Raw genomic sequence first — 144,179 nt, 5'->3', positions numbered from 1 at the left:
GGATGAAGGCCACATACAGGTGCCTTGAATTTTCCCATGCACTTTCCCTGTCATCCCCACACATGGCTGATTCAGTTCCTGCCTGGCCACCACACATCCCACCCCGCTGTGGGACGGCTCTTTTTCTCTGGGCATCACTTTGAGCACAACAAATAACAGCAGTGAGAGGGAGGCAGGAGCCCAACAAACAGCACAGCAGCCCAAGCACTCAGACTTGGGAGGGCCCTCATGGACATGGCAGTGAGAGCAGCAGGAGAGGAAGGTAAATTCCTGTGAGGAGCTGAGGGACAGTCAATGCCCTGGCATGGGATGAGAGAAAGGAGGGAGTGTGGCCCACAGGGACAGCCATGAGGGTGACAAGGTGCTGAGCATGGGGGTCAGGGTGACCTCTCCTTGGTGACAGGAAATTGGCTAAGTACCTCCAGGGATGGCTCCTCCCTGGCACTTGGACCTTGCTGGGGAGCCCGGGGTGTCTGTGGCTGGTGCTGCCTGTGGCACGGGGACTTCTGGAGGTTTGGCTTCAGGGGCACAGCTCATTTGGCAAATTCAGGGATTGCTCAGGGACACAGAGCATCTGTGTCATTGGCCCCTCTGTCCTGAGAACTGACCTCTGCAAAGAGATTTGCTTTCCTGGCAGCACTCAGCTGGTCCTGCAGTGGGCTGTGGAGGCTGCCCCTGGGATTCAGCCACTGAGAGCACTGGGCTCTGGAAAGCACCTGTACAGTGCAATTTCATTGACTCCTGCTGTGCCAGTGACACCTCCCTGCTGCTCTGCTCACAGGCTGAGGTGACCCAGGCCACTGCATCCTCTGCACGGCGCCCTCAGGTGTTTCTGCTCTGAACAACATCCACGGCTCCTCTCCTGCATGGCACAAAATCCACATGGGATCGAGCTGGGGAGCCCCATGAGCACAGGGATAATAACATCTGGGACAGCAGCAAGGGTGAAAGGAACACAGGGAAGGAGTGACTGGCCATTCGACCAAGGTCTGCTGGCAGCACATTTCCCTCATCCTTCTCCTTCCTGTGCCAGGACCTCTGCCTGACAGTAGGGAAGGAGAAACAAGTGGAAATAGGGCAGGATGCCTGCTGGAACTTCTGCCTCCTAATGCTGGGAAGGAGATGGCTCGTGGGGTATCACCCAATCGAGTATTTTGCTGAAGGAGTAATTTCATTGGAAGTCCAGAGGAAAACGGAATGCAGGTGCTAAGCAGGAGGCAGGATTAACAGGTGGAGACTGTGGCCCAGTGCTGTGTTCTGCATACACAACGAGAACAATGTTGATAACAGAGTTTTAGCTGGAGTTAAGCACTCCTTACCCCAAATCCAGTCCCTCATGCTCTGCAGGCAAAGGGCAGGTGCACAAGCAGCTGGAAGGGAGCATTTCCAGCACAGCTGACCCAAACTGGCCAAAAGGGTATTTCCTCCCATTCAGAATGATGCTCAGTATGGAAGCTGAAGGGAACTGGCCAGGTGCTGCCTATCCCTGCTCTGGACAGGGTGGACACCATGTCAGTGGGTCGTGGATGGCAGTACTGTGCATCACATGGATTGACTTGACTTTTTATTTCTCTCTTTTCTCTTTTTCATTTTTGAGACAAAGATTGCAAAAATCCCAATTGATCCTTTATAGTAGATTTTAAAATATATACTGTATGTTAGAATGTATTCCAAGTAGTACTTTAGAATATATGAGATCACATTTAATAAGACATTTAGTGAACACTGAATGCTGTGTCTGTTACCGTTTTGCATATTTTTTGGCACTACAAGTACCAGGAGCCTTGGCAATAGTCAGAAGAAGAACTTGCCTAAACAGCAGAATAACAGGTCTCAGGGCTCAGATAAAGAAAAGAACACAGGCTCTAAGGTGGTGTGTTCCCTTGAAAACATGCCAAAGCACACATGGAGAGATAAAGGGGAAGAGGTGAACATGGAAGACTCTGCTTCTTCACCCTTGAAGACTACCCAGACTGCCACAATGAACTGAGCATGCCCAGAGCGGCATGGAGTTAATTACCATACAAAGCAAGGACAGGCGGTGTCAGGGAAAGAATATGTATGAAGGGGAAATATGGAGTGTCATGCATATGTAAGACCTCAGGAAATACTAAGGAGGGAGGCAAGCTCTCTGGGGGTTATGTGTGTCTTTGGTGAAATTATTCCCCATGCATGTTGACATCAATAAATACATACCCCTCTAACGACTATTATTTAGTTGTGGAGATCCTTCTGCCGTATTTCAATTTTCTTCTATTATTGTTCTGTTTGTATCTCAGCCTGGAAGTTGCCATCCCAGAGCACGTGGCACAGGCTTGTATCCAGATGGTTCTGGAATATGTCCAGAGAGAAACCTCCAGAACTTCTCTGGGCAATATGTTCCGCATGCATGGTCACCATCACAGTAAGGCCCCTGCCACATATTCAAGTGGAATTTCCTGTGCATCATTTTCTGGCTCTTGTCTCTTCCCTTAGTGCTTGGACACCTGGAAAAAAACCCTGGGTCCACCGCATGGCACCTTCCCGTTCAGATACTTATAGTCATTGATGAGGTGCCCTCTAAACTGTTTCCTCTCGAGGCCGTATAGCCCCTGTTCCCACAGGCTTTGCTCACAAAAGAGGCGCCTCATTCCATTCATCACCTTTCTCCTCCACTGGACCTGCTCCAGGTGATCCATGTCTCTCTTGTCCTGAAGAGCCCAGAACAGGACACTGCACTCCAGATGTTCCTCACCAGGGCTGAGTGGAGCCTCACCACCCTCGCCCTTTTAGCAATGCTCTTCTTAATGCACCCCAGGGCACCCTTGACCTTCTTGGCCACCAGGACACACTGATGCTCCATGGGGAGCTTGTTCTCCATGGGGACCCTCAGGTCTTCTCTGAAGAGCTGCTTCCCAACAGGTGCATTCCCCCAGCCTGTGCTGGTTCATGGGGTTATTCATCCCCAGGTGCATTTGCCTTGGCTGAATTTCACAAGGTTTCTCTCTGCCCATCTCTACAGCCTGTTGGGATCCCTCTGAAGGGCTGCACAGCCCCCTGCAGTACTGGAAACTCCTCCTAACTTGGTGTTATCAGTGAATTTGATGAGGAGACTCTCTACCCCTTCATCTGAATCACTGATGAAAACAACACCATAAGTGCTGGATATTTCTGTTGTCTACTCTGCTAGCAAACATCACCTGTAATCTTTATAACATGTTTGCTGAAGACATGTTGTGATATGTTTTTATGTTAAATGGGTTGTTTTGTTGTCCCCCATGCTAGTAATTTAGTCCTAAATTGTACCCCCACTCCCTTTGCCTGTCCTGTTAATATTGCCTAGATTGCATTTGCTTACTTAGCTCTCAATGTTTGCCTAACCCTATCTTTTCATCCAGACTCTTCCCAATCAATCTATCAATCTTCGACACCTCATTGGTTGTTTAGATTGCTCCCCTCCTGCTTTGTTCCCTTATTAGTTTCAGTATTGTTATCTCTGCCTTCTTCCCCTCTCCCTATTGGATCCTTACCCTGAACTGTATCCCTAGAGCAGTCCCTTAAAACCCACTGCTCTGAGAGAAGGACTTTTTCTTTCATTTTTCTTTTAGAGATTTTTAGGTCCTACCCTCTGCTCTGTCTTCAAGTTAAGTTATACTAAAGGAATCTTGGAGCAAGCTAGACCCATCTCGCATTCTTTATGCTGATCTGCCACTGATTACCTAAAACACACAGGGCCCAGAGGGAACGTGTTCCAGCCCAATAAAGAGCAGAAATATCGAGGAGTGCCATGACAAAGATAAACTCTATGTGGATCAAGGGGCGGAAGACAAGTGGATCCTGCCCTAGAGACCACCTTACATGGAGTAGCTAGTCATCCAAAAAATACTTTACCAGAGTAAGCACAGCCTTGTGCTCTGTTGTTCACATTCCTTGGCCACAGAACAACCACAGACAAGTCGTTATAACACAGGAGCCTGTGGGCAGCTCCCACAGGGCACTGGCTACTTCAACACCTGCCTGGCCTTGCCTTTATCTACAGGTGCACCAAGAACTTCCCACACAAGAACTTGTTCTGTTCGACAGTGAGAATCATGGGCTCTGTTGCAAGGAGTTAAGTAAGGGAAAGTCAGTGGAGTGCAGACTGAAGACAGAAAGAAGAAGGTGGAGAAGGGAAGGGAAAGGAAGGGAAGGGAAGGGAAGGGAAGGGAAGGGAAGGGAAGGGAAGGGAAGGGGAAAGGACACAGAAGACAGAATGACAGAAGCAAGTGTAGTGCAAGTAAGAGGTAAATGCAGAGGGAGGCCTGGAGTGGCAAGGAGACAAAGATGGACAGAGAAACTGACAGTATCTGACAAGGGCAGGAAGGCAAGGCTAGAAAGCAGAGGAGCTAATGAGTGAGAAGCCTCATGCAGCCCCCATGAGGTGGATAGCAGCTCCTGTTTGTGCAGGGACAAGTTTGTGCTCAGCTCCCTCAGCAGCTGCACCACTGTGTTCACTCTCAGCACAGTAGTATGTGCCAGAGTCATTGAGAAAGGCATGTTCTATTGAGAGGGTGATGCTGTCTCCTTTTATGTCGCTGCTCTTGAAATGGTCCTCAAAACCCTTCTCCACTACTGCCTTAACACCTTCATATGCAGTAACCAAATGGGTCAGACTGGAATTCTTCTGGGAAGGCAGCATGTACCAGTACATAACTGTGCTGGAGGATTTCTTCTTGGAACATTGCAGGTTCACGGACTGGCCTTCTTTTATCACCATGCCTGGAGACTGTTCCAGGGCTAACACTGGAAAGATACAAAGGAACATTAGGGAGAAGGAAAAAAAGAGAAAATTACATGATCTAGATACTGTGGGGAGGCTAGGGAAAGCAAGAGAAGAAAGAGGGCAGCCAAGGGAGCAGGTCAAGGAAAGGGACAGTGCTTCAGACCAGCAAGAGAAATTCCAATCTCTCTTCAATAGGCAAGGTGCATTCCTGGGAAGTTTGTGTCCAAAACAAGGAACCATCTGGGGGCTGCACAAAGAATGACAAAGGAACATCCACTGCACAAGATTCAGGGATTTCTGCCCACCACATTCACTCCCCATCCTCACCACATGAAGCTTTGCAGAATGAAGCAGGGCCAGGAACTGGCTACAAAGCTGGGAGAGCAGCAGCAGGATCAATGCAGGTGCTCAGGGCTGCCTCGAGTTCACTTACCCAGAGGGGCCAGCATGGCCACAAAGAAACAGCAGGGAACCATGGGGGAAAAGGCCCTTCCCTCTCAGCAACCTGCCTCTTGCAGCTGCCCAAAGATCTGTGAAGAGGGAGCAGTGAGTGAGGGTAGGACATGTCGGGGTGGGGCTGGCCAAGAGATGTCAGAAGGCATTGGCTGGCTGGGAAGCCTGGGGAATGACACAAACTAGGGCAGGCTGGGCGTGGCTGGGTGGGGAGGGAAGGATGGAGTTTTAAGTTTTGTAAGTTTTCTGCTCTGCTTGCTAATATCACCTGTAATCTTTATAACATGTTTGGTCAAAATGAACTCGAGGTGGCTCGATGGGCAGAAGACAGGTGGATCCTGCCCCAGAGACCACTCTCTACATGGAGGAAATAATACTTTACCTGAGTAAGCACAGCCTTGTGCTCTGCTGTTCACATTCCTTGGCCACAGAACAACCACAGACAAGTCGTTATAACACAGGAGCCTGTGGGCAGCTTCCACAGGGTACTGGCTACTTCAACACCTGCCTGGCCTTGCCTGCATCTACAGGTGCACCAAGAACTTCCCACATAACAAGCACTTGTTCTGCTTGACAAGGGGAATCATGAGCAGTATTGACTGAAGTTAAGTAAAAGTCAGTGGAGTGCAGATTGAAGACAGAAAGAAAGGAGGGGAGGGGAGGGGAGGGGAGGGGAGGGAAGGGAAGGGAAGGGAAGGGAAGGGAAGGGAAGGGAAGGGAAGGGAAGGGAAGGGAAGGGAAGGGAAGGGAAGGGAAGGGAAGGGAAGGGAAGGGAAGGGAAGGGAAGGGAAGGGAAGGGAAGGGAAGGGAAGGGAAGGGAAGGGAAGGGAAGGGAAGGGAAGGGAAGGGAAGGGAAGGGAGACAGAGAGGAGAAGAATGGCTGACAGAATTAAGTTTTGTGCAAGTAAGAGGTAAATGCAGAGGGAGTCCTGGAATGCCAAGGAGACAAAGATGGACAAAGAAACTGACAGTATCTGACAAGGGCAGGAAGGCAAGGCTAGGAAGCAGAGGAGCTAATGAGTGAGAAGCCTCATACAGCCCCCATTAGGCAGAAAGCAGCTCCTGTTTGTGCAGGGACAAGTTTGTGCTCAGCTCCCTCAGCAGCTGCACCACTGTGATCACTCTCAGCACAGTAGTATGTGCCAGAGTCATTGAGAAAGGCATGTTCTATTGAGAGGGTGATCTTGTCTCCTTTTATGTCGCTGCTCTTGAAATGGTCCTCAAGACCCTTCTCTACTTCTGCCTTAGCACCTTCTATGGCAGAAGCCACCTGGATCAGCCTGGAATCCTTCTGGGAAGGCAGCATGTACCAGTACATATATATGCTATTGGATTTCTTGGAACATTCCAGTTTCAAGGACTGGCCTTCTTTTATTACCATGTCTTCAGACTGTTCCAGGGTTAACGCTGGAAAAAAAAAGTAGGAATAGTGAGGAAAAGGAAAAAATAGTGAAAATAATTTGATCTAGACACTGTGGGGGAGCTAGGGAAAGCGAGAGAAGAAAGAGGGCAGCCAAGGGAGCAGGTCAAGGTAAGGGACAACGCTTCAGACCAGCAAGAGAAATTCCAATCTCTCTTCAATAGTCAAGGTGCATTCCTGGGAAGTTTGTGTCCAAAACCAGGAACCATCTAGGGGATGCACAAAGAATGACAAAAAGACAGCCAATGCAGAAGATTCAGGGATTCCTGCCCACCACATTCACTGCCCATCCTTACCACACGAAACTGCAGAATGAAGCAGTTCCAGGAATTGGCTACAAAGCTGGGAGAGCAGCAGTAGGATCAATGCAGGTGCTCAGGGCTGCCTTGAGTTCACTTACCCAGAGGGGCCAGCATGGCCACAAAGAAACAGCAGGGAACCATGGGGGAAAAGGCCCTTCCCTCTCAGCAACCTGCCTCTTGCAGCTGCCCAAAGATCTGTGAAGAGGGAGCAGTGAGTGAGGGTGGGACATGTCAGGGTGGGGCTGGCCAAGAGATGTCAGAAGGCATTGGCTGGCTGGGAAGCCTGGGGAATGACACAAACTAGGGCAGGAAAGCAGAAGCCCTGCAGAGATGCAGCAGGTGGAAGGGGCCGGCTGGGCGTGGGTGGGCAGGTGGGTGGGTGAGGAAGGTAGGAGTCGGATATAAGGACAGAACTGGGCTGAAGTTGCACAGGAGGCTGAAGGTGGGCAAGGCAGAGGCAATGCTGGCTGCTCCCCTTGTGCTTCTGAAGCCTTTGAGAGATGGAGGAATGAGGGATGAAGGCCACACAGAGGTGCCTTGAATTTTCCCATGCACTTTCCCTGTCTTCCCCACACATGGCAGATTCAGTTCTTGCCTGGCCACCACACATCCCACCCAGCTGTGGGACGGCTCTTTTTCTCTGGGCATCACTTTGAGCACAACAAATAACAGCAGTGAGAGGGAGGCAGGAGCCCAACAAACAGCACAGCAGCCCAAGCACTCAGACTTGGGAGGGCCCTCATGGACATGGCAGTGAGAGCAGCAGGAGAGGAAGGTAAATTCCTGTGAGGAGCTGAGGGACAGTCAATGCCCTGGCATGGGATGAGAGAAAGGAGGGAGTGTGGCCCACAGGGACAGCCATGAGGGTGACAAGGTGCTGAGCATAGGGCTCAGGGTGACCTCTCCTTGGTGACAGGAAATTGGCTAAGTACCTCCAGAGATGGCTCATCCCTGGCACTGGGGCCCTTGCTGGGGAGCCCGGGGTGTCTGTGGCTGGTGCTGCCTGTGGCACAAGGGCTTCTGGAGGTTTGGATTCCGGAGCACAGCTCATTTGGCAAATTCAGGGATTGCTAAGGGATTGCACATACAGCATCTGTGTCATTGCCTCCTCTTTCCTGAGAACTGACCTCTGCAAGGAGATTTGCTTTCCTGGCAGCACTCAGCTGGTCCTGCAGTGGGCTGTGGAGGCTGCCCCTGGGATTCAGCCAGTGAGAGCACTGGGCTCTGGAAAGCAGCTGTACAGTGCAATTTCATTGACTCCTGCTGTGCCAGTGACACCTCCCTGCTGCTCTGCTCACAGGCTGAGGAGACCCAGGCCACTGCATCCTCTGCACGGCGCCCTCAGGTGTTTCTGCTCTGAACAACATCCACGGCTCCTCTCCTGCATGGCACAAAATCCACATGGGATCGAGCTGGGGAGCCCCATGAGCACAGGGATAATAACATCTGGGACAGTGGCAAGGGTGAAAGGAACACAGGGAAGGAGTGACTGGCCATTTGACCCAGGTCTGCTGGCAGCACATTTTCCTTATCCTTCTCCTTCCTGTGTCGGGAGCTCTGACTGACAGTAGGGAAGGAGAAACAAGTGGAAATAGGGCAGGATGCCTGCTGGAACTTCTGCCTCCTAATGCTGGGAAGGAGAAGGCTGGTGGGGTGTCAGCCCATTGAGTGTTTTGCTGAAGTAGCAATTTCATTGGAAGTCCAGAGGAAAACGGGATGCGGATGTATTGACCATTGATGCGAGGCGGGAAGACTGATTCAATGATCAGAATTCAATTTTACTCATGTTTTCCAAAAGCTTATATACCATTTCAAGAAGGGTAATGTGATAAATGTGACATTGGGTAAAAATTCGTGATAAAAGAATACAGCAAGATATGTCAGATTGGTGTTAATATAAAAATGTGAAAAGAGTATAGTCTGTAGAAACTTTTCCCCAGCCAGGTTTCCACCGTCCTCAGTCCTGGGACAAAAAGAACGGGACAAGGGCCATCAGGAGGAACAAAGACACTAGCCAACCCAGATAAGAATCGGCATCACACCCAGACAGAGAAATTCCTCTCCGAACGAAAAGAGAATTCTCTGCCGAGGAATACACATTGAAATAACCATGGGCCTGCGAGCCCCATCCGCATGTGAAAGGACCTTCCTGGAATACTATCTGCAAAGTTCGACAAATCCGGGAAGCCCGTCCAAAAATTATTTGGACTATTTGCGGGACTATCTGGGCACCTGTTTCGCCTCAAGACATGAAAACCCCTATAAAACCCCGAGCTGCGACCTGCTCCGTGTGGATTTGGGAAAACTGTGCCTTAGAGTGCGGTCCCCCCATTCACCCGGCGCTGCGCTGTGAATCCTATTTGTGGTTTTCTCTTCTTATCGGTGATTGGGATTGTTTTATTAATAAATTGTTTCTTTGTTAATCTGATTTTTGCCGTTGCATTTATAACAGTAATAATTTCCACTACAATAATTAGCTTAAAAGATCATACAAACTACTTATGCATTTTACAACATCTTTCTCGCAAAGGATTGATTGAATCTCTCCTCTTCCCACAAGCGGGTTTAATCCCACCTTCTGTAATCTTCAGACCTTTGATTGTTCCTGCCTGGCACTCTGGCTATCAAACCAGCTATGCTAATTAAGTCTGTCTTACTCTCTGTCTTGGGTATTCCCACATCTCCCCCTTTAGTATTAACCAAAAACACTCCTTTCATGGCCTTATTAATTAATCTCTGCACACATTGAAGCAAGCAAGGTATCATAACTGACATAATTATTATTAGAATCATCACATGCATTCCTTTTCTAAAAAAATCCTTTAGGCAAGGTGTCAAACCCCAGCCACTAAACAGGTTATCTAGCCAAGATCCAGATTCTACCTTTAGTTTAAACACACTTTCCTTTAGCTATTATATGGCCTTTATGGATATATTCTGAGTGATCAGAAAAATTCTTATACACGAGATTATAGGGAGAAACATCCCAAGCTTTAGACTGATTATTTCCTGTGTAATTAAAATTAACACATAAATCAATTTTTACAGAACCCAGGAGTTCTAATTCTTGTGGCTCCAAGGGTGTTCTAGGAAGGCAAGGAGTCCACTGATCCCATGTAGTAACAGGATTTGAGGTCTGTACAATGCTTTTAATAGCTTCTGGTATTGGCCAGCCATCTAATGGCAAACCAATTAAACAGGTTAAAAATGGCTTTTCTGGGGATGTGGTAGCTCAGTGTAAGGTATCTTGTTTGGTTGCATTAGCCAGAGTTATCCAAATATTTGTTTTGGGTTGATCAACAGGCAATGTCTAAGCACTAGAAACAATTCTTAGTAAATACCATAGTACTCGGGAAATCATCATGTGATATATGGTATAAAATAATTTGTGCTTTAGAATTAAAGATTCCAGGAATTGTGAAACCACAGGCAGCCACAGGGGAAGAAATTGATTTGCAATAGAAAAGGGTGGCAGCAATTGAAGATGAGCCTCCTCCAGGGATGCCCTGGATATGCATCTATGATAAGATAATCTCCATCATCAAGGGTCAAGGGCTTGCATCCCAATACCAGAAAGAATCAAGTATTCATCCCTTCTGAAAACTTTTTTCGACAGACAGGCAGCAAGAAAAAGAAGGACATGATTACGTTAGAAGAACAAGAGGGACAAAAGAATGAAAAAAAAAAACCCTGCCCAGCCAGAAAAACTGTATAAAACCAGACCCTAGGAAGGTAGAATTGGTGAACCGAGGGAGGTTCGGGGCAATAGAGACCGAATCTAAAGTTCACCCAGTGGTGACCCTGGGCTCAGCACTGTTTTTGCTTGTGGCTTTCTCAAAACTTATGCTTCAATTATTCAATAAATTATTTTTATTGATTAAATTGGCTAATCAATTTATTACAATCATTTATCCTTATTCTCAGTACCAATAAGCCACTGCTCCAGAGTAATTTCCAGTTGTTCAGGTAGACCAAACTTATACCCACACATTATTAGTTGAATTTGTGCATTTTTTCTGCTGCATCTCGATGGATCATATTGACAGCAAGTACCTTGTCTTTTATGAGATGCACATGTCTACAGTATCTCACATTCAACACATTTGCATTCAACCCAGGTTTGATTGTTAAAAATAGGTGGAGATAATATTTTTCTCCTTAAAATGCCTTTATTAATCAGCTCTTACAAGGGTGGCTCGAGGGATTTTGCAACCAGGTTTGCCCTTGAGGAGGAGAGTCCTGCTCAGCCTTGCAGCCGGATGTTCCTGCAAAGCTGGAGAACTCTTCCCTCTCCGGGAGTCTCCAAGGAGTTCTGATTTCCGTTTGTTTGCCTCGGGGTCTCACTTTTCGTTTGGTATTTTTAGGTTACAGCGAGTTACAAAAATTGTATTAATTAGCTCTATTGATGCTCTAGGGTATATACAGCTTAGTACTGGTTTTTGTCGATTTAAATCTTACTTAGATTCATCTTCATAGGGGGTTTTTGCTGTTAAAAAGGGTCCCAGAATGCATTTGGGATTTCTAATCTACATGTTCTACGGGGTCTCAGGGGCTGCAGCAGCCTCATGGCATTTTGCAACAAGCATCAGCGAGATGGCCGCGCTCCATGGAGAGGGGGTGTCTCGAAGGTCTCACGGGCTCGATGGTGGGGGGGGGGGAGGCGCTGGTGGTGGCGCCTCGGCGGTGATCCGTCGTGGCTCGGGGAGCGGGTTCTTTTGGAGCGGGGCCGGGCCGGGCTGGGCCGTCCCATTGGCAGAGCCATGCCGCCAGCGGCGGCGGTCCGGCGGCAGCCCGGGAGCGGGTTTTTGGAGTGGGCCAGGCCGGGGCGGGGGCCGCCCCGTCGATAGAGCCACGCCGCCAGCGGCAATGGTGGCAGCCCAGGGAGCGGGTCCTTTTGGAGCGGGTTGGGTTGGGGGCAGGCCGCCCCTTTGGCAGAGCTGCGGCGGCGGCGGCTGCCCAGGATGGGAGCCGCAGGCTGCTGGCATTTCGCGGGGGTTGGAGGCTTCTCCGGAGCGATGGGCGAGCCCGCTCCGGGGTCTGTGCAGGTTTTCTTAAGGTGGCGGGCAGCTCGTTCCGGGGTCTGGGGGGCGGTGCAGGCTCTCCCAAGGCAGTGAGCAGTCCACTCCGGGGTCTGGGGGGCTTGCAGGCAGCCTCCAGCGACCAAGCAGCCCCCCCCTCACTGCTCCCTTCAGGGGGACCACGGAGGTGGTTCTTTACTATTACATTACAATTTACAATTATTACATTTTAAAATATTAATACACTTATTCTATGACAATCAAGGGTTTCAACTTTTTAAACCTTCAACATTTCTAATTTTCATTTTTATCATGATGACAAAATAAACAAAAGAAGGAGAGAAACAGTCCTGCATTAAGTTCTCACTCAAAGGCTGTAACTTTTTTGGTTAGGGTCCAGCAAAGAACAATTCAAAAAATTGAAAACATAAAAGGACTTTCTGCATTCTTCTCAGCAGGGGTGCCATCCCTGGCTCCCCCTTTCCTGTCAAGAACTTAAAAGACGTTAATCCACCAAACTGGTTTTTTTTGCTTTTTAGGTTAGTTTTAAAGTGTTGTGAGCTTCAATGGCCTCCCTACAAAATTTGTTTGAATTTTAAAACCCCACTGTGTTAAGAGATTCTTCCCCCACAAAACCAAGGGGACAGACAGTACAAAAGGTTTGACAGTAGCAATTTGCATTAAGTGTCCTCTGCAGGCTTTGACTATTCCCACCCATATCTGAGAGTACCTGAGGCCCAGTGTTAATTGGCCAATCACTAGGCCATTGGCTGCTTGAGATAACAATCAGGCCTGCACTAGTATCAATGAGACCTGTTAAAATTAAGTCTTTGCCTTTCAGAGTCACTTTGCATTGGCATGTGGGATGCTGAGATATGATACAGTTGTGTCTAGAAAATTTTCGACCCCTGTGCTATGGGGGGTGTAGATAAGGATACTGCTGGGAAAGGTATGAGCTCGGGCTATATTGCCTAGGCTGGGACTACATAGGGCAGCTGGCAGATCCAAGCCATGATCTTTATCTCCCCAGCTGTGTCAGAGTCAATGACTCCTGGCAAAACAAACAGTCCTGTTACCAATGTAGATGATCTACCTATAATCAAGGCCTGAATACTAAGAGTCCATAGATTTCCTGTAGGGAGACAAAAAACTGAGCAATTAGACAACATTACTGTGTTGTTGGTTGATAGGTCCAGGCTTGTGGTTCTCGGAGGTTCTTGGAGTGACTGCACGTAAGTCGGAGACAGTCCAGTGGGTGTGGGGCTGGCTGGAAGCTGAAGGTTGCTCATGGTTTCTGTGTCAGCTGCTGTGGGCTGTAGGATTTGTGTCTGCACTTGTTGCAGTCCCGTGCTGTGAGATACTTCTCTGTAAAAGCCAGCCAGCCATTCTGGTGAAACTTAAAGCGGCATCAATTAGTGAAATAAAGGCAAAGTCTCTGTCCTTAAGGACTTTCTTTTTTATCTGTAACCAATTGTTATGAGCATCCAAAGGGACTAAGTCCAGATCTTTTTTGGGGCCATGGTCAAAAGGTTCTCCATCACTGCTAGAGTCTGTGTCCACATAATCAGTTAGTGTTCAGTGGGTCTGGGGTGGCTGGTGGGATAGCAGCCAGGCCACTGGTGGCATCTGCACTCTGTCCCTGGCTTTCGTCGGAGAGGGAGTGTGGACAGGGGATGGAGCAGGACCTGGGCACTTCTGGGTTTAGCACAGCTGCAGGGGCAGTCTCTGCATTTCCTCACAGGTTTCCTCACTTCCCCCCTCTTTTTTAATTGTGTCCATGACCACCCTCCAAGGGGAAAGCAGATGAAGCTCTGACTCATGGCCAGGCAGCATAGCCAGCTCCTAGAGTTTTACACTGACCTCGTCCCAGTAGCGTAGAGTAAAAATAGAAGGGGTGGTATCGGGGAACATGTGTGACATCCATTGCAGGAGCGACTTAAGGTCCCACTTAAGGGTGGGGGAACCATGCTTGCTCAGGCAGCGCATCACGGTTTCATAGACGTCTCTCTCGGCAGACATTCCCTGTCCCATACTTTTAGTTCCCCTGGCTCACCTGTCACAATGCAGCATACAGGCAATTGTGGGCCCAACTGCAGTCCTTTCACTGCCACAATCAGTTCCAGAGATGTCGTCAGTTGATGTCAGTTAGCCGGTTGTTCTCCGTTCATACAGGGCACCAATTATTGACGATTGATAGAGAGACGGGAAGACTGATTCAATTATCAGAATTCAATTTTACTCAAGTTTTCCAAAAGCCTATACACCATTTCAGGAAGGGTAATAATTTCCACTACAATAATTAGGTTAAAAGATCATACAAACAACTTATGCATTTTACAACATCTTTGTCACAAGGAGTTGATTGCATCTCTCCTCTTCCTGAAAGCAGGTTTAACCCCATCTTCTGTAATCTTCAGAGCTCTATTTGTTCCTGCCATGGAATCCTGGTTATCAAACCAGCCATGCTAATTAAGTCTGTTTTATTCTCTGTCTTGTGTATTCCCACGCAGGTGCTAAGCAGGAGGCAGGATTAACAGGTGGAGACTGTGGCCCAGTGCTGTGTTCTGCATTCACTATGAGAATTCACTATGCTTCATGTAAACAATATGTATTCTTAGAATTTATCTTGTGTTATGCATAGTTGCTCTCTGAGAGGAGAACGTGACTGATGGTCATAGTGACCAATGGAGTCAGGAGGTTGTAACCTCTTTGAGCCAATCCTGGTGCTCTGTAAAAAGTGTATATAAGAATGGAGTCAGAGAATAAAGAGCTTTCCATGTTTGACCCTGCTGCTGCCTGCTTGTCCTCTCTGAGGGTCCACACACAGGTGCAACATGTCTCCCCTCTAAGTGAGGGGTGACATTTGGTGAACCCATACGTGGGAGAACGGGGCCCCTCTGAATGTGGAAGAACAGGGCCCCCTATCACAGGATTCTATCCAGATGGTTCTGAAATTTCTCTAGAGAGCCTCGTGAACTTCTCTGGGTAACCTGTTTCATTGCACAGTCTTTAACACAGAAAAGCTCTTGACGCATATTCAGGTGAAACTTCCTGTGCATCATTTTCTGCCCATTGTCTCACCTTAGTACTTGGACACATGGAGAAGAGCCTGCATCTACCACTTGTCACCTTCCCTTCAGATACTTATAGTCATTGATGAGGTGCCCTCTGACTTGTTTTTTCTCAAGGACAAACAGGCCCAGTTCCCACAGCCTTTGCTCACAAAAGAGGTGCTTCACTCCATTCATCACCTTTCTCCTCCACTGGACCTGCTCCAGGAGTTCCATGTCTCTCTTGTCCTGAAGAGCCCAGAACAGGACACTGCACTCCAGATGTGCCTCACCAGGGCTGAGTGGAGCCTCACCACCCTCACCCTGCTGGCAATGCGCTTCTTAATTTAGCAGCTCAGGACACCCCTGGCCTTCTTGGCCACCAGGACACACTGCTGCTCCATGGGGAGCTTGATGTCCATGCCAACCCCAAGATCCTTCTCTGAAGAACTGCTTCCCAGAAGGTGCATTCCCCCAGCCTGTGCTGTCCCATGGGGTTATTCCTCCTCAGGTGCATTTGCCTTGGCTGAATTTCACAAGGTTTCTCTCTGCCCATCTCTACAGCCTGTTGGGATCCCTCTCAAGAGCTGCACAGCCCCCTGGAGTATTGGAAATGCCTTTCTAAGTTCCGGTTATGAGTGAAATTGATGAGAAGACTCTCTACCTCTTCATCTGAGTTACTGCTGTAAAGAACACTGTAACCTGTCGGAAGTTTCTGTTTTCTGCTATGCTTGCTAACATCACCTGTAATTGTTATAAGATCTTTGGTCAAAATGAACTCAAGGTGGCTCAAGGGGCGGAAGACAAGTGGATCCTGCCCCAGAGACCACTCTCTACATGGAGGAAATAATACTTTACCTGAGTAAGCACAGCCTTGTGCGCTACTGTTCACAATCCTTGGCCACAGAACAACCACAGACAAATCGTTATAACACAGGAGCCTGTGGGCAGCTCCCACAGGGTACTGGCTACTTCAACACCTGCCTGGCCTTGCCTGTATCTACAGGTGCACCAAGAACTTCCCACATAACCAGCACTTGTTCTGTTTGACAGAGAGAATCCTGAGAAGGGTTGACTGGAGTCAAGTAAGAGAAAGTCAGTGGAGTGCAGATTGAAGACAGAGAGAAGAAGGTGGGGAAGGGAAGGGAGACAGAGGGAACAAATAAGGCTGACAGAAGTAAGTTTTGTGCAACTAAGAGTTAAATGGAGAGGGAGGCCTGGAGTGGCAAGGAGACAAAGATGGACAAAGAAACTGACAGTATCTGACAAGGGCAGGAAGGCAAGGCTAGGAAGCAGAGGAGCTAATGAGTGAGAAGCCTCATGCAGCCCCCATGAGGTGGAAAAGAGCTCCTGTTTGCGCAGGGACAAGTTTGTGCTCAGCTCCCTCAGCAGCTGCACCACTGTGTTCACTCTCAGCACAGTAGTATGTGCCAGAGTCATTGAGAAAGGCATGTTCTATTGAGAGGGTGATGCTGTCTCCTTTTATGTCGCTGCTCTTGAAATGGTCCTCAAAACCCTTCTCTACTTCTGCCTTAGAACCTTGAATTGCAGAAGCCACCAGGATCAGCCTGGAATTCTTCTGGGAAGGCAGCATGTACCAGTACATATATACATTGTTGGATTTCTTCTTGGAACATTCCAGGTTCACGGACTGGCCTTCTTTTTTTACCATGTCTGAAGACTGTTCCAGGGATAACACTGAAAAGGAAAAGTAGAAAGAATGAGGAAAGGAAAAAAATAGGGAAAATAATTTGATCTAGACACTGTGGGGGAGCTAGGGAAAGCGAGAGAAGAAGGAGGTCAGCCAAGGGAGCAGGTCTTGAGATCAGCAAGAGAATTTCCAATCTCTCTTCAATAGGCAAGGTGCATTCCTGGGCAGTTTGTGTCCAAAACCAGGAACCAGCGAGGGGATGGACAAAGAATGGCAAAGAGACTGCCATTGCACAAGATTCAGGGATTCCTGCCCACCACATTCACTGTTCACGCTCACCACAGGAAGCTCTGCAGAATGAAACAGGACCAGGATTTGGCTACAAAGCTGAGAGAGCAGCAGCAGGATCAATGCAGGTGCTCAGGGCTGCCTTGGGTTCACTTACCCAGAGGGGCCAGCATGGCCACAAAGAAACAGCAGGGAACCATGGGGGAAAAGGCCCTTCCCTCTCAGCAACCTGCCTCTTGCAGCTGCCCAAAGATCTGTGAAGAGGGAGCAGTGATGAGGGTGGGACATGTCGGGGTGGGGCTGGCCAAGAGATGTCAGAAGGCATTGGCTGGCTGGGAAGCCTGGGGAATGACACAAACTAGGGCAGGAAAGCAGAAGCCCTGCAGAGATGCAGCAGGTGGAAGGGGCAGGCTGGGTGTGGCTGGGTGGGGAGGGAAGGATGGGATTGTAAGGACAGAACTGGGCTGAGGTTGCACAGGAGGCTGAGGGGGTGTGAGGCAGAGGAATGCTGGCTGCTCCCCTTCTGCTTCTGGATCCCTTGGGAAATGGAGGAATGAGGGATAAAGGCCATATACAGAGGCTCCTTGAATTTTCTCTGTCTTCCCCACACATGGCTGATTCCTGACTGGGCATCTGATGTCCCACCCAGCTGTGGGATGGCTCTTTTTCTCTGGGCAGCCCTCTGAGCACAGCAAACAACATCAGTGAGAGGGAGGCACGACCCCGACTGTTGCTGCCTGTGGCACGGGGACTTCTGGAGGTTTGGCTTCCGTGGCACAGCTCATTTGGGAAATTCAGGGATTGCTCAGGGACACAGAGCATCTGTGTCATTGCCCCCTCTGTCCTGAGAACTGACCTCTGCAAGGAGGTTTGCTTTCCTGGCAGCACTCAGCTGGTCCTGCAGTGGGCTGTGGAGGCTGCCCCTGGGATTCAGCCAGTGAGAACACTGGGCTCTGGAAAGCAGCTGTACAGTGCAATTTCATTGACTCCTGCTGTGCCAGTGACACCTCCCTGCTGCTCTGCTCACAGGCTGAGGAGACCCAGGCCACTGCATCCTCTGCACGGCGCCCTCAGGTGTTTCTGCTCTGAACAACATCCACGGCTCCTCTCCTGCATGGCACAAAATCCACATGGGATCGAGCTGGGGAGCCCCATGAGCACAGGGATAATAACATCTGGGACAGTGGTAAGGGTGAAAGGAACACAGGGAAGGAGTGACTGGCCATTCGACCCAGGTCTGCTGGCAGCACATTTCCTTCATCCTTCTTCCTTTGTCAGGAGTTTTGCCTGACAGTAGGGAAGCAGAACCAAGTAGAAACACGCTAGGATCCCTGCTGGAACTTCTGCCTCCTAATGCTGGGAAGGAGAAGGCTGGTGGGGTGTCACCCCATTGAGTGTTTTGCTGAAGGAGCAATTTCATTGGATTCCAGAGGAAAATGGGATGCGGGTGCTAAGCAGGAGGCAGGATTAACAGGTGGAGACTGTGGCCCAGTGCTGTGTTCTGCATTCACTATGAGAACAATGTTGATAACAGAGTTTTAGTTGGAGTTAAAAACTGTTTACTCCTAATCCTGGACTTCACAGTGCTTCATGCTCTGCAGGCAGAGGGCAGGTTCACAAGCAGCTGGAAGGGAGCATTTCCATTTGACCCAAACTGGCCAAAAGGATATTTCCTCCCATTCAGCATGATGCTCAGTATGGAAACTGAGGGGAACTGGCCAGGTGCTGTCTATCCCTGCTCTGAGATGGGCTGGACACCATGTCAGTGGGTCATGAGTGACAGTAGTGTTCATCACATGGATTCAGTTGACCCTTTATTCCTCTCTCTTCTCCTTTTCATTTTCCCATAATATTGCTCAGTTCTTATCTCAACCTGCAGGTTTTATCCTTTTTACCATCCCACTAGGGAAGGGGGTAGAGAGAGAGTGGCTGTAACACCTAGTGGGTGACTGGGCTTAAACCACAACAACCTGAGCACCAGCATCTCATTGTCCCCACAGCTATGGCATGAGCTGAAGCTCCTCTGACCAAGCCAGTGCTTCACACACCAGTAAGGAATTTCCAGCTTCGGTTCTTGATGGATGATGGAAATTTATGGGATGGTTTCCCCTGGGCTTTTGCGCTCTGTTTTAAACCGGAGATAAAGATGAATGAGCAAGTCAGGGCAGCCCTCGTGTCTTGCAGCAAGCAGCAGGGGATATATGACTAGGCCAGACAAGATGCTCAGAAACACAAAGAGCCCCTGCTGAAAACTCCAGGGACATTCCATGGCCAACCTGGGCAGTCTCCTGTAACCCCTGCCCTTAAAGAGGCAACACGTTGCGAGGTGGGTGTGGACCCTCACAGAGGACAGCAGGCAGCAGAAGGGTCAAACATGTAAGGCCCTTTATTATCTGACTCCAATTCTACTTATATACATTTTTTCCAGAGGGCCAAGATTGGCCCAAGGAGGTTACAACCTCCTGACCTGATTGGTCACTCTTACTTTCAATCAAGTTCTCTCTCAGACAACAACTATGCAAAACATACAGATAATTTCTAAGAATACAATATTGCTTATGTGAAGCAGCGTAAGAACGGTGCTGCAAAGACTCAAACACTCAAAAGCAAGAAAGTCAGGGGCGACAGTCTCCTGCTGTGGGCAGGGACAATTCTCAAACAACAGTGTGTTCAGCTCACAGGGCAGTGGTGTAACTTGGGGTCCACAGTGCACAGCAGTGTGCCCATTCCCCGTAGACCATTGGCGACAAGGACCAGTGGGCCTTGTCCTTCCAGCTCATGGAGAGGGAAAGTGCTGTGTGAACTTTTCCACATCCTGCTCCCCACACCATGAGTAAATGTAACACATTGAAAGGAGGGACAGATGGATGAGGAAGGGAATAGGAAAGGACTTTGAGTGAGAGGACAGAGAGGAAAAGTCAGGGGGACCGACAGAAAGACATGAAATTGGCAAGTGAGAAGCAGTCTGTGAATGGCAGAGAAATGAGCTGAGACAGTGTTGACAAGAAGAAATGTTGAGTCAAAAGGTGATTCAGAGATGGGAAAGAACAAAAAAAGCAGCTAGAGATTATGCAGTAGAAAGACACATGGACAGACAGACAGACAGACACCGTCTTTCCTGAAGAGCTGGAGGGCAAGTGGGGAAAATGAGGTTCTGTCAAACACAGTGTGTTAAACACAGGGGTCAGTGTGTGTTGGTGGCAGGTTGCTGTTTCCCTGGAGAGGTTTGTGCTATGCTGCAAAAGCCTTTGAGTCACTGTGCAGCTTGTTCAGCACACAAATAGGTGCCTGTGTCATTGAGCAGGACAGACTGTATCTTCACAGATAAATGGTTGTTCTTAGTCCCATTACTCTGGAAGCGATGTTTGAATTCCACCCCAAAATCTGCTTCGGTACCTTCCGCTGAATATACAACCAACTGCATACTGACATCCTTCTCCATGGGTAACTTGTACCATGACATGGACCTGAATTCATTCCCTGATGCAGAACATTCCAGAGTCACAGTGTCTCCCACTCGGACAACTGTGTCTGGTGATTGCTGAAGGGCCCAGCCTGGAAAGACAAGACAAGAAAGGTAGAAAGTGAAATGCATAGAAGAGGACAAAAACACACATCCTTGAATTATGTCATAGGATGGAATGCCACCAGGACATGAAAACACTTTGGGAGAGTGCCCTGCTTCTCTGAAAAAGACATATAAGATCCAAAAGCCCCAAATAAACCCACTTCAAATGCAAGAGTAAATCTGTTTTGGGAAATAGGGACTTGGGTACTCTCAAGTGAAGTATTAAATATGGGATGAGAAAGAAGGAATTTGCAGCTTTGCAGAGTTTTCCAATTCAATAGGGGGTGGAAAAGCTCACCTGGGTCATTGCACATCCTCCCCCTGGAAGCCTTGGGAAACGGGCACTGCCAGCAATTGGGAGCACAGCTGCAGAGGCAGCAGCAGCTCCAGTGCAGCTATTCAAGAGGAAGGGAAGCCCACTTACCCACAGGGAGCAGGATGGCCACAAGGAACCGCTGGGAATCCATAGAGAAAGCCCCACTCCTTCCAGCAACCTGCCCCTGGTGACAGCACAGACACAGAGATGTGTAAAGAGGAGAGGTGGAGAGGAGGAGAGAGGTCTCTCTGTGGCTGGGCAGGGGAATGAGAGGCAGTCTGAAACGTGCCAAGGCAGCTGGCTGTGCAGGAACGGTGGGGAATGACACCTGCAGGCAGTCCTGAGGTGCTTGTCCTCTGCTCCTCTGGCTTCCTGCTGGGTGTGAGCGTGGGTGTCCATGGGGAGGTGGGAGTTCATCAGGTGGAATAGTTCAGGGCTATCATGGAGCAGGATGGGGCTGTGTGTCAGGCTGAGCATGTGCACAGGAATGCAGCAAATGGCAGAAAATGCTGGGAAGAGGAGATCTCAGGAATGCATGTGCATGTCTGTGTCCTGCTGTTTGTCTCCTCCCCAGCCAGCCTCAAACTCACAGACTCCCAAACCTGCAAGCTGCAATGTGCAATCTCTGCTTCTCCCAGTCAGGCCTGACCTGTTGTTCAGGTATGGGGAAAAAAAAAGTGCTGACCTGCCAACCTGGTGACTCTTGAAGCATGACAGAGAACAGTTCTATAACTGTGCTTCTCTAACTCCAAAGGAGGATCTCAATGAGAGAACAGGTTGCCTTTGCCTCTGCACTGGGTCTGCCCCTGGAGAGACTGCACCTCGGAGAGATTGCTCAGGAGAAGTGTTTGCCCCACAGAATGTGCTGCTACAGACTGACCACCTCCATGCCAGAGAAGAGCACATACTCGCCTTGCCTCTTTCTTGCAGCACTCAGCAAAAGAGCAGCAGGACTTGAATGGACAAAGCTGGAGAAAATCATGTCTTCTTCCCTGCACACAGCCTTGTTCAGCTGCCCAAGGCAATGGGAAATGCCTGCAGGCAGGAAGAGACACTCACAATTTGTGTGCACTGAGTTTGGGTCCAGAGCTCTGACACAGACTCTGCACATCTATGCTGGGCTGTGTGCCCACCAATGCACAGCAGTGGAAGGCTGGCCCATACAAGACATCAAGGGAGCCAGCTGCTCAAGGCTGCCACGGGCTTTGCAGTGAACATGTTCCCCTGTGTCCTGTCAGCAGAGGAGAGCAGCAGTGCCTCCAGCTCCCAAACCCTCTGCTGCAGCTCTCAGTGAGTCCCATTACATTCATTTCCCCAGGCTGCCTAGAGAAGATTCAGGAAAGACCCCAGATTCCTGTAAAGAAGTGGGAGATAAATCAAAGAGATTGGGCTGCTTTGTAGAAATGCCACATCCTCACACCAGGAGCAGCACTCCAGCTGAAAGGAGGCTGTGCCTGATGTGTGCCAGGAAAGGGTCTGCAATTCCCTGGGGTGTGCAGAGGGCAGGGCAGTGCCTGGGGAGCCTTGCAGAAGACACGGTACTTGAGGAGTTAGTGATGGTGTACAGGCATGGCTGCTCTGTGGGGCCCTGGTTTAGGTCCTGAGCATCTTGCACGTTGGCATGGGAATGTGCAGGGTGGGAACGACCTGGAGTGCCCCATGCAGGCCAGTGCTGTGCATGGCTGTGTGTTCTGCAGGAGAGAATCAGAATGGGGCAGCTAAGAAGGGAGCTCAGGGAGTGACTGTTCCAATCATCCCTGCTCAAGCAGAGCCATCCCAGAGCACGTGGCACAGGCTTGTATCCAGATGGTTCTGGAATATCTCCAGAGAGAAACCCTACAGAACTTCTCTGGCAATATGTTCCGCATGCATGGTAACCAACACAGCAAAGCTCTCGACTCATATTCAGGTGAAATTTCCTGTGCATCATTTTCTACCAATTGTCTCTTGTCTTAGTGCTTGGTAACATAAAGAAGAGCCTGCATCTACCTCTTGTCACCTTCCCTTCAGATGCTTATAGTCATTGATGAAGTGCCCTCTGGCTTGCTTCTTCTCAAGGCCAAACAGGCCCAGCTCCCACAGCCTTTGCTCACAAAAGAGGTTCTTCACTCCATTCATCACCTTTCTCCTCCACTGGACCTGCTCCAGGAGCTCCATATCTCTCTTGTCCTGAAGAGCCCAGAACAGGACACTGCACTCCAGATGTGCCTCACCAGGGCTAAGTGGAGCCTCAGCCTGCTGGCAATACTCTTCTTAGTTTAGCATCCCAGGACACCCCTGGCCTTCTTGGCCACCAGGACACACTGATGCTCCATGGGGAGCTTGAGGGTCCATCTGACCCTCAGCCCCTTCTCTGAAGAACGACTTCCTAGCAGCTGTATTCTCCCAGCCTGTGCTGGTTCATGGGGTTATTCCTCCTCAGGTGCATTTGCCTTGGCTGAATTTCACAAGGTTTCTCTCTGCCCATCTCTACAGCCTGTTGGGATCCCTCTCAAGAGCTGCACAGCCCCTGGGGTACTGGAAAGAGCACCTAACTTGAGGTTATGAGTGAACTTGATGAGCACACTCTCTACCCTTTCATCTGAGTCACTGAAGAAAAGAGCACTGTTAGCTGTTGCAAATTTCTGTTATCAGCTCCACTTGCTAACATCATCGGTAATCTTCATAACATGTTTGCTGAAGATAAACTTCATGTGGCTCAATGGGCAGAATGCAGGTGGATCCTGCCCTAGAGACCGCTCTCTACATGGAGGAAATAATACTTTACCTGAGTAAGCACAGCCTTGTGCTCTGCTGTTCACATTCCTTGGCCACAGAACAACCACAGAGAAGTCGTTATAACACAGGAGCCTATATAGTCGTTATAACACGTGGGCAGCTCCCACAGGGTACTGGCTACTTCAACACCTGCCTGGCCTTGCCTGCATCTACAGGTGCACCAAGAACTTCCCACATAACAAGCACTCATTCTGTTTGACAGTGAGAATCCTGAGAAGGGTTGACTGGAGTCAAGTAAGAGAAAGTCAGTGCAGTGCAGATTGAAGACAGAAAGAAGGTGGGGAAGGGAAGGGAGACTGAGTGGAGAAGAAGAGCTGATAGAAGTAAGTGTAGTGCAAGTAAGAGTTAAATGCAGAGGGAGGTCTGGAGTGCCAAGGAGACAAAGATGGACAAAGAAACTGACAGTATCTGACAAGGGCAGGAAGGCAAGGCTAGGAAGCAGAGGAGCTAATGAGTGAGAAGCCTCATGCAGCCCCCATGAGGTGGAAAAGAGCTCCTGTTTGTGCAGGGACAAGTTTGTGCTCAGCTCCCTCAGCAGCTTCACCACTGTGCTCACCCTCAGCACAGTAGTATGTGCCAGAGTCATTGAGAAAGGCATGTTCTATTGAGAGGGTGATTCTGTCTCCTTTTATGTCACTGCTCTTGAAATGGTTCTCAAAACCCTTCTCCACTGAGGCCTTAGCACCTTCTATTGCAGAAGCCAATACAGTCAGCCTGGAATTCTTCTGGGAAAGCAGCACGAACCAGTACATAGCTGTGCTGGAGGATTTCTTCTTGGAACATTCCAGGTTCACGGACTGGCCTTCTTTTTTTACCACGTCTTCAGACTGTTCCAGGGCAAACACTGGAAAGGAAAAATACAAGAAGCAAGGAGAAGGAAAAATTAGGAAAAATTTGATCCAGACACTAGGCGGGGTGGGGGGGAGACCCGGAACTAGGGTCGGGAAAGGGTGAGAAGAAAGAGGGCAGCCAAGGGAGCATTTCAAAGCAAGGGACAGCTCTTCAGACCAGCAAGTGAATTTCCCATCCTTCTTCAATCGACAAGGTACATTCCTGGGCAGTTTGTGTCCAAAACCAGGAACCATCTAAGGGATGCACAAAGAATGGCAAAGAGACAGCCACTGCACAAAATTCAGGGATTCCTGTCCACCACATTCACTCCCCATCCTCACCCCAGGAAGCTCTGCAGAATGAAACAGGACCAGGAATTGGCTACAAAGCTGGGAGAGCAGCAGCAGGATCAATGCAGGTGTTCAGGGCTGCCTTGAGTTCACTTACCCAGAGGGGCCAGCATGGCCACAAAGAAACAGCAGGGAACCATGGGGGGAAAAGGCCCTTCCCTCTCAGCAACCTGCCTCTTGCAGCTGCCCAAAGATCTGTGAAGAGGGAGCAGTGAGTGAGGGTGGGACATGTCGGGGTGGGGCTGGCCAAGAGATGTCAGAAGGCATTGGCTGGCTGGGAAGCCTGGGGAATGACACAAACTAGGGCAGGAAAGCAGAAGCCCTGCAGAGATGCAGCAGGTGGAAGGGGCCGGCTGGGCGTGAGTGGGTGGGTGGGTGGGTGAGGATGGTAGGAGGGGGATATAAGGACAGAACTGGGCTGAAGTTGCACAGGAGGCTGAAGGTGGGCAAGGCAGAGGCAGTGCTGGCTGCTCCCCTTGGGCTTCTGAAGCCTTTGAGAGATGGAGGAATGCGGGATAAAGGCCACATACAGGTGCCTTAAATTTTCCCATGCACTTTCCCTGTCTTCCCCACACATGGCTGATTCAGTTCCTGCCTGGCCACCACACATCCCACCCAGCTGTGGGACGGCTCTTTTTCTCTGGGCATCACTGTGAGCACAACAAATAACATCAGTGAGAGGGAGGCAGGAGCCCAACAAACAGCACAGCAGCCCAAGCACTCAGACTTGGGAGGGCCCTCATGGACATGGCAGTGAGAGCGGGAGGAGAGGAAGGTAAATTCCTGTGAGGAGCTGAGGGACAGTCAATGCCCTGGCATGGGATGAGAGAAAGGAGGGAGTGTGGCCCACAGGGACAGCCATGAGGGTGACAAGGCGCTGAGCATGGGGGTCAGGGTGACCTCTCCTTGGTGACAGGAAATTGGCTAAGTACCTCCATAGATGGCTCATCCCTGGCACTTGGACCTTGCTGGGGAGCCCAGGGTGTCTGTGGCTGGTGCTGCCAGTGACACAAGGGCTTCTGGAGGTTTGGCTTCAGGGGCACAGCTCATTTGGCAAATTCAGGGATTGCTCAGGGACACAGAGCATCTGTGTCATTGCCCCCTCTGTCCTGAGAACTGACCTCTGCAAGGAGATTTGCTTTCCTGGCAGCACTCAGCTGGTCCTGCAGTGGGCTGTGGAGGCTGCCCCTGGGATTCAGCCAGTGAGAGCACTGGGCTCTGGAAAGCACCTGTACAGTGCAATTTCATTGACTCCTGCTGTGCCAGTGACACCTCCCTGCTGCTCTGCTCACAGGCTGAGGAGACCCAGGCCACTGCATCCTCTGCAGGGCGCCCTCAGGTGTTTCTGCTCTGAACAACATCCACGGCTCCTCTCCTGCATGGCGCAAAATCCACATTGGATCGAGCTGGGGAGCCCCATGAGCACAGGGATAATAACATCTGGGACTGTGTCCTGGGTTGTAGTGTAGGATGTGCACAAAGCTTTTATTCTATCACCCTCTTCATGAACTGTTGAAACCAGGTGAGGCAGTGTTCTTCCCAGGCCCCCTTCCTTTGGGCTGTCTTCTGCTAATGGCCCATCAATGCCTTGCCCATGACTCATAGGTAACTCCCTCCACGAGCTATCTCTATTTAATGGGCCATCAAGGACACACTTCATGACTCATCATTGCATTGTGAGATGCTCCTCCTAGGCGGAGGAGTTAATCATTCTCACTTGGATATAATCTGAGATTTGGGACAGTACAAGTAGCCCTTATCTACTGGATTCCCAAGAGGACCAGAGTTACCAGACCCTTCTACGAGATCACTGGTTCAGGAAGACCACCTCATCTGGACTGCTTCCACCACCCTGCTCAGGATGTATTCTGACTCTGTCAGTTGTTTTTGTATTATTGCATTTATTTTATTTTACCTTTTTTTTTCTTTCTTCCTATTAAATTGTATTTCTGACTTGGAATTTCTCACTCGTTTTGCTTTCAAACCACTACAGACAGTGGCAAGGGTGACAAGAACACAGGGAAGGAGCAACCGGCCATTCGACCCAGGTCTGCTGGCAGCACATTTCCCTCATCCTTCTCCTTCCTGTGCCAGGAGCTCTGCCTGACAGTAGGGAAGCAGAAACAAGTAGAAACACGCTAGGATCCCTGCTGGAACTTCTGCCTCATAATGCTGGGAAGGAGAAGGCTGGTGGGGTGTCACCTAATTGAGTGTTTTCCTGAAGGAGCAATTTCAGTGGAAGTCCAGAGGAAAACAGGATGCGGGTGCTAAGCAGGAGGCAGGATTAACAGGTGGAGACTGTGGCCCAGTGCTGTGTTCTGCATTCACTATGAGAACAATGTTGATAACAGATTTTTAGTTGGAGTTAAAAACTGCTTACTCCTAATCGTGGACTTCACAGTGCTTCATGCTCTGCAGGCAGAGGGCAGGTTCACAAGCAGCTGGAAGGGAGCATTTCCAGCACAGCATTTCCATTTGACCCAAACTGGCTAAAAGGATATTTCCTCCTATTCAGCATGAGGCTCAGTATGGAAACTGAGGGGAACTGGCCAGGTGCTGCCTGTCCCTGCTCTGGGACGGGCTGGACACCATGTCAGTGGGTAATGAATGACAGTAGTGTGTATCACATGGATTGCCTTGACTTTTTCTTTCTCTCTCTTCTCCTTTTCACTTTCCCATATTATTACTCTGTTTGTATCTCAACCTGCAGGTTTTATCCTTTTTCCCATTCCCCCAAGGGAAGGGGGTAGAGAGAGAGTGGCTGTAACACCTAGTGGCTGATTGGGCTTAAACCACAACAACCTGAGCACCAGACAGCATCTCCATGTCCCCACAGCTATGGGATGAGCTGGAGCTCCCCTGACCAAGCCAGTGCTTCACACTCCAGTAAAGAATTTCCAGCTTCTGTTCCTGGTGGAGTATGGAAATTTATGTGATCAATGGATTACCCTGGGCCCTTGCACTGTCCTTTGCAATGAGGATAATGAACAGTAAGAGAGTCTGGGCAGCCCTCATGTGTTGAAGCAAGCACCATCCTCCACTGTGGAGGTACTGGAGAGCTACACAGGGAGGAGGCAGAAGCCTGTATTGGAATTTTTCAAAGTGACACATGTGGAGGAATTGGCAAAACTAAAGACTTCAGAAATGACTAAAAATAACTGACTGAAAGGCTTCTATGATGAGTCTGTAAAGTTTTCTAAGATCCTTCCATTATACAGGTATTACAAATATTAAATACTTTCTCCTGAGTGGCATTCACTGTCTTTGTTCTCTATATCCCAACCAATGGAAATTCTCCAAGACACAGTGCACAAAGTAGAGGTGCCTGAAAGTCTTTATTAATTTTCATAATTTTTGCTTGTCCAGACCCAAAAGAACAGAAATGATGATGAGAAAATACAGGTCACACCAAACGAGCATCTCAGTTGGCAGCAATGGTGGACTGGATCCAGGAGACGTAGTTGCAAACCTTGGTGTAAACTCCGGGATAGCCCCTCTGGGCACATCCAATACCCCAGGAAACAATGCCCTGGAGCTCTCCATTGCAGACCACGGGACCGCCGGAATCTCCCTGTGTACACAAAGCATATGGACATTCAGCAAATGGCATCAGCCTAAGCAAAGAGCCAGAGCTCCCTGAGACCACTGACTTTGGAGGAAGCCCTGTCAGGTGTACTGTGCACAAAGGTTCTACAAAGGCTGTTTCTGATTCACACTCTGCACCTGATGCTACCATGGCTGACTTGAGCTCCAATGGAACCATGGCTAAGGATGAGTCAGCTGCCTGGTTTTGCTGGATGCAGTACTTGGCAAATATTCAGGTTACGTGTGCCTGAAGCCTCTGGTGTCATTCAAGAACTCAGATTTACCAGTGCGGTGAGTATAGCTGACTCTGTAATGTGAAGGCCTCTTCATCTGGGAAAAGGCAGGAGAGAAATGACTGGGAAAGGAGAGGCAGATGATTTACCTGGCAGGAGTCTTTTCCTCCCTCCAGGAATCCTACACAAATCATGTTGCTGGTAATTTGTCCAGGGTAGGCAGCAGAGCAGTCGGAGGCAGAGAGGACAGGAGCCTTCAGGCACTGCAACTGGTCTGGGTAGTTACCTGCAAGGAAATAGGGAGAGATGGTTGATGGCATTGCTGAGTCCTTTTCAGAGCTCGGAGAAGATCTTAGCAGAAAGCAAGATCTGGACACCCTGCTCTAGCAGCCATCCTGCTGCCTCTCAACAGCAACCACAGAATGGGTTCCTTCTGTAGAGAAGGAACAAATTCTACCCATGGGCCCACCATTCTACACTGCAGCCACCTTAAATTTTCTGGTATCTGGAATTTCATCAATTGACAAGAGTGGGGTCACTCTTGTGATACGTATACTGGAAGAAACCTGAGCCTCAGGAAAACCATTCTCTCCTCTTGTGCAGGTTTAGATGTCATCAGAGGACTAGAAACCACTTGCCATGCACATCTCTGATCATTGGTGTGAGAGAACGGAGGTCTCTAGTAGGAAGTCAAGATCCACAGTCCTGGACTTCACCATTATTCCCAGAGAACTGACAACTCTGTTGACATTAGCTGAATCCACTGTGCAGTCCCTACACTGACCCATTGCTCAAAAGACCTGTCCCACAGCACTTCCCTGTGTTTTAGCCTGTCCTGTTGGGGGTTAATGGCGAGGTGTTAGAGACTGTCCTGGGCTCCCAAGGGTCCGTACATTCCCCCGGGTACTCACTGCCACTGCTGAGAGTGTTGCCCCAGCCGGAGATCAGGCAGGTGGTGCCGGCAGTCACACAGCTGGTAGGCAGAGGAATGGTTTGGACAGCTTTGCTGAGGGTGGCTGGGGTGGCCAGCTTGATGAGCATGATGTCATTGTTCAGGGTGTAGGCGCTGTAGCCAGAGTGGCGGATGACTTTAGCAGAGTTGATGAACTGCTGTGTGGATTCGGTGAGTCCCAGGTTGTGTTTCCCCAGCTGCACTTGGATGCGACTGGAAAAGAGAAGGCACAGCATGTCCTTTACTGCTCCTGGCAGCTTGAGAGAAACCTCCCTGTCACTGAGTGCACTCGCTCCAGCATCACTGCCACAGGAGCCTTCTGGGGCAGGGAATCTTTCTTGTCCTGCAGGGAGCCCTGGGGATCCAGACCAAGATCTTAACCCACTGCCAGTAGAGGTGGTGAATTTCTACAGGTTTGTAAATACATGGCAGCAGTTGGATACATAGCAGCACTTTATACAAATGTTCTGGGACAAGGCAAACTGCTCTAGCCTGACCTCAATCCTCTCCCTGTTCTTCAGGGACAATGCTTTAGCAAGATTCATGCAATTGATAAGAAATCACAGCCCAGAACTGGTTGCTTGATTATCCCATTATCCCATTTAAAAAATGGTTATTTCAGAAAGTGTTTTGCTTTCACAGAAACATTTTCAGAAGTGGAAACCCTCTCAGAATGCCTCAGCCCAGTTTCCTGAATGATGGGACACTAATCCCTTGGTTGTCTCTGGTCAGAATGGAGGCACTCACATCTTTCTGTCTCATAGCTCAGAATTCCTGCTAGAAGTGAACTGGAAGACAGAAGTAGGTTCTAGAAGGACATAATTTTTCCACTCACGATTTGTAGCAGTGAGCAGCGGACACGACCCACTGGCTGCTGATGAGGGAACCTCCACAGAAGTGATATCCAGAATTCAGGGACACCTGATAGGGCACAGAGTTCTCTGGACAGGTGTAGCCTCCCACAATCTTGTCATCATCATCTTCAGCAAAGGTGGGGAAGGCAACTGGGAGACAAGAAGTGCCATGTGTCAACAGCTGGCCAAAGGTACTGTGGCCTGTAATGTGCCCTGTGACTGCCTGTCTGAAGCCCCTCACTTGTAGCTCCCTTTCCATGGACACTCAAGGCAGCAGTTCTGGGCAAATCTAAGGCACATCCATTTGCTGCACCCTCAGAGAAGGGATCCGACCTACACTGGTGCCTCACATATCTGCAACTAAAGCCCTGCTGGAGCTCCTTGAGGGAACATAAGGACATAGAAATGTTCTTGCTGGATCAGATCATAGGTGTGTCTTTCCCAGGATCCTGTCTACTGAAACAGTCGAGGTTTGACTGAGGGAAAAAGTAAAAACAAGTGTGCAGTGATATTATCTTGGAGCACCTAGCCAGGGTCCAAAATTTTGCAGTTGCTTTGGGACTTCCTGGGCCAGAAGTATTCCCTGTGCACTCCTTAGTCCTGCAGGAGGAGGCAGCCTTTTTCTGAAGCTATGGCCACACGTTTATAGCTGGGTCAGGTACCCCTATGAAGGCATTCATCCCCCAGCTTGTGGCATAAGGCATTAGGAGCAGAGAGAAGATGGAAGTTGCAGGACTCTGCCTTCAAACTTCTGCAAGTCAAAACTTGGCTTTCCCCTAAGAGGCTACCTTGCAGTTTGGCTCAGAAAATCAGCTTCCTATTGAATGACAGAAATAGAAATAAAAAATATACTCACCAGCCACCCCAATAAAGGCGAGAAGCAGCAGGCACTTCATGGTCTTGATTCACCCTCAAGCCCAGAGTGGTTGAGTGGACGTGGGAGCTGCTAGAAATATGATTTTGGTAATGGTCTTATCTCTAGTCCAAGGTTTTCTCCAGACCAAAAGTACACAGTGGAAAGTTTGAAGACCCAAATGTGGGCATTAGCAGGCATTGGTAGAATGTACAAATAACATACCCGTTAATCATAAACCTCTGCTAAGATAGAGAGCTATTTTAATTATTCCCTAAGGTAGCCTTCAATCTAAAAATACCTTTTGGCTTTGGAAGATGTGTAGTTGTTAGTCTGTCTCATTCTTATGCACAGCACCTGTTGAGGACAACTCTCAAACCTCTTTCACATTCCTCTGTGCTGATGGTATCTTTCTTAAATGTGCATATTTTTACCCAAAATTGCATATTGTAGGTAGTGGACAGAAAGATACCTTGCATTTTTTCGGGGTGGGGAGGAATCCAGCAAACCCAGTGGTTAACTTTGTTTAGTTTATTTTGGCAAATCCTTTTACTTGAATGTGTGTGTTTTATCATATGCAACACAGTGTTTTCCTAAATCAAATTCTTCCATTGTAATTTCAAAAGGGAGGATAGAAGAACTATCCTGTGTCCCCCAGTGCTTCCCAAGTTAAATAGTTCAAACATGGGAATGCTCAGCATCTCCCTTTTCTACTTTCTCTCTCCTAACCTGTATTTAAGTATCGTCCCAAATACCAAACCATGCTTTTATTCATTTTTGGAATGTTCTACAGAGACACAAGAATTTGTGTGAAGTCACACTCAGTGAAAACTCACTTGTTTTTGCCACAGAAGAATTTCAGTATAATGCTGATGTTTATGAGTAGATGAGCAAATTTATTGTAGATGAGCAATAATCCTGTGAACACAAATATTGAGATCTTCTGAAATCCCTTTCTGCAGGAGTGGGGATTTCTGCTGTGACACAGTTTACTAAAGCTTAATGCTTTGCTGAATAATCATGTTCATTCTCCAGGCAGCTGCCAACTTTATCATGTTAGCTCCTGAAAGACACAGGATTCTCTCCAGAGACAGTAAAGAGAAGCCATATGTTTGCAGATGCTGGAATAACTTGAGAGGCTAAATAGGAATACTCTTCCTACTCCATTTCTTGATTAATTTTTTGTGGGCCCTGGAGGACTGATACGCACAGTGTCACTGCCCAAAGGTTAATTTTCCTTCATGTTGAAGTACAAATCCAAGGCTGGGGACTCCTCCAAGGGGGTGCATGAATTCTGTTGGCCTTCAAACTGGTATTAGTGCACAGCTTTCTTAGAAGCATGTTTTAACCTGTGAAAGAAAAAAGGATTAGAAGCTTCCTGTGGGAAAGGAAAATGTCTCTAATAGGACTAAGAGGGTCAAAAATTACCAAAGCTGTTCAATCCTATCATAACTAAGTGGAGCAAGAAAAAAATACCATTTTTAACAGTGTTTAGTTTGAAATTTCTAATTTCTTTGTCCAACACGTGCCATTAGCATAGGCAAGATTTACTGCTGAAAATTCTGTAGACACATTGTAATGTTTTTCACAGGGTCTTTTAAAGAACACACTCAAGGATGTACATCTTTTGCAAAAAGTTTCTCATTTCATGCACTGATGCTGCAGTAGAAAGCTGGGGCCTCCTGGGGTGTGGGAAGGGGGAGGACTGGTGACTGAAGGGCAGCTGTGTTAGGTGTTATCAATGGACAAGCAATGGTAGCTTGTACTTCTAGAACTTCACGTTCCTATTTCAAATATTTCCATCAGGTGTATCAACACTGGACTCAGATAAACGAAATACATTTGTCCAGGCTGATGCAAGATCCTGGGAAAAAGAAACCTGGTAAAACAGGGTCTGACAGAGATAAAGATTCCTAGGAGCATAAATCAGGAGGAGTTTCCAAGGGTAGTCCTTTTATACCTCACAGAGCTTGTGGTGGAGGTTGCATCAATTCTCTCTTCCACCTGTTTCTGTTCTGAGAGTAGCTGGTCCATTCTCCAAAGCTTGTTATCCTCCAGCTCTCCACATCTGAACCAAACTGCTGTCACAGCCTCTTCCTGTGTTCTCTATGTCTGTATTTCTCTTTCACCTATGGCCGCAATGCTTTTCTTCTATTTCTGCCCTTGCCAAAAATGTGGATTCTTAGTGTCCTAGAGACAAAGAGGATGTAGGACATGACAGGGATTTATAAAATTATGAGTGGCCTGGGGAGCCTGGGGAAGAACAGATTGTTTATTGTCTATTAGGGAGTAGCATGCAAAACTTGGTGATGGTGGCTTGTTCAGAGCAAGCAAGGGACACATCCTCTATCTTAGGAAAGCTATGAAGTCCTTTCCATAGGTTTTTATGGATGCAAAACATTTACATGGCCTCAGAAAGAGAAGGGACACATGGAAGAAAAATCCTTGGAGGGCTGTGACGTTGAAGGATGCCCGATCCAATCTCCCTTGTCCCCAGGAATGGCCTAGTGTTAAATGTTCCCTGCTACTACAGCCCAGCAAGAGACCAAAGATTATTACATCTCTCTCTGGACTCTCACCCTTCTGCCAATGTGTTACTTGTCACCCAGAGAAGGACAGTCAGGGCTGCTTAAATCCTGCAAAGGTTTGGAGAGTTACCCTAACTCATGCCTTCATTTGCTGCAGCATAGAAGGTCTCCTGGGAACACCTCAGCCCCTTTTGAGCATGATGGGAGGGAAAAGAACAGGTCTGACCTGATAAAGATGTGTGTTAGAAGGTGGATTTATCTGACAGTGCTGCAGGACTGTTATTGTTCAGGCTGTGAAGTGGGGATAGGGCTTAAATGATGGGAATATTTGCCATAATGATTCTGAGTTATAAAGGGTTTGCTGGGGGAGTAAAATACCTATCTTTCCTGGGAAACAAAAAGACTACTCAAAACACTGCTTTCCACACAACTTCTCTTCTCTCTGTCTCTCAGAAAGGATACCTAGATAGACATGCTTATGTCTTCCTTCCCCTAAATCTTGTTTCTATATTGCTTGCATCATTACTTAAATCTGATCCAGAGAGCAACTGATGGTGATGCACATTTTCTTCTCCAGCTTTTGAGCAAAAATTCCCCTGTGTCCTGGAAATTCTCCAGTTCCCTTGGTATAATTTCTTCCTGCCCTCTTCTTGCTTTCTTTTCTGAAGCACAGACACTAGGCATTTAGAGAGGAGTGTGGCCAAGCAAGGCTGTGGTGACCAAGATACAGTCTCCAGTTATAGTGGAGAAGAAACTGGGAAAGTAGGAGAGGGAAGGGCAGAGTCAGAGGGAAGGGAGAGGCTTTGGGATAGTTAAAAAAACTCCTCAAGGAGAGCTCCTTGTCTTCTTCCACTGCCATTTACTGCTGCAACCTGCTGTGGTCTCCTTAAGTCACCTAGTCATCCTTTTATTTTTCTGACATCTTTGTCCACTGCCTCTTCCATTGACTCCTCTTTTTAAAATTCTGCTGCCTTCTTCCATTGTCTTCTCTATTGTTTCTTCCTTCTCTAGTTATGCTGATTTTCTTCACCATTGTCAACTCTTTGGCTGACATCCTCTGTCAACTTTTCCATTGCCACCTTCTATTCTTCTGCTGTATTCTTATGCCACCTTCTTCAATTGCCTCCTCTTTTTCTTCTTCCACTGCCTTCTTTTGCTGCCTCCTTCTGTCCCTTCCTCTGTCATCTTCTACTGCATATCATCCATAGCCCTGTTCCTCCTCTTCCTGTTCTTTCAATACCACCTTCTGACATATTCTTCTGCTACCCTATTCCACTCCATTCATCCCCTTCTCCTTGTCTTCTACTGCTTCCATCTTCCTTTCTCTTCTTTTGCCACCTTTTTCCACTGTAACTCCTTCCTATTCTGATACTGCCAGTATCTCTTTTTCAGGTGGAGCGTACAGGCCTTAGATCCTCTGTATCCTTGACTCCAAAAGCCTAGGGATCAACCTTGAGTCTACCTTAGTGCTTTCTGTGTGCTAGAGGCTCTGGAAGGGGCTTCAGATACGAGCCTCAAATGCTTTTGTAATCAGCCAAGGGAGGAAGGGAGGAAGGGAGGAAGGGAGGAAGGGAGGAAGGGAGGAAGGGAGGAAGGAACGGAGGGAGGAAGGGAGGGAGGAAGTTTCCCCCCTATGTTAGCTCTGCAAGGAAAAAAGGCAAAACATGTAATTATTAATAGCTCCCAATAGATGGCTCCCGAAACACAGAGGTGACAGCTTATGCTGAGCGCACAGATCAGATTGATTTCAAGACTAGCGATTCTATTGTATCATAAACTGATAAAAATGAACTCCTTTCTTTTTTAAAAAAAAATATGCAACGATTCTTTTGTTTCATTGCACTTTGGTCAGGTCTGTAGTTATCTCAACCCTTCGTGCCCCACATTGGTACCAAAAAAGGATCATTATGCTTTAACCCCAGCCAGCAACTAGGTACAATGCATCTGCTCACTTACTCCCCTCATTTCCACTCCTCCAGCTGGATGGGGAGAAGAATCAGAAAAAAAAAAGTAAAAAACCTTTGTGAGTTGAGATAAGAACTGTTTAATTCTTAAAACAAAGTATAGCAATAATAGAAAAAGAAAACAGACTAAAAAGTGCAATTGCTTACCACCTGCTGAGTGATGCTCAGCCTGTCCTTGGGCACTGATTAGTTCTGTCTGTCTAACTCCTCCCAGTTTATATTCTAAGGATGACGTTCTGTGGTGTGGAATATCCTGTTGACCAGTTAGTGTCAGTTGTCCCAGCAATGCTCACCCACAGCTTCTTGTTCACCTCCTTGCTGGTAGAGCATGGAAAGCTGAAAAGTCCTTGACTTGGAGTAAGCACTACATGGGAACAACCAAAACATCAGTGTGTTATCAGTATTATTCTCATATTAAAAACATAGGGCTGTACCAGCTACTAACAACAAAATTAACTTTATGCCAGACAAAATAAGGACAGTCACCTTCTCCATCTCCTCCATCTTCTCCATCTTCTCCTAATCTTCCAACATTTTCATCCATTGTCTCTTCCTTCCTTTCTGCTGTCCCCTTCTTCCACTGACTTATTCTATTCTACCTCTTCTGTCTCCTCCCCCTTTTCTTCTTACACCACCTTCTTCTACCACTCTCATCCTCTTCTTTCTCCTGTGGCCATCTCCTCAAGCTGCCTTCTTCCATTGCCTCCCACTCTTTTTCAACACCTTCTTCCACCAAGTCTTCCTTCTCTTTTCTTGCTGTCTTTTTCTGACCTTTTGTTCCACCATCTTCTCCATTCCCTCTGCCTTCTTTTCCTCTGCCATCTTCTTCTGTCACCTGCACCATCCTGTCCTCATTTTCTTCCATCACCTTTTTCTGGTGTCTTCTTCCATCACTTACCTCATCACATTCTTCATCACTTCCTTCTTTCCTAATTCCAGCACCTTCTTCCATTTCCTTCTTTCACATCCTTCTTTTCTTCTTCCATCACACACTTCTGCTGCATTCTGTCACCTCTGCCCTCTCTTCCTTCACTGCCTTTTTCCAGCACTGCCATTTCCTCCTCCTTGACTTATTCTGCCACCTTTTCCCTTCACCTCCTTTGTTGTCTCTTGCTTCTTCTTCCATTGCCTTCATCACCATTGTCTCCTATTGCCACCTCAGTTGTTTCTTCCTTGTTTACTTTCACAATCTCCTCCTCCCCCTCCTCCACTGTCTTCTTCCATAGCCTCCTTTTTCTCTTCTTCCAATGTATTCTGGCACCTTCCTTCATTTCCTTGTCTGTAGCCCTCTCCTTCCCTTCTTTTATTTTTTTCTTCCCATCCTCCATTTTCTCTCCTTTTTTATTCTGTGGCTTTCTTCCTCTGCCTTTTTTTGTTCCCTCTACCATTGCCTCCTCCTTCTATTTTTCTGCCTGCTTCTGTTGCCTTCATCTGCCACAGCCACCTTCCAACGCAGATGCCTTCTTTCTGCCACCTCCACCTTCTTCTGTCTTCTTCCACCACCATTTTTTGATTACTCCTTCCACCACTGCTGCCTTCATGCACCGCCTGTCTCTGCTCTCTTCCTCCACTGCTTTCTGCTGCCACCAGCTCCTGTCAATGCAGTCTGCTGTCACATTCCATCACTGCCTCCTGTTGCTGCCTTCTGCCACCTCCCACTGCTGCCACCTTCCACTGCTGAATTAATCAGCCACTGCCTCCATATGCCGAAGCTGCCTTCTGTCTCACTGCCTTTACCACTGCATTTCACCACCACACCATTCCATGACTTCCTTTAGCCACTGTATCCCTCCACCTTTGGCCTCTGCCACCTTCCACTCCCTCCACCTTCCTTATTCACCACCTTCTTCCAGCTTCTTCTGTCACCTACTCTGTCATCTCATTCACCATCTTCTTCTCTTCCACCACCTTCTTCTGCCTCCTTTCTTCCTATGTCACCTCCTCCTTCTCTGCTTCTGCTGCAGCCCTTTGCAACTTCTTTTGTCACCTTCTCCATTGCCTCCTCCTTCTGCTCCTCCATGGCCTTCTGCTGTCTGCTGCCACTCCTTGCTTCTGCCAGATCTTCCACCATTTCCTCCTTTTACATTTCCAGAACATCCTAATGAAAATGTAATTGGCAAGCCAAATAATTGTAAATGTAGTTGCTAAGACTGTATAGGAATGTCTGTACCAGCTCATTGGCAAATGATTACATTGGAAAAGTTATATTTTTAATTATAATTATGAGAGAAGTGTTGCATTTTAACAGCATAAAGAAAATAGTTTTCTTCCCTAAAATATTGCTCAGTGGTACAGGTCCTAACTCTCTCTCTGACAGTAGTATTTTACTATTCCACTGATCCTTGAGTAAATAACATCACCCTTCTATCTGTTTATCTTCTTGCCTTTTTTGTGTGTCGTAGCTGTACATTACTGGAGATCTTAAGGCAGGGACACTTCACATTATTTATTTTCATTTTGCCCAGCATGAAAGAAATACAAAGGGACATTTATAGCAAAAAGTAGTACTGAAGTGTCGTATCCGGTTTAAGTTTCTATATACTTTGTGCTCTTTGACAATCAAGAGACGATTTCACAGAATACTTTTTGCCTGAAGGAGAATCCAGCGGGTGGGGGTCTGTGGTCCAACCTCCAATTTAAAGCAATTCCAGTTTATAACCTAGAAGAGATTGCTTATGGACTTACCCATTTGAGCACTGGAAACCTCCAAGGAGGGAGATTCTGCAATCTTTCTGGACATTCTTTGTTCTGGCACAGTAGGACCCTCAAGAGCAAATTCTTTTCCTTTTATTCCTGCAACCCATAACCATTCCATCTTATCATTATAGCATGCACTGTCTCTATTTCCCTTCATCTGCCTTTTTTGGTAGTGAAAGGTTGGAATTACACCTCCCCTAGCCCCACCTGTCCTTAGCTGTCTTCTCTCCAAGCCAAAAAATAGCAGGTCTCTTGTTTTTTCTTGTATGTCATGTGCCACTTAATCATCTTGGACACTAATCAACTTGTTGGCCATCTGCTGGAAATTCTCGGGTATTTAACACTACTTTTGCATGGAGGGGAAGGTGTGAACAAAACTGGACTTTATTCAGCCCTTTACAATAGTCCACTCTCCATAAGGAGCAGAAGGGGTTAGTCATCAAAGTCAGTAACATAGAGCAAGCAGAAAATGGATAAAAATGTGTTTTGCTAATGACATAGTAGATGTACTATTGACCTAGCAATGATAAAGAATCTATGATCCATCTTGCCCTTAATTATCGAAGGGACAGATAATTTTTTCACTAGTTTTACATGTTGTAAAAGAAATTTAACTATTTTTTTCCTAGCCTAGGAAGAAGGGTAAGAATCACTTTGCATTTTTCTCAGAAATTTAAATGTTGTAGAGTGCCAGTGTCAGTGCCAGTGCCAGAACACATGAGGTTTTTATCTACAAATAATAATTATGGCATCTTAGCATACTAGATTATTTCTCTAGTGTATGCTTGCTGACCAATAAATTGGTGTTTTAAATGCATGAGAGAATGGGCAAGTCCAAGTCCCAATTCTTTGACAGTTGTGCAATCATTTTCATTAGCCAGTACGGTAAGAGTCAAATAACTTACTAGACTCTGTTACACATGTTGCTTGCACGCAAAACTAAATCATTCCATGAAATGCACATCAAGTACCATGTCCAGGAGATTTTCATTGAAAAGTACTGTGTTGATTTAGAAATCCATCCGCTTGGATGCACCAGCATTTGAATGGGAGGGGCACATGTGCATTTTCCCTGCAGGTGCTTCAGGGGAACCTCTGTCTCTGAAGGATAATGTAAGTAAGCCACCAGCTCACTTAGGGCAAGTAAAAACTAGAGCTTTCATAAAATGATGATTTGGAAATATGGTTCTTTACTGAAATCAAGGACCAGATCAATTCCAGTGAAACGGAACACAGAGTCATAGAATGAGAGAGTAATACAATCATAGACTATTAAGGGAGCGGTATGGACCTTAAAGACCATGTAGTCCCAACTATATCTCTGGGTCTCTAGTTTAGCACTTCAGTTCTCATGCTACTCATGCAGTCTCTTCTTATGTCCATGACTGATCCCTCCTCATTATCCAGTTGTCTTGCTTTAGACCAGCAAATAAATGTGGTATTGAAGTGTTCTTCAGGGTTTCAATACAATGTAAAGGTGAAGCTTCAAGGGTTTTGTGGACCTTGCACTTGACATTGGTGTCTCAGTTCCAGCAAAGCTATAACATGTAATTTTACAGTTGTAGAGATAAAAGGGACTCTTCAGATAATTTATTATACTGTGTAAATCTGCAGAGAGATTAGGAAGACTTCCAGCAGGACAAATTTCCTAAGCTTTTAATTAATTCAGAAAACTATTCTGGCTTCTCGATATCTTTTCACTATTTTCTTCCCCCTGACCAAATGTTTTATTAACTTTCTAAGGACAATGAATTAAAATTCAGATAATTGCTTTCTACTTACTATATATTATATGAGGTGTTACTAGCATGACACAAGAAAATTCTCTCAGGAGTGAGGCTAATGAAGAACAGAAGAGGCCTGACTTTAAAGATTACTGATATCAGAGAATCTGGAGTCAGCCAGGCTTCCTCAGCAAGGGTCCTGTCTTGTCTGGGAGATCTCGTGCAATGAAGCTCTTGCATTTTGAGTTCATTTTGAGTAACCAATTAGGGTTTTTTTATAACTTTTTGGTGTAGATACATAAGTAGGCATGGGGCATCAGTGCCTGGAAAGTTGTTGCTGACTCCTAGTTTTCTGCAAAGTCAGTTCTTTATCACAGTTTCTTTGTCCTGCACCCACCAGGGGTTTTTTTTTGAGATTTTTTTTTTTTTCTGAGAGGAACATGCTCTTATAAATAACACGGTTCCCAAGAGAATTCTGTCACTCCTAAAGACATGTTTGCCAGTAAAATAGATTATAGATTTGCTAAAATACTCTTTGTTATGGAAAAACTTGCTATTGTTACCTATCATTCTTCACTGCAGTGGTTGAAAGTGATGACTGATGCCACCAATCTCTTGTATAGCACAACTTAACATTTTCAATAATGAGTTGGACAGTTGGACAGAGTGGACCCTCAGCAATTTTGCAAATGATACAAAACTGGGAGGACTGATTGATACACCTGTTGAGAGAAAGGGAACATCCTGTACATGGGAAAAATAACCTCATGTACCAAAGTTGGAAAGTAGCTTTGCAAAAAAAAAAGGGATGCAGGAGTCCTCAAGGAAAGGTTGAAGATGAGTCAGCAACATGCCCTTGCAGCAAATAAGTCCAACAGCATTTCTGACTGCACTAAGAAAAGTATTCCCAGATCAATTAAGTTATTACCCCTATTATGCACCAGCAAGATCACATCTGAGATCTTTGAGATACATATTCAGTTCTGGATTCCCCACCACAAGAATTATATGGACATGCTAGATCAAGTTCAGCAAAGGACTACTAAGATAATGAAGGGACTAGAGCACCTTTCATATGAGGAGAGGCTGAGAGATCTGGGATTATTTAGCCTTAAAAAAGAAGGTTCAGGAAGCACCTTATTGATGGGTATGAACGTACAAATAAAGAAAACAACATCAGCTATTCTCAGTTGTGTAAGAGACATAAATTCAACTCCAGAAAATTCCGTTTCAACATCACTCCTCTCATTTTTTACTGTAAAGGTAGTCAAACACAGGAACAGGTTGCCCAGCTATGTTGTAGAGCCCTGGAATAGCTTTGGATATTGAATATCTTTGGAGATGTTTCAAACCAGATTGAATACTGAGCAAGCTGCTTTAGCTGACTATTATTCAAGAGCAGAGGTTAGCCTAGACAATCTCCAGAGATTTCTTCCAGCCTCAAGATATTCACTGTGATTCCATAAATGGAATCTCAAAGCCAAAGAGTCTTAAATATTCTTTTAATTTTTCAGATGCTTGCATAAATAAATGATAATTTCTAAATTGACTCTCTCACACCCAGGAAAGAGGAAGATATGTTTTTCTGTACCAAATAAGTTGACTTTTTTTATCTGCACTACATTTCAACTTTTCTTTTGGAGTTTGCTGTTATGCCACTTGCAGTGCACTGAAGTATGATACATTAAAAACAATAAAATCTTTCCATTAAACTGTATAGATTTATGATAATGGTCCTCCTCTCCTAGCACTCTTAATAAGTTGGAAGAAGCAAATCCTAGTCCTAGCCTCATAGGAATAGTTATATTACCTGCTGAAACTATCAGGAATATATATTCCATTTACTGACTTTAAAGTCAACTAGGAGAGATTTTATGTGCCATCTTAGCTGCAAGACTGTAATTTCTGTCACCATTAGTCCTATAAAAAATTACATAGAGCACTGCAAAGTAAAAACTTCACTTATCCTTGACCCTGTAGACATAGAAGCTATCTTCAAATTTTGGAACCTATGCCTATCCCAGCCCAGACTATTTCAAATGATAGGTCCCCCTCAAATCCTAATGCTGATTTGCTGCTTACTTTCTCTTGAGGAAGCTAAACAGAAGAGATAGCTAAGCCTGTAATGGTTCCTTCTGAAATGTCTAAGCTTGTGTAAATTAATTGCTTTAAAAGACACAACCTATTATACAAATCCCACTTAACAACCATTAAAGCTAAATGAATTCCAAGCAGGAAGAGGAATTATCCTGTGGGCCACCATTAATTCAGTAAGCAGCTCTCTCTTCCTTCACCTTCTGTTTCTCTTCTGCATTTTTTTTTTTGTCTTTAATCTTGTCAAAACGCCTGAGGAAAATAAAAACAGTTGAAAGTGTTTTCCCAGAGAGAACAGAGCTGTGAAGAATTCATCTCACTATTTCCTGAAGTCAGTGTGTAGGAAACCAGGATAGGTTTGAAGGAAAGATTCTGTGAGAATAGATATGAAAATCCTAGCTCAACCACTCTGATCTTTGCTATTTCCTATTTTTTTCACTGTCTCTTCAAAAAGTCTCTTTGGGCAGTTCAGTCTTGAACTACTGAATGAAAACAGTCTCTCAACATATAATTCTTTTAGTTGCAGAGGCAAAGCGAACAAGATAAGTATTTGGCATGGGCTTCCAGAATCTGGAATGCTACCAGTAAGCACTGTACAGTTGACAGCTTTATGATGATATAATTGCTAAATGATAATGGCTTCAACAGCTGTGTCACAGACCAAATGTTTTACACAATCTTATTCAGGTAATATTTATCCTAGTCCACACAATTCCAATCCCCAGCGTCTGTTTAGGGGATTATTTCAAGCTCCATGACGGTCAACTGAAACACGGTGAAGATTATTCACTAGACCTAATTGATTAAGGGACTAGAGGTCCTCTGTGTCTACTGAGATCTACTTTTGTAGCTCTAAAAGTAAATTCTTCTCCTCTGGGATGCATCTTATGATCTGTACCCCACAGAAGGAGAGTATCCCAGTCCCAAAGTCTGGTTAATACATAGTCTTACAGACACAGACTCATGCTAGTATTGCTATGAATTTCACTGAAAAAAAGATCAACAGAGTTTTTGACGAATTTCCCTGTCCTCCAAAAGATGGTTTATTTTCTTAAATAAGACCACAGTTTTAATTCAGTCCAATTTCAGTCTTCAGGATAGGAGTAATCTTAAGGTATATAAGCTGTATCAGCCCTAGCATGCATCCTGAGTTGCAAGGCTACTATTTAGAGCTAGTCTATATTCTATACAGGTAAGCTGTAGGTAACACTCTTAGAAGTCAGACAAAAAAAAAAAAACTGAAAGACAATGCTTTGACACAAGTCGTTTGTGAAGGAGACAAAACTTCCATATGCAATTCTGCAAGTGCAGGTCAGTTAACAATGGAATCAAGCTTGAGGGTATTTATTATTCCTATCTCTCTATTGCTACATTAAGAGCTAGTGCTCATGGGACTGGGAAATAGCATTCTTATTGGACAGCACAGTTCTGTACAGCTCTGTATTGATTTCAAGGTTCTATAATTGGGTTTATATGGTATTGTGACCCAACACATCAGGCAGAACTTCTGTTATTTGAGGCCTATAGGAAGTCAGTAGCAGGAAGATGATACTTTAATCTGTTTGAACAACGCATTAATGTCTTTGGAATAAAAATACTCTCTGAATCACATCCTGTGATTTCAGATCTCTTACCTGAGCTGCTCTCATTGTTTGAGCTTTCGCTTGATGTTATTCTAGCCTTTTTTAAAACTAAGAGTGTTAATTATTAATATTTTATTGCACAGCATACTGCAGCTTCAGGGCATACTGAAGGGCACTGCTATGACGTTTCATTGCAGTTGACAATGAATATGGTAATATTTTGGGTGTGCTTGTCTTTGGAGTGTTCCCTTTACATTCTGTTACCCTACTTATTTCCCCATTCCTGGATGCTAAAATCAATCTCTTTGTAACTGTAAACAAAACAAAATTTGAATCATGTGAGTGATTCTGGATGCTCTCAGAGTAGGATGGTGTTTTACTGGAACAGAAACTCACATGGGCTTCCTGCACAGCTGGATATAAGTGGTCAAAAATTATCTTGGCTTGCCATACTCTTGGCAGGACATGAAATAAAATCTGTTCCCAAAACCATTTACACGTGTTAACATAGGACTGAGCCTGATCACAGAAACTCTTAGTCTCAAGGCTGCGAAAGCCTTCTAATCCAGAGGCAGTCCATGGCAAGAGAGGACTTAACTCAAAACTGTCCGATTATGAAAACTTTGTCTTGCTACTAAACCTTTATTTTAGAGTAACTTATTTTGCATCATTTTATTTCCACTTCCATCAGTAGAATGCATCTGCATGGCAAAGTGCATGGCAAATGACTTTTTACTGGAACTTAGCAGTTAGCACCACAGCTTGTTATTGGTAGTCAGAGGCAGAGTATGCTTTGATAGGTAGTTTGCAATGTCTTACATTCATAGCATTCATTTTACACTTGTCAAACTGAGAGCAGAAATTGGCCAAGTAAGCAAAGCCCTTTACTGTAACTACTGCATATTATCCACCCTTTGTTATTGGTCAGTTCATGCTACGACCATTCTTTATATGCTCCTACTGAGTATTTACAAATATTCCTTAAGAACGTCTTTCGTTTCTCTTTTCTCAGTTTTCTGCTAGTGTGTTACTGCATTTCATTTTTCTCTTTCTCAGAACAAGGTCTTTGATCTTTCACTTGCTGACTCAATGACTTTACTGACATTTTAAACAAGATGGACTCATTCAGAGAATTCACAGAAACCCGAAACTTATGAAATTATTCATATGTACTGAATGATACTATTGAGCCACTAGAAACTTTTGCTTCAAGCTAGCCCCAGAGAGGAATGAGTTCAAGAAGCCAAGAAAACCTTTGCTTTGGCTTTTGCTCAGTTAGCTATCTGAAAGCCATTAAATCTTACAGTCGTGTCACACATGTGCTCTGTGTACCTTCTGAATTGTCTGGCTGTCAGACAGACAATTGACAAACAAAGACAACTAAAACAGAGCTAAATACCTTGAAAGTGAATATCAAATAAGATTTCTATTTATCCTGTCATTGATGTTATGTAAGAATCATTCTTTTGATGCTGTTGATTCCATGACAAATGGAGACTTTGGCTTACCCTGGACAAGTATAGAAGAGAAGCTGACGGACCAAACAGCAGCAAAATCAAAGCCCATTGTATGTTGGCTCAGTTTTTCAGAGCTCAGGTATGATCTTTTTCAGGCATCATATGAGAAGTTTTCATGATTTTCCCAGTTATGGGAGAGTTTTTTCACAAGTTCGGACAAATTTAAAAAAAAGTAGTAATAATAATAATAATAATAATAGTCACTTTAATTTGGAAAACTAGAATATAACAAATATCTCTCCGAAATCTCTGGTAAGAGGATCTGGCAGTCAGACAAATAGGATTATTGAGTCTCTTCCCTTGGTTGAATATGCTGTTCTTAGTTTAGGTAAGCAATCTGGTCAAGCTGATGTTAATGCCAGCGCAGAACACAAGCATTGATAGTGAATGCAGAATTTCTTTCCACAGTTCATTATTTTCAAAGCATGAAAAGATTACAAAGACAATATCCATGTTTGCAAAAACAGATCATGGTCTTCAGAGCCAATGTACTTACATGTTCACATATTCACTCACAGGTGTGTAACTGCACAGCTGCAGCTCTTCTAGGGAACTGCCAGAGGCATTGTGTCTCAGGAAACAAAAACTGGCTCTGTCAAGGCACAAGATTTGCAGCCAGCAGTGACCAGCAGAAACAGAATTTAGCAATGAAGGAAAAAAAAAAAAAAAAAAAAAAAAAAAAAAAGCCCCAAATCACCAAACCAAAACATAAAGAGTTACAGGATTTCTAAATTTGTTTCCTTGATACATAGTGGATTTCATTAACACATGTGAAGGGTTTAAGAAACAGAAGGACAAAAGAGTTAAAAGCCCATGGGATTCTGAATGAAAGTCATCTTTAATCAAGGATGAGAGAAAAGTTGCAGGGCAGCTAGTAACTTTCCCTGTGAGAAAGTAATTATTTAGCTGTTTAATCTGAGGCTTCTTGCATCTTCTTCTGAAGCACAGGTACTGGCCTCAGGGCCAGTCTATTACTTCTGTGTTAACCTTAGCTTGTGGTGAACTCTTTCTGGTTGGCTGTAGATTTGAAAAGAAGTGGAAGAAACATGCATTTACTTCCGTTACCATCCTAATTACAGCAAAAATCTACTGTCTTTACTGACACCTTAGATGTCAAAGCATGAGTTAAAGACAAATAAAGGCCAAGCATATTTTGCTGCAATTATTGCATTTATTCTTGCCACATTTATTCTGATATTCCATGTTCAGTTTGCAGTGAAGGAAGATGAAAACCATCATGTTGTGCTTCAGATCCATTAACTCAGAGGATGTTTAGAAAACACCTGTATTTTGATCCTCTTCAAAGCTCCAGACATCACTGTTAGAAATATTTTATGACTTCCAGAACACTGTGCTCTCTGGCATTGGCAGTTTGCAATGGCCTGGCCACATGGGATTAAAGGCATTCATCAGAAACAAGAGGATCATTTGGTGCCTTAGGTTTTCTTGCCAACTGAAATAGAGAGGCCTCACTTAAAATTAATTTTAAGCACATCACTAATGGGATATTCTCCTGGTAGCTTCAATATTTGTTTTCTTAATAGCTACTATCTGGAGCCCAAAGAACTATCATACTTTTTATGCGAAGCTCTGCGTTGAGGAGACTGTGCCTCCATATCTTTGGCAAAGTATTTTTCCCCATGTGTATTGATATAGCTCTTTATTCCATGCTGCTGCTTCCTCCATTCAGGATGGTATGCTTAAAAATGAAAATTTGAGAACAGCTGTTTACTCCCTCTAATCCCTGCAGCAGATCAACTAGACAGAAAGTGCCACGTGACTGATTCCCACACTGTGCTACAATTCAGAAGAATCAGGAAAGAATAATATTGTATCCCCATATTCCCCTTTCTCTCTTTTTGGTAGCATTTTCCAGCCTCAACAGGGTGAAAGAGGATACACAAAAAGCAGGAAGATTTTTTGCCACAAGGTCATCTAAAAAAAGTATGAGAAGGTCCCAAGCTTAATTTTTTGCCTTGCTTGATTGCTCTTTATAGCTCAGCAGAAACCAGAAGCCAGCCCTAACTTCCAGGACCTGGGGGCCGACTATTACTTTTTACACTTGGGCAATTCCTAATCAGGGCAGAGTGAGGTGCAAAGAGACAGGGGATCAGAGAAGTAACATTTTAATGAAACGTTGGATAATTGATAAAATACTGGCATTGATAAAATTCAGTTTGCAGCAATGGGTTCCAAAAAAGAATCAAAAGCAAGGGACAAGGGGGGGCAACATGGGTGTCCTATGGATATAAGAATGTTAGTCAGCATTGTTGGGAATCTGCTGTTGGCCTTAATTAATATAAAGTATTAATATAAATGAGTAGAAAATATTAATTAATTAGACTGCAGGCTTAAATTAATATAGATTATTTATTATTTTTGTGGTATGTTCTAGTGATTGTTCCTTAGCAGGAGTGTTCTAAACAACCAAAATGAAAATATGGGCTTCTGTGAAAAAATCTTCTCAACCAACTACTGCTTTGGGGCAGTGCATGAGAGAGATGGTGCCCAAATGCAGCTGTGCAGAATACTGTAGTACGGGAATATAGGTTTCTTACATGAATATGATTATGAGTATGTGAAAAATCAAAAGAAGAGGTTTTTTGAGAAGAAAAAGAAGCAACAATGAAGGAGCCTGAAGGTTAGCATCTTAATAAATGGAGTGCAAGAAGTCTTGCACTATAGTTCTGCTCTGGTCACTTGCTTGTTTGATCTACAGCCATCACAGAACTGCAGGTTTCCTCAGTTTGTCCACCTGTAAAAATTTGCATATATAATATTGTGTGCACATTGTGGTGCATTTTTGTTGCTTAGCTGTGCACCAAAACTGGCCAGCCTGACCAATAATGTGGCAGTCTACTCATACCATAAATTCTGCCAAATTTTTGTTTCTAATCTTTCCTTTTCCAGAGATCTTTGTATACATGATTCCTAATAGCCAGAAGCATAATAAACCTTTATTGGATTGTTTCCTTTTGGAGAGCATAGTTTGATTACACTGAATTTGAGTTTTGCAGCAATTGAAATACAGCAAATATAGATCTGCATATATATTATTCTAATGTGACTTCTTGAAGGTCTAGTGACGGAAAGGCAGCTGTCATAAAGCCATGCAACTGATATTTTCTACCAGCAATTGCCTAGCTTTTTTACTGCCTTTATGTACTTCAGTTGCTTAACAATCTTTTTATGTACCTTTATTGATGCTGTTATGTGTTCATTATACTTTGATATTAGTGCCTGTGTTTTGGTATTCCTGCTATTGAGTATTCATTCCTTGACCCAATAAAGTTGTAACATTATCACTTAAAAAAGTAAGTTAGAGTCAGCTGCCATAAATCCTCAGAATGTTTGTGATCCTTACAATGTGAGCGCAATCAATCAGCAGTTCCAGCCAGCAGACTTTAATGAATCATATGCTTTGGTCTACTTTTGGTGGTTGTATAAGATACATTAATCAACAATCTTTGCATGTTTAGAAAATACTAGAGTCAGTCAGCCTTTGCTTTGAGATTTTAATTTTTCACATTGCTTTGATGATTACAACATCATTTGGTATAGAGGGTGGTTTGCTCATCATGGTCTGATGATTTGCTTATGATTTAATCAAGCACTAAATTCAGAGAGGAATGTGACTGCATCTGGCTTCCCTTACTATTTTTAAAGAGATGGGGGGCAGTCAGTATTCCAGGAACATGACAGCTTTGCAATCATAATGCTTATATTTAAGTTTTTTTGTAAAGAGGTTCATTATGTGAAGTGTTTATGCTAAGCATGATTATGAAATCAGTGGTGAATAAGGGACTGGCATTCCCATTTATGAAGTCCTAATAAGACCCTGGACCACTCTTGCAATGCCCAGCACAGCAGAGTATCAAGGCAGTGGCAAGGGTCTTCTGAAAAACTTCGTATGCCATTTGAGGAGCTGGTAGTGCAAGGTGTCTGCTCAGAGGAGATTAATTTCAGTGACTACCGTCAGAGGGAAAAGCACCCTGGCCTGACTGATATAGAGAGAAATGTCCCTTAAGATCCTACAAGAATTTACAATATTAGTATACAAGTTTTAAAAACCTTTTCAAAGGGTTGGGAAAGGAGTTTTTTGTGTTGGCATGAAATTTAAGAGTAATATGAGATTGTTTACATAAAATCAATGGTAATCTCTACATAAAGAGCTATCTAGAAACATGTTAATGGTGAAAAAGAAATCTACTTTTTAAGATTTTTGTTGAAAGAGTTGGCAACGTAATGTTGGCTTTATGGCTGTTCATCACTTGCCAATGTACCTTCCAGGTTCCTTATTTCTTAGCCTATTTAATACTTAATCTAGGTCCAGTTTCCATTGCACATAGCAGCTAAAAGTCCAGACATCACTGATCATTTTTTAATTACGTGGTTCTAGAAGTAATTTTCTGACTAATTTTCACTACTTTGGTTTCACCCATCAAGCGTGATCTAGCTAAAATTACTACCTTGTCAAGATAAGCAAGACCAAAACATCCTTTCCTAATTCTCATGAACAAGCCATGACATGTAAATTGTTACACACGATGCTCCTCTGACTGACATAAACATTCTCTGACAGAGTCTGTAGAAATGCATGGGCACAATTTTAGTCCCTTTGTCTCATGGTCTAGCATGTTGTCTTAAAATATAGCTTAAAATGGAATTTTGTTATGATACCAGACGATGGATATGGGTGTCTGAGGCTCATACCTATCCTGGTTACTCTACAAATCACTACCTCCCACCAGCCTCATTATGTTATATTATTGTAAGAGTCTTTCAGGTAGCAAATTTCTTATGATAAATGTCTATATGAAGATGGCAATTTCTTGTGGAATAGACTTGTCCCCTGTGTATATTCCTTTCCTCCCTGTTTTTACTGAAACATCCCTTATTGCTAGTTTTTATCTCTATTTGTCTTTCAAAGCCTGAAGAGAGCAATAGAAAGACTTGGAAAGAGTGATGATATGCTCTATTTCATGTTGTCAGTCCTTTTGACCTAGTAGAAAATCACTTACTGCAGAAGCTAAATAGAATTCCCTGGGAATTGTTAACAGACCGGGACTGAGGTGGTACATTTGTAAAGGGAGAAAGGGAATTAGTCACTTTGTGTAACTTATTAGCATTACTAGGTGCACATGCTGAAATCTCAGGCCACAAGCTGTAAACTTTTTCCTAAATATGCTGAGCTTTTTATCTACTTAGATAAAGGGAGGCTCCACAGCTAGTTCACAGTAGAAGATAAAGAAGCAAAGAAGGTCACTACCTGTGTCAGCAGAGGCTGCAGCCTTAGAGATAGAAGGAGAAATAGTCTGCCTAGAGATAGTGAAGACAACCAGCAGAGAGCAAGAAAACCCTAGACCCTAATACAAATATTGGACCAAACTGTCACATGTGAGGTGGGAAACTTAGTTTGTAACCATGTAATTCCCACGTATTCCTTTGTTTGGGGTACTCAGCTTGAGCCAATCCTATTGTTGTACCATTCAAATATTAAATTATTTCTTCCTGGTATCAGACATCTGAGACTCTGCTGCTGGAAACCTATGGCAAATACATTTCTTTTGCACATTTATGTAGATGCCAGTGAGTATCCTAATTTATTCTGCAGAATTTTGTTGCTTGTGGCAATAGAAAGAAAACTCAGTTTGGCTCAGACTCCTGATCGTATTTCAAGGGATGACACCTAAACTATAAGCAAAAGCTATTTTGACTATTCTTTCACCTAAAGTTTAAGCTTGGTACTTGATAAATTTTGTGCAATTAAAATACAACAAAGCTTTATGAATGATAGTTCAAACAATCAATTGTTGTTAATTTTGGTTAATATATCATACTACCAATACATATAGCCCTTTACAGAGTCCAAGAGAGAAGTCTGTACCTTTGCAGCCCATTCTGCCTGGGAATGGAGAAGCAAAACAAGAACATTCGAGAAGTCCTTTCACAAGAATTACATGGGTTCACAGAATCACAGAATGGGTCAGGTTGGAAGGGACAACAGTGGGTCATCTGGTAAAACCCCCTGCTTAAGCAGAGTCATCTTAGAGCACATGGCACAGGATTGCATCCAGATGGTTCTTGAATATCTCCAGTAAGGGATACTCCACAACCTCTCTGAGCAATCTGTTCCAGTGCTCGGTCACCTGCACAGCAAAGTTCTTCCTCATATTCAGGTGGAACTTCCTCTGCAGACAGCTCACTCTTGAACACATCTAGTAGTGGAAATTACCCATTTTGTTGCTGCCCATACAGGCTTCTAATAGACAAAAAGAAGAGCAAAAGTTCTTTTTTTGTTTATTTGTTTTGTTCTGACTTCATGATTCATGCCTGAAAACTTTCTCACATATGGTGAATTTTCTATACCTGGTGGTGAAAACCGTACTCCATCTGTGAGAAAGCACAGGGAGAGTGCTAACAGGAAGTAGCTATCTGTTTACTGTCACTGTTGGCAGTGTAGATTATAAGGGTCCCTGAGCCCTTCAAGAAGTGTTTTTGCAGTTTGTTTAACTATGACCAACAAAAGAACGAGATACTAAATCAGCAGAACTAAAAAAAAGAAAAAAGAGCAATACTGGCAAGTATTGCCTCCATTGGAAATGGCCTTAAGTTGTGTCAGGGGAGGTTTAGACTGGATATTGTGGGAAAAAACTTCACCAAGAGGGTTGTAAAGCACCAGAACAGACTTCCCACAGAAGTGGTGAGGTCACCACCCCTGAAAGTGTTCAAAAAATGTGTGGATGTGGCAGTTGAGAACATGTTTTAATAGTCAGCATAATGATAGTGCTGGGTTGGACTTGATGGTCTTAAAAGTCTTTTCCAATCTTTATGGTTCTATGACTCTATGATTCTAAGAACCAGAATTTTGAACATGATGAGTGACAATATGAGGTGACTGCAGAATACGGAACAGCAGCAAGGAACTGCAGTCTTTTCCCTGTGATCTCTCTTCAGGGAAAACTTTTCTTTTTTACCATGGTTTCTATGTAAGTTTGTATCAGAACTGCTTCTGACAGAGAGCTGAAACATCACTTGTTGCTTCTCACAAGGTCAACAATGAGCAACTGACCATTCTGTGTGTGTGATATTCAACTTGGTTGAATATCACCCTCATAATTCAAAAGAATGCATTCAAAAAATGTTCTTCTCAAGTACCTCATCCTTGCTGGATGAGCTACTGTGTGAAAATGGCAACAGGCTGGCTCCAGAAAGACTGAGCTTTCTTGGCATCCTAGATGCCTTCTAGTCAGTACTGGAAGTTGAATGTGTTGAGAGAAAGCAGTTTTATTGTGTCAGTGAAACGTCTACAAGGAACTGCAGCTCTAGGCCAAGAATCCAGAATCCACTGTTCAATTTGATATAGAATAACACAAATCATCTGTGGAAAAACCCTGAACCATGAGGATTACTCCATTCTTCAATGTTACAGCATTTTTCTCTACAGTATACTTCCTATGGATATTTTCAGTACTGCTGACAGTTATTTATTGACTTGCAAGGATTTTAAGTATTAAATAGTTGTTTATTCATCTCTGCCCAATTCCAAAGGCTGCTGATGGCAGCTATGCTCTTTTTTTAATTCCTTTAAGTTATTCCTATGATGTGCAGAGTTTAGCTTTATTATGTTATTGATTAAATGTCTTCAATTACTCAGCAACACCTCAGTAGTGTATAGCATTTTGTAAATGGATTCTTGTCCTGGTTTTGTGTGGAAAAGAGTTCATTTTCCTCTCAGTAGCTGGCACAGTGCTGTGTTTTGGATTTATATGAGAAAAACATTGATAACACATGGATGTTGCAGTTGTTGCTATGTGGTGTTTACTCTAAATCAAGAAATTTTCAGCTTCCCATGCTCTGCCAGCGAGGAGATACACAAGAAGCTGGGAGGGAGCATGGCCAGGACAGCTGACCTGAATTGGCCAAAGGGATGTTCCACACCACAGAATGTCATGCTCAGCATATAAACTGGAGAGAGCTGGCCAGGAGCTATTGATTGCTGCCCAGGGAGGGACTGGGCATCTATCAGCAAGTGATGAATGACTGTATTGTGCATCCCTTGTCATATATTTAAATTTCATTGTGTTTCAGTTACAAAACTTTTCCTATCTCCTTTTTTCTTGATCCTCCTCCCCATGGAGGAAGGTGGGGCCAAGGCATCTGGGGTGTGAGAGAACAGCTGCGTGGTACCTCATTGCTGGCTGGGGTTAAACCACAATAATTTTGTATGTTAAACACATCCTGCTTTCACACCTTCAGTGGTGAATATGAACACTGATGTTTCCCAGTTCAGTCCCTATGAAATGAAAACAGTTGCTAAGGTAGTCAATTAAAAAGGAGCCTAAAAAAGGAAAAGACAGCATTTTTAGGACGGGAATATTTTTTAGGTTTTTTCCTTTTCTTTTTCTCTTCATTTTCTTCATCTGGTTTTGTTTTTCTGAAAAGGTATATATTTTCAGAGATGAATGCAGTCAAGCTAAAGAACAATGTTTTGTTCAATTTCAGCCTTTCTCTGTAGTCATTTTGGACAGAACTCTTGCATCATTGAATGGCTGAAGGTAAAGAAGACTGACTCATTGCCCTGTTTTTATTGTCTAAGCTGAGTGCTATGACAATAGTAAATGATTGGTGCTGACATTAAAAAACTGTTTAAAATCATCACCCTTTTTATTTGCCATAAATTCATCTTAGGGTATTATTAAAATCATCAGATTCCATTTTGATTATGGCATCACAATGGTATTTGTTATTTCTACCCTGCTTCTGTAGAGTTTCCATTCAACAGTATTCAGTGTCCCTACATGTTCCTAGCAGAGTTTGCTCTGTAGTTGTGATGTGTATTCACACTGTCCTGTAGAACTTGTGTCTATTCTTCTTTAACTAGAATAGTCTCTGAGTTTGTAAGTTATATATAGATTTTTAAAGCCTAGAGGTTATCAGCTATAAAACATTTTCATATAAATATATTATGGTCATCATGGTCCCTTCATGCAAATGTCCTCTTTATGCATAGCGCAAAACCTTTAGCAGTGATAGACCATACCATGCTACATAGGATATTAAAAAAATATAGCAATGGATTGGATTCCCAGTGCTGTTCCAGTTTACATCACCGAAGCTGTGACCAATGGTCTTTTCAGATATCCTTAAAGGTAAATTCAGGTACATTTTATAGGACAGCTTTTTAATACACGTTTTTTCTTCAATTTGCTTTAAATATGCCTATTTCTGGAAACTTGCAGACATTTTCTTAAACTTTCTTTATCATTTAAATTACAATCTTTTTGGCTATAGATTACATTTAAGCACTCAATTCTACTGCAATGTTGAAGGAGAACAGGTTGTTTGCCTTTTGGATTTGCTTTTTTATTAGCTTTTTTTAGCTCTTGGGAGAAGTATTTTCAGATACTTTATTTGCTTTCTTTGACCTGTTCTGACTTAAGCAGAAGTTTTTTGTCTGAAAGAGCCAAAATTTATTCACCTTTAATTTCAGTTTATATCATGCTACCAGAACTTTGTGTAAGTTGAATTGAAAAACTTCACTTTTCAATTTGGGAAGATTAAAAGACTGAACAGCGAATAATGGAGAAAGTCAAGGGTTGAATTTCTGTAGTCCACATGGCATAGGTAGTTGGAGTATTTACATCTTATCCAGTTTTTTAGTTAAATATGAGAGTGCAATCTGAATTTAAGAACCTTGCAGAGATGTCAATTCTAGGTATTTTCTGTAAATACCTTTGTATCACAAATGTATATAAATGTATATATACCTTTGTATAGCATCACAAACAGTGAAGGATATTTAACAGCCTCTTTAACAGCAATAGAACCAATCAAAGAATTTTGTTTCCTAGAGGTCAATTGCATTCATGCCAACAAATTACAGAAAACAAATGAGAATTAGTTTATGTTTGCACAGATTTAGGTTTGACTGAAGTCAGTGGAAAAACCCATGACTTTTAGGGAAGTCGGTATTTTAAAGTAATGTTTAGTCAAATTAGTCAGATTTTTAAGAACAGAAGGAACCAATAAAATCTTTTGTGATCTACTCCAAAATGCAGAATGTCAAATTTATTTCCCTGATATCTGCACTGAATCTGTTCTGATTGCTCTTACAAGTATATTTGATGGGAACATGCAAAGTAATTTAGCTGTAACACAAGAATGAATAACACCTAGACCCCTGGCTGAATTGTGTGGGTTCTGTAAGGAGACAGGACAGGAATAAAAATTGTAAAGGTATATTTTTATCTTTGAGGTAAATAGATCTGCCTCTGAATAAACACAGCAATCAAATCTGTTGAGTAGGAAGGTGCAATTTTTATGTAATCACTTTTGGAATAGAACTTCCAATAGTCTATCCAGTTATTCAGTTTTTAGTTAGGTGAGTGAGTACAATCTGACTTTAAGTACCTGATGTCCATTTAAAGTCTTTTCTGTAAATTAATACATTCAACATTCCCACTTGAACTTTCAATATAAACATGAATGCTCTCCTCCTATCTCTTTGTTCTAACAGTAGCAATTTAAATTTTACTGTCAATTTTTTTTAGGGTTTTCCAACTTCAGCAGTGCCATCTCTTCCTGAACACTTCCCAAGACTCTGCATCTCTTGAGTTTAATGTGAATGTGCATCTTTCTTCTTTCTATATCCCTTTGTTTGGCTCACCCTCTGGATTTTGTTTGCCCACTGAAGATGCACGTTGTCTTTCAAACAACACATAACTCATGCAGAAGAAGAAACTGCCGTTGAGATGGAGAGCACTGTGTTCCTAGAGTACTCTTTGCACTTGCCTTCTCTGATCTCTGTGCCTTAGATCAGAAGTTAGAAACCTGAGTGCACCATTGTATACAAACCTTCCTCTTTCCCACTACGTTTGATGGGTAAAAACTGTTCATATTTTACTTTGGGCATTTATTTTATTCAAGCATACAACTCTTAAAGAAATATTATATTCGTCTTTGGAATCTGCTTGTCTGTCTCATTTCTCTACACTTGGTTGATTTCACCTGTTTTCTATTAACTGCAACATTAGCTGATTTTGCATGGTCTAATTTGCATAAACTGTCAATGGTGTTTTATCTTTCTCCTCACAAAATTCAGCATAAAACTCTTGTCTGTAACTTCTAGTCTGTTTTCAGGCTTTCATATGGACCCCAATCAATTTCCTTACTCTTAACTTTGCCAATACGTGCAGGAATATCTGGGTGAATTTTCTCTAGTTTTCTGACAGTGCAACTCTTACTAGAATTGAAAGATCCTTTGTTCTGCAGTTGGTGATTTTCAGCACAGAAACCAATTTTAACACCTCCTACCTTCACTATAAACAGCCCAGAGCTCTCTTGCACCAAATATCAAATCAGGAGTTTTTTTAAAATCTTAAAAAATTAACCAGTGGCTTAGTTAGCAAAAATATTTAAACTTTCCCAGTATTTATTTTACAGAAAATTCATACAAAGGTTTGGATTGTGTTGTTTTTTGTTTGGTTTTTGGTGTGAGATTTCAAAGGCATTCACCAAGTTTGTTTTTAACCACTGTCTCCCATGTGCAGGAGAACAGTGCCAGTGGAAAGGAAGGAGAAATGGCAAAATATTGCAATCAACATGTAGTTATTTATTAGTACAGTATAGTACAGTAAATTCTGGTTTGTTTCTAGTGTATTTTTCCTGGAAAAGGCCATCAAAACCCCCTATACATGTCCCCCATCACCTTGTCAAATCAGCTGTTGAAGTGTAGGAGCTGCTTTGCTCAGAGACAAGGTGTCTCTGCTCATTGTTAATCTTTCACAATGTGAGCTGGTACCTCTAAATCCCTTAAACTTTCTGCAGGAACTCTGGTGTTAAACAACCAGGCAAGGGCAGAGTGATGATGTTCAGGCAGAGAGGGACATTTGTCCTGATTTCATCTGGGATGGCGTTATTTTCTTAGTAGGTGGCACATCTCTTAATATGAGAAAAATGTTGATAATACACTGATGTTTTCATTGTTGCAAGAAGAACTTACTCTAAATCAAGGAGTTTTCAGTTTCCCATCCTCTGTCAGTGAGCAGATGCACAAGAAGTTGGGAGGGAGCACTGCCAGGACAGCTGACACAAACTGGCCCGAGGGATATTCTGTACTAGAGAACATCATGCCCACTACATACACTGGGGAGAGTTTTGCCAGAAGCCACCAAATGTTGCACAGGTGTAGGCTGGGGAGTCAGTGGGTAGTGAGTATTGCGCATCACTTGTTTTTCTTGGGTTTTACTTAGCTTTCTCCTTTTCCTTTATAAATTATTTTTGCCATAACTATTATCATTAAAACATTATTTTCTCAACCCACAAATTTTACGTTTTTCCAGTTCCCTTCCTTATTTCATTGTGAGTGGGAGAAGCACGAGTATGTGACTGTGTAGTCCTTAGTTGCCAGCAGGGGTTAAACCATGACAGTCCTTCTTGGTGCCCAGTGTGGGGCAAAAAGAGTTGAGAAAACAACAGAACCGATCTGAGCATGTTAAAACAAAATTGTTTTAAGTGTTCATTTTATCAGTTCAATAGTCACTGCTCACACTGCTGATTTATTTGCTCTCAGAGTTTCTGCATGTGTGCTCATATAATACTTCACTTGATGTATGTGTTCCCTGTTGTGCTGTTTATCCTTCTAGAGGTCTGGGCTAAGGTTGTCGTTTTGTTGTTCTATGCAATACTGGCTTATGATTAGATAGAATCACTGGTTGTGAAACTAATCTGGTATGTGTGATCCGTGCGCTCAGCATCCCTGTCACCTCCGTGTTTCGGGAGCCATCTATTGGGAACTATTAATAACTGCACTTTCCACCTTATCTCCCTGCAGAGCCAGCCTAGGGGGAAAACTTTCCTTCCTTCCTTCCTTCCTTCCTTCCTTCCTTCCTTCCTTCCTTCCTTCCTTCCTTCCTTCCTTCCTTCCTTCCTTCCTTCCTTCCTTCCTTCCTTCCTTCCTTCCTTCCTTCCTTCCTTCCTTCCTTCCTTCCTTCCTTCCTTCCTTCCTTCCTTCCTTCCTTCCTTCCTTCCTTCCTTCCTTCCTTCCTTTCCTCCCCCCTCCAGGCTATTTACAGGAGAATGTTAGATTTTTAAAGGTATTAAATATCCTTCAAATTACCTCAAAACAAACCTGGTCCTTCTGCTAGGATCCAGCCTATTTTTGAATTCAGTTCAGATCATGTTTAGGGTTAAGCAAAAGTCTGTGACATGGTACTCCAGAAAGAACTCCAGATAATGGACTCACTTCCAACAGAACCTTATAGATCCCTGGTCCAAAGAGAGGGCATTGAGTGGGTATATCACATCCCCTCCCATGCACCAGCCTCTGGAAAAATTGAACAATTCAATGGACTGTTAAAGACTACACTGAAACAATGGATAGCAGGACCCTCAAAGTTTGGGTTACACGTTTGGCACAGACGACCTGGCTAGTCAATGCTAGGCAATCTGCCAATTGGTCTGGCCCTGTCCATAGTTTTTTGACTGTAGAATGGGATAAAGTTCCTGTAGTGGAGATAGAAAATACTCCAGTCTGGGTTATTCCTCCCTCAGGCAAAGGCTGACCCATCCATAAGATTGTTTTTACTCAGGTAGCCTGTGCCCCCTTGGTGAATAAAGTGGGAGGATGGGGAGGTCTGGTGTGTGCCTTAGGGGGATTTGATTTGGGGTAAGAATAGTCAATCAATTAAATTGCATGATGTTAATTGCTTGATAACACTGTATATTATCACTTGTGCAGTGGCTATATGGTCATCACACTGGGATCTGAACCTCACTTCCTTTTGATTTCCACATTAATGAAAACTGAATTTTGATGAAACTGGACAAGTGCAGCAGTGATGGAATCAGAACTGACTTCAACATGCAACGATTCACACGCCATCTTTGCTGCCTTGAAAGATTGTTATGACAGATGGAGCCCAATTTCATGGACTAAATGAACTCAATAAATGGTCCATACAGCAAGAGAATATATCTGTGTGCATATATCAAAAAAAGGAAGGATGATAGGTAGGGTATTGGAAGTGTGGCATGACGTGCATTATATGAAACAAGTGACATAGTACAGGTTTTAGCTGGGATAGAATTAAATTTCTTCTTAGTAGCTGGCACAGTGCTGTGTCTTGGATTTAGTGTGAAATAATGTTGATAACACACTGATGTTTCTGTTGTTGCTAAGTAGTGCTTACTCTAAATGAAGACCTTTTCAATTTCTCATGCTCTGCCAGCAAGCAGGTGCAGAAGAAGCTGAGAGGGAGCATGGCCAGGACAGCTGACCCAACTGGGCAAAGACAAGTTCCATAACATGAAATGTTATTCTCAGTATTTAAATGGAGGGGAGCTGGCTGTGAGCCACCAATTGCTGCTCAGGGATGGGGCTGGGCATTGGTCAGTGAGTGGTAAGAGACTGTACTGTGCATCACTTTTTTTCCTTTTTCCCTTTTTAATTATTTTTTAGTATTGTCATCATCATTATCATCATCATCATCTTTTATTTTATTTCAATAATTAAAATGTTCTTAACCTGTGAATTTTACTTTTTTCCAGGTCCCCTCCCCATCCTGCTGAGGGGAGAGGAGGGAACATGTGGCTGTGTGATATTTACTGAGTGGCTGGAATTAAAACACAGCAGTATTCCAGACATGGAAGCAGAGAAGCACAGGATAAAGAACTGAGGGAACAGCATTGTGAGGTGAGGATGAATAAGGTTAATTCATCTTTTGGGTGAGTTGAGTGGCAGTGACAGGAACATAGGTTTGGATTTCTGTTTAGGAGGTGTAAAAATATGTGATGTAAGGTTTTGGAATTGGTAAGACAGCAGATGTAGGATCACATGGTATTTCAAGTGAAATTTCTTCTTCTGCCCTCTTGAAGGGACATAAAATCAGAAGTGATCTGTAAGATTATCTTAGAGACAACCGTGTGTCTTTAGAGTATGGTGGTGTATATTTCTCTGGAACTATTTAGTCACCCCAAAATAGCATATATACAATATCTAGAGGTATGCAATAAAAACAACAGGAAGTTGAGGACCACAGGCTGAATATTCCTTTATGAGAAGTTAACCTGCTAGACCCACTTGGCTTAGAAGAGTGAGTTGTAGAATGAGTTGTGAAACCACAATGTTTAATACAATTAACTTGGAAGGGGGATTTGGAAGGATTCTTGTTTTCATGATAAAATTTCAGAAGCACAGCTAACTGATTAATTAATTAGTATTTATGAGTGTCCTTATCCAAGCATATGTGGCATACCAAGAATATTTGGTGCAAGAACATAACGCAGGATTGGGAACAGTTATGAAAGAAATATTGGTGTTGAGGGGGAAGAGATAACTAAAAATGTTCTGTTGTGGTGTAACCTGGGTAGGCAGCTAAGCACCACCCAGCCACACGCTCACTCCCCTGCAGTGGGATGGGGGAGATGAACGGGAGGGTAGAAGTGTGAAAACTCGTGTTGAGATAAAGATGCTTTAATAGGTAAAGCAAAGGCTGCATGCACAGCAAAAATAAGGAGTTCATTCATTACTTCCCATCAACAGGCAAATATTTTGCCATCTCCAGAGGCAAGCAGTCCTCCATCACACATAATGGGAACAACAAACACCAACACTCTGATCTTTCCCCTTTCTCCTTCTTTCCCCAGCTCTTACTGGTCAGCATGATGCCATATGGTATGGGCATCCCTTTAGTCATTGGGGGCTCTGTCCTCTCCCAACTTTTTCCACACTCTCAACCTGTTCATGGGCAGGGCTGTATGAGAAATGAAAAAGCCTCAGTAGTGTGTATTGCTACTCAGCAGCATTGAAAATTTTGGTGTATTATTGACACTGTTTTGGTCACAAATCCAAAGCATGGCACTGTAAACTACTATGGAGAAAATTAATTGTCCCTTAGCCCAAACAATGAGTACTTATAAATTTTTAATCTTATTAGTTGTTAGTGGAATATCTGCAAATAATGAATATTCATAAAAACCACAGACTTTTCTTCTAGCAGTTCCTTAAGAGTCAGATTCTTGTCCCATTCCAAAAGGAGAAATAGAAAAACATATTTTGCATTTCTATCAGAGATATTAACCATTGACCAAACCTAGTCTGCAGCTTGTTTTTATCAGAGGGAACTGTTACACTGTACCTTGGAGCTCTTAGGATCATGCTAACTTTAGATATATTGTCTAGCTGCAGATGGTTCATTTTCTTTAGAATGCAGAAATAGAAGGCATTCATTTAAATGCAAATTTGCCACTATGTCCTATGGAATTTCCTCTCACTGAACAGTGTTCTTGTGAACATTTAATGTGACTGGAAAAATACTGACACTCATGTATGCCTGCCCCTATTTTCCTGCAGTAAAGTGCAAGAACTGTTAACCATTTTAATTTGTGACAAACAACTGCCAAGAAGAAATCTTAAGTTAAACATCTTGATGTATGAGTGGGGAATATCTGCTCAGCTTAATGTTCTAATTAAAGCAGAACATTAGACTATTAGCTTTTTGTAGAATCAAAAATTCATATTCTCTGCATTTTTCTTGACTGATGCAGAGGTTTTCAAAAGATGATAACCAAATTTAATATTTCATGACAGATAATTTGCATCTTTTCAAAGTCCCACCTTCTCACAGTTGTCAAATCTTTCATATTTCTTTCAAGCTATGTCATGAGTCTGATTGCTTTAACAAATATTAACCAGATTACATCATTTTTTTCTCTGTTCCTGTGGTATCAACATTGCAGAATGAATCTCTGAACTTCAAGTTATAGTGACATTAATGTTTTCAAAAAGAGTATCAATGTGTCTGGTTTTTTTTTGTTTTGTTGGTGTCATCTCTATTGGGTTATTTGTTTGTTTTAGCTTATTTTGCATTTCCTTTGAAACAAGAATCAGGAGGCAGCTAACAGCTTTAGGACATGTATGATCAGTATTGTGTGATGTCAATGTTGCTTCTAGATTCACTTTTCTCTTCTGTATTCTAGCAAAAAATCCCCTTAAGTGCTCTACAAAACTACACAAGAATAAAGCCAACTTACAAATGAAGTGTCTATCTGGTTGTGTGGTGGCCTGGGTTCTGATCTTACACTCACTATGAAATATTTATTTTGTTTATTTGCTTAGTGTGGTTTAGTTTCAATTGCATAAGATTCCTTACTTCTTGAACAAACTGCAGCACTTAGTCCTGCAGATAAACCTTAATGTACCACTCTAGTCAAAGCTACACAGGGCTTGGAATCTTATTTATTTATGAAGTCTATATTTGCAAAGCGTATCTTTATGAACTTAGCAGAATAATAGCCCATAACTATGTAAGAAATAATACTTTGGAAAATGCTGTTTGGTATTACATTCCTTCATCCCTTTCCCTTTATATCATAATTTGAGCATACAATCAATTTGTTGTCCAGAAAATCTTTTAGGTATCACTTGTGAATATAGTTTGCCTGGGTTCTGTGTCCATGGAGTATTTGTAAGGAGTAATGATATTTTTAAAAATTCCCCAGCTTTGTTCTGAGAATTAAATAATATAGAATGGAATAAATCATACTCTAATTAAAATTCAAGGTGTTAAGATTAGTTAGATGTTCTCCAAGTTGAGTAGTGTTCCCTATTTTCTCCTTTCTGCTTTCTTTTTCTTTACTGCAATGTCCTTTTCTTTGACCTGTGAAGTTCTCTTGTTTCATTTTTTTAGCCATGTCCTGAGGGATTTTTCATGGAAAAGTTTGAAACTCCCTTTTTGACATCAATAGCAAATGTAATAAAGGAAGCAGAGTTTGATGCCAAAACTTTGCTACCCCTCCAGAGATGTTTCCCTCTAACACTCCTCAATGTGGATCGGAAAGACCATATGCACTCTAGGAACTTCCCAGGTTCTCCCTTACGCTGCTAAGTGTGGAAGGATTCTCTCTCCTCTGCCAGCAAGTGTGTCTTTGGACTCACTTTGAGTCTACTATGCACATTTTTAGAGTAGTCAGTGAGGGAGGAGCACATGCTGTACAAAACACTCACTATATTGTTACCTGAGCAAGTTACACTTTATATCAGTGTACTTGTTTATGCTTATTATTTATTATAAATTGTTATTGAGGAAGATCATACGATATCAGTGGACGTTGTCCCCAGTCAAGAGAAAGCCCATGCTCTGAAGAATTTACAGTCAAAATAGACAAACCAAGGTGAGAACAGAAGAACTGTCTTTTAGCATGTGAGCACAAAAATCCTCGTACAAGGTCCACATCTCCACCTCCTTCTGTTATTTTTTACAACACATAGTGTGTTATGTGTTAATCTGTGACAGTGCCATCATTGCGCTGAACACAAAATCATGCATCAACCAAGATAAAGATTACCATACAGGCACCTGTTTGCTTTATTAGGTGATAACTCTACGGCTCTAATTTTAGGACAAAACAGGTCAAAGGAGAATGATTTTGCAGTGTAGATTATTTCAGTGCATTAAGTTTGTGACTGAGGTTTGTAGATAAAAATATTTTCATTTCATAGGAACAGTACAAACTAGGGAGAGGTCCAGTTTGATTGCAAAATGCAGCAGCATCAAAAATTCAGAACATCGATAAAAATCCAAACATGGGGGTCCATATTTCCAGTACAGGCTGCTTTTCAAAAAAGGGAAAATTATGTAAAATCTCCTATTTTGATGGTTAGTTCAGCTACAATGGCAAGAAAATCCAATGAGAATGCTCTCATTTGACAAAAAAACCCCTATTTTACCATCACAGAGTATTTTAACTGCTGGAACATACATTGGTTCAAGAAAACCATCTTGAAAGTGAAGCCTCTTCTGTGTTAAAACATGCAGAGCTGTCTGTAGGAAACTGTGACAGCCCTGTGAGGCACCACTGCATTTTTTAGCTACTATCAGCCTATGAAAATGCAATCTTGAGCTATGAGCTAGAACACTCCCATGAGAGCTAAGCCACTTCTTTTGCTCATATTACTTTGGATGAAGTACAGCATCCAGATCCATCTCTTAGAAGGGCTAGGTCCCTAGGATCTTGTCTAGCTTTCCTAAGAACTGAAAATATCTCTAATTAGAGAAATGACTTTGGGAAACTGCAGTCAGTTTTGAGCTGAAGAACTCATGATAAATGAGAGATGTGGGAGAACTTGGAAAGGGTCTGGCAGAGGGATGCTAAAATGGTTTAGGGCCTAGGGCACATGATCTGCACAAGAGATACTTAGTCTGCTGAAAGGAAGATGAAAATCATTAAGTAACACTCTTCAGGAGTACTTCCAATAACTTTTCTTCTTTTTTTTTTTTTAATTTTTTTTCTTTTCTTTTTCTTTTTCATTTTCCCTTTACTTTTTATTTTTCTTCTGCTTCTTCATCTTCTGCTGCTCCTTCATGCACTGCTTCTGCTTCTGCATCTGGTTCTTCTTCATCTGCTTCTGCTCCTTCTGTTCCTCTTTCTACTTATTTTATTTCTTCTGCTTCTGCTTTTTCTTTTCCTGCTGCTTATTCTGCTGCTGGTTCTGCTGCATTTCTGCTCCTTTTTATCCTTCTGCTTCATCTTCTGCTGTTGCTGCTTTTGTTGCTGCTTCTTCTTTTGGCTACTTCTTCTTCTTCTTCTTCTTCTTCTTCTTCTTCTTCTTCTTCTTCTTCTTCTTCCTCTTCCTCTTCTTCATCCTCCTCCTTCTCCTCCTCCTTCTCCTCCTCCAGTCGATGTTATGCCAACTAAACACTATCTTTAGTGTGTTGTTTTTTGTTTTTTTATGTGAACAAGGCTTATACTATTCCTTTCTCGATCTGCCTTTACCAGATGAAACATTCCAAATACCTTTGATCTATCGTGCTGTCTACTCAAAGGAATCTACAATTCTCTGGAGAGAAAAATTAAATTATTTATACAGTTTAAAATCACTGTGTGTAGGCAAAGAGTATTAGAATCACTGTGAAACACACATAAATTAAAATTGTAAATGCAATTATTTGTTTCTTATTTGGATGATTTTTTTTTTTTTAAATTCTGTGCAGTAGTTCTGCTTTCATAAGTGGATAACCTAGACAAGGATTATCTAGAGCATTATGATGGTGGATAGAACTGCCTTCCAAAGGGAACCTAGCAGACTGGAGAATTTACACAGGCTCCACCGAGGTATGTGAAAGCCCTTGATCTGTAACTAAAGACTGCATGTCCATGACTGACAGTGCCTTGATAGAGCCTTTTCTGGGAACAAGCTGGCCTTTACCTTCCCAGCCCAATTCACTGTGAGGACCATGGGAAGTACATGCAGGTACCTGTTGGGACACTGCACTGGTTTGGGCTGAGACACAGCTGATTTTCTTCATAGCAGTTTATGTGGTGCTGTGCTTTGGATTTGTAACCAAAACAGTGTCAATAATACATGAAACTTCTGCTACTGCTGAGCAGCACTTACACAACATCAAGGCCTTTTCTGTTTCTCACATAACCCTGCCAAGGAGTAGCCTGGGGATGTGCAAGGAGTTGGGAGAGGACACAGCCATGACAGCTGATCCCAGTGACCAAAGTGATGTTCCATACACATTGCATCATGCTCAGAGTAAAAGTCCAAGGAAAAGGAGGGAGGGTGGAGATTCAGATTTACTGTATTTGTCTTTCCAAGTAAGCATCCTGTGTCATTAAACCCTGCTTTCCTGGAAGTGTTAAAACTTCTGCCTGTTGACTGGAATTAATTAATTAATTCCTTTTTTTGGATTTGGTCATGAATGCAGTTTTTGCTTTATCATCTTTCTATTCCCTGTCTCTTTTCAAATTTTTTTGTTACTCATCAGGCCTGTGGGGAGTAAGAACCATCTTTTGATTCTCATGTTTTTGTACAGCGTTTAAAAAAGTCTCTTGTGTCTGCAGTTGCTCTAATGATTCCTTCACAGTCAAAGCATTGTAAAGGGAACTTAGTATACATCCAAATCAGACAATCTATCTCTGATAAAACTTTAGCCTTTGAAGAAGTAAGCAATTTCTCCTTTCCAAGTATAGCTACTTGTGAAATGGCTGGGGCTTAACTTCAGTCGAGTAGCCAGATGTTAGAACAGAGGTAACTTTAAGACTGAAATGACATGCATTTATTGATGCATTATGAAAAGTCAAAACTAGGAGGGAAATGCAAGTAAAATGTGACTATGAGAATTTCATCTATCTAAAATGTATTTGTAATTGAAGAGACATAAAAATTTAAGTAGGACTGTACACCAAGAAGTTCTCAGAGGAAAACCCCAAAAGAGTAGAGAGCAAGGTTTGTTTTATTCTAGTATGTTTTAGATATTTTTATGGGCTCAACAAAAGTCTGTGAGACATACAGGTGACTAGAAGTACCCCCAAACAGTTGCACCTTCTGAGGGGAGTGTGTATTTGCAGAAATATCCTGCGGAACTATGCTTTTAGAATTTGGGGGATTCTCTAAACATTCATCAGCTTTGTCCTTGTGAAATTGCTTTCTTACGGGAGGGTCCACGAGCACAGTACAGAACCAATAACATCAGCCATCCAATTTCAGTTGTTTCTAAAATCTTTGGGGAGGAAATAATAAAGGTTTAGACATAATAAATGCAATTACTAGTCAGACGTTGTAGAAATATTTCGTAAGTCTTTTGTCTGACATTTATTTGAAATTTTACCATGTGTTCAGTCTCTAACAGTTAAAGCTCTGCCTCTCATGTCTCTCTCATATTATCAGTTCAAAGAGGTAAGCAAAAGTACTTTCCTTTTGTATTTCATTGTTCTGTTCTCTTTTGTGAAACCTGACTTTGGTCTAAATCAATCCTGCCTAAATGCTGTCAATAACAAGAGATGTTTGCTTCCAGACCTTGCATAAAAATATTCATTGAAATAGCAAAGACTGCATAAGTTCAGACACTTTCCAAAACTTTCAATGTAGCCTGCAAAGCCTCATTCAAAGACACTGAGACCTAAATAACCAGTGGGATTCTGTCTATCCTTCTACATAAACATGGAAATTCTGGTACATTACAAAAGACAGGTTACATGTGCCAGTCTGTAACTTTTTAAGATGATTAGTTATCCATGATTACAAAAGATTTTTTTTGTCAATTTATCAGTGTACTAAGACCAAATACTTAAGAATTTCCAAACAGAAGTGCTCAATGAAAGACTTAGATTGTATTCATTTTCTAATTAAGATCATTGGCACAGCACTTTGATTAGATGGTTTTACTTCTGGGGATATTAATGTTAGCATCTTTCTACTACTTCTTGTCCCTAGAAAATTAGAGAGTCCTTAAAGCAGAAGATTGTTGACTCTTAATCCAAATTTTATAGCCTTTGGGAGAGAATATTTGGTGCATCTCAAAAACAAGTTTTAAAAGATAATGACTTCATAATTCCTAAAAGCATCAGAATATGCAAAAAGAAATATTAACAAACACCCAAAATCCTCAAATATGTGGAAGAGGTTCTACTAATGAAGATAACATGGGAGGTTTCTCACAGTAGAGAGTGTTTTTGGTTAAACAGTTGCTCACTTCTTCATGGCTTTCACATTCCTAGCAAAACTGAAGAAACTATCAAAAGAAAAAATTGAGGTCCTTAGCCTCATTTTCTTTCCTTTCCTCATGCTTACATCAAACATGCATATGACAATAGAGACTTTATGCATGAGAAAGAAAAAGAAATTATGAGCAAACTAAGTAGCAATGATGAATGCCAAGATAAAATCTACAGCTAATACTAGCCAACAGCTAATGATTACCCCAACAACTTTATTGTAAGTTCAGTGGACTGAAGTTGAAAATAAGATGATATGTCTTTAAAAAGTCAGTTTTCTGCAGTTTGAAAGGTGATACAGGAGCTGTTAAAGTAGAACAAATTAACAAAATGCTTTGGCTGGGTTTTCCCTGGAGAGAGACACTTTACAAAGCAGGTGTAAAAAAACCCACAGGAGTCCTTGTATAACAAATGAACTGTGCCTCTTAATTAAGAGACTCCCTCAGCACTCTTGGCAAGTCAAGGACAAGCATGCTTATATGAAAATCAGCTGGCTGTTTTAAGAGGATTTAGGATTTGTGCCATGTATTGGCTTGACAGCTCTGGAGACTGAAATCACTCAATAGTAAACAAGGAAGCAACTGTGCAGACTTTCCTACTTCCCTCCTGCAAAAGTGTTTTGTTTCCATCCACTCAGAGCTCTCCCAAGCTGACTCTATTCATTCTCCAAGCCTTTTTCATGCAAGGCTTTTTTGATGACTGCTCAAGGTCTAGTCCTGTCACCACAAGGATTCCTGCTGTGCTTAAGCACGTCACTTAAGGAGGGAGTAGGGAGTGTTATGTTTGCTGCTGAGATAATCATGTTCTTGATCAAATAAAGCAATATTCAATTTCTGAGAACATGCAAATGGACTTTTATCCATCTTTACCCTGTGAGTGATTACTGTTTAAAACTTAAATAAGAATCAAGAGTTAAATTTAAACTTAGTCCCTACTCCTGTGCAAACTCTTGACTCCACTGTCTCTGCTCCAGAGATTTATCAGGAGTCTGCACATGGAACCTTACTGGCCTTTTCCCAGCTTCCCAAAGAAAGCTTAAAGCAGTCCTTCAAGAGTTCTTAAATTCTTCAACCAATTTTAACATGTTTTTTTTCTATCCAACAGTGCTACTGATCCACAGCTACAAATGGTCAAATTTGCTTCATGTAAGAATTGCAACATCAGCATAAACAGGCTCACATAAATAAATTTGAGAACACTTTAGTGAGATCTTTAAAGAAGATTGTTTCATCTCGTTTTGCAGAGTGGAATAAATTAAATCAAGGAAAACCAAACAAGTCATTTTGAGTATGTCTGAAATATCTGGAAGAAGGAAAGCTTGGTTCATATGATCTTACTTTTCATTCTGTACTGTTTAGCTACTTTCTTTTATAAAGATGATTTCTTTCTAGATTTGTATAATATGGTCCTTTCACAAAACAAAATGAGACATTGCCTTTGTAAATTTGCTAAATCAATTGTGCATTAAAACATGACTAATGAAGCACGCAAATCAGATTCTTACTTTTGTCATTTTCATTGTCTTTAGAAATGGTGACTTTCCTATTTGGTAGATGAAAAGCTTTCTCATTCATTGTGTAGGTTAAGCAGCCTTTTGTAAAGGAATAGAGTTCAACTCAAAACTCAAAAGGATTTTAATTGATTTTATACTTTAGTGAAGCTGCTGTAAAGATGTTGACTACACAAGAATAAAGTAGCTTGTCAAATTTCCTGCACTGAAACAGAATCCTTCTAGTGAGAAAGATAGCTATTAGCTATCTAATAGTTACTAGCTCTAATAGCAGTTACAAAATAGAAATACCTTGGTTTGGATCACCATGCCTGATCTAACAGAAAAGAAAAACTAGGTTTGGAGATCTTTTTTTTGTTGTTGTTTTGGAACATCTGTCAGTTTTTCAATTTTGGATAAACCAAATATCAAGCAGCCACAGATAAATCAACCCAAATGAAGTGACTGATCTTTCTGTATCTGGAAGATACAGAATTAGTTGCCCAAGGCAAATGGTGGATTGATGGGAAAAGGAGAAACCTGAATAAAAAACAGTGAAACACATGAATAGCGCATTGTCATTTAACCATTCTACACAAAATCTGATCATCATTGGCTTTGATGGATTTTTATGATGTTATGAGAAAATCTATCCATTTTAAAATGTTCATAAGCAGAACATAACACCCATGAAGAAAGATTTAATTTCAAAGTTTATTTTGAGGGACATATTCAAAGAGTAGATCTGGAAAAAATACCACAGGGTCATAGAATGGTTTCTGTTGGAAAGGACTTTAGAGACCATCTAATTCCAACTGCCCACCATGGGTGAATTTTTAGGATCAATGTTTAATTTCCCTGGTTGCACCTGAAAAGAAAATGCATTTTCTAATGACATTGAAATCAAAACATTATTTGGGTTGTATAATCTCAACTATTTTTCCTGATGGAATCCTAATATTTAGCTTCTGACTTTCACTTTTGTGAAACTGTTTTCCTTTGGCAATTGAAAAAGTTACATATTCAGGGATGCACACATAGTCAAAAGCAAAATTTCCTTTTGTCAAAAAGAGCCCTTCCCAACATATTTTCCCAAGACAGGTGATTTTTAATTCATTGATTTGTTTTTGCAAAGGAAATAGATTTCTCTCATTCACATTAGTTAATGCTTGTGCGTTTGGAGTCAAAAAGAGATCCTAATAATTGTCCAGGTAAAAAACTGCTTAGATTTTTGTCTGATAGTATATTCTGGGATCAGACTTTTTAAAACACAGGAGTATGTGCACGTGAAAAGGCTGCTGTTTTTGAAGCTGCACTGAATGTGACATTACACGAGCTGAAAAACTCTAGAAACAAGTTATTAGGGAGTCTAAGGTCTTCGACAGAACAATCTGCTGACTGGAGTTTTGCAGTTCAAGAGATTGCTGCCTGTGCCTCTCCCTCTTGGCCACTGTGCTGCTTGCATCTGTCCCAGGAGTGAGGGCGATGACAGGGAGCATGAGCCTTCAGATTAACCACCACAGCGGAAAATCTCCTCACTTAGCGCCATCAGCCAGGAAAAGTATTTTGGTCTGAAATATCACGCTGTGAACTGGAGAGTTTGAAAATCAAGTATGTTGTTTTCTTTCTGTTCTGTGGTTAAAGGAAAGTTTCTAGCAGCAAGGACAAAAGGCAGCTGGGTAATGCTCCTTTAGAAAGGGGACACCAGAACTTGCTTATGCAGACCCAGGTTTCTAACTAAGTTGTAACCAGGTGTCACTTTGCATTTGCAGTAACTCTAAAAAGGAAAATATTCTTTTATGGTTGCTCAGCTTCTCCTTTTCTTCAGCTGATGATTTTCATGCTACATAGGTTAATTTCATTGTTTATTTATTTGCTGCATGTCTAATACTGCAGATTGCACTTCCGTTCTTTAAACAAAACTCACAGTGGTTTTGAAAGAAAAAATGTACATATTTGCATTAGGAACAAGAAGAGTGCATGGAAATTTTTCTGAGATTTTTCATACACTTGAGTATGTCAAAGTGGGTGTGTGTTTAATTTGATTAGCTCAATTGCTGTGTTAAGAATACAATTGTTCCTTTGACGTCATGTGCTCTCTTTTATGGAACAAAATGATGGAAACTCATATTCTCAAAAAAACATAGCAAATTGCATCTGCAAAAGCAAGTTTATGTTCAGTCATCATCTGTAGAAGTCATCCCACTGACAGTGACACACAAATCATGTTTGTATTCACAATCCTCACACAGATCACAGTACCATGATGCTATTGAGAAACAGAAATGCTCTGTCTCAGATATTATTAGCATATTGGCTTAGTTCAGGAACTAACTTGGCTTTTGCAGGTTAGCCTGCTTTTTCTTTCAGAATTAAGAACTCAGATTTCATCTCATAGTCAAATATGCAAATTTACAAAAATGGTGAAGCAATTTTGGGGTTCATTTGGGCTTAAAATAGCCCAAGGCACTAATGATTCTGACTCAGGGCTTGAAGGGTCTTAGGAATTGAGAATATGATAGTGTTCTTCCTGCTTTATATTTTACATCTGTGCAAGAAGTATCGCAGTCCCATTCCTTCCTGTAACATCCTCAGAAAGAATATGCTGTGAAAAAGCAATTTTCTGATAGCCATTTCTAGAGCAGAACTGCATATTAATTTCTTTAAAATTCATGTTTGTTCACTCACCTGCAGTAAGTGATGATTTCTGACATGAAAAAAGGGAGCAGATTGGAAATTGTCCCAACCTAGAGCATTTGCTGTGTTTAAAGTGAGATAGCAGTGAGAGCCTTTTAAGTGCACTGCAACACAGGTATTCAAAGTGTGAGAAAAAAAAGCTCTCCTTAGCACCTAACTGAGTCTGAAAGTATTGGCTGAACTTCCCCTGCTGAAATCATAAAGTCGGAGTAAGTTGTAACTTGTACAAGTTACAAATTTCAAAAGCCTCAGAAGATCAACCAGTAATATGTCGTCTCCCTCTCATGAAAGCAGAGACACTGACCGAAATTTAATGTCTATCTTCCCAGCTCATTGGATGAGCACTGGTTGCCAAAGCTTTATCATTAGCAGTGGCATGCAGAACCCTAAAGACTCTAGAATTTTTCTCTACCATGCCTGTATTTTCCTTTTGAGGTAGATTCTTCTGCACTGTTCTTATTTAAGAAGCAAATCTCCGTTCAGAGATTAAAATACAGAAAGGAAGTGCTGTAATAATGTGGGAAGGAAATATAAGAGGCTCTAAAAAAAAAGATGATAAGGATCACTATGGGAGTCTCAGAGTGACTTTGTTTTCATTACAGTGATTATATTCTTCATTATCCTTGATTATGTTTGCATAAAAGGGGCTAATGGATTTGGTCAAATTCAAAAGTAGATCTGCTTCATGAGGTGCTGTGAGATACTAATAAAATCAGAAGATTTTAAAGGAAATTACAGTTGTTAGAACTATGAGAAGGAATAGGTTTCAAAACCCCTCAGTTTAGAGGCAGATGCATCATTTGTAGGTAATATTCAGAAAAAAATGTTTAATGCTATTAAATTTTGGAATATTACAGTGAAGATTTAGAGATGAGGCAATTTTTTAAAGGAATATGCCATTGAAAAAGGCCTGTGGTATTGAACTTGATAACACACAGCATTAGTCCCTCTTTCCCTGGAGCTGACAAAATTGTCCTCTGGGCAGTTCAAGATGTGCCCTTAAAGACAGATAATCCCATAAAAGATGAGCTTAAAGGAAAAGAAAGAAAAAAGATTCTGATGGGCCTGTTTGGAGGGATTAATTTATGGGGAAAGAAATGTGAAGAAGGATATAAATATGCCTTGCTTGACTGAGAAACCACTAAAAATGAGAAGGGACAGAAGTATCTACATTTTTTTCAAGAGTAAACAAGTCTTAAGTTTTTTTTTAGACGTTCTTTTTTTCCTTCAAACACATATTCCCATTGAAATTTCCTAGGAAAAAACCTTTCCTGGAACTAAACCCTTTCATATCAGTAAAACAGAGATCTAATATGTCTGACACCATCAGTTAGTCTGCGTTCTTTAGCATAGATTTTAATATCACACTTTATAAATAGATAAAACAGATTTCTTGGGATTTATAAGCTGCGTATAAGTCAAAAATACAAAAAAAAAAGTCAAAATAAGAAAGAAATATTAATTTATAATTTTTAAGGTACCTAGAGATTCACTTATATCCCTATGAAGCAAAAGGCCTTACACCAGTGGTCAGTGTTTAAAATATTGCATTAAAATGGGTAATCCTGAAACACAATAAGCATTCTCACCATCCTCTAGTGGAAGATTTTTGTAACCCTACCTGTTATTAGTTGCAATGATAGCATTTCCTCAGGAGTGCTGTCTTTGAAAAATTCTGGTCCTGTCTGTATTTAGGATCTTTAGCTCTGAGAATCAGGCCCTTCGTGTTTAACTAGGATTTCTGCATTTGCCTCTTTTTTATATAAAGTTGACTGTAAATTGACTTTTTTTTTTTTTAATGTAATTAATCTTCAATTTCTGTTCAAAGTCAGCCTACCCACATTCACTTACCTTTGGAACAGAAACTGTAGCAGGTGGTAGAGTTTTTACATGGAACAAGGGCAGCTTGGAGAAAGGATGGGAGCAGAGGCTGACACCAAGCAGAAAATACCTAGCAGGTCTTAAAGAGAACAGGCAGGGATAAATAAAGGGAGTGAAAATGGACCTGCATCAAACTTTAGCAATAAAACCATATCCTACTGGCTTGAACTGAATCAAGAAAATATTATAGTAATAAAATTAAATAATATGATGATAATATATATAATAAGATTTGCCATGACACAGCTCTACTTTGCAGTGCATGTGGCACAATGAGCAGAGTTAATTTTTCATTGCTTTTGGGAATGTGATGTTCTCTTGTTAAGGTGAAAACTGACTTGTCATCACTTCTGGGAATTCAGTTTTAGTGGTCTGGTATTATTTCTTGGGGTAAATATACACTGATATTACTTAACATACATTAGCAGCAGAGTGTGCTTAGTTAAGAAAATGCAAATCCCAAGTTTTAAGATGTCAATATGGAATATAAACTGCAACCTGGCAAAGAAAACTCCTAAATTTAAAGCAGTGAGATTGGCAGATGTTTTTATTCCGTCATAGGAGCTGATTACTTTTTTCACTTAGAAACCTAGAAACCTTTGAAACTGAAATCTTCTACAACAAAAAGCCAAATTTTAAAACGTTTTGTGTCAAGAAACCAAAGTAGATAAAATACAATTTAAATTCATATTGGAATATCTCGCTTTATTAGCCATATTTTAATAGCTACTCTCCATAATAATTTGTTAGATGACCAGAACAGTTTGAAAGAAATGTCTCATTACATAAAGTGTCCATACTTTAATTTTAATCCACATTCCTCAATTTACCGTATGTGGACAGTAAGACGAAGGTGATTTATTAATTTTGCCTCATGGTCAATGGATCTGATGCCCACTAGATGGGCACTCACTTACAAATCTGTAACACAACAGGGTAAGATAAGACAAAGTCCATAACCCTTAAACTGTTTTTTTCAGCCTTGGTCCAGGAAGAAAGCTTAGGCACATAAATTAAGTATCACTAGACCCTCTTAAAATGTGTAAATAGTGGTTATTTTGTAGCCCAGATCTTTCTAATACTCAAAGGTAATTAGAAATTAGAAATGAACACTTCAAAAATCAAGTATTTCTCTTGTTTTCCTGTTTATTTCTGTTTCATAAACAAAAGTTGTCTATACCCCTGCTTACAAAATATGATTTTTTATGCCACACTAAGCTCAGTGGACTAGTATTCTTCTGTCAAGAATTTGCCAGGCAAAGTAAGAAAATGTTAAGCTCAAAGCTACTAATAATAGCTGTTATATAACAAGAAGAATGGGTGAAATAAAGAAGCACTTAGACAGCAGCTAATGATTCAAGAATTATAGAACCAGAGAAGCAGTGAATGGAATGAACCTTGGAAGTCTCAATCCAAATTTCATTATTGGAGTGGGACTGTTGCCAACACTGTATGAGATGAATCTTGAAAGTGCTCAGACATGGAGATTACCCAGGCTGTCTGAGAGATATCTTCTAGTGCTGCCCTACTCAACGAATGCTTTCATTTTTTCTAAGACAAAAATAGTTTTCCCCAAGTTTTGGGGACTTCCCAAGCCATTTTCAGCCCCTTGGCCCCCTGGCCCAGTTTTGCTTTTTCATCCTCCTAAACTGCCCTTTGTGTAACGAACAAACTCAGCTCCAGCTTTAAGATGAGCTCCCAGCTGTGGGAGCAGGAAGGCTGGTGGGATGCCCTGCTCCCCTCAGAGTGCCTCCTGGCAAAGGAAGCTCCGTATGGCACTCTGCCGCCTCTCAGGGGACCCGGCCTCTGACACCCAGCTGTGGCTGTGGTGCCCCTCTCCCCTCAAGACTGAGCATTTTGAGCCAGCACAGTGCTCTAGTCCCACTGTGGTTCCATTCCGCTCCTAGCTGTCCTTCTTCTGGGGTCTGGTAGGCAGGAGGGGTGTCCTGCTCCCACTCAGGATGCCCTGCCTTGAGTTCCATCAGAGAGCCCTGTTGTCCTCCAGGGCTCTCCAGGCTGCCCTACCTCCAGGCAGTAGCAAGGAGATCTGCCTCCCTCGAGGGTGCTCTGTTTCTGGATCAACTCCTTTTCAGGGAAGCTGCCCAGTGTCCTTGGCCTGGCAGGTGGGTCAGTTCCCTTTGAGACTGCCTTGTCTTTGGAAATGGTGTGGTGCCCCAGACCCCAACTCGTAGGTCTGACAGGCCAGCATCCTGCTCCATGCTCCTTGGGGCTGTGCTGCCTCCATGCCCAGCATGCAAGCTCAGTGTCCTTTCAGCTGGGATCATTACATGAACTTGATATCTTGATCAGGAGGTCATTACATCTCTTGATTATCCCTTCAAAATATTGCACGTTGCAGTTTGGTAAGTGATTACAATTAGTAATAAAAGAGTAGTTGTTAGTAAGAGAGGATTTGTTTGTGAGAGTAGGTGTAGAGTAGCAGTGACATTAGAACTAGGACCACCAAAGCCTTCGTCAAGTATAAAGGATGTTCACTACATCCTCTGGCCTCTCTGGCAGAGAGACCCAGCAATCTTTCAAAGGCCTTTCTCTATAAATGACTCCTCTGAAATGGACACCCTCTCGTGGGGCAGGCCATTAGCCCCATTGGTATGAAACCCTGAGAGCAGCAACTGGAGTCAGACCACAGGTTGGAGAGGCCTATACTTGTCTGTGACACTAAAATTAACTGATACAGACATTAATGAATCACTACCTCCACCATAAACACAGGACTGAAGCTGTGTCTTTAATCATATTTTTTTAACACTATAGGCAAAATTTCTGTCCCTTTGTCTTTGGACATACCCTCCAACAGCCTCAGTATTGTGCTAGTTCACCTATTTTTTTCAGCTTTACAATGAGTTAGTTTAGTAAATGAAATGGAATAAAAGTAAACCCTCCAAAAGAACATTGTCACACTCCTCAAAAAAAATTAGTTTGTAATTTTAATCAGTGCCCTGGTCTGGATCTACACAGACAAGTGGGCTTCCAAACAAAAAAAAAAGCAACAATGGGCAACAGACCTTGCAGTTGAGAAAATTGCCATCTTGAGCATCTTGAATTCACCAAATAATTTCATATGCTGGTGCACATAAATGCTCATTAAAGAACAATTACTTCCATAACTAACAGCTTCAGCATTTTCTGGTTCTGTGATCTGGGATTAAAACTGTGTTCCTCTAACAACTTCTTGTGCCACTGTTTTATTTTGACATGCACTCTCAAACTGATCCTTGTGATATTGAAATAGGAGTCTCAATGGAAGGAATTTCTTATCTTTTTAGATGACAAATCTTCTCTAAAAGGCCACTACAAAGCTGCTCCAAAAAGTCTGCAAATTTTGCAAACACAAAACAGAAAAGCCCAACTTCTCTCTTTCTTCAGAAAACAGAGTATGGGATTTTACTGTGTTTTAGATCAGGACAGACGAAATAATTATTATGCAATAATTATTATCAATCACATGAAGGAGGTTGCGTACTTATTGCCTTTGTGAAAGAGTGGTTATTGATGCATAAAACACTACAACATTACAGAGCCATGGTTATTTCTATTTCCCCTTTCCTTGCTGACAAGAACAGCAGCTGACTGTCAGTCTTCTGGAGGAGTAGGTTGTTAAGAGTAGATTCTTGGTCCCAGGTATGCTTGGAGTGGATCCAGAGTTAGGCATTCCAAAAGGTAAAGTTCTCCCCTCCAGACAGAGGTGGATGAGCAAATTCTGGACTTTTAACATTATTATTGATGGGCTGTTTTGAGGTGTTATATGCTAATCAGTGTAGCAGGTTGTCAGGCAAATATTAATAGTTTAGTTCTGTTATTTTTGCCACTTACACCTGTTTTCCTAATAATACCTAATTACAATTTAAATGATAAAAGTTACATCCCTAGTAACTCCACAGCACCATATCAAAGGTCAAATTCTGGGCCTTCAACACCAAGCTAATTATTCCAATCATGTCAGCTCAGTAGGGATTTATCTCTCCATAAGGAAGTTTGCTTTTGAGACAAAGTCCCAGTTTCTCATGGGGTTTCAGTGTCCCACATTCCCTTCCCTGTCAATTCTCCCCCCTAAAGTTTCCATGAAAGGTAATGTACATGAGAAGGGGTGCACAGACAATCATAAGATATACTGTTTGTTAAAAAAATATTTCTTTTCATTTTTTTGCATAAGATAATATTCACATAGAAAATCAAATCTCTCAAACAGGTTGGTCAACTAGTATCTGAACAGTGACCCTGTAAGTCTCTGTTGCAGATGTCTTTGTAAAAGCATCTTCAGCTGAATCTAGTGAGACTCACTGAATTGCTTCTGTGATGAATTCTTATGGTACAGCTGGCAAACGGTCTTATGTGCAAACCTAGTCTAGCTGTCTCAAGTGCTATGTTTGACCATTTCTGTAACTGCAAGAACAGTTCTAAAGACTAGTTACAAGTTTCTGTGTACAGTTTGGCCAATTCTGCAGCATCAATTACCTGGGAGTGTCTCTGAGACAATAGTGCCATCAATCAGCTTATATGCCTGAGGAAACCTACAGGAGTGGCTGAAATCCTCTCTTGGAGAGCTTCTGCAATGGTTTGTCACTTTGTTGTGAAGGCAACTAGGAGTTTGTTTGACCCCCTCATGTCATGTCAGTCCATTATCTCAAATGAGTTGTCTCAGCCAGCAGGATCAGCCTGTAGAGTTTCTCAGCCACCCAGGGAATTAGTGATTGTGCTGAGTATGCACATTGGTACAGCCGGGATACACAGCACACTGTGACAGCAACTTGTCACAAATGAGTATATCTGGATGTTATAAATCAGTTAGGGAATTGCTGGCATGGAAATATTTAGAAAACTGAGAGAGCAGGGCGAGAAGTTCCAGTTTTAAACAAGGAAACTAGATTTTTTTTTAAATTTATCCATCAGCAATGCACTTCTTGGCAACAGTCTTTAACAATCATATTTTAAATTCCTGTGAGTGCACATGCACCTGATGGCTCAGAGGTCAGGATGACTAGGATTGAGAGCACAGTACAAGCCATGTTTGAATATCCTGATTAGTACAATTACATGTTATAGTTTTCAATAGCCTCTGCAATAGTCCCAAATTATAGGTCAAATGCAAAGTTCAATCTTACATCACAATTAAAACTTCAAATCCATAATCCTTTCTGCAAGGGGAATTCATGATTGCTTTTCTTTTGGGATGTTCTCAGATGTGAGAGGTTTTGAGTCTTTCACTACTGTATTTGTACTGAAGACAAAATAGCTAAAAAATGTAGCAGAGAGGCAAAATAGTCACTCAGAGAGACAAAATAATTTTTATAATATCATGTATAAAAATATATTAAATACATTCCTCCCTGTGGAGTAACCCTAATTAGGCTACTGTATTTGACAATGCTCTGGACTCGACAATATCTTCAATCTCTTTAGTTCTCCTCCTCTTGCAAACCACAGTCTGGGGACTTCTGGTCCTTTGTTATTTTAAATTTTAAGATTTTTCTGGATAATAGACCATTTTGGTTTGCAGTGCATGAAATTATTTGTACATTTTTAAGTCTATGTGTTTGTAATTATATTTCAAATATCATTGAAATATGATATTACAAATATTACTGTAATATCTGACAATGTCCAAATCCACTCCCTGAAATAATAATCCAGGTGATCTCTCCCATTCTTGTGTCACATAGAAGAATTACTTTAAATAATACTTTGCACTTAGAGAGACTTTCATATTGTCTCTAAATATGTACAACACAAGGCTGTACCAGCTGATAATCCACACCCCAAAATGCAGGGTAACATTGTAGATTAACTTAAATATTAATATAAGAGATACAAAACTTGAAGTTAAAATCTAGTGTTTTGGGATAATGACAAGAGTAAAATCTAATGCTTCTAACCATGTATGTGTTTCTAACTTAGGCATTAGAAATACCTCTATGCTTTCTCATTTAAAATGTTCTTCGAGGTTTTTACTCCTATTTGACCATAATTTGCAGGAACCATTATAGGATTCATTGTGGCTTAAGGTTGTTGGTGTTCAGTTTTTTTATTTATCCTGGCATCAAAAGACAGAACAGCTCAAATTCATCCTGAGCTCATATTCCTACAAAATGAACATGACCTTTCATATGCCATTTTAAAAACATGCCTTATATTTGCTTATAATTTACATCTTCTGTGGTTTAGATTGTTGTAATTTCCCTTTTCCTGCTCACCAAGCTGGTAATTCTTTATAAGCAGTACACACATGAATTTGCTACCTCTAAATCATAATTTTTATGTATTTCCAGAACATATTAGGTGCAAGGGAGAGAATGTGCCACTTTCTTATATTCTTTCTGGCATTAAAAAAATTACGTATTTTTTCAAACCTCTTGCAGGCTCCAACATTGCAGTAAAGATTAGCATATTTCCATTTGGAGTTGCAGTGGTGTACTCTTCTTGTTAAAGCCATCTATTCTATTATTGTTGTTTCCACACGGAAGAAGGTAGTGTTCCCAATGAAAAGGAATAGATCACATAAATTAGCTTAGTCACAAGAAGAGTTCTAATTCTGCATCATTTCTTTTTTCTAAATCCTCCATTTTTAATTATGTACTGTTTTGATCGAGCAGCTTGAATTTAATTTCCAATTTTTTCCAGAATGCCAGTTCTTAGGTTTATGGACAGAAAGATCCTGTCAGCTACTGAAATAGACCTGAAAACTGGCTCTGGCCCAGCCCTCCTGGAATTTGTTTTATGTTTCATGTAATTCACTTGAGCTTGAGCAAAACTGTAAAGCAAGAATCAGAGAAATAATGCTTTGCTCTCGTCTATTTTGTGGCAAACTATCAAAGCAGGATCTGAAGGGTAATACCTGGAACAATGAGATTTGAAGATTGATGGGCTTCTCTAGGTCACATCTGTAACAAAAATAATTTTCTTATGAAACTCTTTCCTTAAGGAAGAGAACTCTTTCCTTTACCTTGCCTGTAAAACTACTAGCTATGTTCTCAGAAGCAAGCTTTCACCCAAACTGTGAACTCTGCTACACTGATTTCTCTAACTTGATAAATTATGCCCAAAACATCCGTATTTCCAGAGGCTTTTTATTGTATCAAGCAAAACCATTATATACTACTTAAGAATCATGATTTTCTCCTGAAAGAAAATACAAAAACACCACATACAAAGTTCATGTAAGTCTCAATATTGGCTCCTTTATTATACCCCTTCTATTTTATGTAGTTTGAAGAAAGAGAGAAGAGGGACACCATTAACACATAGGTCACACAATTATACCTGTATTATGGAGAGTTTAGTATGAATAAGTTGATCTTCTCCCTGGCAGTGATCACAGATGAATTAGCAGCCTCCAGATTCTGCCAAAATCCACAGCGACATCAGGTGCCAAGGTCTACTACCAGATCAATAATCCAGGAGGCTGAGCTCTGTTTGCAGCTAGAAAAATCATCATCTTAGGCACCTCAGAGTGCTGACTCCATGCTATAACCTGGCCAAAGCCTGATTATATTTAATTTATTGAGGAACATCATCAAGCAACAATCTAAAGAGGTATGACCTCACTTTTGATAAGTTGCAGACAGTTCTGGAAAATGAGCTACATTGTTCTCAGCTCATGAAATACACAGTACTGATCACACTTTCTTATTTTTCACGTTTTAGTGGGAGGCAGCGGGATTTGGCAATTTTCCGTATTTGAAGAGGAAGGAAAATACCAAACTGGGGAGAAAGAAATGCCAGCCCACTATCATAGTTACCGTTGGTTGCTTGTCAACAGTGACAGCTGAATATGAAGAAAATTGTTCACAACAGGGAAACGTGAGAAACGTAGCAGAATGTCTTACTGTATAAGACAGTTATGGAAGAGAAAGCAAGAAGACAGACAGCTATTTGCCAGACTTGACAGAGGCATCTAAGTTATTTTCAAAGATCTTCCAGTTAAAATGCTTTACAGGAGTGCTCCCAAAGCATTATGTGTATCACTGAAGGAGGCAAATATATGCCTCATCCATTTTCTGAAAAACAGAAAGCGACAGAAACCAAGATGACAGAATGCCTGCTACTGGGCAAAGAAATAAAAGAGAGGTGTAATTTCAATTATTGCAGCTTCATCTGTGGTCTAGTTAAATTCCTCTAACCTCATGTAAAATAGCAATTCCAATTTTAGGCACTGACTGTACCCTAAGAAGCAAAGAAACAACTAAGATTTGATATTTATAAAGTAAGAAAACCTCGTTTGAATGAATAGTGACATTTTTACATATTTGGTCTTCATCTCAGACTTGCGAATCATCCATCAAGAGAGAAAGGCAGAGCAGATGAAAAAGAAATGGGTCTTTATGTGTAGAAATTCCATCTCAGATTCAAGCAAGCAGTATAAGGCAGAAGACAGAGTTTTTCTCAGAAAGAAAAGTTTCTTAAAGCTATCACATGAGAGAAGTGACAAGATAGGATGGACTCTAGTGATTTACATTTCTTTTCAGTGAGTTCATGACTCTGAGAGTATTACTTCACTTTCTTTCTGATAAACTGTGTGCCTGGGGACAATATTCTGCACCCATTATATCTTATGGGAGATGGCATTATAACAAGGTTTAGCTCTTTAAACAACATTACACACCTTCTCTCTCCTGTGAGAACTTTAGAATAGAATACAAGCAACAGTCTGTCACTTCTCTCAGCATATATTTTCTGTGAAAATATTGGCTGCACATATCAAATCACCATGATATGAGATGATACATATATAATCTTTTCTTTTCAAGGCTTCAGGAATAATACATAAGAGAAAGCAAAAAGACAGATGCCCATTTGCCAGGCCTGGCAGAGCCATCTAAGTGATCTTCATGGCTCTTCCACAATCACAGAGAATTTCATCATCCCAAAGTTAGAAAAGACATCAGGAAATCATCTAGTCCAGCCTCGAGTCAAAGGACTATCAGCTACATTTGGGGCCATTTGTAGCCAGGTTTTTGACACATCTAAGGAAGGAAACTACAAAATATCTTTGAACACCTTCACAGTAAAAGAAGTGTTAGTTTTTAAAGCTTCCATGTCCTTTATTTCAATTTATACTAATTTCCTCCTCTTTTGCTGAGTAGAGTCTAGCTTCATCTTTTTTACCCCCTCCCATAACAAGCACTCCGAGCCTATCTTCATATGAGAGAGCTCCTCAGTTACTTAGTAATTGTTGTGGCTCTTTCAGTGAACTCACTCCATGTTTTTCTTACCAGGAGAAAAGCTTCGCATAACAAATTTTTTAGGCACCTCATAACTTTAAGATAACTTTGACATCAAACTTCAGAAGTATTTTGCTGTCTGTTCTGAGTATGTGATTTGTAAATGCTCAAGAAGTTAGGTGGGAACTGAACAAGGCCAGTGTATAACAAGCATATCCCAATACTACACCCATTTATCTCTGCCATTGTAGTAATCACAATTCTCAAAAACCTGCTTAGCTCCTCCAATCCACAAAGGACTGGAGATCCACTTTGGTGACCTTTATAGATGTTGTCAGAATACAGCTTTCTTCCAACTGACCCACTTACAACTTATTCAGAGTTTGGCACTCTCAGTGGAAAAAAAATGGAAGAAACATTTTGGTTCAGTTTAGATTAGGTATTCAGGTTTGCAACTGCAAAATAGATCTTCTGTTTTTAAATAAAATGAAGTCTAAAATCTTAGAAAAAATAATTAAAATATCTTCCAGAGATAATTCTGGGGTTTCCATTATCTGTAAGTATGGCTAAGGGTTTGTTTGTGAAAAGGTGTCTATAATTTCACACTGAATGATCTGAGCCCTGGACATATATTCTTGACAGACCCTTCCTCACTCAAACCTAACATCAGTGGTTGAAAACTGCAATGATTCCCAGGAAAAGGCTGGGATATGCAGTGTTCATGAAGAAGGATAAGAAGATGATACATGGGGGCATGGGGAGGAGGGAGGAGAAGTTAATGGGGAAAATTAAAGGACAAGAAAGGAACAGCATAAATAAAATGAGATATTTAAATCTGCAGTGTGAATTAGAATTCACTTCAAATTCTTCAGAATTAACATGGGCAAGTTTCAGGAATAAGAGTAATATTTGAAGTATTGGCAACCTTGAGAGACACAGTATGAATAAAAGTGCATGAAGAGAGTGACAAAGGTATCCTTTGAGACAAAGGAAGTGACTGTGATTTCTTGAGCAATAAAAAGCAATGCAAAGCGATGCCACAGAAGGATTCTTCCAATAACAAATCAGATAACAAACAAAATTGATTAGATAACAAAATTTGGTGGGGATATTGGAATAGGAATAGATTTTTGCTACAATATTTTGCCATCCAAATAGGATGTGGATTTATAGTCCAAGAATTGGCTAATAATGAATCTGAACTTCCAAAGCCACAACACACAGCTGTTGGCTGTTTTCAAATTATCTGACTGTACCAAGTGGAGTTTGGGTCATCTTAGTTACAATCCTTAAAGCTAGTCATAGGACATTACTGGCTGCCTAACAAGCCATTTTTCTCAGAGCTTAGTGTCCTAAGAGACCATTGTAGCAGTCTTTCACCAAGCCATCTGCAATGTATCAGCCTGCTTCCTAAACCAGAAGACCCAGCTCTGGACACAGAATCAATGATATAGTCTCACCAGTTCCAAGTAGAGAGAGAGAGTCAGACTTCACTCCACTGGCCACTTTCCATTTAATGTAGATGAATTATACATCTTGCCTTTCATGCAGTGAGAGAGCATGATGAGTCATATCCAACCTAGCTGCACCTCCACCCCATAACCCCCGGATGCTTTCCAGCAGGACTGCTGTGCAATTTCTCAGTCTGCACTGATATACAGGTTTACCCCACCTCAAATGCAGACATCTGGGTTTCATCCAAGCTAATGACAAAGCTGGCAATAAGTCTGAATCTTCTGAGGGCCAGCACAGTGTTATTGCCACACTCAGCAAGTAGCACAGCAGCCCCAACCACAGCTGCTATTATTGGAGTTCTGAAGTAATAAATGCTTCCCTTTCCACTTTCCCTTCAGCACCACTCTACTCAATTCCTAATACTTGGTGACCTTCACATGTACTTACACATGATATATTTAAACTCAGAAGATGCTTTTGACACCTTCTGGCTTTGCTGCAAATACACTTCTACTACTATGACATTTTCTTCATGACAGTTTTCTTTTTCTCCATGACAATTTTCTTTTTCTCAAGAGCTAACGAAAGATGGGTTCAGAAATATGTTCCCAAGATAGTTCCAATAACCAATTATCACCCTTGGGTAACGGACGATGTCAGCAGGATTTGTATTCACATGATGGGAGTAGAATTTGTCCCCTAAACAGTATGAAAGTTCACATTCTTCAAGTTCAGTGTTGCTGTGAATTTCAGTATCACCAGGAACTTGCACTGAGCCTCATGTTCAAACTGAAGAACTGGCCAAGTGTCTTTGCGTGCTCACAGACATCTGTGTACGTAAACAAACCGCTCTGAGTCTCTTAAAAATTGATACAAGTAGGCATTTCTGATTTAAAAAAAAGGTTCCAGTAGGACCAATCATTTTCCCTTTGGAAGAAGCAGATTAGAGAAGACTGAGTGTATGTTTTCAATGCGGTTTCCTCAATCACATACAGAACATAAATGGAGTGAAGACACCAACCATCTGGCAGATTTCCAAAGGAGCTCAGGACCAAAACATTCATCCTTATGCTGGAAACTAAGAGATTGGAAGGCTTTCCCAGTATCTGTAAAACATCAGCACCACGTTCAAGGATGAGCAGTCAGGTATCATCTGTGTTGACAAAGAGGTGGAGGAGGACAAGAATAGGTGCCAGGGTAAGTCATGCAGTATCTGAAGCATAGGAGGGAAGGATATATTAAATCTCTGCCTGCCAACTTTGCTAGTTGCCGAGCGCTTTTGAAAATCTGATGCCTCATTTAGCTGACTAAAGAGTGATTGAGCTGTACCAGAAATACAAACCCAGCTGTCAGAGAAAACTGGAAAATATGTTCTGGAGTAGTTTTTCAAAATCAAATTCTTTTTCTCTATATAGAACGCTGGCTTATTTTAAAATGTTTAATTAGGCTAAGTTTAGCTGTGTGTATCACCTGAAAATAGAAAAGACACACTAAAACTATGCAGGTTAGTCCAAATGCATGCTGACTAAAACTTCACTCACTAACCACCAGATATTCATGCCATAGCAGAGAAAAACACTGTGCCAAAGATTGCAGAGACTTTAATTTTTTTTGTCTGCAGATCATTTTTCCCCTTACACCTTCACCTAGAAATTGAAGTGCTTGGTGAGAAAGAGGTCCATAGCCTAAGACTATGAGAGTAGCTTTGGCATACTTGGCAATGACTATAAATGTTTTCATATTTGAAGGGTTTTAAGACCTTCAAAAGCTCCATGAATGTCACAAAGAAAAGGGGAGATGACCCACTTCCACCTCTGTCATTACTTCAGCCTCATGCCTGGAAGGTGTGAAATAAAATTCTACTACACAAACAAAGGAGGTGTGGATGATTACTGAAAAATTAGCAGTGATATGGTGTTAATGGAAGAACTCGAAGTGTAAAAATAAAGGTGAGATGAAAGGAATAGGAGGAAATCAGAAGCTTGTGAAAGACTGAGTGATCAAATGGCTCTGCAAAGTGTCTCACAGAGGTCCAGTTTCAGTCTGTATGGAACGTACGTCTAATTCTCATATTCTGAAACCACTTCATATGGTACCATTGTGCCCTACATGGCATATTCTTATTGCCACTTGACATTTCAGCATACCACACACCTTCTGCTTCCCTAGGTTTCTTACTTATTACTGTGTGACTTATTACAAATTCCTGAAATCTAATGCATACCTACCGATCCATTTCTGAGCAAGAATTTGTGAGGGTCATTCAAGTAAAAAGGAGAAATTCACCCATTTAATTTTCTTGGCCCCACCTCCTCATCCCCATGGGGCAGGAGAATAATTTTGCTCTCTACTCTCTAATTCACATTCTCTATTTCCATTCCCCCCACCCCCAGGAATATTTCTGCCTCCTGTGTGCCCAGGGACCTCCTGTTTTTTGGCAGCACTTCATGGTATGTCAGTATTCCAGAGGTCAGCTGAGGATAAACTCTAATTAAAAGATATTAAAATAGGCTGCAAGAGACAAAAATTCAAAACCCCAAGTCTATCAAAATCTGTTACTGATGAAGCATCTGAGCTGGCTATGTCCTTAAAATATGCATCAAAAGTAATCTTTCAAACCTCTTCTTCAGGTCTCCATTGGCACCCCCAGAGGAAATAATTTCAAACTGTTCAGAGAGCAGCAATCCTGTTCTGGTCCTTGAAATCCTTCGAGCAACACACACCCACACAGCAGCATTATTTTCTCACCTCCTCCGTATAAAAACAAAACAGAAACGTGAGAACAGTGGGCTGGAGATGGAGCTGCGGAAAGTGAAGTTGGAAGGATTAATTATGTAATACGCCCCCTCTCCCGCCCTTACCCACAGCAACACGAGTGAGGTAAACCCAATCCTCCCAGCTGACAACTCAGAACTAGAAAGTGCCCGGAGGAGTGAAAGCAAAATAAACGTGTGGGGAAGGTGGCGATGCACTCCTACGGAGGAAGATGTCATTAGGAAAAGGCTAAAAACAAGTTCAAATCACCTTTAGCCTCTTTCCTTCCCTCCCCAGCAAGACCTCTCCCTCCGCCTCTTCCCCTCTCCACCCCCCAGCTCCTCCTCCCCCCTTTTCAGCAGGAGCTGCAGCCGGATCGGGACTATATTCCTACAGTTCACGGCTCCCTGACGGAGTGTGGATCCTCCCGAAAAACTTCAAGTAAAACAGGAGCTGGGAGCACACACACGAGAAGATATATTAAGAAAGCAGGTTTGCTACTTAGCTCGGAGGAAAGAAGCTGGAGCAGACTTCTCCGGTTGCTCTCTAAGAGCCTTGCCGAGAGTCCTTGCAAAGAAAAGTGTTGCTGATTCAAAAGAAGAGGAGGGATGGGGAAGAGGAAAAAAAAAAAAAAATTGTGCATGTCTGTGTGAGAGGGAGACAACGTGTGTGTGTACGTGTGAATGCGTGCCTGTGTGTGAGAGCCTGTAGGCGATGGGTGGGGGGAGCTTGAAATTATATTTTTATTTTTTTTCCTACGAAAGACACGTGAATGCAATTCCCAGTGAGGGGCACCAAGCTCTGCCCAAGAGCAGAAGGGGTAGGGAGAGGAAAAGGGAGAGGAGAGGGAAAGGGGAGAGGGGGGGAGGAGGGAGGGAGGAGGAGGAGAAGGGATTTCTATTTCAGAAGACGTTCATAGAAAGAGGGTGGCAAATTCTGTGACCGTCTTTAAAGGAAGTGTCCTGGGACATAGAGAGAAAGAAAGAAGCCCAAAGAAGGAAAATAAAGGGCTATGATTTCCTTGTCCTGTTGCTTTGTCTCTGGCTCCCTCTGCCTCTGGAAGAGTAGCCACAGGACACAAAGATGCCCAGCTGGTCACTGCACGCCCAAGTTCAGTTTAGCTGGTGCTTCTCTCCTGTTTAGCCTGACTGCTTTCTCTGAAGGGGAGGACTCATAGCCCGACAGCCTTTTAGTTTAACCTGAAGAGTGTGTGCCGCCTCTCTCTGCCCACCCCAAGAACTCGCTGGAGGTGGAGGAGAGGGGAGAAAGAGGAGGACTTGAAAGTGCCTGAGGAGCTCCCGATGCTAAGAGGAGACAAACATTCCTGTGGACGACGCAGAAAGGACAAAGCTGACTGATTTATTGCTGTTTTCCATATTTTTTTTTTTTTTATCTCCCTGTCCTTTGGCGCACACCAGTGTTTGGAGATCTTTGAAAAACACAAAACCAAAACAAGCAGCCCCGAAGCCCCAACCCCTTGGCTAGCTCTTATGGGAATGAAACACTCCTCCCGCTGCCTGCTCCTAAGGAGGAAAATGGCGGAGAACGCTGCCGACAGCACCGAGGTGAGTGAGGATGCGAGCCGGGGCCGGGGCCGCGCTCCCCCAGACCCGCCCTGCCATCCCCGGCCAGCAGCAGCACTAAGTGCACAGCAACTTTTCCCGGCCCCTCCGGCCAGCTCCTGCCGGCCGTGCTGCTCTGGTTTCCTGCATTTGCCCCCCCAGTTCCCCCCCCCTATCGCTCCGTTCCCCGTAGGCAGAGAAGTTTTCCCGGCTCCCAGCCCTGCCGGCGCTCGGGGCCGCTTCCCGGGAAGTTGTGTGGCCGTGCGGAGCGGCGGCTCCGGGGCGGCGGGGAGAGGCAGTTCGGGGCTTGGAGATCTTTGCCGAAAGGGACAGACCGTCTCTTGCGGCAGCACCTTGGCCAGCTCCCCGAGCTTCCCGCCGGCAGCCCCGGCTATAGGATCGCCCGGGGGGACTTGAGGAGCATCCGTGTCTCTGCAGCATCCTGGAGATGCCCGAGGTGGGGGCTGTCCGGCTGGCCTGGGCAGTGCCGAAAATAGCTTTGCACTGCCTTCAGGCCGGGAGGGTACCCTGCGAGCTCAGGTTTTCTGCAAGAAATCCATCCCCTCCCCCCCCCCCGGCGCTTCCCCACCCGTTACCTTCTGCTTCCTCAACACTGGGGTTGAGCAGCCCCTGTTTACTTGTCTGAGGCTGTCTTGACCTCACTGAGACTTCTCAAGGGATACAGCAGTGTATGCGAAGTCTCAGGTCTGGAAAAGCAGAAGGATGCAGGATGCAGTCCCGGCATCTCTGGGAGCATGTGAGAAGGAGACAGGCGAAAGTGCGAGCGTGTGCCAAACTCGCTGTTGCTATTAATAGACTGTGCCTAGCACTCTGACTGAACACTTCACACATGCTTAAGCGAGATGCAGCACAGCCATGTACAGACCCCACGGACGCTGCACCGCAAACAACTTTACAGCTTTGCCCTTGCAGGGGTGTCACTGAACCATCTCCCCAGTTACCCCTCAGAGGGGATAAAGAGCAAAACCTACTGTGAACACATGACTATTCCATTCTTTATTATTTCCACATCTCTGCCAAATGTCTCCTCCTTTCAGTTAGTCCTCCCAGTAGGTGTCCTGCTCGCTCATGAATTCCATCCACATCTCTCTTCACAATAGTGTTCTCTCTGCATGACCTTCATAAATATGCCTCCTTTGCCATGCCAGGTGAAGAGCCAAATTTTCTTTAATGAATATGGTGTAAGCACTAAATCAAAGAACACGCCTGCTACTGCACTACAACCCCATAAAGTACTGTTTGCAGAAGAGGCATCTATAAATAGCAAGAAGTCTGGCTGCACATCTGTAAACTGTCGTAGTCCTGACAGCACATATTGCATTATAGATCCCAGGATCCCAGGACAGGATTATAATGAGAAATGTACGAGCACAGACACTTCCTTTCAAAGCCATTTTTTTCAATGGAAATTTTTTTATAGAGGGAAAAGAGGTGAAAAGAGCTCTTTAAATATTCCTCTTCTATTTCATTCACTCTTAGCACATTTTTGTTGTTTAATTATGTTTTCCTGCTTGTGCAGTGCTGCACACACTGCAATGTTATTTTATGGAGAAGGATTTCTTTAACAAAAACAGATTCATTCCAATGCTGCATTACAAGTAAGGAGAATATTAAAGTGCTGTGCTTCGTCTCCTCAGAGTATCCATCACTGACAGACTTGTGAAATGAGAGGGAAAATATTGCAGATTAGGCATATCCTGCTCCCCTTCTACCTTCAGAAAATCAGGAGAGATACATTTGTAACCCCTGCCTAGATATTTCTGTTTTATTGATGTTCTTATTTCTGATATGAACCAAGAGAAGTTTTCTGTCTGCATTTGTGCAGAGGTAGAAGTGCACCAAGCAAAATATGCCAAGACCTGTGAAGCTCTTTTACTCGTCAGGCATCTATATTTAGCTAAGTCATATGATACCAGTTTGACCTTCAAACCTGTATTTTTCTAACTTTCTCCTGAAGTTAACAAATATGTGTGGCAGAAGGAATACAGGACAAAATATCTCACTTTTGGACTTACCACAGTGTCAGGGAGAATTAGAAATTGGTATAAATTTGCTTCATTTGAAACAGGTGGGGAACCAGTAATACTCGTTATTTGATATTAAATTTCTGAAGAATTTTGATGTCACAGTGATATAGGCACGATATTTTAAAATTCAGCTGTAATGGGAGATAAAGAATTAAAACATTTAACAACTGGTCAGAATGCCCTACTACCAAATTATTCCAAAGACCTTCTGGTTCTTGCTTACATTGATTTGACCCAATTTACTTGTGTTACAGCTTCATAGTATATTTTTTATGTTTTAGGGTTTTTTTAAAATCTACCACAACTAAGAGCATTTATCAAAGTTTTGGTCAAATATGGCAAGTGTACTCTTCCACTTGTAGGGCAGTTTAAAACAATACATTAAGTCAAGGAACAGGGGCACTGCATGAGAAACCTTTTATTCCCTTGACTACCCTTTGTTGCCCATGGCTGCTACCTCTTCAGCTTAAAGGGCTTACAGAAATGATGACAACAGGCATAGACAAGCAAGAAACAAAGCTAGAGTAAGACAGCACTCACTGTTTCCTCAAGCGAAAACACAGAATAGAAAAGCAATTGCTCACCAGCATTACTTTCCAGTCAAGGAACACACCTTGTGTTACCAGGAAACTTAGAGAAGTGTGCTCCCATGGTTCCAGCTGTACAGACATTTACATTACTGGTATCTCCAAAGCCTTATATCTTTATACAAAACATGGTCAAGTGTTGCCACAGGTGCTGTTGGGCCTTGGATTAAAATATCAGAACTATTAGAATGGTTTTGCAATTTATTTCACTGACAACAGCCTGATACCAGTCTATCTGCCAGAGCTTATGTAGGACCAGTAGTTTGTTGTATGTTTATAGTACCCTGAGAAAACACAGTGTTGTATGTTTATAGCACACTGAGAACACAAGGCTTTTTTGCATGAAAATAAAAGTCAAGGGAAAAAAAAAAACTAAGATTTTTCTATTTAGACCCTCACTAAATGCCATGGGGTCCCACTAACAGCAAACTTGCCAGAATGGTTTCAGATCTGTGTCTGCAGCACACAAGGAAAAAAAGATGCAGAAAATCTTTATTGCCCATGACCATCACATTAATTTCAAGAGATGTTCCACTGGAACAAAAGCTGTTGAATCTCTCCTCCAGATACAGAAATGAACCTCTGTATCTTTAGTCACAAAAGGAGGCTTGTCTAAATAAAACAGGACTGTTTGCATAAATAACAGATGCAGAATTGCATTCTCTGCAAATAATTAAAGACACTGACAGAAAACAAAGTAAAAGAACATGTATGTATGTAGAACATACACACAAAGGTTCTGCAAAATTCATGGTGCTGACCTGCTATAGATTTTGGGTTCTGAGTTTTTTTTGTTTTAAGTGTATTATTTGGAATCTTTAGGCCTGATATCAGTGACAGAGAAAAAAATCTGAAAGAAGTGTGATTTCACAAGAAGTGTGCCTGACTGTAACTTGTACCAAGTGAAGGGAACACAGTCACAAAATCATAGCATAACTTGAGTTGGAAGGAAAACTTAAGGTCATCTACTCCCATCACCTTGCCAAGGTCAGGATATCTTCAACTTGACCAGGTTGCTCAGAGCCCCATCCAACCTGGCATTGAATATTTTCATGAATGGGGTGTTAATCAACTCTCTGGGCAGCCTGTGTCAGTGTTTCACTGTCCTCATCGTAAAAAATTTCTTCCTTATGTCTTGTCTATAAATAAGTCTAGTCTAAATCCACCCTCTTTTAGTTTAAAATCATTATGTCTTGTCCTATCACAACAGGTCCTGATACAAAGTTTGTCCCCATCTTTCTTATAGGTCCCCTTTAACTACTGAGAGAGTGCAATAATCACAAAGTGCTGAAATAGCGCAAAGTGCCTGGGTTTATGTGCACATCTAAAAGGTATTTACCTGTCACAGACTAGTATCTGACTGAAATAATCCTAGAACTTGAAACTGATCTGGTTTTGTACAATCTAATTGCTTAGCAACTTCATAAAAAGCAGTTCTTGTGCTGAAGACTTCACAGTGTCTGTAGAGAGAAAAGATTCCTGTTTCATTGCTAAGAATAGAGAGATCAGTTAATTTATTTATGGTAGCATAATAGAGTCCTCCCTGAATGTCCTATTATGTAAGCCTTGGGCTTTGGTTTGATTTGGGTTAACATGCCTAATAGATGTACTTCCCTAAACAGATAAATGAAACTGATTCAGGATTATGTGATCCAGGTCAGCAAAGGTAACTGACTATTCTGTTGTCAGAAGTGGGGAGGTCGAAGTGTTCTATCTGCATGAAATCCAGTCCTACCACTACTGAGGGGGAAAAAAAGATATTATAGAATCTATTGAAACCATGAGCTTCTATTTGTGATTTATGAGTAGGAAGAGGAATTTCTGCTTAATAAGTTACCAAAGTAGAAATTAACAGAAGCAGAGCAGGAGTGTGTGTAACAGAGAAAAAAGGTTTACTGAATTTATTCAGTAAACCAAAGTTTTGCTCCTGGTTATTGTGCTGGGTGATTTTACAGATAGAATTTAATCCCTCTAAGATTTTCCATTCATTGTATTGAATTCTGTGGTTCATTGGTGAAAGCTGGTGCAGAAATTTCTTACTTGGTGTTATTAAATTGCTTAGAACAGCATATATGAATGAACATTAATGAGTGGGTAATGTTTACCCAAGAGAGAAATTGCAGTGCTGTATGGTGTACATCTTAGACTTAACAGAAATCACAAGAGGTCTGGCCTGGTGTCACAGAGCCAGCTGAGGAGGCAGTTTGCAACACAAATTTCAACCTTACTGAGTGGCCACATGCCTGTGTCACGTAACTTTGAGTGGGAAAAGTTGTGGTTGTGTGCAAGTAGTGTAGGTGAGCTACAGAGACCAGGCCACTGGCTCATGATCCAGAGGTTTTGTGCTGCTGACAAAGCAGTCAGAAAGTTGACCCGTGATGTCAGGGCTTCCCTATGGGTGTAGCCAAATTCCCAAGGGCTATAGAGGCAGCTCTGAGTTAAAGCAGGGAATATTCCACCTCCAACATATTTTGATCCTTTAGAATGCTCCTACTAGAACTGAGTCGCCCATGTTATTAGACTGGCACTAGGTAGTTCTAACATAGCTGTAGGGGCTTTAAAGGGTTTCTAGCCAATTCAAGAGTGGGGGAGCAGAAATGTGGCTCTGAGCCATCTTCTACAACTTCAGCTGTGCAGAACATTAATTTAGCACAGCTCAAGATATAGATAAATGAATTCCACTCCTTTCTCAAATTTAATACTAAAAGTTCAAGGTATTGACCATGATATTTTGGCCCCATTGAAGAAATAGATTTTAGTTGGCATTAATAATGGAGTTAGGATGAAGAAACACTCCTAAGTAAAGAGTAACAGCGATCACTCAAAGCAGAGTTTCAAGATAAAGATATCTTAGCATGGTTCACCCTCTGCCAGCATAGGTTTTAGTGAGTAACATTTTAGTGTCAAGAAGACTGGGATTTTTAGAAAGGGTATGGTTTGTAGTGGTGAAATCATGGACCAAGTCACACTGTGTCCTTGAGCCAATGCTAAAAGTGGACTTCCATGCTAGTGAGTAGGCTTTAATGACACTTTTTTCCCAACCTCACTTTGTGAAAAGCACCAAATTCTTCAAAGAAGAGCACAAGGTGATAGATTTTGTAATTGTTCTACATCTATGCAAAAAGTGAGCTTAGCAAGACTGATTCACGTGCTTCTAGAGCTCCATCCTAGGCCCGACTGTGAAAGATGAAGGCTCGTGTCTTTACTGGCAAAGTCAGAGCAGAGAAATTACTTAAAGGTAAAAAAGCATTGAAATTATTATTTTCATAAGATTTTGCCTCAGCCTTTCTGAGTTTGCAACAAAGTTTGGTCCCTTGACAGGTGAGATAATGAAGAGCTGAAGGGGGTGAATGACCAAACTTGTTGTTCCTACTTCTGATTCCACAGAGAATCCTGTTACCTGCTACCCCGATCACCAGCTTTAATTCTCTCTTTATTTTGATCTAGAAGTTTTGGGTAAAATGGATATTTTCCATATTTTTCTTTTTTCTTTGGGAGTAACCTCTAACTAACAGAAACAAAAAGCACTCCCCTCAAGGAAGCAAAGAAGAAATTACTCAGTAAGTGGCTGAGCTGATGACCACGAGGGTGTCTTCCCCATGCCATAATGGAGCAATTGTTGATTAATCACAGCCTACCTGGCTCTTTCCTGTGTCCTTGAACAGGTCCTGGCTGGCTTCATTGAGTCTTTTGGCATGTTATTTCTTTCAGGGTCTTGCATGGAGCTGAGTTACTTCACAGCAACAGTGAGAGGATGGGCTCTACTTCATTCTTAGCATTTCGCTTTTAGCTGAGATTAAACTTGCAGAGGGGCAGGTACTGATCTCTTCACTCTTGTGACCAGTGACAGGATTTGAAGGAACAGCATAAAGCTGAGTCAGGAAAGGCTTAGGCTGGATATCAGGAAAAGTTTTCAGCTCAAAGGGTGGTTGGGCACTGGAATAGACTCCCCAGGGAAGCGGTTCACAGCACCAAGGCTAACAGTGTTCAAGAAGTGTTTGGACAATGCTCTCAGGCACAGGGTATGATTTTTGGGGATGACTCTGTGCAGGGCCAGGACCTGGACTCAATGATCCCGATCTTCCAAACTCAGTTTACTCTATTATGCTATGACTCTATGATTCTATGATTTAAGAGGTACAGTAAGGTCAAGGATGATAGCTTTGCAAATTTCTTATAAGCTAGGCTTGTTAAGTTGCAGTTCTGAAAAAATAAAAAAACCCAAATTTTAAAAATGCTTCCTTTTCCATGATGTGCATGGTTATAAAAATGGAAACTCACTTTAAAAATCTGGAATAGAAAATCTATTTATCTTCATTTTATTGCATCAACAATTCAGAGATTTAAAGACTTGAATTGGAAATAAGGCAGACTCATTTTCAGAAGCACTCACTACCAAGTTTGCTTTTCTGAAAATTCAGTTAAGTGCAGAAATTAAAGATAATTTTCCTTTGTATTTTGAGTGTGAAATGCTAGGTGATCATAAATAAAATCTCAATGTTTTTCCTTCTAAAATGAAAAGAATATTTTAATAATAAAATATTTGAAAGGATATTAAGGGGGAGAACAAATTATTTAGCTGAAATTTTTGACAGAGAAACAATAAAGAAGGTGAAAAAATACCATTCTCCCTCAGTTCAAATATCCTGTCCTGTAATACATGTTTTTGGAAGCTTGTGTGTATTGAGGACTGTACATTGGTCCTTTCCTCACAGAGTGAATTCTTGTTTAAAAAGAGGCATTACCACTTTTTCTAATCATTGCTTCATTGCTCATAGAAAAGGAGTTACTTACCCTCTTAAGCTTTTTTTTTTTTTTTTTTTTTTTTTTTTTTTTTTTTTTTTTTTTTTTTGAGGAGGGGGGCCCATTTTGGAAGAGGGGCATGGAAATAGGTATTTTCTAAGACATTGTTTTATACCACTGTCCTCCTCAGCTTGTCCTCCTCAGCTTTTCTTGGTGCCAAACTTTCCCAGAGTGCAGCTGCAAAACTTGACATTCTGTTTGTTTGTTTTAGGCCACACACTTCAGTTCCTAGTGCTCTCCTTGTCCTGTCCCAAGATACCCAGCATATCTGAAACATTCTGCCACTGTTCCTCTTCTGTCCCCCTTTTTAAAAGAAAAAGTAGCACTTCAGTTTCTCATGTTAGTATGATGAAAGTAAACATCTACTGGCTGGGAAGCAGTAATATGTTGTGGTCTCCAAGGAGTAGTGTTGAAGTGTTCCCTCTTTGGCCACAACGTGACACTTGGGGTCATGTGTGGCCTCACAGTTCTCTTGTCCTACTTGTCCTTTTTTGGCCAGACAGATTATGTTTCATTGCTTCCAATAGAACCATGAAGGCTCAGACCGGGTCTCAGAGCCCAGAATAATATGTGACCAAGACAGGGCCTTCCAACAACAATCCACCAGTTCAAACTTCTTTCTGCTTTGGACCTTAATTTCTCATTTAGATAGGAAGAGAAGAGCCATCTGTTTCCATTTCTAGTTGTGTCCTTGTGCTATTCTCCAATCCATTGTGGAGTTTGACCACAGCTTGAGAGAAAGACCAGCTAATGATATTCTTTTCCTTAGTCACAAACTAAGTGATTTATCTGTAAGTAATTTATCCTTTCTGTAACTCATTCTGAACTACTTCTATTTGAGGACCATATATGTCATGACTGTGCCCCATATTAGACATTAATCTGTCTGAAGTACAGGATTTGTACTTTTTAAATTTACTCTAATATGATTTACATTAGGATATATCCGGAGTAACACCTCTGAGTCCTATATAAATGGGGATCACAGTGGTGTGGCAGAAGCACAGACGTGTTGGTCTGAACAAACTTCTGTAGACCATCTCATGCAACCTCACATCCAGTGCAGAAGAGTCACCAGCATTAGATCATTTTGGCCATTGCTGTCTCTGGCCAAGACTTGAAAACCTCCAAGCACAGAGATTCCACTGCCTGTCTGGGTAACCTCTTCCAGTGCTGCACAGACCTGTCGGAGGACAAGTTTTTCTTATTTTCCTATCTGAACCTCAATAATTGCAGGTTGTGACCTTTGCACCTCATTATCTCATCTGCTGCTATTTAGAAGAGTTCTCTTCCATACTCTTTGTAACTATCTCTCAAATACTTGCAGGCTGCTATCAGATTGTCCCTCAGTCTCCTCTTTCACAAATCAAGTTCAGCACACAGTAATCTCTTCTTACAGGTCATCTTCTCAAGCCCATGAACCATTGTATTATATAGTATCTTGCTTAGCTCTTATTTACTAAAGTCTGTGCAGAAATTGTTAAGAGAATATAAAGGAAGAATATTTTCCTTAATGAGAGAACTTAGCACAAGACTAACCGACTAATGCACATGGCCAAGTAGTGTCAGTAAAGTGTATTTTGTAGAAATCCCTTGTGACTGAGCCCAGCTGTATATCTGGCATGTTTTACTTCAGTTTTTTGGGTCAGTAGTTTCATATTTCCCTAGAAGGAGAGGTTCAAATCTAAAAAGTAGCACTGCTTCTTACTACCCACAGTTTGCATCTTGTTTAAGTGTACATCTGGAACAGCTGTTTCAGGAGGAAATAAATGAGACAGAGATAACCACATCACAATGTAGTTGTCTCTTTAGAAGGCACAGTGTTTTAAACCTAATTAGGATTAGCCAGATTCACTAGGAGCAGAGGGTATTCCACAGTTGCTAGGGATGCTTGCCTACTGTTAAGCCTTAAAAAAACATAAAGGCCACCATTACCCTTTCAGTTTTATTTGCTTTGGTAAAACCCAGTAAACCTTCTGCAAGCCTGAAGCAGACTAAGGATGCAAAATAGCAAAACTGAGATACCGTACAGTTATTGGGTAGGGAAGACAAAGAAAGGGAACATGTTTTAGTGTGCAAGAATGTATGTTTCAGATTGAAATTTCAGCTGAGTCCTTTTCAGCTCTGTGTAAGTTTGATGATCTCTTGGATTCTTTGGATTAGAAGAGGCAAATGTAAAGTTACCCTCAAGTAAAAGCCCTGTTCTGGAAAATATTATATTCATATAGTACTGTATTTAGCCATGTAATAGAATGCTTTGCAAATTTACTGGTGGTCAAACTGTATAATGAAATTATTTTGTGAAGTTGAGAAAGAAAAGGCAAGAGGGAAGAAAGGCAGTCAGGAAGGTGGGTGGGCAGGTGGATGGAGGGAAAAAAGCGTGAAAAGGGAAGGGAGGGAGGGAGGGAGGGAGGGAGGGAGGGAGGGAGGGAGGGAGGAAGGAAGGAAGGAAGGAAGGAAGGAAGGAAGGAAGGAAGGAAGGAAGGAAGGAAGGAAGGAAGGAAGGAAGGAAGGAAGGAAGGAAGGAAGGAAGGAAGGAAGGAAGGAAGGAAGGAAGGAAGGAAGGAAGGAAGGAAGGAAGGAAGGAAGGAAGGAAGGAAGGAAGGAAGGAAGGAAGGAAGGAAGGGAGGGGAAATACAGTCAAAATGCAGAGAAACACAGGAACAGTAGAAAAACTTAAATTCATTATCAAAAAGTTACAGAATCAGTCTGTGACTCCTTGAAAACTGTCCTTATCAGTAAAGGCCAAGGTGAAGAAAGTACTGGGTAACTTGGCCTTTTCCTCATCCATTGTTCCCAGGGCCCTGCTCCATTTAGCCACAGGCCCACATTTTCCTTACCCCCCTCTTTTGGTGCCTGTGTACTTGCAGATCATTGTTCCATTGTCAGGTTTAACAAATGTCAGGAATGAAGGAGCTGTAGGCAGAGGTAGCAGGAGGCCTTCAGCGGAGTGAATCAATTTACCCTTTTACAGCCTGTCAATAAGGAAATAACGGGGGGGTTGCAACAGCCTGTAAGGTCTAATGCAAATCTCAATTTCTCTGTCAAAGTGAATAAGCCCAACATTCACTGCTTTTTGACAGATTAGTCAGTTATGAAATAAGAAGAGACAGCATGTAGTTCTAGGCCCGTGATTCACCCCCACCAATCATGAAAAAAGAACATAACATAGAAAAAAACAAGACCCCTTTAAATTAGTTATCAAGGTATGTATTTTAAAGCTTCCTTGAAATTCTCAATTAAAATTTGCCCTTACCAGTGTTGTCTCACAAGTGAGTAACCAATTGGTAATCTCACAAATAAGGGATTTACAATACTGTGAGAGAGACTCTGCCACTGGAAACTTTTTACCAACCTTTACACCTTTGCACACACACCTGAAACCCAGCCCAATTTCCACTCCAACGAGTAGAACCAGGACAACGTGCAATATTCCTCACTCATCTCCATGTCAGGATTCTAAGCAGCAGCTCAGCTCCAACTCACCTCATTTCACCTCATAGGCACATTGTCATTGCTGAACTTGACATATTACTGTAAAGATCATTTTCCTAGCTTGCTGTTTAAAATACATTACTCTTCCATTAATATCTAAATAGCCAAATCTTCGTATTCTATTAAATCCAAAAGCAGATTGCACTTTCCAGGGCTGTTCAAAGCATGTGTCCTGCTACCTATCTGAATTTCTTATTCAGCACCAAGAGATTAATTCAAGCCCCCAGTGCCAAACTTCATCTTGCACTTCTTAGATTTTTCAAACATACTGTAATGAATAATAATACTAACATCATGACAGTGTGTATACTGTTTAATGAAGATTAGCCTAAAAAAATTGTAAAACTAGGCCAATGGGTTTATATTTCTGTTTTCTCCATATTTGACATTCATTTTCTGTCCTGATTTTCTGAGAGAATTTTTTTTAATCAGATAAATTTAATGAGAGGCAGAGATAGATAAGGATTTTAAGTAAAGAAGGTGCTTTCACTTATTACTGTGAGATTTTCATGAAAATGTGAAACTATTCTCAGAGCCTCAATTTGACTATTTTATTGAAGAAAAAAATCTCTGTGCCTTCTTTCTATCTTTTTAGGTCTGTACCTTTCTCAACAGAAAACCAATAATGCTTCTCAGTGCCCATAAAATATGTCTTGCTTTGTAACAGGGAAGGCAAAAGTTTTTAAGTTTGCAAGATCTATCTCCACCTGGTAAAACTGAGTATTCTAACCATGCCTACTAGAAAACAAAGGCATTCTAAGCTCCAGACAGATTTACCCTCGTGTAAATCCATCAGTTTCAGCAGAATTATCTTTGATTTATATAGATCCAAAACCAGCTCACATCTCTAAATAAATTTGTATTTAAAAGGATGAATCACCAGTGGTTTTGCTCAAGAATAGAGTTTTCATGATTTTGTTTTGTGATTGTATAAACATGTTAGGGACATACTTTTTTATATTGCTTTCTTAACTGTGTTTAAAAGATGGGTGTAAGATACCAAAAGCTTATTTGATCATTAACACACAGCTACAAAAGCCTGATTTATATCAACACGACTCTCAATTGCTGCTTTTGAAACACAGTGTAGATACCTTTTTAATAGATGTGGTTCAGAACCCACAGTAGTTAACACAAATCACTGAAGATCTCTGAACATTTCAGTAGATGTTTGATTAATAATGCAAGAAATGCTGAACACACTGGTTTGCTCATGTGTGTCAGTAGCACTCAGCATGATTATTTATTGTAGAATCAAGTCCATACCAGCAGGGTATTTAAAAACACTCTTCATCTACCTTGTGTAATATGGAGCAAGAGTAATTCTGCTGAAACTAGAGGTATTACCTTTGTTCTGCATGTTAGATACTCATCCGTTTTCTTAAATGACTGTTGAAAACACATTGAAGTCAATTACGACATTCGCAGCCCTCCTGGGAAGAAATATATTACCAAGCCTGGAATTGACTGGTTATTAATCTCAGTCTCTTCCAATGAAACTTCTCTCACTAGGTTTACTAACACTAAATAACATCTAATGGCCAAATATGAGCAAGTGTAGTTCATGAGGCTAAATTTACAGGGTGGTTAAGAACATATATGTTGTCCTTGCTATAAATGGGGACTAGTCTCACACATACACATAATTGCCTTTGTAGTCTGCAGAAAGATTATTATTTCTTTGTCCATTACTAAGCAGACTGCCATGGTTTAACCCCAGCTGGCAACTAAGTACCATGCAGCTGCTCCTTCACGCCTTTTCCTCCCCAGGGAGATGGGAAAGATAATCAGGAGGAAAAAAAAGGAGGCATAACTCATGAGCTAAGAAGAGTTTAATAATTGAAAGTATGTGAAATACAATAATAACAACAGTGCTATGTATGCTGCTACTACTACTAATAATAATATTAATTTTAATAAAATGGAGGGTGAGAGGCAAACAAGTAATGTACAATATAGTTTCTCACCACGAACTGATGCCCAGCCCATCCCTGAGCAGCTCCCAGACATCTCACCCCAGTTTATACACTGAGCATTATGCTCAGTGGAATATCCCTTCAGCCAGCTGGAGTCAGCTGTCCTGGCCATGCTTCCTCCCAGATTCTTGAGCACCTGCTCAGTGACAGGGGATGAGACACTCAAAAGTCCTTGGTTAGAGCAAGCATTGCTCAGCAACAACGAAAACATCAGTATGTCAACAACATGGTTCTCATCTTAAACTCAAAACACAGCACTGTACCAGCTACTGAGAAAATGAACTGTGTCCCAGCAGGAACTAGGAAGAAGAGGTACTTTTACAAGTACCTTTCCTTTACATGGGCATTTTAAACCTCAGATTTAAATTTAATTAGCTGCTTTAACATGGTTATGAAATACCATCACTGTTTAAAAAAAACATTGATACCCAGTGTAGTTCCAAAATCTGATACTTAATGAATTACCATAAGATAGTCACACAACAGTTTCTTCTCTGACACTATTCCAAATCAAGAATGTTACTCCACTCCTCATCTTAGAACTAAAATGCAAATGTGATACATAACCCTAATTCTAAGTGAGCAGGACTATGCTGTTTAATAATTCAATAACTGCCTTAACGTTATGATCATTTGTAATTTCAGCCACATAGTTCCTTAAAGACACATTAATATATTTGCTTACAAAATTCTTTAGCAGATATACATGTGTGCATACACACAATCAGTGTTTTATATTTACATAAAATTCAAACTGGATGTGGTGCCGTGACTTTCATTTCTTTGTGCACCCATGTTAGTCTTATTAAAACTGTGTCAGAGAAGACACAACTATGCCTATGTGGGCTCAGACTGTAAAATTATAAAATCCTGGTTAAAGTCTTAAACCACATCAAGTGTATGTGTATATGTATATGTATATGTATATGTATACATTTATATGTTGATAGAGAAACGTCGTTTTTAAAAAGGCAGTTTCATGAAAAGGTCCTAGCTTTATATTTCTTTGCATCCTTTGTATTCACTGTTCCTCTCTATGGATGTTGTGACAAAATTCAGTTTAGATGTAGAGAATCACAGGAAGATGCACCCTTCCATTTCAAGTTCAAAACTAACCTCATATTTTAGATGTAGTACTAGCTGAGCTGAAGTAAGTTTAAATTCAACTAACTTGGTGAACTGTTAGTAATACAAGCTCCCAGTGCAGGAAGGGAGCATTTAAATATATTTATCTCTTTGAGTTTAGATAATTTCCAAGCATTCACACCTTTGATTCAGCAATTAAATATAATTGGTCTTGTTTTCTTAAATTCTGTAACACACTCACATCTCATAGCTCATAGTTGTCCACCTGGATCCTGGGCTCCCTTACATGCCCCACAAGGTCTCTCACTGCCAGCTGTGCCCCAGACAGGATCAGAAGCAATGAGCACAAACTGAAACACAGGAGGTTCCATCTGAAAACCAGGAAATATTGTTTTACTGCAAGGCTAACTGAGCCCTGGCACAGATTGCCCAGGTTGATTGTGGAATCTCTCTCCTTGGAGATAATCAAAAGCCATCTGGATACACATAGGCAACTGGCCTGAGGTGGTACTGCTTGAACATAGGGGTTGCACCAGATGACCTCCAGAGGTCCCTTCCAACCTCAGCTGCTGTGCTTCTGTGAAAGCAAACACAACATATAAATAAAATTGGGAATCTAAGTGTTTTATATGTCTGTTGCACACATCACATTTGGCTTCTTTGCTGATATTTTAAAATCTGGTAAATTTTGGAATCTATAACGCAGGCTCACAGGCTTTGTCTTTTTCTCAAACATTCAGTCCTGCGAAATGCTGAGTATGTTCACATCTCTATTCACTGTGGAGTTTTTTATACCTGATGAACTGATGTCTCAATAAAATGAAAAGGACCAGTGATTTATTAAAGCCACTGGATTGTACAGACTGTACAGAACAAAGGAAGTCAAGTCAATTAACTTAATGTGCTAGGCAACAATTCTATATTTAGCTTTTTTTCACTTTGCATTGGTTTTAGTTTTTTGACTGCTGGATATGACTTTGCTATCTCTGACATCAATTTAACATCAAAATCCTTCTTAATCATCAGGTTTTAGTGTGAAATCCTAAGTTAAATAAAAATAATATTATTTGTGTAGGATTTCTTAAGGAGTTAGGAGAGACACTGTTGTCGGTTTTCCTTGTTCTTCCTTCATCTTTTAACCATTTAGGTCTTTCTCCATAGTATGGTCTTCAAAAGAATCATTATTGTTTGAAGGATAAAATTTGTGTGTCTTGTTGCTGGTGGAAGAACATTGCATTCCTCTGATTAGCAACATGCTTCAGAGTTCTGCTGAAAATTACTGTGTTGTCTGTAAAAGGAGAAAAATAAGAACTGGGGTTTTTTATGTGGTGCAGAATGATTTTACCTCCAGGGATTGAGTGGCTCAAAAAAACCCAAAAAACCCACCAACAAAACCCAAACCAAAACAAGAAAACCACCCCAAATATTTTTACAAGCTTTTTTTAGGGGATCTGAATGACAGTTGTTTTCCATGGTATTTTAAGAAATATGCACATCTCGTTGGATACAGTACTAATGTTCTCTATCATTGAATCCACAAATCTTTATTATTTTCTGTGCTTATTATTTTACATTGAATGGATCAGCTAGGATCTGGAATCTGCTCACATAAATTCAAATGCTTTAGTAAGGTATCTGAGCTGCTGGTCTGCTTGTCCTGTCTAAGCAGCAGAGACAAACACCTCTGAATGGCAACTCTGCCCATCTCAAACCATACTTTAAAGGAACTTTTTCTTTCCATTTATCCTGGACAGAACCTAGGGTGTTTTGATAGCCAAACTTCAGTTATATTAACAGACCAAACACAGCGGTTTTTAATCTGTATGACAGTACTGAGAGCATACTCTCCTGATTTATATGTCTATGAAAAATCTTATATTTTTTCTGTGTTTTTTACATTTTCAAAATCTTTTCCTTGTCAGAAAGCTCTCCCTCCCCATTAATTCTGAGTGTGCAGCCAGTTCAGAAGTGAGAGCTGATGCTTCTTCTCCTCTATCCCACTCATCTGCCAATCATTCCATGAAAAGAAGAAATATTTAAAGAAACAGGATCCCATGGAGCTTGATATGTTCCAAAAAGAAAAAAAAATAAAAAAGCATCCCATGTCAATAAAATCTTAAATCACCTTGAATTGAAACATTGTTTTTACTTCTGTTATTTCTCTGTTAGTTTTCTTCCTATTTCTGAGATCATGTTAATGTTCAAATAACCAGCAAGTGAAACTTTCAGTCTTACTTTAACTCCAAGTTATCTTAAGCAATTCACAGCTGGGGTTTTTTGTGTTGCTTTCTTTGGTTGTTTTCTTGGTTGTTTTTTAGGTTTTCATTTTTGGGTTTTTTTAAATTTTAGGGGGCTTTAGGGCAGTACAACAGCATATCAAAAGGCAGGAAAATCTGAAGGTCTGTTCTGCCATCAGAACACGGGTAGGGTTGGTGCAACAAAAATTTTTGCATTGCTGTACATCCTGCTGTGCCCATACCGTGGCTAAAGAACAATAATGCCAACCTTATATGTGGAAAGGTGATAAGACTGGCTAAAAAAAGACACTGAATCTGCGTCAGTGTGTTACTTTTATAGGCCTTTCTGTACCCAGAAATTTTTCTCAGTCTTTTCAAGGTTTCTTCACAACTGTGAATAGTAAAAACCTTTCTAAGGCTGAGATCCACTCTCTGAGCTTTTCAGGTTAAGAAAAGTCACATGAATCAGAGAAATTCACAGATCAGAAGCACTTTAATCACAAAATGTCAGTTGTCACAGTGATCAAGCTATTTACACAGCATCAACAGAAGACTAATTTGAACAGAAGCCCAGCTATACAGATCTTACTATTGTCAGTTACATTTTCTGCTCTTGTTGTTGATAGTAATTTCCTTTTTGCTCTATAGCTTTCCTTAGTGGAGGCACTTCTCCATTCTGTAGTGATTCTACACTAATCATTTGCATTGGTTCTCCATTATTGCCTAAGTAAAGGGAAGGATGAGCCACTCATGCATGCGCAAGGACATCTCGTTACCCAGCTGCTCCTGTGGATGCTCTTGGCAGAGCCAAGTCTTTTCACACAACCAGAAACAATCAGAACCCAGGAAGGATAGTCAACAGGAAAACATGGAAGGGCATGTGGCCATTACAGAAATGGGGGAGCAGGATGCAGACTGTCCTTGCACGCCTAAGACGTGCAGGAAGGACTCAACTCCACCTGATACCATGTCATGCCAATGGCATTTGCTTGTTGCAAAAGAGGCACTGACAACTGTCAGGACAGTCACAGGTTGTGTTTTGTAGACAAAGAATTGTGCTTTGTGTCCATAAGTCAAGCAAGGATTTCCATTCTGTCTTAGCCAAGCGTGTACCCACTCTTGTCTCAAAATAACATATGCTGCCTTATGAATCAGCATCAAGAGAAGTGCTGAGGCACAAAGGGAAAGTGCTGCCAATCCCTTATGAAAATGGCAAAAGCAAGAAAGGGAAGGCAGATTAGAGCAGCAAAAGCCCCTTGGTGAATAGCAATGGAGGTGGCTCAGGGTAGGTTGTTGGTAATATTTTAACTAACCTGAAACCACTCAGTATAAAATTCCTAAATTCTCACTCCTGGAGGGAGAAGATGCACTCTTCATTAAAAATCTCAAGGGGAATTTTCTTCTTGAACTTCAAGTGCCCAGGAGAGAAAGAGGGAGTCAGAATTTTCCTCCTTTCATAGATTTAACCATGTTTGTGAGGCCAAAAAGCTACTGACTTAGTTTTAGCAGCTGGGGATCCTGAGCACAAGCTAAAATGGCTTTCTGCCAGTTTTCTCCCCAGTGATTTAACAGTTGGACCCTTTACATCTGATAAAAAAACCCAAAAACTAAAGCTTTGAATGTCATCACAGGGGTTGTATTCTAATAACTACAAACGAAAATAGTAATTGCTTACTTAAAGAGGCATCAGAGTACAATATGCTTTGATCAGTTTCTTCTAGAAATTCCTGCATGGAAGATGTAATGTTAAATATCAAATGTCTTATTAATTCCTCTTTTGAAGACAGTTGACATTATATGGAATTTCTGATTTAGCAGAGGGGTACAAAATACACTGAAAATTAAATTTAACAGAAGTTTAACTTAGAAAAATATAAGAACTGCAATTGCAGTTAAATCATAATGCAAATGTGTTTTTGTAATATGTCCATGGTAATGACACTGAGTGTCCTCATTTACTGGGGAGGATAATGTGAGTTGAAGGCATTGCTCTCATTGAAATGGTTCTGCTAGTTTTTCAACTTTTATACTTTATATTGGGTCATGTAAGTACAGTCTCCTTTGCAAATCTGGCTAACCCAGGGAGGTGTTCATGTTCTTTTCATGAACTCAGGGAGAAACATTTAGACTATCAGTTGATTCATTTTAAGATCAGCTTCTTTGCAATAGTTGTGGGCAGCTGCATTATTCCCTGGGTTTCACAGGCACTTCATCCTTGCCCATCTTCAGTGAGCCATCTCCCATCGTAAGTGTTGATTCAGAGAGCCACATTCCACCTCTAAGGGTTTCATCTGTCACAAAATGATCCAAAATTCTATAACCCACACTGAGAAAAGGCTGATTCCTTCAGGGTCACACAGTAAGATGGACTTAAGACCAACACAGAGGACAAAAGACCTGCCAGGTGATGAAGAGAAAGTCTGTGCTGTAACACATCAAGATCCAGTGAGCTAAAGGTCCAAAGAAAGTGGCAGGGTGTCATTGCTCTGTGCAGGGAAATGTTATCTTTTACCAGTTGACAAATGGATGTGCCAAATGTGGGACTTGTATTCAATATTGGTGCTCTTTTGCTGGTAGTTCTGCAGCAGCAATGAACTGTAAGTCACTGTGATGATTTTCTCTGGCACTTCAGCTCAGGAACTGCCATTTCTCAGTCTTGTTCTTCTTTCTGCCCTCATTTGTCCTGCAGAGGGTAAGAAATAATAAACCTGGACACTCCTTAGGCAGAGACCTCCTCTAGAGCTGAAGTATATCTGTAACTATGCTGAGTGTAGATCAGAAGCTCATCTAGGACATGGAGTAGGTGGTCACTTGGATATTTTTCCTCCTGCATACTAAGGCTCAGCAAAGCCTGCAGAATATAATGTCTTCCTGAAGAACTTCCTATAGAGCTGTTGTGAAACAGCTGAAACTCAGTGAAAGGGGAAGAAAAGACTGGTATATCAGCTGCAAAATGACTTTCAGAGATCAGTGCCTTAGAAATTTGCTAAGCAGAGGAGGGCTTCCATTAATTTTTCTGCTAATTTAAGAAAATAATTTGTAGCGATAGAATACTCTGGTTATTTTTGTTAATAATTAGACTCTAAAAATAGTGGAGCTCTAGTTTTTCATGTGAAGTTCAGCTTACTGCCTGATACTGAGAAAAGGTCTAAAAATAACTGGTTTTATAGTTGATTAGCACTTTCGGGTTCTTTTTCTTTGTCACTAGAGAGTCAGTTGAGATGATGCTGGGGAGTGGAAGAGGCCAGTAAGTGATACAGCTACTTTTCCTACAAGAAAGGTACTGTGGGCATTGATAATGGAGGCTCTAACTCCCCCTGACCTCTCCTAAACAGATTTTCATGCACTTGCCAGGATGATGTAAAGTAGCTTGAAACCATATCCTTTCCTCTTCCTTTCCATTCACTTCTATTGCCTTGCCTGTTCTGCAAGGCAGGTACTTATACAGCAGCAATGATAGTAAAAACCAATAAGAAAATCACAATGGAAAGTTCACACTTCTCTGGCTTTGTATCTTCAAAATTCTTTATGCAATGATCTGCAACAAACTCTTCCTCTTCACTGCATTCAACTTTGATATTTTCAGTTCAGGCTTCTATAAGTTCTGTTGCTATTTCTACAACAAGCTGCGCCTTGTGATGCGAGGCGTTTTAAAGTAATCTGGCACATGAATATCTCTCTTCACTTGGAAATCAATAAAAACCTTCAGTCACATTTACATTTCTGTGTACTGCTTCCAGATAACAAGAGCATGTCTTCCCTGGGTTATAGCTGATTGCAAAGTGAAAACAACTGCTAGGTTTTCATGCCTCAGAAGATGACCTTGTCCTTATTTTTTTTTCTTGTCACAAAAAGAGCTGACTTGCCTAGCCATCCTTAAAATAGAACTAATTACCATCTGTTAACAGGTCCCTAATGCTCTGACTATAGATCCTTATGCACCATTCATGGTTTCATAGCCATGATGATAAATTGTCTGTAATTCAGAATTCATGTGGAATTACATCAGCTTACCTGAGTGACCCAGCATACATTGTGGAGACTTTTTCTATAGAGCCTTGCACACTGAATGTTGGACTCCATAGAGAAATGCAATTAAAATGCTTTTAATCAATTTACACTGTGAGTTATACTGCAAAAAAGAAGTATTCAGGCAACACTGATGAGTTTTCTGTTGCATGCAGAAGGAACGACAGAGAAATGAGAAACCTAGATCCTCCTTCCAGCTAGTCCAGGCTGGTGCAAAGGCAGCCCTAGAAAACTGTCTCCTTGTGTACTGAGCCCCACATTAGAGGAGGAAAGGGAGCTGAGTCGTGACTTGCTAAATAATGATATAGACTTTGAGCTACTCCCAGGGAAACATAGCATGGAATGATTTCTTCATTCTGTATGATTGCATAGTGCCAAATCTACCCAAGCAGCAGGGAACATGACTCACCAGCAACCTTGAACTTTGCTCATGTGCACACAAGAGGAGCCACTTACCCTTGTTCCAGCTACTCCCTCACAGTACCCAGCCACCCTAGAACCAGTGCTGGATTCCCAGATCCTGGTGACTCCTCTCAGCCACACATAAAACTGAGTGTGTTCCATCCCGTCTGAAAAAACGAAGCAAGACTGCTGCAGTTTGGCTACTTGTATTGGAGAATACAAGGGGAAGGGAAAGACTTCACAGCTGCAGTTTGAAGTCACTGCTGTTGGAGCACTATGACACTTTTGCAGCCTTCTCACTCTGCCATGGCAAACCTGAATGGATCTTGGAAAAGGTTAGAGGGAGCTCAATCCCTGAACAGCACCCCATAACTTGTTGATGGCATAGAAGTGCTTGCCCAGTCAGTCCAGGTGGGACAGTAAATATCAGTATCAGTGTAATGAGTAAGTGTATAACATTAACAATTATCACTACCAAATATAGAGATGACTCTGCAATGAATGCCCAGGAATGAAATTGATATGGTTTATTTTTAGATTCTTTTCATTTGGGACAGATATTTTAAAATCATCTGGAAGACCTGATGCATTTTATTAATGCAGAGATACTTCTTTCCCTTGTGTAACTCCCTGAAAGGCAAATCAGAAATAAAATGACATTAAACTTGGAAAAGCTCTTTATTTCCCAGAGGCTGTAGCCTAATTCAAATGGAAAATACTGTTATCAGCTTTTCCTCTTTCCAGTTTCAACAATAGACAGGCAGTAGTCATACCTCAAACCTTCCCTCTGAACAACCACAAAAAATAAGCCTCTAATAGCTCTGTCAGAACAACAGGCTGTTTCCCCTTCTTATATCTCTGCATCTTGATTTCTTTTGTTCTAGGTAGTTTTGGATGTAGCACTTTAAAGGCAAGAGATCTGTCAAAACTCCCAAACCCCAGACATTTCAGAAGGAAAATCTGTTCCAGGAGAACATACAACATAGTTTATACCCACTGCTTGTCTCTTCTGGATAATTGAATGGAAGAGGAAAAGTATTCCATGGCAATTGGGCAATTTAACTGCTCCCTCACCTTTACTGGCTATATTAGGTGTTAGGTGCTCTTCAAATTTTGATAGAAGTGATACCAATTATGTAGCATATGGTTGTCAATAACAATCATAACTCTCACAGTTGACCTCAGTTCTAAATTTTAAATTCTTGTCATGATACTGGAATTTCACACAGTTAATATTGGTAGGCTGGGGACCACACATTAAGGCACCTTCCTGAATTTCACTATCAAGTTAGCTTCTACCAAGTGAATAAAGAATGAAATGAAATTAAATTAAATTCTCATCTTCTTTAGTCAGAAAAGGAGAGACTTAAAATGACAGGAAGGTAGTAAGGATTTTTTTTTATCTTTTGGTTTATTTGCCTCTCATGAATCTTTGAAAAAGGTCAGGATGCTCCCACGGAAAGCGAGGACTTGCAGTGTTACCATGTCAGACATAGCTGTAAATCTGTGTAAGTGCAGAAGCTTCAATCTGCAAGAGACAAGGCTTTGAGTAGCTGCTGATGTGCTGCTCTGTGGTCCACACACCAGAGTAAACTTTTCAGACTGGATTCTGAAACAGGAGAAAGGCTGCTATAGCATGAAACAACCAAAAAGCTCATACATCTTAGTAAGGTACTATATTCAGAAGACCTCTGTTAGAAAGCATGCTCTTCCTAGGAGCCCTGCTATATGGTACTGAGTCAGGAAAAAGCTGAGAAGTCTGAAATGTCTCTCAGAAGCACCTAGCCCTGGTGGCCTAACCTGTATTTCTCAGCCTGTCATATTTACTTCTAGGTATCAATCTTGTGTCAAAATAACCAGTATGCTTGACTATATCCACCTCTTCTATTCCTGATTACGGTGAAAAATGGAAAGAAAACCACAGGAGATCTAGCCACAGATCATCACAGCTTTCTTTATTTATCTATAGTTCTCCCTTATTTAATTCTTCAGCTTTCAGATTCTTGACATACATGGCAGAGACCATTAAACTACAACAAATCCATATGCTGCGTATGTGGAGGGAACAGCATGGTTATGCATGGAGATCCGTTTCCAGATTATTGATAGCAGTTAGATTAGTCTCTACCCTATGAAAAGAAGAATGAATTTAGCAATCTGCCAACTGTAGTTTGCTTTTGGTTTTATCCACCAGAGGACAAGTCTTCTAAAACACGATCCCCGCTGAGCCAAAGCTGTGAAACCCTGGCTGTGATAGAAGTGGGTTTGAGACTTCAGCCAGCACTTGAGAACCTCCTCACTGGGCAACTTAACTCACTCCTAATGAGGCTCAAGGGGCTCCAAACAAACAGATGGGCAACAGTGTCTACTGACAGACCATCTGCTCAACACCACAGAGTACAGGTGAAAACACAAGGCATTTCTCCAGCTGTTCCTTGTAGCAGGGATCTTGAGAACAAAGAAGGTGTTGCTATGATAATAAATCTAAAATAATGATAGGCATTAGATCTACCAAATGCCAAAGATAATCAAAATACAACCTTCTCCTAAAGAAAGATGCCGCTCAGCACTTATAAAAATAATGCTTTGCTATCCTTCCACAAGGTGCTTCACAAAGAATAAATTTCTGGTAATACTAATACATTTCTCTCTTGTTTTCATAGTGCTGAACTAGGATTTCTCATGCCTTGCATGGGACATTCTACTCTACAAGCATTGCAAAATCTCTATCTTTATGAAAAGTAACACAAATTCAATTAAATGTCAACATTTGTAACTTGTCACTATTTTTTTTTTTTTTCGCAATGGCACCATGCACTAAGCAGTCATGAGAGCAGATTGGATGAAGAACATTTTAATTACATGCACTGGCACACAGAACAGTCTAGAACTGCTCACACATTTATAAATAATACAGATACTTGATATCATTCCTGCCCTTAAATTTTGTCAACTCATTTCCTGTAGTCTCAGTTCTGTTGTGTTACATGTAGCTTTAGGAGGTTTTCATTCCTGAGTGACATATCCTCATCTTCTTATAGTGTGCATTCTGCGTGCATAGTGTGCTTGGGAAAGCAGGTTCTGTTCTTACTGTGTGTACAAATCTATCAACCAAAATTTATAACCTACCTCAGAAGTTGCATTAGACTCAGGTTTATAAACCTTACCACCTGTATCGCCTGCACAGTGCGAATATAACTGTCTGTGTCTTAATATCATAAAATAATACGTGTGGAAAGGACTCCTGGAGGCCATCCAGTCTGACACCCTGCTTGGATAAAAGACAGCTTTAAAGGCTGGTAAGGGATATTCTCCAGCTGAGTTTTGCAATCTACACAGTTGGAGACCCCACAGACCCTATAAGCATTTGTTTCAGTGCTTAACCTCTAACAGAGAGAAGAGTTAATCATGCATACACAGGAATATTGGAATATTGGAAACTGGAAATTAGAATGCTTATTTTGTGACCTGTTACTAAGAAAATTCTGGCTTTTACCCAACAGACAGTCCCCATTAAAAATCTTGACAGTATGAAGTACCCTAGGTCAGGTCCATAAAGGTATCACAGAACCTATCTTGCACTTACATATGTAAATTTCATTTTAGCTTCTGCACAATCAATAACAACTTTGCAAACATTGTGATCTTTACATTCCTTTTTCTACTTGGTGTTACTTCTGTTGCAGCCTAAGTATACTGACCACACCTTTATCATACCGATCACCAGCTTGCATCTTTTCCTTTGACTTTTAGAGGATTTGGACATCTAAGGTATAATCTAGTTCCTAATATAACTGATCTATCTCAGTTGTTCTGTTTATTCTAAAGTGTCAGTGTTTTCACAATATTTTTCCTATCACGATTACTTAGGGATATGATGTCACAGTTGTAAGACACTCTAAACTATGCTTGTCTGTAAAAGGACAGTGAATTTCCTGCTGATAACAAATGGACAGGTTTTTCTATGACAGGCTGATCTGGCATTTCAAACAATCCATGTAGAAAGTTCAGAGCAGCACCTCACTTTGAAGTGGCTGAACAAGGGGTAGCCTCAAAGCAAGCAATTTTAAGAATCAGTTCTCTCTCCCAGTTTTCTTACAGAGTCTGTCTGACTAGATTCAGTTTTAAAGTTTAGATAGATTTGCATTGAACTCATAGTTATATGCAACTTAAAGCAGACTGAGCCTGATTTTCATCAAGCAGAAAGTAGATTTATAGCTGCTGAAAAATTGGCAATTTCATACTGATTTTTAGACAACATAAAGCTTCTACTAAGTGAATGTTCTTTACTGGTCTTCAAAGGTCCTAGTTCCTGAAACTATGTACCTAATACAGGCATATATATATATGTATATATGTGTGTATATATATATATATATATACACACACATATATATATGTATCTATCTATCTATCTATCTATAGATATATCTATATATATGTATCTGTATCTATATATCCTATATATCCTTGTTCCCAAACAGCTACATCTGTCTGCAGTTGAATTATGGAACTCCTTAATTTCCTCCCATTTTGCATTCCTTGTGAACTTCCCGTCCTTAGCATGGAAAGATTTTCCCAAAGCCTGGTTTCCTGCAAGTATGTGCTCTTTATGGCCCCAGCTCTTAATTTAGTTCTGAGCAATGCCTGGTATTCTTTGTACACTTTTGTTACTGATCATCATTTCTAGAGGCTACACATTGCACATGTAACACCAGCCAGGTGGCTTAATAAACCTAGAGCAGGTAGAAAGCATGACAACTGAAATCTACCTGCTTCAATTTTAGTGGATCATCAAAACACTTATCTTTCTACCTAATTTCTGGTTTTCAGGAGCTGTACCAAAATATAATTATATTTGATATTTCCACACTTCAGTCAAATCAGGCTGGCTTGGACAAGCTTAAAAGTTATTAATGGGAGGCATAGGCAAGATAACATAGGAGCTTCATTTCCTCAGAAAATCAGGTTAAAACTTCTCTGATAATGGATTAGATTCTTTGCCCTATCCAAAGATCACTTAAGATAAGCCTTGGACAAAGACTTCAAAACAATACAAGATAAAGCAGTCAAAGGAGTTTTTTAGCTGCGTGATGACTGCCAAGAAGTTTTTGCTGAAGACTAATTTTTGGCAGGGCGATAGCAAATACCTCTTATATTTGGCTGTGCTTTTATATCTGCAGCAACAAGAAGCTGTATTGTTGGAATTGCTATGGTGATTGCATATCAGTTGATAATCTCTTGCACTCTAGAGGTCTTCATTATTAAATTCAGACCAATGAAAATGGTGTTAGAAACATTCTATTCTGGTAGTTCTGGCATAGAAAGCTATCTGGCTCAAAAAATAAGTAAAATCGACATTTAGATATGATAAAACCTCTTGTTTAAAAGGAAGACGATGATGAAATTGAATAATTTTAAACTGTAATTCCATTCTTAATTAGTTTCTTAAGGAAAAGTTAAGCACTTCCCAGCAGAAGGTACAGTTAACTACTTCAATGTCATAAAAATGCCATAAACATCTTGGAATTTGTCAAGAATAAAACACTGCAGCTTGAACAACAGTTTTGCAAGGATTGGAATTTTAACCTCCAGCCCGGTGTCTCCATAGTAATATCAAGAAAGGAGAATTGAAATTCAAGTTTATTTTTACTCTACACACCACAGCCTTTGTCACAAACTTTCTAAAAAATGAATTGTGCATATTTCACCATCTTGTCTCTCTGTAGACAGATGGATATATCTAAAAGGCTCAAATGTTCAAAAATAGCTCATGGTTTTTGAATACCCAGTTCTCTTTTGTATTTTGGGAGTTTCATACCCAGACAGCCTTGTCGGTCCATGATGGATTAGGTTCAATTTTCAAAGAACTTCAACAGTACCCATTGATGCACATGGGCAACTCTGTATATCTCAAAGTCACACAGAGGTGTCACTGAGGTGCCTATATATGTTTTAGAAACCTACATCAGGATGTTGAGTTGTGGGATTTTGTGAAAGAATGAGGTTTACAAACCTTGTATTTGTGAGAATTCAAAGCTTTTAAGGACACCAGTCCTGTGCTAGTACATTTGATCACCTGCAGTGTACCAATCCTGTCCAAAAAGAAAGAGGAAATAAATTTGATTTTTAAAAGTAGGAAAATATTTCCCTAATTTAATTTGATTTAAATGTTGAAATGGTACACAAAAGTAGGACTTCACTCGCAAAGCAGTGATAGACTGCTTCTCAGACCCGTCAGATCCCCCACCTCCAACCTTCAGTACCAAATGGGAGATGGAAAAATAGAGGGTTGCATGTTTAGAACAGTGGAGTGAATTCTGAGGCAGCTGCTTCCATTCTTTCAGATTTCATCTGCATTAGAAGCAAGCCAGTGTTCTGGAATCATGTTCAGCTGGCCAGAATCCATACATGGGTTCTGCAGAGAGAGTTTTTTAGATTCTTTACATTGATGTGAGGTTTGCCCCAGCCCAGATGCTTTGCCTTTTCAGGTGTTATTCAAAAGATGAGTTGTTCCTCATGTAGGCTATATATATATGCTAAGCTTGCAAATCATATCAAGGGTTCTTTTCAGTTTTGGAAAGAATACAGGAAGTTGACTTCCCTTGATAGCTTTTGTTTTAAAAGCATGTTTTCTCTTCATGCAATTATACCATATCCCTAAAAGTATAGTTGTTTCTAGTCTACAATTTCACAGCTGTACACCTGGAGATTTTATTGTTTCTGATACAAAAAGTACCTTTCATTGCAATTCTTTACTCTGTGGTTGTCCACTGTGTTTATATTTTCCCCAGATATTTGTTGTCATTGGGCACAAGTCACTCTCGAGTGAAATTGTTCATAGAGTCTATGGCAAGTTATTGACAGAGGGATTTCCTGAGCCCCACTCACAAAATTATTCTTATAATTGTGATGTTGTTTTGGAATTCCAGAATCACAGTGCTACATGCAGAAATTTCAGCAGGAGGTATTACAGATGCTGCAAAATTTATACCATTTGAATCTGGAAGGTCTGCATTGTGTTAGTATGCTGTCCTAGGGTGACTTTAGGTGCTTGTTTTCTGCCTAAAACAGAAATTAAGCAGCTGGTTTAAGGTCCCTGTGACAGAGTGCTGCTGGCTGAGAAGATCACCACCCCTATTCAGTTTTTTACTGCCCCTGCTGCATGAGGATGTGGTACTCACAGCACAGAATGGACAGTGCATGACCTATTAGGTTTCAGAGCCAAATGTTGTCACTCAACCACCATCAACACATTTTAGCACAAGCTGCTTTAGCACAATCACAAACGAAGGCAGATGAGAAGCAGAACTAATAGACTTCTTTTGCTGGGTGGGATATGTTCTTCCTGGCAGAGATGGAGATGCACAGTTGGGAGCATTAAGTGTCCAGGTAGTTTGTATAAATCTGAAAAGCACTGAAAGTCAAAGGTGCAATACTGCCTCAGTAGCTTAATAAAATTATCTTGCCACCCCTTGACCATAGCCGAATTCAGTTGCAGACTAGGAAACGGCAATGTTAATTCTTTTGCAGGAAAGAAATTCATTCAGGCAACTTTCCTAGCCTAAGCTGCTAGGTTTAATTTCATTCTGTATCTTTAGTCAGAATAACCTAGTTCTCATAATCCTGTCTAGACCCTTCTATGCAGCCAGGAGCAGAACTGATACTGCCTGAGATCCAGATAGGAGATTTGCCTTCCAGACCAGCCTCCTTTCCTGTAGCACATGCTCTCTGTTGCACAGCAAAGCATGTTTAAATCTGTAGTTTGACAGCAACAGAAATGCTAGAAGTCCCCTGGTTTCATTTACAAAAACTGATATAACTTCTCTCCATTACGTATCTTTTGAGCAATTGCCTGTGATGCACTGTTGTGTGTCTGGAGACATTCTTACCTAAGACAGGAACAGAATTCAGTGACTGTTTTGTTTTGTCATTTATGTAAACTTATGCATTTTGCTTGTAAGATGATGCAGAGGGTAAGATTTTGGAGGAAAGTGTAAGACCATACAGATTTCATATTATAATAAAACAGAATTTCAAACACCTACAGTTTAAGTCCTTGTAATCCAGCAGAGAAATACAGAAAGGAATGCTGAGAAATGTAACTGCAAAAATTATATAGGGTGCATGCCAATGGAGAAAAAAGTTAATATATAACCTCAAGTATGTAATTAAAAGTAGCAGGATTATATTTGAAAGAGCTGAATATTAAGAGCAACACTTTGACAGAATGAGCTATCAGTCCTACTGCTTGCAATGAACAGGCAATGAAGCAATGTCTTAAGAGAAATTACTGCAGATGGACAGTTTTGAAACTAGACCAGACAGAAATACAAACACCAATTGGGAGAAAATGTATTCTGTGTGGGAGGTGAACTAGGTGAGGTGAACAGGGTGTAGTGATAAAGTAAAAAATGTAAGTAATAGAAAAGATTTATAAATAAAGTACTTCCGTATCTTTGGGGATGGAAAGTGTTAAAGGAACATAAACCACTGGTATTTACTTTTTTAACAGATGGACCAAAGAAACCATGGAAAGATGACACATATAAATCTTCAAATGAACAAGGGTAGAAAATGTGGAGGTTTCTTCCTTCTTCCTCTTTTTTTTTTTTTTTTTTTTTTTTTTTTTTTTTTTTTTTTTTTTTAATTTAATTGAAGCAAACTGAACTAGGCTAATTGATGCTATTCAGAGACAGTACCAGGGATTGATACCTCACAGCACCAAGCTATAGAAGACAGCATGAACTTTATGAAAGTAGCGAGGAGAGGCTCAGGCAAATCTGGTTCCCACTAAGAAACAACTGAGTCTTAAAAAAAAAAAAAAAAAAAAAAAAAGTACAAGAGGATATGATATATTTAAAGTAGGATTGACCTTAATATATTAAGTTGTTGGCCCGTAATTTGCAAGTGACTTAGTGCATAGATGAAGCTGTAGCATATTGCTCAGTCTTTCTCAGTTTTCAGAGTTTTGCATCATATTAAGGATTCAAAATGTAGATACACACACTTGACCCAGACCAGGGTCTGTTTTACCTTGTATTTGAAAAACATTCTATCTTCTGTCTTACATGCTACAGGTATCAAATCTGGACCAAGGGGGTGTGAAAACTCTGTCTATCAGAATGTTGGTGTTGGAGATCAATACACAATAAAAAATTACATCCTGAGGGCAGTAGTGTGTTGGAAATGGGTAACTCCTGCATCTCCCAACAACAGGAAACTACATTAAGGGACCACACATGCCACACATCTCCCCTACAGTGCTTTCTGGACATGCTGAGAGACTTTCAGATATTGTGAGCTTTCACCTAGCTCATCAATATAAACAGGTACCTTACCTGATAAGTAAGAATCGATTGTGAATCCTGCCCTTGTTGGCAACACTGTGTCTGGAATCCATTTTATGTTAGTTTTCTTTGCATGGGAGCTATTTATTTATCGCAACCTGCCTCTCACAAAGCTGTGGCAGTTTGACAAAATAGGCCACTAATGGAGAAAAAGGAGCTCTTTACTGCTTTGTGTCAGTGTTTGCAGTAATCTTCTTCAGCCAATTCCAATAATTTGCCATTACTCTGCACTAATTTAGGTATCTGCAGAGGAACATTAAGGAAAAATCCATTAAGAAAGTATTCCAAGACATCAAATAAGTTAAAGATCCAGGAACAGAAGGCAGCCTAAATTTCACTTATAGTACACCAGGTGTCTTTCGACTTCTTATCTACTAAATGGTTACAATAATACCACTAACAGTAACATCACTATGCTCTCTAGACATAGAGAGAAATATTTTCTTTTAATGATGCCTCTTAACAATATTCCATATTCTCCTAGGTTTGCACCATTCCATCCCAGCCTCCACAGCCTACTGTTGTTCCAAAGCCAGTTCAATCTGTCATACATGCTCCATTGCAACCAAGCTGCCCGGGCCGAGGCAAGATGGCAAAGCTCATCAATCCAGAAGAGATGACATCCAGGGATTATTACTTTGATTCCTACGCTCACTTTGGAATTCATGAGGTAATCTTTATTTTTTGTTTCAGCAATTGTTAAATAACTAACAATGTAATTATTATTATTATTATTATTATTATTATTATTTTTACTTACTTACCTGTATCCCACTTGCCCATGATTATATTCCTCTGCCTTTCCTCAGGCAATTTTGTAGCCTGGTTAAGTGCCATAGATATCATCCACTTCTGTAAAGACTTGTACTCAAAACCTCTGTCCCACTCAGATTCCTATTGTAGCTGTCTGTGCAGTGGTGGATTTCACAAGTGCACCAATGCAGTGCATTTATTAGGGCTGCAAACCAGCCCAGTCACAACCACAGGCGCTCCCTTATTGCTGAGTTGGGGATTTTGTTCTCTTGCATGTTTGAGCACAGACATCAGAAGAACAGCTACTCAGCTGACATGAGAAGCCAGTTTCTTGACTCCTGGCATGTTACTTGAATGCGCAGGCTGCATTGATGGAGAACAGAAATTAAGCCCAGTCACCTCCATTAAATACACTCCTGGAAAGAATTTGAAATACTTGATGGACCATTTACTATCAAAATGTTGACTGTAGATGAGTTCTAAAGAAGTCACTGATACCTTGCCCTGCTGACATTTTTGTGACGCAAGAGGATGAGATCTTTAAGAGCAGGATGCAAAAAAAGCAAATGTGAAATGACTCAGTGCACTCCTCACAAACAGCGTAATAAACAATATCTATTTTCATTATTCTAGCAATTGTTTGTGGGTTGTAACATAAAAGATTTCTATCTGCCAATAGTGTCTTGCCAGTGTAGCATTCAGAAATTCAGTCCAAGAATGGAAGAAGATAGAGAAACACTTGAGTGGGAAGGAGACCTAGTAGAAATTTTGAAAACACCTCAGAGACCTTAAATCAAATGGATCTCCTGATGGAAGGATACAGCCATGTAGGTCTCAGACGGTGCAGAGAGCTTCTTGCTGAGGCTGGGAAGTTGGAGGTTTCCTCCTTGCCTGCAGGAGGTGTGCACTGGTAAAGGATGTGCATGAACAAGTAAAGGAGCTGCTAGAGGAGGCTGGCAGACTTTGAAGCATCCAGGGGCATGAGTGGATCTTCTCTGAGAGCATGATGGTACAAGAACCTAAAACCCCAATTGTACTGAAAGGAGAGGCAGTCAGTCTGTACTTACCAGTTTTGGAAGTGGGAACTCCTCTGATGGTTAAGGCTGGAAACTTGTGAATTCTGGGAACAGGAGGGAGGCTCTTGATCCACCTGCAGGTGTCTGGCTGCAGAATAGAGTCAGTGTCTTCATTGCAGCTGAGGGGCAGGAGGATCTGTCCAACAAACCTCCAGAACCAGTTGGCTCTGAGCCAGGCAGAAGCACTGGGGGAAAGTGACAAGTGGCAGCTGCCAAAGGCTCTCACCTGCAGGGTATAGGGTACTTCACCCTTCTGTTGAAAAGACCTTCTGCCAAGGCATTTGGATCTGGGACATTGTGGAGAGGCTGCTGACATTTGTCCACCCTTTAGACCAGCTCTTAGAGCCTGCAGCTCTTCTACATGAGCACCAGTGAGACCTGGAGCGTATCAAGTGTCACTGGGCAGCTCTTAGGAAGATGATCAACAGCAGGCTGCATCAAATGCCTTTTTCCCTCAATAGCCAAACAGCACAAACAAGGACTTGAGGAGAAGTGTTACCACAGGTCTACAATTGCTTGTGCAGCGGGTGTTAATGACAACGTTTTGGGTTTTATATCTATGGGACCCTCTTTGAGGATTGAGGTCTGCTAGGAAGAGATGGAATCCACCTGAATAAACAGGCCAAAAGGCATCAGTATTGACTCCTGGGGAGATACCTCTAGTGACTGGCCTCCAGATGGACTTTGTCCTGCTCATTACAACATTCTCAGAGCAACAGTTCAGTCAGTTCTCAGCCCACTGCACTGCATTTATGTAGTCCATAGTTGATCAATTTTTCAGTGAGGATGTTATGGGAAAAAATGTTGAAAATTTTTGCAAAAAATCAAGATAAAAAACATCCATTCCTCTTCCCTCATCCCTAAAGCCCATTATTTTGCCATAGAAAGATTCCAAGTGCTCAGGCATCCATGATATTTTCATCCATGCTGAACACTCCCAATCATCTTGTTCTTAATATGTGTGGAAACAGTTTCCATGAGGGTGTAATCAAAACTTTGCAGTGTTGATGGGCTCCTCTTTGCCTGATACCAAATCATGCTTTATGATAAAAGTAGCCTTGTTTTCATCTGGAGTTACTGAGCACATGTAACGTCCTGCCAACACAGGTAAGTAAGCAGCTGAGACATGTAACGATCCCATTCATGATTGCCTCAGACTGCTGGGCACCGAATGGATCTTTTTCATCCTGAAATTGAAAAACTCATTTGTCTACTTGCTTAAACAATGAAATTAAGGAATAGTATAAGCAAACCTTCAGCCTTGTAGACATAACAGAAGCATTTTCAGAAAACTAAAGTCTGTGTTGAATTGTCTAAATTTCTCTTAAAAATGGCACCTGGGTCTTGAGCTGGGTGCTCTTTATTGATATAGTTTGACTGAGGGATGTACAAGAGAAAGCAAGGTGCTGGTGGAATTAAATGCATGTACTGCTGCTGTCAGTGCATCAAAAATCAGCACCTAACAATGACAACTCAAACTAGTGAGATAGTAGTCCAGGTGATAGATTAATATCTTCTGGAAATTGATCAGATAAATGAGTGGATAAATGAGAAGAGCAGTGAGGGAAGACCTTACATTAACAATACAGAATTTCTAAGCTCTACTATGGACTTCTGCCTCACATTGGACAAGGCTTTCAAGCCTGCTGTCTTATAATGTCTTATGGAACAGTTTCTTTTCTGTTCAAAGAGGAACCTCAGAAGGTCCCTGCACTGAGGCTCTGGGTTGTGCATGATTTAGGACAAAAGGAATATTTGGATTCTTGTATGGCTTCTGCCTATTCCCAAAGCAGTGCTGTGGTTATATTACATTCTGGTTGTTAATAGCAGAATAAAATCATACAAAGGACATCATACTGCTTCTTAATAATTCAGCTCTAAGTAGCTGGCACTTCACAGTTGCTTTCATGTCTGCACCCCAAAGTACTTGAGAAACCCTCCATGTTGTGTATTAATAATGCTTAAATGACAGCAAAGGAATGCATTCAGCAGCAGTGGGGAATCCATATAAAGATTTCAAACAGTGACACAATGCTTTTATTTTCATCACAGGAAATGTTAAAAGATGAAGTGCGCACATTAACCTATAGAAACTCAATGTATCACAATAAACATGTTTTTAAAGATAAGATTGTCCTCGATGTTGGAAGTGGCACGGGAATCCTCTCCATGTTTGCTGCAAAGGCAGGAGCCAAGAAGGTATATGGGGTAAGAAGACTTTCACATTTTGAATTCATTTGTGCATTTTGACTGATAATTTGGCTTTGTGATTTACCTTTTCTTATTTGTCTTGGTTTGAAATTCCACTTTCCAAGCTCATCTATGGCTTGGTTTAAAGTGACTTCAGTGGAGTTCTGTTGTATTCTATGACTTGCACTACTGTGCCTTTTCCAAATTGGAATGTAAATGTCTTTTCATATGTGGAACTTTTGGTGATCTGGTACATATTCACATTTCTTCTTGGCTGAAAAAAAATGTTAAAGAGACTCACTCCTACTCAGAGGGGTTAAGGGAACTGTCTTGCTTTTTAAATTTTCAAGGTCTGCAACTTTGTAGTCTTGGAAACGAATTTCCTTAATACACTTTTCCCTGCATATTACAACTCAGCAAATTGTGCAAAAAAGCATGTGCATGTTTTCTGTGCCAACAATAACACTTTTCAGAGGCAGAAGGAAATTATTACCTTAAATACATTGAACTTTAGGAGCATGAATGTGCTGTTCTCTGCAAAGAAGTCATTACAGAGAGCATAGATTTGCTTACTAAGTATATTCAAACTTATTTGTACTGACTCTAAAATGACAAATGCAGTTTCTTTTTGCTTTGGACTTCTGTTTGCCCTGAAGACACAATTCAACATAGAAAAGGGGAAATAGATCCTATTTCTCGGTGTACTTCAGAATTGTTTAGTAAAACTTAATTGGGTACATCTGTGCATTTGAAGACACTGATGTTACTAAGTACCCAAACTGTGTGTCTTTATTATTGGTAATAACACATGAAATGCTATTTCAATTCTCAGGCTTATATTTTCAAAATCCAGTGTTACTTCTGAGTATCTCTTTTGAATATCAGACTAGAGCATGAAACTATTGACAGCTGAAATTAAAAGGTGCTGGAAAAAGTTTTGGAGTTTAAGCCCAAGACTGGCAGCTAGAATGCATTTTCTCATAAACCAAGTATTGCTTATTAATATGATTTATTACCTCAAAGCCTCAGGGAGGATAAACCTGCAGCTTTCTGTGATGCAGAAATGCAGGTCTCATGCAAAGATGTTGCAGTGTTCTAGAAGTATAAGCATATACAAAAAGATGATGCTGTGCTCCCACCTTCCTATCTCTCAGATCCCTGGCCATATGGTCTTCCTCCCTCCTTTGTGCTGGCACTGGCACTTATCTGATTCTACAGTGAGCCAGATCACTGACAGAAAATTCACCAAGTAAAAGAAAAGTAAATATTTTTCCACATGTTTGTTATTGTGGGGTATCTTGTGTTTGGGGGGGGGGGGGGGGAGGTTCCCTCTTTGGACTTCTTTAGAGTTCAGAGGCCTTTATAAAGCTCAGTGGCACGCCAGTGCCAGCTCACCCATGGACTGTTCATTGCTGAAGCTGGTGGGTGTGCTATCTGTGGAACTTAGCTCTCAGAGGAACCCCCTTAGGTGTGAAACTCTTCTGGTACAGCTAAAGAATTTCAACCTTCTTGTCAAATGAGCTGTCTCACCGTGAACCCTGTACACAGCAAGCTGCAGAATGGATTTGTGTTGAACAAGCAGCCATTTCAGAGAACTAGAAGTGGCAATCTCAGTCAAATTGAGAATTCATGGTCATATTTGCCATTGGAAACTGTGAGTGTTCCATTTAAAAAGCAAACATTTGCCATGAGCTATTACATAGAGCTGAGATGTTCCAGTTCCTTCTCTACAGTTAAATGTGATTTTTCAAATAGCATGATGTGGGAACTGTTGACAAATGCAGAGTGTTGGTTTTTCAACTACAGAAATCACTCTCTTCTTACTCACGCTTTCCCTCTTTGGGTTCAAATTCATCCACTATTCTGTCTGGTTCTTCTTATCCCTTTTTATTCACTGTTGGAACTTATTCCTTGCCACTACCTAAGCCAACTGCTAGAACTATCTCTGGGTCCTCAAGAGATGTAAATCATAGAATCATTAACTTAAAGCTGTATCAAGTTGGCCAAGAATGTGTCCAGTCCAATTTGGAAAATCTCCAAGAATAGAGACTCTTAATACTCTCTCAGCACCTATTCCAGGCCTACAATCACCAGGAGTTTCCCTTGCCACAGCTCATGATTACTGACTTTTGTCTCGTCCTGTGCATTTCAGAAAAGAGTTTGACTTTACTTTCTTTGCAAGGCCCTTTGGGATACTTTTACATTGCTATTGGATTGTGGGGGGATCTCTTCCACAACCTGAACAGAACCAGCCCCCTCATTTTCTCTTCTTTCTTCACCTGTTCTGAGCCATAACCCTTGTAGGAGGGTACCAATGTGCCATGTAGTGATGTTCATCTAACGGGGGAGCTGTTGTAAGAAATGTAGAAATAGAATTGGCACATAGATATCGGTGCTTGGGAGGCGTCAGTGAGGGACACAAAAATACATAAAAATACATAAAATGTCCCTTGAAGCCTTGGTTCATCTGCTGTATTTAGTCCTACAAAATTCAGGACAGTCACTGCAGTAGAACTATCTGAATTCCATGGTATTTTCAGACAAACAAGACAGTGCAGGGAAGAAGGAGTTAAACAGACGCAGAAAATGAAGGCTGATGTTAGATGTCAGCTGCTTTGTATAAAAACGTGGTGATGAGGACACAGCCCAGGGGAAATCTGGGAATCTTGTGACTGTTTCAGGAAGAGACTACAGTAGAAGAGGAGCTATGTTTGCAGCAGTAGATTGAGGACTGAGAAGTAAAATGATAGCAGAGGTGAATATACACACACAGAACCAGATACAGCTGAAGCAATTCAAAGGTTCATGCTGGGACCACTACTATTTAATATCTTCGTTAAGGACAATAGATAGTGGGATTGACTTAACCTTTAGCAAGTTTGCAGATGACAGAAAACTGCTTTGTGCAGCTGATATACTTGAGGGAAAATACACCACACAGGGGAATTTTGTCAGGCTTGAGGAGTGGGCCTATGTAAATCCTATGATTTTCAACATGGCCAAGGACAGGATCCTGCACTTGAATCAGGGCGATCCTTTGAAGATCTCTTCAAGCCATAACCATCCTATGATTCTGTGATTATAAACTCAGGTACAGACTTATTTTATTGGAACATGCTCTTTTCATAAAATCCAAATGCTTTGCAAAATAGGACAGATTTGAGCAGATCACTGACTTGAAAGAAAATTGAGAAAAAAACCTGACAACACTGATTTTTCCTTTAATTCTTCACCTACAGTATTCAATTTTCTTTTTTCTGAAATTAGTTGCTTTTTAAAATAAAATTCACTACAGTATAAAGTCCAAGTCAAAATTCAGATGAGCAGCTTTAGCCACCCTAAAGCAAGTTTATTTTCTGAAATATGTATTCCTTCATTAAACATTTAAGTGTTGGGGTTTTTGGAGGTTTTTTTTGCTTCTTTGTGTCTGAAGCAGATTTTTGGAAACTTGATGTCATTCATGAGAGAGAACTTTTTTTTCATTGCACCTTGCTCTTTAGTAATTTTGGAAAGCAACCTTCAAATGCCTACATATGCCTGCTTTATTTAAAAACCATACAAAATGGGCAATAGAATTGAAAATACCAGATGGATGTGAAGACAGGAAAAATGAGTATAATATCAGTAACTACAGACAGGCCATACAGTGTATACAGTTTACAGTAAGGGAAGAACCTGAATGGAGCAAAAGGACAGCCCTTACCCCAAAGGATTTCTTCCTTGAATTCTCTGGACTGGCACTCAGGTATTCCTTTCCACAAGCCAGTTTTGGCTTATGCTCAGTCCTTTGAGCCAGACATTTTAGGAATGGTTTACATCCACAGGCATGCTGAGCAGAATCAGTGTGTTCCCATGGGGACTGGGATTGATATTATCACTGCCATTATGTCTGTTTCATGCACAATATAAAAGCAATAAAGGATTTGTGTGTCCTTGCATCCGCTGTCCTGCCATCTGTGAGTGCTATCACAGAGGTCAAGCACAATTTAGCTTTTAGAGATTAAATGGGATTCACTGGATATAGAAACCACTTCATTAGAGATAATATAGTTCTATTTGACATTACCATAGGGGAATTAGAGAGACAAGGATTATGCAAAGTAGTATCGTCCTTTTAATGCCAAATTTGGAAGAGGTAAATTAGGAACTGATTCAGTGACTACAAGCAACTTTGGCCTTCATGATTTTCAAGGGGCATAAAACCCAGACAGATTCACAGGATGCAGTTTTTCTCTAAAGGATATTAAAGGTCATTGCAAACATGCTTTTATGTTAGTACACAGAATTTACCAAGTTTAAGGGCAGATCTAAAACTAGGAGGCACTCTGTAATTATTTTCCTAGAAAAAGCACAGAACTGGTCAGAGAAAAAGCCATGCAGATCTCGTTGTCCTTATAAATAGAAAATTTCAGTCATTTCTTATGTGTTAAATGCCTGCATTCTTTTGGAATAGCAGCTTTCCTAAAGAATATAGATTTTCACATTGAAAACAATTCCTTCTTGGCATAGACCAGTATTGGCATATTTGAATTTTAATATTATTCACAAATTTTGAATGTATTTTGTTTCAAAATACATATGGAAATATAGGATCATCCTAATTAATTCCATTCAGCAGATTTGGTGGTGGGGGGGCAATATTCTAAAGTAGCAGGAATAAATTAAATATAATTAATAAGTTATGTACATTTTGTAAGTAGAATCTCTCTCTTTTTTTTCATATTTCAACAATTTTAAAATCAATCTTTTCTACAGGAGCCAGTTTAACTGAGACACAGACTGTAATTTAAATATTAAAATATCATTAATTATGATCCTCCCCACAGGGAGGAGGCTTTATCAATGGTTACATGCTTTGTAGAGTCTTTGCTCCCTTCAGTAGATATTGTTTTCATACGCATATCTGGGCTCTCTAACAGATAAATTGCTCTTTATCTCTTTTTTCTTTTTTTTTTTTTCCTAGATTGAATGCTCAAGTATATCTGACTACTCAGAAAAAATTATCAAGGCCAACCACTTGGACAACAGTAAGACATACATAATTTTTTTTTTTTTCAGGAAAAAGAGAAGATAACAGTTTTGCTTTTTCTGAATTAATTTATGTTGTGTGTTTTACATGTAAATTGTAGTTTTGCAGAATTTACTTACGTAAATACAAAACTAAACACCTCATTCTAGGCACTACAACAATTCCTCACAGGAATTACTATTACTTCTGTATTTATCAGAGATGAAAAAATTCAATAGAATTTATCAACAGGAAGTTTGGTTTAGCAAAGCAGAAGAAAGACTCTGTATTAGAACTGAACTTATCAAATAAATTCTGCCATTTCAATTCCACCTTTTCTCTTAAACAGAATAGAAATATGAACAGACATATGGACATTCAAATTGAAATAAGGTTTAATGCAAAATTTTTCCACTAAGTTTTCTGACTACACATACTCACACAAATGAAAATGTTTAAATCATAAAATTAAAATATAATCTAAAACTTCTTTTTTGCTTGAAAAGAAAGCTGATGAAATTTCCAAGTATGTGGAAACTCTAATTAAAAAAAAAAAAAAAAAAAAAGAAAAAAGAAAAAACAAAAAACCTAGAAATAACTCCAAGCTACTGAAAACTCGTAGCACAAAATAATCCCCAACAAGTTCTATTTCATGCCTTCAGTCCGCCTCCAAATCACAGCACGCAAGATATCTTTGTAACAACCTAAAAAATCAGTCTTTTTTTAACTGAGGCTGTGAGACAGCTCCTGTTTAAAAGTGCTTTTCTGTGCAGAGCTTGTCTTTGCTGCAGAGCAGGTCATGGCTGGGCTGTACCAAGTGCCCTCACTTTTAGCTGTGTCTATTCTGATGCTCTGCCTGCACATGCGCAGGGAATGGGTTTCTGTTCTGGTTCAGATCTGTTCTAATTTTTATTGCTGTCAGTGGCAGTTTCTGACTAACCTCGAGCTCTCTGAGAGGAATATTTATTGTACATGACAGGCATTCAAGTGTTGTGGTGTGAAACAGCAGTGACGTGGGGATACAAGAGGCCAGCCAGCGTATGCAACTCCTGGTTCAGGAAAAGAAGGAAGCAAAGGACCAGAAAATACTTTTCTCCACAGTAGAGATAAGAGTACTAAGTAGGGATAAGGCACTAAAGCAGTAAGGTGTGACCTCCTTGGTTGTTCTGAACCTTGGATGCAGATGCTGTGTGTTCCCAGAACGGCTTTCATCCGCTAGAGACACAAATAGAACACCGCAAATCAATTTGCGTTTGGATTTCCAACAGCAGGAACTGCATGTGAAGGGACCACTGTCAGAATAAATTAGAAGGTTCCTGTGCACTCCAGAGGGTGCAGAAGGTGTTTATCTCTGCTTTTTCCTCCTATTTCTACAAGGAGAAAGTCACTAGGATACTGTGGTGGCAGAAGCAGAGCCCCCTCCCTTTGGGAGGAGACTTGGCAGGGCAGGTTCAGCAGTCTGCCTGATTGCAGTTTGGTCTGCAAACTGCACACCTGAACCAACATTTACACTTTCACACTCTACACTGACCCACATTCACTTTGATGTTAATGCAGCCAGGTATTGAGCCAAAGGATCTTGTTGCTTATAGAAATTTTCCATTTTTTCCCCTCCCTAAATGTTTTGAGAAATACAGAGTCAGGAAAAGTGGCTGAACCAAGAGAAAACCCACTGTTTCCAGAAGAGATACATGCAGTAATACATCTGAGGACAGCACAGTCTGTCCCCACATGATACCTTATGAAGTGAAGGGAGGTGGGAGGAACCAATGCTGCTGCTGCTGCTTACACTGTGACTGTTCTAGGTGTAAACAGGGGCCTTCAGGTGTGTCACCCTGGCAGCTGTCAACAGTGCTAAAATTCACTCCAAAAGAATTGGGGCAGTGAAAGTTCTTGAGAGAAAAGAGAACTAAAGAGAACTCATGGCTGGACCTTATAGACATGAAGAGTCTTCAGTACAACAACAGATGAACTGTTGAATTACTGTGAAAGAAATGTGGCAAAGAAGTGAACTTAGCTCTTTTCCAGTCAGGTTGCTCTTATCAGCTGATACTTTGTGCTACCACTCCAAGTCAGAGTATTCACAATTTCTTAGCGGGCCAGTCTGGATTAAAAATTTGCTATGCAAATGAAGTGGGCACATCTGATTAGAGTAATACTAGTACTGCATTTATTTGGGAAAGGTAAAACCTTCTTTTCTCTGGGCTGAGTTCTAAAAAGCACTCAACCCACACTTCCACACTCAGTCAGCTAACCTAGTTCTAGCTAAATTAAATTAAATTGAATTAAATTAAATTACCTTCATTTTTCTGAAACTGAATGTTGACCATTTCATCAATAAAAACTGCTATCATTAAAAATTGCCATTAATTAGGAGTAGTGGAGTAATCTTATCAATTAGTAATGGAAAGTAGAATATTCACCTTATTCCTAAATTTCAAGTGCATCTGTCACCTTGTCAAGGAAGAATCCAGAAACATGAGACTTTATCCAATGCAACAAACAATATAAGCAGCTGAAAAACACACACTGAAAATTATTTAGCACAAACTGTAAATACATTTGTAAATAGGAAATATTTTTTTTTTAAAAGCAGGAATGATTGATGACTTGTAGTAGTCCTAAAACAAAATTACTTTTTACATCTGAACTAAATATGACCCACTGTTTAAACATTAGTGTGTAAACCTGCAGGGATGTTTAAAGGCTTCTAAGTGGATTTTTTGCCTTACTTGGTCAATGGTCTAGAAATCTTCCAAATTCCAAAGGGCCTTGTAAAATGAGATCATACAGGTAACCAGGTAAGGCCTGTTTTTTCTGTTGTTTTTAGACATGGTGGGGGTTTTGTTTGGCCTTTGGTTTTGGGTTGGTGTTTTTTCTTTTTATACTGATACTAAAAATTCTATTTATTATACCTACTCTGAATAGTTTTTGAAAAGTGTGAAATGCATTGAGTCACATGGAGTCATGCCTTATCGACAGGCATTCAAGAAGAGAATCATAATGAAAAGGTCAGCCTGACATTCACCTGGAAGGATCTTAGTCAGGTGTTTTATTATGTGCAATGTATTTCTTTGGATTCTCTTTTCAGTAATCACAATATTTAAAGGTAAAGTGGAAGAAGTTGAATTACCTGTGGATCAAGTAGACATCATCATCAGCGAGTGGATGGGTTACTGTCTGTTCTATGAGTCAATGTTAAACACAGTCATCTTCGCACGAGACAAGTGGCTGGTAGGTGCTCTGCATGTCGTGCTCCTTGCTGGAGCAGTCACCATTTATTTTCTGACCACAAGCTTTCCCTTCCCTACTGTCGCCATAACAAGACACAGTTGCATCTCCAAGTGCCATTTCTTAGGCTTTAACGAGGAGATAACAAAGGGAACCTCAGTGAAAGAGCTTTGCTTTTGATTAAGTGCTGGCCGGCGAAGTTTCCGTAGACACTGTCTAATGGCATTGCCACAGGCTGCAAGGTTAGAGCTGGTGTGACAATCTGAAGGAAAACAATAAAGGCATGCAAGGGGTGCTTGTCTGGTTTTTGTATGTGCAGTTCAAAATGTGATGTCTTTGTCAGGTGAATAGATTACGAGATCCATTTCCCCACAATTCATCAACAGAAACCTGGAGGGCTAATGTTTCCAGACCGAGCTGCTTTGTACGTGGTAGCAATTGAAGACAGACAGTACAAGGACTTCAAAATTCACTGTGAGTAAGCACCTGCCAGTAGCACTTTTCTGTGGTTATTTCCCTAAAATCTTCCGTTTCCAGTAGCCTGCTGTAATCTCTTTGCAAGCCAGAATTCCAGTATAAATGTGAATTTTGAGAAAAAGTTGGTCTGCTGGTAAATTCAGGAAATTTGCAGTAATTTGAAGTATGAAAAGGAAAGATGCGTGTATAAATTGATGAAGACTTTCCCTAGAGTTATATTAATACCTCTAGCTATATTTAAAATGTGGATTATAGTAGATTTAGTTTTGTTGTTGTTTTGATAAATATATAATCCATCATAACAGTCACAAAACCCAGTAATATTCTTTTGCCATTCAGGTCCTTATTTTTGTTTTTAACATAACAAAAGCATAAAAGCAGTGAGACGTGAATTAAATGTACATGTGAAGAAATAAACCTAGAAAAAATTATATCTCCGTGATGGCTTGTCAAGAAGAAAAAAACCCACAACATGTAGTACTCATTTAAAACATTTTATCCAAGAATTTTTAAATTAAAAATAAGGATCAGAAATTTAAATTTTACTTGTATGTTAAAAAAGGATTCTAATTTTGGGGTTTTTTTAATACTTTATAGATGGATAAAATTGACTTTTCCTTTTCTTTTAAAATGTCAAGAGAGTTTCATTGAAGTATCATGAATAACTGGTGCTGTTAAATGACATCTACAAGTGACCTAGTCCAGGCTCCTGCTGTGATCAAATGAACAAGCACATTAATTCATTCTTTTTTTTTTCTTTCAACATTTTTTGATTTTATTTATTTCTCAGAGCTGGGCAGTTTCACTCAAAGGCATTTTCCATTATAAAAAAAAAAAATAAATAAAAAAATCACAAATTTCCTAAGCAGATTTATTAAACAAAGATACAAAGATGTGAAAGTTTGGGTTAAATTAGTGGGCTCAGACAACCTTTAAATAAAAATGCCTAACTCCTCATTCTTTCACTCTCACCTCCTCCCAGGAAAGGAGGCTTGGTGTTCGTATAATCAAATTCAGTGCTAATACACAGAACTGCCAGTTGGTCAAAATTGCTATTTTGGGTCAAAAGCGAGCCCAGTGCAGTGGGGCAGTGACAAGAAGTCTCTGCAGGTGCCAGGCAGGATTATATCTCCTCCTCAGGCACAGCCTACATTTTTCTCCTCGGCAACGTGATGACCTTGACAGCCAAACTTCTTACAAAATGTACAGATTCAAAAGGATGTATGATGCACACATTCTGTAAAGGAATCAGATCCATTTTGGCCTAAAATCTTTCACTTTGCTTTTGAACTCCTTCCTTTCTAGATCTTGAGTCTTTTTCTTCTCTCACAGGCAATACACCTCTTTTCAATTTTTTTTTTTTTTTTTTTTTTTTTTTTTTTTTTTTTTTTTTTGCCATTTGAAAAAATGTTTCAAGTAATTTTTTCCACTTCTACAATGTTGTTTTCCTTTAAGACACTTTATTTTCTGATTTTACCTGATTTCCCTTCCCCTCTTACCTTATATACCTCTGTGTCTTTAGTTATTTCCATCTCACTATTTAACTGCACCACCATCTTGTCTCTCCTTTCCATTTATAAATCCTTGATGGTCTCTCCTTACATTTCAACTTTTCATCTTTTTCTCTTTTAAGGAGGATAGAGTCTTACCTTCATATGAGATGCAGGACTGAGCATTTTAAAGGGTGTTCAAGAACCATTATATTGATTAAGAAATAATGCAGTATGAGGTTTCTAAAAAAAAAATCTAACTTCTGATTTTTCTAACTGAAGATTAATACCACAGAGTACTACTACAGTCAATTACTCTGATTTACTGCAAAATGTAAAACATATAATATTAATTTTTTTGCCTCCTGTGGCAGCTCTCTGCCTAAGACAGATTGGGCCACGTATTTCAAAGGTATCCCACATAGGCTGAAGTGCAGTAAATTATGGAGGCACAAATAATAAATAAAAAATTAATAAATATTTTCTTCAGGGCTTCCTAGTTAATCTTTTCTGAGTAATCACATAAAAAAATATTACTTTTATAAAAGTAATCTGAAGTTCTCATGCTCTCATGGTGTCCAAAAGAAAAGTTTCAGCTCCCCTGTAACATTGAGAAACTTGCAACCCAATAAAGAGATAATAAAGAGATATCAAAGAATCATTCATGCCAAAGTTTTTTCCATTCAGGAATATGCAGATTTTTATATCACATTACATTTTCAGTTGTACTCCTCTGGAAACCCCAGTAGCTCAAATGCTACTGTGCAGTTCTGGAATAAATGAGACATTTCAAACATGCTCAAAAATGTGTTTACCTGTTTAGTTCATTTTTCATTCAAACCATTTTTTAAAACATTCCCAGTATTCAGGTTAGATTTTGAGATGAAGCACTGAATGGACCTTGACTTACATGCTTCATAAGGTTAAGATTTCACTTGTTTGAAGGTTCTTGTTTTCACTTTTTTCAGCAACCTTGTCTACTTTTCCATATTTCAATGTTTTCATTTTGTGCAAAAAATCCTCAGCATGATAAGAGGCATCTATTGGAACAATCAGAAGAGCAATTCAAATACAGAGGGTTGGCGTGACTTTTAAATCTTTTCAAAGTGAACCTTTTGCTTTTCTGTCACGATGTATGTGCAGATTAAAACTTGGAGTCCCAACTATTGAAACACTTGCAATTCTACTCCTGCCAGTAATTCACTTGCTGAAACTAAAACTACTTAAATAATCAAAAGAGCATGTAAACTGCCAATTGAGTGGCAATCTATGGCGGGAGAGGAGTTAAAGTAAGTATTAAGCAGAAAGGATAGGAAAAGATAGAATCCCTAACAGCTATTCCCAACACTCGGCCTGACATCAGATGATTTTGGGCAACAATCACAAGTATCTAAAGCCACAAAAATCATTGACAAATCTCATATAACACAGTTTTGGAGACATCAAAAATAAGGGTCTCTTGTTCAAAGATGTACATTGAGGGCTTATCTTGCCACGGCTACATTATCTGTAAAATAGCAAGGATGACACAGACAGGCAGGAGCAAAGAGATGAAGGGGACATCTTAAAATAAGGGGGTGGTCCAAATTCTTTCAAAAGAAAAGTGCCTTGAGAAGCAAAAAAATTTTTCTCTTATTGCTGCTGACCTTGCCAAATCCATTTGCATTGACAGGGTGGGAGAATGTGTACGGCTTTGACATGACCTGTATTAGGGATGTTGCCATGAAGGAGCCCTTGGTGGACATAGTAGATCCAAAGCAAGTGGTGACCAATGCCTGCTTAATAAAGGTTTGGTGATTGTGAATGTACCTAATTATGAATGTTTACACGTAACTGTGGGGTTCTTTTGGGTCCTGCTCCTTATGCTCTGCTACTATCTTTGAATGCTTTGAACCAGCTGCAGAAGCCATCATTGCAGCATGTTGTCACGCTAAGAAGGAAAATTGTGCCATTTTAAATTAGCCAGTTCTTGCATGTTTCACATGCTCAGTACTATCGCATGACCTGAGCATTAACACTGATATCTTGATTTTTGATGGAATTCCCAAAAGCAAGATGCTCCTTGTGTCTCTACTCATCTCATTATACCTGCAGGCTGTAACTCAAGATTTTTACAAATTTTACATGTGCAAATACTGAATGAAGAGAGACGTGGTGTATTTAGATATGAATTTGAATTGCCCTGCCTTTTTGTAAATAGAGGTTGGAAATCACTGATTGAATGCTGCTGAGGAGAAGGGGTAAATGATTCTCCTTGCAGTAAGAAAGTCTGAAGCATCCGTTCTGAATTGATAATGAAATAAATAATTAACTCCAAAATATGCGATCAGAATTTGAACTCAATCACTCTAACTTCCCAATTCTTAGCCTTATATAGAATGTTACTGTTCTCTCTCAGTCCCAACATCTGCACCCAGAGGTTAACTGGTACCCTCCTCTACATGTATCAGAAAGGTCACTAATCCCTGTTCATAAGATCATGTTAACAATAAGGGACTGCCTGCAGAAACACCTGAAAGTTCTAAAATTCCCTTCAAGTGAAGGAATCTTCATCATGGGGGATAGCTGTCATGAACAAGGCTGTCTGTATCAGTAGTAGTGGTAGTACCAGGTCTGTGAGCCCAAGAGCTCATTTATCCCAAAAAAGTCAGTTCTAACCTTTCCCTTTCACTTTTTGCCAGTAAAAAACACAGCATTAAATATTCCCATATGCAAAAAGGAAAGCCATGCCTCCAGTCCCCAAAACCTTTACTGAAAGCAGAAAAAAGGAACAGAAACAGAAACTCTGCATGAGTACTTATGCATGCACAATCCATCTGCACTGAGGGGAACACAAGATGGCTGTGCTTGAAAACAGCCTCAACCAGAGCAATTTAAAATTGCAGCATGCACAAAAGAAACAGCTATTTAGACTCTATGAAATATGTCCAGAGAGAAAGAGATGAGGGAGCAAAATGGGTTGGCTGCTCTGGAATAAAAAGCTGCACACCCTTAATTGAAGTGCAAATCCAACACTTTATTTAGAAGGTCTTTGAAAGTAATTTGTTTAAGATGACAGACAACAGTTTTCAAAGTGTTTCTATTCAGGTTTTGTATTTAGTTTTGGCATCTTTTGTCCATAAACTGAATGGCGCTGTACCATGTAGAGGCACCATGACAGCAAAGCAGGTAATAAGTACGCAAGCACAAACCACCCTCCATTCCAGAATCAGTTGCTAATCTCACAAACTGATCACTAAGATAAGAGAAAATTGTCAATGAAAAGCATGAAGGAGGGAGGTTTATGTTCAAGATAGCAACATGGAAGTAGGAAAAACAAACTCTGTAGTTATATATTTTAAAATTTAATTTACTTTTGCACATGGTTTATTTGTATAAAATGCATTTCTTTCATACTGAAAATATTTGTGAATTCAGAGAATAATATTAGCCTAAGAAAACATTTGAGAATAAACAAAGCCATAATGTTTAATTATTCAAATGTTTTATTACAGCACTTTAGGATAGCACAGCTTGTTCATATTAGATTCACAGAGGGATTTTTAGGTTTGTATTCAACCCAAAGCCAGCTAATTTAGGGTGGCTTCCAGATGAGTCTGGGTTCTCTCTACATTAGTCAGTGGATGGACCAGTCAGTGGATACATTCCTCAGAGACCAGTCAGAGTCTTGTGCTTCTGCAGTTATTTCAATTCCCAATTTAGATGCTCTGAATGGTTCTACAAAATCAGCAAAATAAGACATCAACTGTGCATGCTGTGTAGCCATGGCACTTATCTGACATGCTGGAGACTTGAGTAAAATTGCCTGGTTTTCACTTCTCAGAAATTGGATGTAACCCAAGTCCTGAATGCTTTAAGGAACTTTAGGCACTAGGGCACAGGTGCTCTAGCGGTGGTGCACGCAGGGAATGCAGCATCCTCTCTGCTGTGGGAGTCATTCTCTTTTGCAGAGACTTAAATGACAAATACATCTGAGGGGCACAGGAATTGTTCTGCCACGTAGGAGTCCTCTGTTTAACTTCCATACCAAATCAGGCAGTGAGAGTAGTGAGAGTAGTGAGAACAAAGCATCTTCAAACCACCAGAATCAGTAAGTGAACTCAGGAATAAGAGTACAGGTGTCCTGCTGGGGGCCTACTGCTTTCAGTAACACTGCCAAAAAAATGGAAAACATTGTTTCACACTTAATAAATCAGTTGTGTTTTCTTCTCTGATCCAAAAACAAACAAGCAAACAAAACAAGACCTGAAAGAACTCCACCAAACCTGGACATCCACTAAGATTTGCATGTTTAGCTTATTTCCATGCTCACAAAATTCTAGCTGAGTAACTTGACTGTCTGGGAAGGAGATCAGGAAAGAGATGCCATGGCACTGTAGAAGCAACCTTAATTCCAATTCATATAATTTGTCTCCTGTGCAGTTAGCTGTAATGAGTGTTGTCAATTCTCAAATTTATATTTATTAATAAAAACCCCTCCACTTATGTCTCCTATCTTGAGTTGTAAAAGAAACCATGTTCCTGTCCTGAAAAAAAGGACTGCAAAAGTGACCAACAGTATATTCAGGACATTTGTTTAATATTTTTGAGAAATTTCTACTGACTTCTCTAATAAAAATATTTCATAGTGCTTTTGATTCCACTTTATCCTGCACAGCCAACATCGCTCAGAGAGAGGGAGCTAGTTCCCTTTTATGTGCCTCACCACTACACTTAAGTCCCAATTTCCCCACAGTGAGATCACTGAAAAAGAGACCAAAAATTACAGATAGTCTGCAGCTATCACCCACCAGTCCAGTTTATCTCGGCAAAGCAAATTTTGCAGGCTGCTATGGAATTCTGCTGGGACACCTCCAAAGTTCTCATTCCTACCATGCTTTTTTCCTACTCTCTTTTGAGGGGGAAAAACTAAAACCATTTTAAGGTTATCACAGCTTTAAAGGACCAATTATATGCATAAACACTAGTGCCTCAGGGTGTCATTGCAATGCAGTAGAATAATTTTCATTATGGTTAAGTTGTTCTGGAACAATAATGTTAACCAGACAGGCCAAAACTATGGCTTGCTTAAATCATCTCCCCATAAGTTTTCTAGGTCTCAGAAACACATATGTGGTCCATGCAAAGACCTCAGTAACTGAAATATGGCTGCATCTTTCTATGTCTCTCTTTGCAGTCTTAGGTTAGAGAAGGCAATTTCTATAAAAGCCCTCTGATGTGCCCTAAAGGAGGCTAAAAGAGCCCTCTAATGGGCAGTCTAGACTTTCTTCTCCATTTTTGCAGTGCAGGTCTTAAGAAATTCTAGTGAGGTCAGAGACACAACTCCTGATTTCAGCTGGTAGAGTAGAGAAAAATCTGGATTTCTGCCAACAAAAATTCTGTTTCCCTGTATGCATGAGCAATAAGGGTACCACAGCAATGAGAATGAGCAATGAAGGTACCAGAAAGTGCATAGGAAACATTTCCCACAGCATTAGAATAGTACTTCAGATTTACCATCCCCCCTATCATCACTACAACTTTTGGAAACCACCCAGATAAAAGCAGTACCTAGCTAAGAAAATCAGATCCATCTGAAAAACACAATTTAAGCCTTGAACAGTGAGATGTAAATATTGATGGAAATAAGCAATCCTGAAGACTACATTGTTGCTTCCAGCTCCTGCAATCGAACCATAGTATGATTGACATAATTTGCTTCTGTCTTGTTCAGGAGTAGGATGCCTGTGCTCACTGTTTGGAATCAGTTACCTGACACAGGACTAGAAAGCATCACCACCAAAAAGCAGGTCTCTCTCGTGCCTCAAATGTTTTGACTGCTTGACACAGCCAAATCACTTTCCAGAGATGCAAAACCAAATAAGTTTATTTTTATTAAAAACCCAACTCTGGCATCTTTCCTGATGTTGACAGTCCCTGATGATAAAAGGTCTTTGAACTGGACCTATATCTCCATTTTAACATCTTCCTGTATATATCAGAGCACCTTTTTACCCTGATTTTCCCCAGATCCTTGCCATTCCCAAGAACACACACTCTTCAGTGAGTGTCCTCTCTGTCATCTTAGTCAGATAACTGGATCATTTGCTCATGTTTTGATATATTAGAATATACTTCTGATTTCTTACAGTGTTAAAAGGCTGCCAGTCATCTTTGTATCTGATCATTGAATGAAATACTGAAGTACCTCATTTAATACTTACCTGAGAGTCACAGACATCTGCACACATTACATTACATGTAAATGTAATTTCTTTCTCCTCCAAACAGGAAGTAGATATTTATACAGTGAAGACTGAAGAATTGGAATTTACTTCTGCATTCTGCCTCCAAATTCAGCGCAATGATTACATCCATGCCTTGGTTACCTATTTTAATATTGAATTTACAAAGTGCCACAAGAAGATGGGATTTTCTACAGGTAATCTGTATTTCTTTTAATTTCATTTCTGTTGCTATCAGTCTATCAGTGCTGTTGGTTAGATGGTACAGGAAGGTTTAATGTACCACCACATTGGAATTTCAGTGATAAAAACTATTGTAGTTTTGGGGGAGGTGAGTAGGATGGGGAAAAGACAACTGCTTATAGGAATTCTGTGGAAACAGGCAGAATTTCACAATGGCTATCAAGATTAGAGCTCAGCAGGAATGATGACCTGTGAATTTATGTCCCCCACCAGTTAAATCTAAATCCTGCTTCAAGTTTCTCAGATTAGACAGGAATTATAGGCTCAGAGGGAGATAGCAGCTCTGCATCCCAGTTTTCCCCAAATCCAAAACTCAACAAAGCTTGCCCCAGAGTCCAGACCAAAACTACCATTTTTTCCAAGCTACAAAAACACACATACTGATTATGTGAGTTGTCTCTAACAACCCAGATGTGAAAGTCTAACTTGCCTTGGTGAGCAGATATTTAAAGGAATAACTCCATTCCCTTAAGGCATTGTTTATCAGACTGAACAAACCAGAGTGTTTTGCAATAAATGCAAAAACCTCATCCTGTAGACAGCCTGCATGTAGACAGGAGGGTGAAGTTTTTCTCTGCCTCTGTTCAGTTTATCATGATTAGGTAGCTGCAGAAGAATTACTCCATAAAAAGGTTGTTTGGCCATCTGCTGCTGAGGGTCACCATTGTCGGGAAGACTGGTAAAGATTCTCACCTGGTGTCTGTTGGCAAAGCTGCACTGAATTCAATGAAGTACACCAGTTTGTAGAACATGTCTAAACACTGCTTCATTGATATGTATTTTTATAAATAATGAATAAGATGTAATGTAATCTGGGGTGAACTTGAAGACCTGGGCCTGCATTACACACACTCCCACCCTGTTCACACAAGATTCCAGTTATGTCAGGCTTTGCTAGGGAATATGGCCCTGCATAGGGGCATGTGAACAACTACGTGGGTGGGTACAAGGCAGCAGTTATGATTTAGAATATAAGTTCGATTTCATTTTGGTCTAACATGTTTTCAGTTAGAAATGTTATGCAGCCGTGTCCAAATAGTAAACAGTCTGGATCTGAACTCCTACAAGAGATCTCATTTAGCATTTAAGATTAACAGTCATTAAAACAGTCTGGACACAGACAAAAATTATCTGGTAAAATCCTTTTCCTTTCAAAGATGCCAATTTCCCAGCACAGATTCTGAAAAAAGTTGCTTTATAACGGTCTTCTGATTCTAGAATTTTACAAAACAGTTAAAAATTCTTGCCCTGCCAGTTTTTTATAAAGCATCAATATATCCCCAGTCACAAACAATTTTCAAAGCCAAGTAATTTTTTTGAAACATTGATGTTGAAATGAAATAAGGCTATTATTTTATTAAATAGTGTTAATAATGATACAAAACAGTGACCTCATGTGACTGAGGGATATAAATGGAAGAAAAATAAATCTATCAGAGGGTTTTTTTGCCAAGTTAGGAAGTCTTTCAGCTCCTACAGCAATTCTTATGTTCCTAGATGCTCTTGAGTCAAGAATGCTGGGAACAAGAAGTGACCAATATGAGTTCATTAGGCACTGTTCAAAGATTGGAATTTAAATAAAAAATAGAACCAAAGTAGTAAATTAAAAGCCTGGAATAGAAAAGGGTCATCAAAGTGATTCTGCTAAGCAAGACTAGAAATTAATTTAGACCAGTTTCCATCTCAGGCAACTTGCCCCAATGGCTTTTAAGAGTGCCAAAAGAGACCAAGGTACAAGTGCCCTTTCATCTGCTCTATCCTCCTGGAAACAATAAAATTTGCTGGTTTGGGATCACTAGTCAAATGTTTCATCTGCAACATCAGGATTAATAACTTTTGATGAAGCTTTCCTTCATGCTTTTGTATCATTGTTTTTTGAACTAATTTAGAATCTTGAAATTCAAAGCACTTAGTGGTAAAGGTTTTCCCAATTTGAACATGTGTGGGTTGAAAGAAAAGCATAAAAATATGACTATCTTGCCCTGTAACCCCTTTTGTGGAATCCTTCTTTCTAGGTGTGATTCACATCTGACATATTCTAGCAAAAATTAGAAGACAACCCACAGACAGCCAAGAGAATTGTGTTGTATAGTACATTTACTAATATAGTACATAAAGCATTCTATGAAAAGAAAGGATTTTCCCCAATTGTTTCCAAGCCATAATTTGATTTGCAAGGCATTTAAGAAATTTCAATAAGTGATACCCATGTATATATTTTTAGCACCTGATGCTCCTTATACTCACTGGAAGCAAACTGTCTTCTACTTGGAGGACTATTTAACTGTGAGACGAGGAGAAGAAATCTATGGGACTATATCCATGAAACCAAATGCAAAAAATGTGGTAAGTTGGCACCCCGATCCTAATTCCACCTCTACTGATCACAAACTATGATCAACAATAAAGAAAATGCATAGGAGTAAAAAAATGGGTGTGCTAAAGGCATTCATGATTATTAGTAAGAGCTCCAGTCACAGCTTCACCAAAGTTGATGACAGCAATGATAAAGCAGTGCTAATGTTACAGAAGTCAGCCTGCAAGCAGGCTAGCATGGGAAGGCAGAAAGGATTCAAATACATCACTTAGTCAGCTGCCCTCTGCAATCAGCCTAACCCCATTTTGTGACACAAGGAGGCAAGGGGTTTTTCACACTGTCATCGAAATCAGTGGAAAGATCCCTTCTGCCAACACAAGATGATCAAGAATAAGTACTTCAGTTGCACATCTGTGGGCACTGAGTGATTTGCCACTCAGTGCCCAAGGACAGTCCAACAGGAAATTAAGTAACACATTTCAGAGGAATGCTTGCATAAACTCACTGATCAAATGTATTTGAACACACTAATTGAGTGAAAGGGTTATTTAAAAATTGTGCCTTTCCATAGAAAACACAGATGCTTTATTTAAGACTAAAGCTAAAGCATGATGGATATCACTCTACCATGACTGCTGAAAACTTCCTCAGTTTCTCTGCTACAGGCTAAATCCCCCTAGTGCTTCTTTTAACTGGTAAGGAGACTGTGAGACATGGTCTGATAGACAACTTATGGCTGGATAGAACACAACATGAGAATTATGGCTTCTGGGAGAAACACTGGACCATTTTCTGCCAAAAATCTTGAGCAGTAACTCTTCATTTTCTATTACAGTAAACACCAGTTAAAATAACCTGGTTATCCACCTATGCAGTTGTAACTGTTGAAAAATTGCATTTGTTAACTGCAACAAACCTTAACATTCCATTGTCTTCCCTTTTGCATTGCTTTTCCATTTTTATATCAAACACAGATTGGATATGGTAGTGTTGATAGAGAGGGAGAAATAAACACAAAATAAATTTGGCATTAAAATAAACACATTCACCCCTGAAGCTACTTGCTCCAAGAGGAAAATAACATTTCCCTACCCTTATGTTGTCCTAGGGGGACTGGAATACTTTATTTTGGGTTAAATGTATCAATTTTCTTTGAGGGGAAAAATGAATAAAATATCTCAAATTTGTTCACATAGCAGTAAGCACCTGAATGCAGATTTAGGTGCTAAAATTAATATGCTCTTGATATTTGTCATAAGACAGAGAGATCACTTTGGTTCAAAAGGATTTGCTAGTGCTTTGTTCTTCTGAAACATGAAGTGTTTCAATAGCTTGTGTAGATACAGCTTCCTTCTGTAGGGCTGTGTAGTGCCTCTTCTCTAAAAACGCATCATTATAAGATAAAAAATTACTAAAGGCTTCTGCACAATGGGAAGTTTACTAGATCTATTCTGGAACAACCCCTAGTGGGAAAGCCCTTTAGCCTAAATTAAGAGCATCTCAATAGGGGATACCCTTAAAACATTTTCATAGGATACATATGATAACAGCATTTCAGAAGTTTCCTGATCCAGGAAGTAACCAGGACATTAAATCCACCTCAGGAAGAGTATAGAAATATGACCTAAGCACAGATTATATGGTGAATGCTATTACACATCTTACAGCCTGCTTTTTCAGTGTTAGCACCATTTAAAAACAGAAGAAGTTAGAAACCACCACAGGAATCTCTTGAATCTGCTGGTCTTTTCAACCCAAGCAATGATAACTGAATTAATACACTAAACTTATGGTCTTACTTACATGTTGCATTTAAATCTTTTTACAGCGTGACCTGGATTTCACAGTAGACTTGGATTTTAAAGGACAGCTATGTGAAATGTCAGTATCTAATGACTACAAAATGCGTTAGCAGGAAACCTTGCAGAGAGATGAAAAGGAGAATTTTATCAAGTCTTGAACTGCTGAGCTTCAAGCTAGGAACAACTGTTCACAAGATTATTATATTAAATACTAGAATGTTTACTCTGATGGAGGGTGGTAACCTGATCTTTCTTGCAGATAGTACAGGGGGCTGGGATCCCACTGTGAATGTACAGTATACAGAACTGTAGCTTTTGTTAAACATAGGAAAAAAATAAGCAACAGTCTTGAGTGTTCTGGTTAACTTTAGGATGGCAAAAGATGCATATACAAATTGTATTACTTACTGTGAATTTCTGGTTCTTCCAAGCTTTGCATGTTAAAGATGATTAGGGCAGTTTTCTCACTATGAAAGACTACTACA

General features: G+C 41.0%; 2 protein-coding genes across 2 annotated transcripts; one reads left to right on the top strand and one right to left on the bottom strand.

The window, feature by feature from the left end:
• Positions 1-28,133: 28,133 nt before the first annotated feature.
• On the bottom strand, positions 28,134-31,366 carry LOC310906331 (trypsin I-P1-like). Its single transcript, XM_083855519.1, has 5 exons — positions 31,247-31,366; positions 30,372-30,540; positions 29,496-29,749; positions 28,734-28,870; positions 28,134-28,337 (listed from the first exon to the last, which is right to left on the bottom strand). Exons 1-5 carry the CDS (start codon positions 31,284-31,286, stop codon positions 28,188-28,190), a joined length of 750 nt encoding a protein of 249 aa, XP_083711645.1. The 5' UTR covers positions 31,287-31,366; the 3' UTR covers positions 28,134-28,187.
• A 57,115-nt stretch (positions 31,367-88,481) lies between these two features.
• Positions 88,482-143,828, top strand: PRMT8 (protein arginine methyltransferase 8). The gene is made up of 10 exons (XM_083854994.1): positions 88,482-88,873; positions 119,368-119,553; positions 122,765-122,920; positions 127,866-127,929; positions 131,002-131,144; positions 131,528-131,615; positions 134,781-134,896; positions 139,379-139,529; positions 141,800-141,921; positions 143,721-143,828. Exons 1-10 carry the CDS (start codon positions 88,799-88,801, stop codon positions 143,802-143,804), a joined length of 1,185 nt encoding a protein of 394 aa, XP_083711120.1. The 5' UTR covers positions 88,482-88,798; the 3' UTR covers positions 143,805-143,828.
• Positions 143,829-144,179: the final 351 nt, after the last annotated feature.

This window comes from Zosterops lateralis (genome assembly GCF_965231275.1).
Source record: "Zosterops lateralis genome assembly, chromosome: 2".
In the NCBI taxonomy this organism is placed as follows: Eukaryota; Metazoa; Chordata; class Aves; order Passeriformes; family Zosteropidae; genus Zosterops; species Zosterops lateralis.
Note: the sequence above shows the minus strand (reverse complement) of the source record. Positions and strands in the feature narration are given on the sequence as shown.

Coding starts and splice junctions, on each gene's coding strand:
- LOC310906331 (XM_083855519.1), bottom strand. CDS start 31,286: ATGAAGTGCCTGCTGCTTCTCGCCTTTATTGGGGTGGCTG. Junction 30,541..31,246: donor CGCCTTTATTGGGGTGGCTG/GTGAGTATATTT, acceptor CTTGTCTCCCAG/TTGCCTTCCCCACCTTTGCT. Junction 28,338..28,733: donor GAGGAAAAGACTCCTGCCAG/GTAAATCATCTG, acceptor TTGTGTACACAG/GGAGATTCCGGCGGTCCCGT.
- PRMT8 (XM_083854994.1), top strand. CDS start 88,799: ATGGGAATGAAACACTCCTCCCGCTGCCTGCTCCTAAGGAGGAAAATG. Junction 131,616..134,780: donor CAAGGACTTCAAAATTCACT/GTGAGTAAGCAC, acceptor TTGCATTGACAG/GGTGGGAGAATGTGTACGGC. Junction 134,897..139,378: donor CCAATGCCTGCTTAATAAAG/GTTTGGTGATTG, acceptor TCCTCCAAACAG/GAAGTAGATATTTATACAGT.